Source organism: Rhinoraja longicauda, chromosome 33 (genome assembly GCF_053455715.1).
Source record: "Rhinoraja longicauda isolate Sanriku21f chromosome 33, sRhiLon1.1, whole genome shotgun sequence".
Lineage (NCBI taxonomy): Eukaryota > Metazoa > Chordata > Chondrichthyes > Rajiformes > Arhynchobatidae > Rhinoraja > Rhinoraja longicauda.
In genome coordinates, this window is record NC_135985.1 from 24775115 (window position 1) to 24897503 (window position 122389).

The window sequence follows — 122389 nt, forward strand, 5'->3', positions numbered from 1 at the left end:
ATGAAAAACAAACTCATCAAAGCGAAGATTACACAACCAAAGCTCTTCTTAGACTTTGTCCCCATAAACTGAAAGTTGTTGATCACTTTCCCTTGATTGAAATCTCAGCGACCTTGAAAGGAAACTTCCATCGCGATTGTATTTACCAAATGAACTTTCATACTTGCGGTTATTTTAAGATACCGCTTGGGGGCGGGTACGTTGGTGTTATATTTGTCCGTAAGTATTTTCCTCTGTTACTCGCGGGCAAGTGGGCAAGGTGTGAGGGAGGCGGCGTTTTGTTTTCTTGTGGAGACTGGAAGCGGTCGCAGAGTCCCAGGCTCCAGTGAAGGAGATTGTTTCACTGGTTATTCAGCAGCGGGTGAAGGCGCTAAAGCCGCGGGTTCAAGTCCCAACGCAGTCACATCTCTCTGACATTCAGATTACATCGAATTCACTGATACCCAAGGTATGTAAGTTGAAAACACTTCCAAATTCTCCACTATCTTTGCATTGCATGCTTTCTAGTTACAGTTTGGGCATCGGATCGCAATATTTATTTATTTTAAATCTACAACAAACTTGCGAAGAGCTTATTTTTTCATGCAACGTTCGTTTTTTTGCTTTCTCTCGTATCTCGGTTCTCATTGAAAACCTTATCAGTGTGGAGAAGGCGTTGGGGGATGGTGCCAGGGATCGCCAGGTTCAAGGACTGTTTGACACACCAGGCATAGCTGGAACCCATGAGAGTGCCAATGGACTTTAGACTTGAGAGAGACAGCGTGGAAACAGGCCCATCAGTCCACCGAGGCCACGCCGACCAGCGATCACACCGTACACGAGCGCTATCCTCCACACTCTGGACAATTCACATTTTACAGAAGCCAATTAACCTACAAACCTGCACGTCTTTCGAGTGTGGGACGAATCCGAAGCAGCAGGAGAAAACCTACCCAGGTCACAGGGAGAACGTACAAACAGCACCTATAGTCGGGATTGAACCCGGGACTCTCGCTGTTAGGCGGCAACTCTCCCGCCAATGGTTATCATACTCGGTATTATCTCAACACATATATTTTGTATTTTCCAGACACACACATCTCCTCTCCCCAGATTTCCCTCTATAGTCAATATTCCAAATCCAATATTCCATTCTTGTTCCGTTCTGTGATTTTTCTTTAGATGCTTTAAACTGAAGCCCATGTTTTGTCTGAAGGTGTCTCCACCTGTTCCTTCTCACCGGAGATGTTGCCCGGCCCGCTGAGTTACTCCAGCTTTTTGTGTCTATCCCATGTTTGGTTGCGGGCTTCACATCCACACTTGTGTTTGTTGCACTGCTCCCCTGACCCCCGATGAAGAATGAGAGCTGTTTTAACAATCCCGAGGGTAACGCTGTTGTAAACTACCTTAATCGCTCAACCACTTCATCCTCCCGTGCTGAGGCCAGACGCCAGCTCTCACACCAACGTCTTGGCCATGAGTCCTCAACCTCAAGCACAGACTCCAATGTTACAGTTTCCCTAACACCATACAACCGGTTTCCTTGATATGCGTCCCCTTTGATGCCTCGTTTTCACACCTTACCCTTCCATTGTTACTTTTTAAAATATCTCTAATTCATTTGTTTCACATCTGTGCATCGCCGTCTATTTCTCTTGTCTCTCTCTCCCCTGACTCAGTCTGAAGAAGGGTCTCGACCCAGAAACGTCACCCTTTCCTTCTCTCCAGAGATGTTGCCTGCCCCGCTGAGTTACTCCAGTATTCTGTGTCTGTCTTCATCCAAACATCCACAAACTTGACTGCCCTGGCAGGCCAATTGTATCTGCCTGCTGCTGCCCCACAGATCTCACCTCCAAATTCCACTATACAGGGACGGTCGCTGCCTTACAGCACCCGAGACGCGGTTCGAACCCGACTACGGATGCTGTCTGTACGGAGTCTGTACGTCTCCCCGTGACCTGCATGCGTTTTCTCCGGTTGCTCCGGTTTCCTTCCACATTCAAAAGACGTACAGGGTTCGAGGTTAATTGGCTATGTAAAATTCTAAATTGTCCCTAATATGTATGCGATAGTGCGGGATGCATAATATGCGGGGATTTCTGGTGGGCATGGACCCCGTGGGCCGAAGCGTCTGTTTCCATGCTGTATCTCTAAACTAAAATAATCTCCCTTGTCCCGTCCCCCCCTTGTCCATCCTCTCTGATTTACATCCGAGACATTACAAGCTCTTCAACACTTCAATAACTTTCAATTCCTAGGTCCCCATTGCCGCTAGTGTGTAGAGAATGGATGTGAAATTGTGCTCATACAGAACTAGCGTGAACGAGTCAGGGTGGACTCAGTGGGCCGAAGGGCCCATTTGCGTGCTGTATCTCAAGGGAGTAGTCTAGATAATTGTGGGGGTTAGTATGTTTGTGGTAGATGTCAGTGGATAATCTGTCCCCTCGTTGTGAGCTTGATGAGATGGAAGAGTTGAGCATGGGTGCCGGAGGCAGCTCCGATGCTGTGGTCAATGTGGAGAAAGAGCTGGGGGATGGTGCCAGTGTACGCTTGGTTCAAGGCCTGTTTGACATAACCAACAAAAATAACAGGCATAGCTGGAGCCCATGCGAGTGCTAATGGACTTTAGACTTTAGACAGACAGCGTGGAAACAGGCCCACCAGTTCACCGGGGCGGCGCCGACCAGTGATCACGTACACGAGCGCTATCCTACACTTTGGACAATTCACATTCACCGAAGCAAAGTAACCTACAAACATGCACGTCTCTGGAGAGTTTGGTGGTCACGGGAGAGCGTACAAACTCCGTATTAATCAATTAACCTACAAATCCGCATGTCTTTGGGATGTGGGAGGAAACCGGCGGCGAACTAACTCAGCGGGTCAGGCAGCAACTCCGGTGAACGGGAACAGTTAATGTTTCTGGAGTGAAGGGGTTATGGGGCGACGGCAGAAGAATGGGGGTGAGAGGGTAAGGTAGATCAGCCATGATTGAATGGCGGAGTAGACTTGATGGGCGGAATGGCCTAATCCTGCCACGAGAACGTATGAACATGGAATCTATCCCTGAAGTGATGAGTTACCTATCTGACGCACTCTAGCACTTTGTGTCTTTATTCTCTTTTTGTCAATGTTTGTCACTTACCGACATTTCTGGTCAATTCTACCACAGGATCAGTGTGATCATCGTTCCCCAACATGGATGGTCTTGGATGGAAAAGCAGATCAAAGGTCACATTTGTTCTTGGTATCATGTTTGCCCTGTCTTGTCCAATTACCAAGGCAGCTAGAATATTGGTGGTGCCTGTTGATGGAAGTCACTGGATCAATATGGAAATTCTAATGGAAGAGCTGAACCTTCGTGGCCACAGCATCACTGTGCTTTGTTACTCCGCAAACTGGTACATCAAAGAGAGACCCGATCTGTATCAAACCGTCACAGTTCAAGCACAAGGAAACATTGATGTAATGTCAAGGAAAGAAGTGATGGAAAATTTTGTGCTAATGTCACTGGACAGGTTACAGAATATCCACACACTCTGGGGCAACATTATGTTCCAAAATCTAATGGTTACGTTTATGTACAATTTTCATAGACTTTATCAAAATTTCAACATGGCGATTTTTGAAAACAAAACATTGCTGAAACAATTTGAAGATGCAAACTTTGATCTAATACTCACAGATCCTATATTTGGTACTGGGCCAATGCTTGCGTATTATTTAAAAGTGCCGCTGGTGTACAACATTCGATGGCAGATCAGTGGGGAAGCCCATTTTCTCACTGCCCCGTCACCACCTTCCTACATCCCACTCCAGGGGTCACTTTTCACAGACAAAATGGATTTTCTCCAAAGAACAGAAAATGTAATTCACAGTGTCATTCAACACTTTATTTCAGAGTTTTTGATCTACCCGCTTTATAATGAGATCTGCCGTCGGTATCTGGGACCAGACACGGACATCAAGTCGATTCTCCTCAGAGCTGATGTGTGGCTGATGAGGGTGGATTTTGTGTTTGAATTCCCAAGACCCACCATGCCAAACATTGTGTACATCGGAGGCTTCCAGTGTAAACCAGCACGGCCTCTGGCGGCGGAGTTTGAGGAGTTTGTCCAAAGCTCAGGGAAGCACGGACTTGTTGTCATGTCATTGGGCTCCATTGTCCACTCTTTACCAATGGAGATTACAATGAAGATAGCAGAAGCTTTATCTCAAATCCCCCAGAAGGTTATCTGGAGATATGATGGTGAGACCCCTCCCAACATACGGAATAATACACTGCTGGCAAAATGGATCCCTCAGAACGACCTGCTGGGTCACCCCAACACACGAGCCTTTGTTTCACACGGAGGCACCAATGGCATTTACGAAGCCATCTACCATGGGGTGCCAGTGGTCGGCATGCCTCTGCTTTTTGACCAGTTTGACAATTTACTCAAGCTCGAATCTCGAGGGGCAGCAAAAGTGATCAACGTTGCCACCATGCAGTCCAAAGATCTGTTGCAGGCACTCAACGAGGTGATAAACGGCACATCTTATGGGGACAACATGAAGAGACTCTCCGCTCTCCACCGGGACCAGCCAGAGTCGCCAATGGAGAGAGCCGTTTTCTGGGTTGAGTACGTTGCCCGACACAAAGGAGCGGGGCATTTGCGCCCAGAATCCCACCGACTCCCCTGGTACGCTTACTATTGTGTAGATGTGATGATCTTTCTGTTGTCTGTGTTACTCATGCTCACTGTGCTGGTGGTTGGAACACTGAAGAAACTTTGTGGTGTGGTCTGTGGGAAAAAGCAAAAGACGGAGTGAGATATTTTTTCATTGGTATATTTTGTTCTTTCAAATTAATCAAATAAAGTTTTTCATGCATTTGATCCACGGGGTCTCCATTCCACAAAACATGAACTTACCAAAGACTGCTAATAAAAGCCAGATAGGTTGGTGAAATAATAAGCTTTGTGCATTGATAACCAGATGAAAATCATAAATCGCTGAACCACATTTACATTGAAGCACCTTAAGTTACATAGAAACAGAAACATAGAAAATATGTGCAGAAGGAGGCCATTCGGCCCTTTAAGCCAGCACCGCCATTCATTGTGATCATGGCTGGTCGTCTATAATCAATAACCCGTGCCTGGCTTCTCCCCATATCCCTTGATTCCACTAGCACCTAGAGGAATCTAACTCTCTCTTAACTTTATCCAGTGATTTGGCCTCCACTGCCCTCTGTGGCAGAGAATACCACAAATTCACAACCCTCTGGGTGAAAAGGTTGCTTCTCACCTCAGTTTTAATTGGCCTCCCCTTTATTCTATGACTGTGGCCCCTGTTTCTGGACTCCCACAAAATTGGGGGAAAAATTCCTGCATCTAACTTGTCCAGTCCTTTAATGATTTTATATGTCTCCATACGATCCCCTCTCATCCTTCTAAACTCCGTTGAATACAAGCCTAGTCTTTTCAATCTTTTTTCGTGTGACACTCCCGCCATCCCAGGGATCAATCTCGTGAACCTACGCTGCACTGCCTCAATTACAAGGATGTCCTTCCTCAAATTAGGAGACCAAAACTGTACATAATACTCCAGATGTGGCCTTACCAGGGTCCTATACAACTGCATAAGAACCTCTTTATCCTATACTGAAATCCTCTCATTATGAAGGCCAACATGCCAGTAGCTTTCTTTACTGCCTGCTGCACCTGCATGTCTACTTTCGGTGACTGGTGTACAAGGACACCCAGGTCTCACTGCACTTCCCCCTTACCTAACCTGACACCATTGAGATTATAATCTGCCTCCTTGTATTTGCCGCCAAAGTGGAAAACCTTACATTTATCTATATTATACTGCATCTGCCATGCATCTGCCCGCTCACTCAACCTGTCCAGGTCACCCTGCAACCTCCAAACATCCTCTTCGCTGTTCACACTGCCACCCAGCTTTGTGTCATCCGCAATCCGCAAAGTTTAGTGACAGTTATTCACAATTAGGTTACCTTTTGTTATCTGGCCACAAACCTTTGGGATTCACAGACAGTGTGGAGCTTTACTGCACTATTCTCTCTTCCAGTCAATCATGCCAAACCTCACTCTCAGTCTGTCAGCATGTTTGCCTTCCTTCCAGTACCCCATTATTGTCAGAAAATATCTCAGTGAGCCTCCTTTACACTTTAGAGAAACAGACCCTTCGGCCCACTGAGTCCGCACCAACCAGCGATCACTCCGTACACTAGATAGACACAAAATACTGGAGTAACTCAGCGGGTCACGCAGCATCACTGGGGAAAAACATTAGGTGACGTTTCGAGTAGGAACCCTTCCCAGACCCCAGACCCCAGACACTGGCATTATCCTACACATTTGGAACAATGTACAATTTTTTAACCAAAGACAATTAACGACAAGCCTTGGAGGACGTCAGAGCACCTGGAGAAAACCGTGTCACAGGGAACTCTTCACTCACCGATCTCCCCCATATCCTTTATGTAAATTGGTGACCAGAAATGCACACAATAATCTAAATGTGGCCAAGGCAAAGTTATATACAAAATGAATTGAAACTTTCTGTACTTAATGCCCCCACAGATGAGGGCAAGCTTGCCTTATGCCTTCCTCATTACCCACTCCAATTATGTCGTGACATTCAGGAGGTACTGGATTTGCAATCCAAGATCTCTCTGTATCACAGTGTTCATGCCGTTTACAGTTTGGTTTAGTTTAGTTTTGAGATACTACGCGGAAGCAGGTCTGTCTGCCCTCCGAGTCCACGCCGACAATAACACTAGCCTACACAAACTATGGACAATTTACTATTTTACCAAAGCCAATTTGCCTACGAACCTGTACATCTTTGCAATGTGGGAGGAAACCAGAGTTCCCGGGGAAATCCCACTCAGGTCACGGGAAGAATATACAAACTCCGTACAGACACGTCCCACAGACAGGATTGAACCCGGGTCCCTGGCGCTGTAAGGCAGCAGCTCTACTGCTGTACCACTGTGCTGTACTGTATACAGGGGTTCCCTGGGTTATGTAAGGGTTCATGTGAATTGAGCACAAACTGGATTTCCTGTAAATCAGATGCAATCAATTTCCCCCAAAATAGCAATGTGCAATCTTTATCCCAGACTTATGGAAATTTAGTTTAATTCATGTTTAAAAAATCAGCATAGAAACAGGCACTTCGTCCCACGTAGTCCATGCTGACCATCGATCACCCATTCACACTAGTTCTATGTTATCCACTGCCAACACATTGGGGGCAACTTACAGAGGCCAATTTAACCTACAAACCCACACATCGTTGGGATGTGCGAGGAAACCGGAGCACCCGGACGAAACTGATGTGGTCACAGGTCGAATGTGCAAACTCCACACAGGTGGCACCCGAGGTCAGGTTCCAACCTGGGTTTCCGGCGCTGTGCGATACCAGGTCTACATGCTGCACCACTGATTGGCGACGAGTAGAGGGGGAAGGACAGTGTTGATGACAAGAGTTGTAACCATCACGTAAACTGCGAAAGGTGTTTGTCGGAATGCAGCATGCATCGACCGACCAGGCAGCTAAACTATAGATCAATGTGAAAACTAAGCACAATTTAACAATAGAAAAAGGTGTTCATAAGTTATCGGAGCAGACTTTAGCCATTTGACCCATTGAACGTCTCCGCCATTCAATCATGACTGATCTATTCTCCCCTCACTGCCCCATTCTCCTGCCTCCTCCCCAATACCCAGGCACCCGTACTAATCAAGAATCTGCCATTCTCCACCTTTAAAATTTCCGTTCGCATTAGGTAAATCAATATTAATAGGTGGCGTAGCGGTTGAGTTGCTGCCTTACAACGCCAGAGACCCGGGTTTGATACTGACTACGGGTTCTGTATGTGTGGTTTCTTCGTTCTCCCTCTGACCACGTGATATTTCTCCGGGTGCTCCGGTTTCCACCTACATTCCAAAGATGTACAGGTTTCTAGGTTAATTGGCTTCGTATGTTGAAAGGCTGGAGCGATTGGGCTTGTATACACTGGAATTTAGAAGGATGAGGGGGGATCTTATTGAAACATATAAGATAATTAGGGGATTGGACACATTAGAGGCAGGAAACATGTTCCCAATGTTGGGGGAGTCCAGAACAAGGGGCCACAGTTTAAGAATAAGGGGTAGGCCATTTAGAACGGAGATGAGGAAGAACTTTTTCAGTCAGAGAGTGGTGAAGGTGTGGAATTCTCTGCCTCAGAAGGCAGTGGAGGCCAGTTCGTTGGATGCTTTCAAGAGAGAGCTGGATAGAGCTCTTAAGGATAGCGGAGTGAGGGTGTATGGGGAGAAGGCAGGAACGGGGTACTGATTGAGAGTGATCAGCCATGATCGCATTGAATGGCGGTGCTGGCTCGAAGGGCTGAATGGCCTACTCCTGCACCTATTGTCTATTGTCTATTGTCTATTGTCCCTAGTATGTAGAGATCGCTAGTCGGCGCTGACTCAGTGGGCCGAAGGGCCTGTTTCCGCACTGTATGTCCAAACTAACTTAAATTAAAATACTCATACTGCTGGGTTTGTAAACTGCTTTATTTTTGTGTTGTCTGCAAACTCACTAATCAACGCACCAAATCACTTACAAACGCAAACCATTTATATATCCAAATAATTTTTTATTCACAAACAACAAAGGTCCCAGCACTGATCCCGGTGGAACAACACTGGTCACAGTGCCCCAGTCAAAACAAAAACTCTTCCACCACTACTCTCTACTGCCAAGCAACGTTTGAATGTAAAGCCCATAAAGTCTCTGGATTGTTAGAAAATCTATCTGGTTCATCAATATTTTTATAAAGGAAATGTAAAAATCGCTTCATCAGTTTGTATTCCGGGAAGTCCAGCGTAACAGAGTCAGGAGGTTAAACTTTGTGTTGACTCTCAGGCAACGAGCCAACTGAATGATCAGCCATGATCACATTGAATGGCGGTGCTGGCTCGAGGGGCCGAATGGCCTACTCCTGCAACTATTGTCTATTGTCTATTGAATTTGTCGTTGCCAACAAAAACATATTGCCAACAAAATATATTATGCGGCACGGAATGAAAAACAAACTCATCAAAGCGAAGATTACACAACCAAAGCTCTTCTTAGACTTTGTCCCCATAAACTGAAAGTTGTTGATCACTTTCCCTTGATTGAAATCTCAGCGACCTTGAAAGGAAACTTCCATCGCGATTGTATTTACCAAATGAACTTTCATACTTGCGGTTATTTTAAGATACCGCTTGGGGGCGGGTACGTTGGTGTTATATTTGTCCGTAAGTATTTTCCTCTGTTACTCGCGGGCAAGTGGGCAAGGTGTGAGGGAGGCGGCGTTTTGTTTTCTTGTGGAGACTGGAAGCGGTCGCAGAGTCCCAGGCTCCAGTGAAGGAGATTGTTTCACTGGTTATTCAGCAGCGGGTGAAGGCGCTAAAGCCGCGGGTTCAAGTCCCAACGCAGTCACATCTCTCTGACATTCAGATTACATCGAATTCACTGATACCCAAGGTATGTAAGTTGAAAACACTTCCAAATTCTCCACTATCTTTGCATTGCATGCTTTCTAGTTACAGTTTGGGCATCGGATCGCAATATTTATTTATTTTAAATCTACAACAAACTTGCGAAGAGCTTATTTTTTCATGCAACGTTCGTTTTTTTGCTTTCTCTCGTATCTCGGTTCTCATTGAAAACCTTATCAGTGTGGAGAAGGCGTTGGGGGATGGTGCCAGGGATCGCCAGGTTCAAGGACTGTTTGACACACCAGGCATAGCTGGAACCCATGAGAGTGCCAATGGACTTTAGACTTGAGAGAGACAGCGTGGAAACAGGCCCATCAGTCCACCGAGGCCACGCCGACCAGCGATCACACCGTACACGAGCGCTATCCTCCACACTCTGGACAATTCACATTTTACAGAAGCCAATTAACCTACAAACCTGCACGTCTTTCGAGTGTGGGACGAATCCGAAGCAGCAGGAGAAAACCTACCCAGGTCACAGGGAGAACGTACAAACAGCACCTATAGTCGGGATTGAACCCGGGTCTCTGTCGCTGTTAGGCGGCAACTCTCCCGCCAATGGTTATCATACCCGGTATTATCTCAACACATATATTTTGTATTCTCCAGACACACACATCTCCTCTCCCCAGATTTCCCTCTATAGTCAATATTCCAAATCCAATATTCCATTCTTGTTCCGTTCTGTGATTTTTCTTTAGATGCTTTAAACTGAAGCCCATGTTTTGTCTGAAGGTGTCTCCACCTGTTCCTTCTCACCGGAGATGTTGCCCGGCCCGCTGAGTTACTCCAGCTTTTTGTGTCTATCCCATGTTTGGTTGCGGGCTTCACATCCACACTTGTGTTTGTTGCAGTGCTCCCCTGACCCCCGATGAAGAATGAGAGCTGTTTTAACAATCCCGAGGGTAACGCTGTTGTGAACTACCTTAATCGCTCAACCACTTCATCCTCCCGTGCTGAGGCCAGACGCCAGCTCTCACACCAACGTCTTGGCCATGAGTCCTCAACCTCAAGCACAGACTCCAATGTTACAGTTTCCCTAACACCATACAACCGGTTTCCTTGATATGCGTCCCCTTTGATGCCTCGTTTTCACACCTTACCCTTCCATTGTTACTTTTTAAAATATCTCTAATTCATTTGTTTCACATCTGTGCATCGCCGTCTATTTCTCTTGTCTCTCTCTCCCCTGACTCAGTCTGAAGAAGGGTCTCGACCCAGAAACGTCACCCTTTCCTTCTCTCCAGAGATGTTGCCTGCCCCGCTGAGTTACTCCAGTATTCTGTGTCTGTCTTCATCCAAACATCCACAAACTTGACTGCCCTGGCAGGCCAATTGTATCTGCCTGCTGCTGCCCCACAGATCTCACCTCCAAATTCCACTATACAGGGACGGTCGCTGCCTTACAGCACCCGAGACGCGGTTCGAACCCGACTACGGATGCTGTCTGTACGGAGTCTGTACGTCTCCCCGTGACCTGCATGCGTTTTCTCCGGTTGCTCCGGTTTCCTTCCACATTCAAAAGACGTACAGGGTTCGAGGTTAATTGGCTATGTAAAATTCTAAATTGTCCCTAATATGTATGCGATAGTGCGGGATGCATAATATGCGGGGATTTCTGGTGGGCATGGACCCCGTGGGCCGAAGCGTCTGTTTCCATGCTGTATCTCTAAACTAAAATAATCTCCCTTGTCCCGTCCCCCCCTTGTCCATCCTCTCTGATTTACATCCGAGACATTACAAGCTCTTCAACACTTCAATAACTTTCAATTCCTAGGTCCCCATGCCGCTAGTGTGTAGAGAATGGATGTGAAATTGTGCTCATACAGAACTAGCGTGAACGAGTCAGGGTGGACTCAGTGGGCCGAAGGGCCCATTTGCGTGCTGTATCTCAAGGGAGTAGTCTAGATAATTGTGGGGGTTAGTATGTTTGTGGTAGATGTCAGTGGATAATCTGTCCCCTCGTTGTGAGCTTGATGAGATGGAAGAGTTGAGCATGGGTGCCGGAGGCAGCTCCGATGCTGTGGTCAATGTGGAGAAAGAGCTGGGGGATGGTGCCAGTGTACGCTTGGTTCAAGGCCTGTTTGACATAACCAACAAAAATAACAGGCATAGCTGGAGCCCATGCGAGTGCCAATGGACTTTAGACTTTAGACAGACAGCGTGGAAACAGGCCCACCAGTTCACCGGGGCGGCGCCGACCAGTGATCACGTACACGAGCGCTATCCTACACTTTGGACAATTCACATTCACCGAAGCAAAGTAACCTACAAACATGCACGTCTCTGGAGAGTTTGGTGGTCACGGGAGAGCGTACAAACTCCGTATTAAGCAATTAACCTACAAATCCGCATGTCTTTGGGATGTGGGAGGAAACCGGCGGCGGACTAACTCAGCGGGTCAGGCAGCAACTCCGGTGAACGGGAACAGTTAATGTTTCTGGAGTGAAGGGGTTATGGGGCGACGGCAGAAGAATGGGGGTGAGAGGGTAAGGTAGATCAGCCATGATTGAATGGCGGAGTAGACTTGATGGGCGGAATGGCCTAATCCTGCCACGAGAACGTATGAACATGGAATCTATCCCTGAAGTGATGAGTTACCTATCTGACGCACTCTAGCACTTTGTGTCTTTATTCTCTTTTTGTCAATGTTTGTCACTTACCGACATTTCTGGTCAATTCTACCACAGGATCAGTGTGATCATCGTTCCCCAACATGGATGGTCTTGGATGGAAAAGCAGATCAAAGGTCACATTTGTTCTTGGTATCATGTTTGCCCTGTCTTGTCCAATTACCAAGGCAGCTAGAATATTGGTGGTGCCTGTTGATGGAAGTCACTGGATCAATATGGAAATTCTAATGGAAGAGCTGAACCTTCGTGGCCACAGCATCACTGTGCTTTGTTACTCCGCAAACTGGTACATCAAAGAGAGACCCGATCTGTATCAAACCGTCACAGTTCAAGCACAAGGAAACATTGATGTAATGTCAAGGAAAGAAGTGATGGAAAATTTTGTGCTAATGTCACTGGACAGGTTACAGAATATCCACACACTCTGGGGCAACATTATGTTCCAAAATCTAATGGTTACGTTTATGTACAATTTTCATAGACTTTATCAAAATTTCAACATGGCGATTTTTGAAAACAAAACATTGCTGAAACAATTTGAAGATGCAAACTTTGATCTAATACTCACAGATCCTATATTTGGTACTGGGCCAATGCTTGCGTATTATTTAAAAGTGCCGCTGGTGTACAACATTCGATGGCAGATCAGTGGGGAAGCCCATTTTCTCACTGCCCCGTCACCACCTTCCTACATCCCACTCCAGGGGTCACTTTTCACAGACAAAATGGATTTTCTCCAAAGAACAGAAAATGTAATTCACAGTGTCATTCAACACTTTATTTCAGAGTTTTTGATCTACCCGCTTTATAATGAGATCTGCCGTCGGTATCTGGGACCAGACACGGACATCAAGTCGATTCTCCTCAGAGCTGATGTGTGGCTGATGAGGGTGGATTTTGTGTTTGAATTCCCAAGACCCACCATGCCAAACATTGTGTACATCGGAGGCTTCCAGTGTAAACCAGCACGGCCTCTGGCGGCGGAGTTTGAGGAGTTTGTCCAAAGCTCAGGGAAGCACGGACTTGTTGTCATGTCATTGGGCTCCATTGTCCACTCTTTACCAATGGAGATTACAATGAAGATAGCAGAAGCTTTATCTCAAATCCCCCAGAAGGTTATCTGGAGATATGATGGTGAGACCCCTCCCAACATACGGAATAATACACTGCTGGCAAAATGGATCCCTCAGAACGACCTGCTGGGTCACCCCAACACACGAGCCTTTGTTTCACACGGAGGCACCAATGGCATTTACGAAGCCATCTACCATGGGGTGCCAGTGGTCGGCATGCCTCTGCTTTTTGACCAGTTTGACAATTTACTCAAGCTCGAATCTCGAGGGGCAGCAAAAGTGATCAACGTTGCCACCATGCAGTCCAAAGATCTGTTGCAGGCACTCAACGAGGTGATAAACGGCACATCTTATGGGGATAACATGAAGAGACTCTCCGCTCTCCACCGGGACCAGCCAGAGTCGCCAATGGAGAGAGCCGTTTTCTGGGTTGAGTACGTTGCCCGACACAAAGGAGCGGGGCATTTGCGCCCAGAATCCCACCGACTCCCCTGGTACGCTTACTATTGTGTAGATGTGATGATTTTTCTGTTGTCTGTGTTACTCCTGCTCACTGTGCTGGTGGTTGGAACACTGAAGAAACTTTGTGGTGTGGTCTGTGGGAAAAAGCAAAAGACGGAGTGAGATATTTTTTCATTGGTATATTTTGTTCTTTCAAATTAATCAAATAAAGTTTTTCATGCATTTGATCCACGGGGTCTCCATTCCACAAAACATGAACTTACCAAAGACTGCTAATAAAAGCCAGATAGGTTGGTGAAATAATAAGCTTTGTGCATTGATAACCAGATGAAAATCATAAATCGCTGAACCACATTTACATTGAAGCACCTTAAGTTACATAGAAACAGAAACATAGAAAATATGTGCAGAAGGAGGCCATTCGGCCCTTTAAGCCAGCACCGCCATTCATTGTGATCATGGCTGGTCGTCCATAATCAATAACCCGTGCCTGGCTTCTCCCCATATCCCTTGATTCCACTAGCACCGAGAGGAATCTAACTCTCTCTTAACTTTATCCAGTGATTTGGCCTCCACTGCCCTCTGTGGCAGAGAATACCACAAATTCACAACCCTCTGGGTGAAAAGGTTGCTTCTCACCTCAGTTTTAATTGGCCTCCCCTTTATTCTATGACTGTGGCCCCTGTTTCTGGACTCCCACAAAATTGGGGGGGAAATTCCTGCATCTAACTTGTCCAGTCCTTTAATGATTTTATATGTCTCCATACGATCCCCTCTCATCCTTCTAAACTCCGTTGAATACAAGCCTAGTCTTTTCAATCTTTTTTCGTGTGACACTCCCGCCATCCCAGGGATCAATCTCGTGAACCTACGCTGCACTGCCTCAATTACAAGGATGTCCTTCCTCAAATTAGGAGACCAAAACTGTACACAATACTCCAGATGTGGCCTTACTGCATAAGAACCTCTTTATCCTATACTGAAATCCTCTCATTATGAAGGCCAACATGCCATTAGCTTTCTTTACTGCCTGCTGCACCTGCATGTCTACTTTCGGTGACTGGTGTACAAGGACACCCAGGTCTCACTGCACTTCCCCCTTACCTAACCTGACACCATTGAGATTATAATCTGCCTCCTTGTATTTGCCGCCAAAGTGGAAAACCTTACATTTATCTATATTATACTGCATCTGCCATGCATCTGCCCGCTCACTCAACCTGTCCAGGTCACCCTGCAACCTCCGAACATCCTCTTCGCTGTTCACACTGCCACCCAGCTTTGTGTCATCCGCAATCCGCAAAGTTTAGTGACAGTTATTCACAATTAGGTTACCTTTTGTTATCTGGCCACAAACCTTTGGGATTCACAGACAGTGTGGATCTTTACTGCACTATTCTCTCTTCCAGTCAATCATGCCAACCCTCACTCTCAGTCTGTCACCATTTTTGCCTTCCTTCCAGTACCCCATTATTGTCAGAAAATATCTCAGTGAGCCTCCTTTACACTTTAGAGAAACAGACCCTTCGGCCGACTGAGTCTGCGCCAACTAGCGATCACTCCGTACACTAGATAGACACAAAATACTGGAGTAACTCAGCGGGTCACGCAGCATCACTGGGGAAAAAGATTAGGTGACGTTTCTAGTTGGAACCCTTCCCAGACCCCAGACCCCAGACACTGGAATTATCCTACACATTAGGGACAATGTACATTTTTTTAACCAAAGCCAATTAACGGCAAGCTTGCATTTGGAGGGTTGGAGGACACTAGAGCACCTGGAGAGAACCGTGTCACAGGGCACTCTTCACTCTCCAATCTCCTCCATATCCTTTATGTAATGTGGTGACCAGAAATGCACACAATAATCTAAATAGGAACAAGGCAAAGTTTTATACAAAACGAATTGAGCCTTTCTGTGCTCAATGCCCCCACAGATGTGGGCAAGTTTGCCTTATGCCTTCCTCATTACCCACTCCAATTGTGTTGTTACATTCAGGAGGCAATGGATTTGCAATCCAAGATCTCTCTACATCACCGTGTTCATGCCATTTACAGTTTGGTTTAGTTTAGTTTTGAGATACTACGCGGAAGCAGGTCTGTCTGCCCACCAAGTACACGCCGACCAGTGATTACCGCACAATAACACTAGCCCACACAAACTATGGACAATTTACTATTTTACCAAAGCCAATTTGCCTACGAACCTGTACATTTTTGGAGTGTGGGAGGAAACCAGAGTTCCCGGGGAAATCCCACTCAGGTCACTGGAAGAATCTACAAACTCCGCACAGACAGCACCCACAGACAGGATTGAACCCGGGCGCTGTAAGGCAGCAGCTCTACCACTGTATCACTGTGCTGTACTGTATATGGGTTATGTAAGGGGTCCTGTGAATTGAACACAAACTGGATTTCCTGTAAATCAGATGCAATCAATTTCCCCCCAAATAGCAATGTGCAATCTTTACCCCAGACTTATGGAACTTTAGTTTGATTTATGTTTAAAAATTCAGCAAAGAAACAGGCCCTTCGTCCCACCTAGTCCATGTTGACCATCGATCACCCATTCACACTAGTTCTATGTTATCCCACTTACTCATCCACTCCCAACACATCGTTGGGATGTGCGTGGAAACCGGAGCACCCGGACGAAACTGACGTGGTCACAGGGCGAATGTGCAAACTCCACACAGGTGGCACCCGAGGTCAGGTTCCAACCTGGGTTTCCGACGCTCTAATGCCAAGCTACTTTTGAATGTAAAACCCATAAAGTCTTCGGATTGTTAGAAAATCCATCTGGTTCTTCAATATTTTTATAAAAGAAATGTAAAGAAATGGCTTCATCAGTTTGTATTCCGGGAAGTCCAGCATAACAGTCAGGAGGTTAAACTTTGTATTGATTCTCAGGCAACGAGCCAACTGAATGATCAGCCATGATCACATTGAATGGCGGTGCTGGCCCGGAGGGCAGAATGGCCTCCTCCTGCACCCATTGTCCACTGCCTAATGAATATGCTCTTGCCAACAAAAACATATTGCCAACAAAATATATTATGCGGCACGGAATGAAAAATAAATTCATCAAATCGAACATTACACAACCAAAGCTCTTCTTAGACTTTGTCCCCATAAACTGAAAATTGTTGATCACTTTCCCTTGATTGAAATCTCAGCGACCTTGAAAGGAAACTTCCATCGCGATTGTATTTACCAAATGGACTTTCATACTTCGGTTATTTTAAGATACCGCTTGGGGGCGGGTACGTTGGTGTTATATTTGTCCGTAAGTATTTTCCTGTGTTACTCACTGGCAAGTGAGCAAGGTGTGAGGGAGGTGGCGTTTTGCTTTCTTGTGGAGACTGGAAGCGGTCGCAGAGTCCCAGGCTCCAGTGAAGGAGATTGTTTCACTGGTTATTCAGCAGCGGGTGAAGGCGCTGAAGCCGCGGGTTCAAGTCCCAACGCAGTCACATCTCTCTGACATTCAGATTACATCGAATTCTCTCCAAGGTATGTAAGTTGAAAACACTTCCAAATTCTCCACTATCTTTGCATTGCATGCTTTCTAGTTACAGTTTGGGCAACGGATCGGAATATATATATTTTTTTAATCGTTCACAAACTTGCCGGGAGCTTATTTTTTCATGCAAAATTTGTTCTTTTGTTTTCTCTCGTATCTCGGTTCTCATTGAAAACCTTCTCAATGTGGAGAAGGCGTTGGGGAATGGTGCCAGGCGACGCCTGGTTCAAGGACTGTTTGACACACCAGGCATAGCTGGAACTCATGAGAGTGCCAATGGACATTGGGCTTGAGAGAGACAGCGTGGAAACAGGCCCATCAGTCCACCGAGGCCGCGCCGACCAGTGATCACGCTGTACACGAGCGCTGTCCTACACTCTGGACAATTCACATTTTACCGAAGCCAATTCACCCTGAAACCTGCACGCCTTTCGAGTGTGGGACGAATCCGAAGCAGCCGGAGAAAACCTACCCAGGTCACAGGGTGAACGTAGTCTCGTAGTCAGGATTGAACCCGGGTCTCTGTCGCTGTTAGGCGGCAACTCTACCGCCATTGGTTTTCATACTCGATATTATCTCAACACAAAAATTTTGTATTCTCCAGACACACACATCTCCTCTCCACAGATTTCGCTCAATAGTCAATATTCCAAATACAATATTCTATTCATGTCCCATTTGACTTTTTTTCTTTTAGTTGCTTTAAACTGAAGCCCATGTTTTGTCTGAAGAAGTGTCTCGATCTGTTCCTTCTCACCAGAGATGTTGCCCGGCCCGCTGAGTTACTCCAGCTTTTTGTGTCTATCCCATGTTTGGCTGCGGGCTTCACACCCACACTTGCGTTTGTTGCAGTGCTCCCGTGACCCCCGATGAAGAATGAGAGCTGTTTTAACAATCCCGAGGGCAACGTTGTTTTAAACTCCCTCCGAGCCACCTCACAAGCTCTTCAACACTTCAATAACTTTCAATTTCTCGGGCCCCCGTGCCTCAGCATGGATGTTTAATGTATCCCACCGTTACCCACTTGAAAGGGCTCAGGGCCCTTGTGGTCTTCCTTCAATAGAAACTAAACTGGTTCCCCTCTCCACTCTCCCCCACCGTCCGAAAACTTTCCTCACCCTCAACAACTTCTCTGTTGACTCCTCTAACTTTCTTCAAGTCAAATGTTTGGCACGGCGGCACAGTGGCAGAGTTGCTGCCTTGCAGCTCCAGAGACCCGGGTTTGATCCTGACTACGGGTGCTGTCTGTAAGGAGTTTGTATCTTCTCCCTGTGACCACCCAACTCTCCAGAGACGTGCAGGTTTGTTGGTTAATTCGCTTCCGTAAAATATGAATTGTCCAGTGTGTAGGAGAGCGTTCATGTACAGCCTGGTCACTGGTCGGCGCCGCCTCGGTGGACTGGTGGGCCTGTTTCCACGCTGTCTCTCTAAAGTCTAAAGTCCATTGGCACTCGCATGGGCTCCAGCTATGCCTGTTATTTTTGTTGGTTATGTCAAACAGGCCTGGAACCAAGCGTACACTGGCACCATCCCCCAGCTCTTTCTCCACATTGACCACAGCATCGGAGCTGCCTCCGGCACCCATGCTCAACTCTTCCATCTCATCAAGCTCACAACGAGGGGACAGATTATCCACTGACATCTACCACAAACATACTAACCCCCACAATTATCTAGACTACTCCCTTGAGATACAGCACGCAAATGGGCCCTTCGGCCCACTGAGTCCACCCTGACTCGTTCACGCTAGTTCTGTATGAGCACAATTTCACATCCATTCTCTACACACTAGCGGCAATGGGGACCTAGGAATTGAAAGTTATTGAAGTGTTGAAGAGCTTGTAATGTTTCTATGATCAGTGATCACTTGTACACGATAATTCTGTATTATCACAATTTCCCATTCATTCTCTACACACTAGCGGCCATGTACAGGGACCAATTAACCTACCAATCTGCATGGCTTTGGGCTGTGGGAGGAAACCGGGGGCGAACTAACTCAGCAGGTCAGGCAGCATCCCTGGTGAATGGGAACAGTTATTGTTTCGGGAGACAAGGGGTTATGGGGCGACGGCAGGAGAATGGGGTTGAGAGGGAAACATAGATCAGTCGTGATTGAATGGCGGAGTAGATAGACTTGATGGGCCGAATGGCTTAATTCAGCCACGAGAATCTATCCCTGAAGTGATGAGGTACATCTCTGAAGTACTCCAGCACATTGTGTCTTTACTCTCTTTTTATCAATGTTTGTCACTTACCAACACTTCTGGTCAATTCTACCACAGGATCAGTGTGATCATCGTTCCCCAACATGGATGGTCTTAGATGGAAAAGCAGATCAAAGGTCACATTTGTGCTTGGTATCATGTTTGCCCTGTCTTGTCCAATTACCAAGGCAGCTAGAATATTGGTGGTGCCTGTTGATGGAAGTCACTGGATCAATATGGAAATTCTAATGGAAGAGCTGAACCTTCGTGGCCACAGCATCACTATGCTTTGTTACTCCTCAAACTGGCACATCAAAGAGAGACCCGATCTGTATCAAACCGTCATAGTTCAAGCACAAGGAAACATTGATGAAATTTCAAGGAAAGAAGTGATGGAAAATTTTGTGCTAATGTCACTGGACAGGTTACAGAATAGCCACACACTATGGGGCAACATTATGTTCCAAAATCTAATGGTTACGTTTATGTACAATGTTCATAGACATTATCAAAATTTCAACATGGCGATTTTTGAAAACAAAACCTTGTTGAATCAATTTGAAGATGCAAACTTTGACCTAATACTCACAGATCCTATATTTGGCACTGGGCCAATGCTTGCGTATTATTTAAAAGTGCCGCTGGTGTACAACATTCGATGGCAGATGATTGGGGAAGCCCATTTTCTCACTGCCCCGTCACCACCTTCCTACATCGCACTTCCTGGCTCACAGCTCACGGACAAAATGGATTTTCTCCAAAGAACAGAAAATGTCATTCACAGTGTCATTCAACACTTTATTTCAGAGTTTTTGATCTACCCACTTTATAATGAGATCTGCCGTCGGTATCTGGGACCGGACACGGACATCAAATCGATTCTCCTCAGAGCTGATGTGTGGCTGATGAGGGTGGATTTTGTGTTTGAATTCCCAAGACCCACCATGCCAAACATCGTGTACATCGGAGGCTTCCAGTGTAAACCAGCACGGCCTCTGGCGGCAGAGTTTGAGGAGTTTGTCCAAAGCTCAGGGAAGCACGGACTTGTTGTCATGTCATTGGGCTCCATTGTCGACTCTTTGCCAATGGAGATTACAATGAAGATAGCAGAAGCTTTATCTCAAATCCCCCAGAAGGTTATCTGGAGATATGATGGTGAGACCCCTCCCAACATAGGGAATAATACACTGCTGGCAAAATGGATCCCTCAGAACGACCTGCTGGGTCACCCCAACACACGAGCCTTTGTTTCACACGGAGGCACCAATGGCATTTACGAAGCCATCTACCATGGGGTGCCAGTGGTCGGCATGCCTCTGCTTTTTGACCAGTTTGACAATGTTGTCAGACTCGAATCTCGAGGGGCAGCAAAAGTGATCAACGTTGCAACCATGCACCCCACAGATCTGTTGCAGGCACTCAACGAGGTGATAAATGGCACATCTTATGGGGACAACATGAAGAGACTCTCCGCTCTCCATCGGGACCAGCCAGAGTCGCCAATGGAGAGAGCCGTTTTCTGGGTTGAGTACGTTGCCCGACACAAAGGAACGGGGCATTTGCGCCCAGAATCCCACCGACTCCCCTGGTACGCTTACTATTGTGTAGATGTGATGATCTTTCTGTTGTCTGTGTTACTCCTGCTCACCGTGCTGGTGGTTGGAACACTGAAGAAACTTTGTCGTGTTGTTTGTGGGAAAAAGCAAAAGACGGAGTGAGATTTTTTGCCCCTTTGGGATATAGCCTTTTAAGTTCTTTCAAATTAACAAAAGGAAGGGTTACCTGCATTTGATGCAAGGAGCTTTTTTTCCAGTTATTCTGAATATTGCAAAACATCTTAAGAAATTGTGAGTCACAGATCAGTGAAAGAATTGCCTTTGTTTTTTGATAGGCACAGAAAAAAAATGTGATTGTAACCAACCTTATCTATGATTATTTAAAATGATGCAACGTTTGTTCATATGGTCCCAAATTTGGGATTCTCTGTTTGATTAAAGAACCCATTTCCTACCATTATCTCATCCATTGTCTAATTGCCAGACATCACATGTCATTCTCCTCGAGTCTAAGCCTTTTCCAGCACACGCTTCTGATTTAGACTTTGGAGATGCAGCGTGGAAACAGGCCCTTCGGCCCACCTAGTCCAGCGATCCCCGGCACTCACACAGACAGCTGTTATCAGGAAACTGAATCATCCTACCACAACCAGAGAGCAGTGCTGTGCTATCTACCTCTTTGGTGACCCTTGGACTATCCTTCAAGATAGCTTTATTGTCATCCAAATTGGACGAAATTCAGTCACCCACAGTCCAACAACAAAAGCATCAAAATAGGCATTAAAATTACACAACCCCCAAAACAAACATCCATCAAGAAAACATCCATCACAGTGAGTCTCCTCCAGTCCTCTCCTCACTGTGATGGAAGGCCACAATGTCTTTTCCCTTCTCCTGCTGTCCTCTCCCGCGGTCAGGTTGTTGTGGTTGAAGGCCGCGCCGGACGGTCCGCAGCGGGCCGAGCCTAAGGCGAGTCGCAGCCGCTCCCGCAGCCTCCGAAGACGGACGGCTCCGCCGATGATAAGTCCGATCCGGGGCGGGCGAACACGCTGCTGCTGCCGCTGTTGCTGCACGTCGGGGCGGTCGTGGCTCCCGACATTGAAGCCCCCGCCCAGCAGAGAAATATCCCGCGGCCTATCTTAGGCCGCGCCGGACGGTGAAATGTCCGCGACCCAAGCCCCGCGATCCGGGGCGGGCGAACACGCTGCCGCTGCCGGAGCTCCCGATGTCGGCATCCACGCGGCCCGAGCCTAAGGCGAGTCGCAGCCGCTCCCGCAGCCTCCGAACACGGCCGGCTCCGGTGGTGGTAATTCCGGTCCGCGGGCTCTGCGAACCAGAGCCCTGGAGGCCGCCAGCTCCAGGAGTTGGGCCGATGGTAGGCCGCAGCAGGAACGGAGACAACACCCAGAAAACAAAGGTCGGGTCTCCGTTCGGAAGGGACACCTATTTACAATTTTACAATTTTACAGTTCCCCCCTCCCCCCTCCCCCCTCCCCCCTCCCCCCTCCCCCCTCCCCCTCCCCCCTCCCCCCTCCCCCCCACATACACACATAGTACACAAACACAAAAACACCACATCACAACTACAATTAAGACAAAAAAACAACAAAAACACAAAGACAAATGGACCGCAGGTAAGCCGCAGCTGCTATGGCAGCGCCGCCATTTTGAGGATCCTTGATTGGACTTTGCTGACTTTACCTTGCACTAAACATTATTCCCTTATCATGTACCTGTAAACTGTGGGCGGCTCAATTGTAATCATGTATTGTCTTTCTGCTGACTGGATCGCACGCAACAAAAGCTTTTCATTGTACTTCGGTACACGTGACAATAAACTAAACTAACTAACTAAATGATTGCAATCAATGAGTCACTCCATTCCTCAAACCTGTTGTATCACTCAGTTGAGGTATCATCTACCCATTGGATCCATCAGCCTTGATATGTTTGCTCAACGGAAAAAAATATCATGTCAACTTTCAACTAACTCTCTTGACCAAGCAATTTCTGTAGAAAGAGCCTCAAATATTCTCAGTAGGAAGGAACTGCAGTTGCTGGTTTATACTGAGGATGGATAAAAAAGTGCTGGAGTAACTCAGCAGGTCAGGCAGCATCTCTGGAGAAAAAGAATAGGTGACGTTTCAGGACTGAACAAGTCTGGCGAAGGGTCTCGACCCTATTCCTTTTCTGCAGAGATACTGTGTGACTCCAGCATTTTGTGGCTATTTTCAAATATTCTAAGTTCATTGAGTGCAAAATGCTTCCTAATCTCATATGAAGGTATCACAAAATGCTGGAGTAACTCAGCAGGTCAGGCAGCATCCTAATCTCATATGGGATGTTTGAATTCCCCCTTTCTTACATTAAGTTTGCATCTACAGTACACTCCACTTAGTGTCCAGACAACTGAACATAAACCTGAGGTGACGTTTGCCCCCATATTTCACTCTTTTAACCCAGATGCCATCGTGGTTTATTTTTCATCTGTAAGCCCCTTTAAGACCACTCACCCCCAGGTGTGAAGTCCCAAAGTGATGATAACTTTCACTTGCATCTCTCCAAATCTATTTTGACCCTTTGACTATTTTGTTCTTGTGAGCAATCAAACAATAATTTGCATTTCTATGTTTTTAAACTTTTTACCCAATAAAGAGACTCAGCTGCCATGTGGAGCTTTGTCAAATGTTAAAAATAAAATGAAGAAGGGTCCTGACCCGAAATGTCACCTACCCATGTCCTCCAGAGATGCTGCCTGACCCACTGAGTTACTCCAGCACTTTATATTTCCTTTTGTAAACCAGCATCTGCAGTTCCTTGTTTCTACCCACCTCAGATGCTGCCTGACCTGCTGAGTTTCTCCAGCACTTAGTGTTTTGTTCAAGATTCCAGCATCTGCAATTTCATGCATCATTGGAAATAAGCTACTGTTTGACGATAGATCTTCAAATGATTGGACAGAGAGGCAAGTTTTTAGCGCTGTGTTAAACGGCGTGACAGAAAGCGAGGCTTGGAGACTCCACTACCAAGGGCCCAAGCAACTGAAGGCATCGTCACCAAAGTTGGAGTTTAGTTTAGAGATACAGCACAGAAACAGGCCCTTTGGCCCGCCGAGTCCACGCCGACCAGTGATCCCCGCACACTAACGCTAGTTCGAAATACACTAGAGACAATTTACAATAATACCAAGCCAATTAACCTACAAACCTGCACGTCTTTGGAGTGTGGGAGGAAACCAGAGATCCTGGAGAAAATTCACGCAGGTCACGGGGACATCGAAGACCCCCCACCCCCCCCACAGACAGCAGCCGCAGACAGGATCGAACCTAGGTCTCTGGCGCTGTGCGGCAGCAACTTTACCGCTGCAGGTCCGTCCAAACCTTGAAATTCTGCAGGAAAGTTGAGATGAAGAGTGCGTAGATCTTGGTTTGTTGCAGGGCTGGAGGAGTTTAGAGAATTGGCAATATGCAGAACCATGTAGGGATATGGAAATACAGATGGGAACTGTCGAACTGGCAAAGGCTAGAAATTCGGGTACTTAACTTAAGAGAGAAAACAGATGAAGTGACTCTCTGAAATAAGCAACGTAAAACAGGCCAGGCAGTGCAGAGGTGGAGGGGTGGGGGTGGGGGGTGGGGGTGGGGGTGGGAGTGGCGGGGGGGGGGGAAGGGGGTGGCGGGGGGGGGGGGGCTGAGGGGGAACTGTATAAGTGTCTCTCCCGAACGGAGACCCGTGAAGGTTTCCTTTGAATATCAGGAGCACGCCTTCATTCCTTTCTTCAGCTTCACAATCGCGTACTTCCTCCAGCTTCACAATTTGCAACTCTTCACCCTTTTAGTTCACAATTTCTGTCTTGTCATCTGTGCCCTTTGTCAACCATCTACCACGCTGCCGCCTCTGAGGCTCCTTCGGCCCCGGCTTCTCCGCAGTCCCCTGGGAGGGAGGCCTGTGGGGGAGTCGGGCCAACCCGGGCACGTTGCGGTCGGAGCCGCGGTTGCTCGGCGGGTGGATCAGGCCCACGCGGATTCCCCGCGACCAGTTATTCTCTGATTTTAAGTAACTTTAACTTACACTCCTCTCCCCCTCCATCCTTGCCCCGCTTCCTCCTTCCTAATCGTTTTATTAGTTCTCCACGTTATTTCTCTTGTGGAGAATGACCTTCCCTGACCAACAATGGACCTACCAGGCACTGCCCTGATTTATGGTTGCCCTGATTAGTCCTGGTCTTCTCCCGCCTCTAGCTCTTCACCTCCCGCTCCCCCACCCTCTACTTTCACTCTGATGAAGGATTCCGACCCAAAGTCGCCCATCTTTCTTCCCAAGAGATGGTAACCTGTTGAGTAACTCCAGCACCTTGTGTCTGTCTTTGAAACATCACCTATCCATGTTTTCCACAGATGCTGCCTGACCCACTGACTCACTTCGGCAATTGGTGTCTCTTTTTTGCACACCCTTCCAATTCGGATTGGGTAAGTAATGGAATGTCACAGCCAAAATCCCATAAGGATGTTGATTGTAATACAATGGTCGACAATAAGCACAGAACTGGAAGAAATCTTCCACATTTAGTTTAGTTTGGAGATATAGCGCGGAACAGGCCATTCGGTGGGGCAAAGGGCCTGATTCTGTGCTGTACAGCTCTGTCGTGTCCTGAGAAAATTGTGCAGAAGGAAAGAATGAGTAGGCAAATTCTGGGCATGGGGTATGGACCAACATAACAAAATGTGATGTTCTTGCCAGGCCTTGTCCTGGCCCCACCTCTCTTCCAGCTTTCCCTTCCCCTACCACAATAATTCGACTATCCATGATCTCTCAGAGATGCTGCCTGACCCGTTGAGTTAATCAAATAATTTGTGTCTTTCTCTGTTCTAGCCATGAGCACTGAGACAGTGAACTAGGAGATAAGGGGAGAATTGAGTTTGAGTTTAATTTATTGTCACGTGTACCGAGGTACAGTAAAAAGCTTTTGTTGCGTGCTAACCAGTGAACGGAAGGACAGTACATGATTACAATTGAGCCATCCACAGTGTACAGATACATGGTAAAGGGAATAATGTGAATAACGTTTAGTGCAGGATATAGTCCAGTAAAGTCCAATTAAAGACTGCCTGAAGGTCTCCAATGAAGTATATAGTAGCTCAGGACTGCTCTCTAGGTGTTGATAGGATGGTTCTGTTGCCTGATAACAGCTGGGAAGAAACTGTCCCTAAATCTGGAGGTATCTGTTTTCACACTTCTGTACCTCTTGCCCAATGGGAAAGGGGAGGAGAGTTGTGATTGGGGTGAGACTCGTCCTTGATTATATTGGTGGCCTTGCCGAGGCAGCGTGCGGTCAATGAAAGGGAGGTTGGTTGGTGTGATGGTCTGGGCTGCGTCCACAATTCTCTGCAATTTCTTATGGTCTCGGATGAAGCTGATCCCAAACCAAGTTGTGTCCTGATAAAATTGAGATAGGATGGTGATGAATGGCCTGGATAGACTCAGTGGAGGACCCACCTTAGCAGCTGCCCTTCCTGGTACCATCTTAACTGCTCCCACCAAGCTGTGTTTTACTGAGACTCTCTGTGTTCCCTCTCTGTTCCTGATCATTCAACTGACCAGTCAAAGTGGATGATTCAACGATTGGCACAAAAAGCTGGAGTAACTCAACGGGACAGGCAGCATCTCTGGAGAATTGGAATAGGTGACGTTTCGGTTCGGGGTCCTTCTCCAGACGGATGGCTCCATGTATCTCCACAGTGAACTCTACCTGCTACATGGTTGCCAGTCCATCAGTATCACATTTCCATCGGCATTATTCACTGTGTGTTTCAACTTGTGATAGTCAGCACATTAAAATATTTCAGTATTTCTGCATCTTCAAGGGGTGGATCAGTATTTTGTTTAGCTAAGAGGGATTGAGGTAAAGTATGTCAAAATGCAATGAGAATTGGATCAGTGTCAGTGGCCAATTAAGGAAATTAGCTTTGCATGCAGAACCAATTTACTAAATAGTTACAGTTGCAATAAAGTCAACGCAACTGTGAAAACACAGGGGAGAATGCCTTTTCACTGAGTCTGGAGTGGACTAGAAACTCACCTTGAACCAAACATGAGTGCCCAGAAGATTTGGGTTTAGGTTGATTATTGTTACGTATATCGAGGTACATGGTGCATCCATGTTCTCCTCACAGATGCTGCCTCACTCAGGTCAAAACCTCCCTGTACATGGACGATGTCGCCAACTTCTGCTCGGATCCAGGGTCGGTCCGCAGATTAATCAGCATCTGCGACCAGTTTGAGTCGGCCACTGGAGGCAGGGTGAACCACAGGAAGAGCGAGCCCATGCTCTTTGGCAACTGGCCCGACCAATCTTCCATCCCCTTCACCATCAAGCCTAACTTCTTGAAGGTGCTGGGGATCTGGTTCGGGAAGGCTGAGGCGTGTGACAAGAATTGGTTGGTGCGGATAGCCTGGGTGGGGAAGAAGCTGGAGCTGTGGAAGCAGCGCTCCCTCTCCACCAAGGGGAAAAATCTGGTCATCAGGTGTGAGCTGCTCTCGGGGCTGCTGTACTTGGCGCAAGTGTGGCCCGTCCCTCCTTCCTACGCCAAGACGATCACCCGGGCCGTCTTCCGCTTCATCTGGGGGTCGAGGATGGACCGGGTGCGACGGGCCACAATGCACGAGTCGGCAGATAAGGTGGATAAAAGCGTGCCCAACATCGCCCTCATCCTGATGGCCACCTTCGTGTGTGGCTGCATCAGGCAGAGCGTAGAGCCAAGGCACGTGGGCACCAAGTGCCACTACCTGCTGAGGTTCTACCTGTCCCCGGTGTTGCGAAGGATGGGCATGGCGCAGATGCCACGCAATGTGCCAGTCAGCTGGACATGGCCGCACCATCTGTCGCTCGTGGAAAGGTTCTTCCGGACCAACACCTTTGACCACAAGTCCACCGGGCAGTGGTCAGCACGGAACGTCAGGCAGCATCACCAGAGAACATGGATAGGTAACGTTTTAGGTCGGGTCCCTTCTTCAGACTCTACCCAAAAGGTCACCTATCCATGTTCTTCAGAGATGCTGCCTGGTCTTCTGTTACTCCAGCACTTTGTGTCTTTTTGTGTATTAACCTGGATCTACAGTTCTTTGTTTCTACATTCCTCCTACCATTTACCAGGCTTTGCCCCGCATCCACCTCTCCTTTCCAGCTTTCTACAATCAGTCTGAAGAAGGGCCCTGACCCGAAACGTCGTCTGTCCGTTCCCTCCACAGATGCTTCCTGACCCGCTGAGTTCCTCCAGCGCTTTGTGATTTGCTCCGGAATGATGACGCCTTCAAAACTCCTGAACGAACTGAGGTAAGAACCATGAATTAGACACGCCTTCGGGCCAACCACACACCGCTCAGCTCCACGGAGATTCGGGCAGAATTGAATTTCGATGAGGTCCGGTCGATATCTCAACAAATTGGACCTTCTCCAGCGCTGCACTTCAGCTTGAGAAGTAAGTGAAAGGTTGCATGCTGTTGGCAAAAGTTTAAAATTACTTGCAATCTTTTAGATTCAGCCGGGGGGCAGATATATAAAGGTGCATTAAAATTCTGCATTTAAACATGTTTACAAGGAGTCTGGCGGGGAGGGGGGATGAGGGGGTGCCTTGGCGCGACTGTCTGTGGTTCCCAATCGCTCTGACACTGCCGCGGGCAGTCCAGTTAAATGAGTTAAATGAGCGCATCGCAACATCTCCATTCGGGGCAGCAAATCGTGCCCCCCCCCCCCCCCCCACTCCCCCCGTCCAACCTTTGCTTGTGAACGTCTCCCACACCAATCCAACATCACTGTACACAGCGTCAGGGTTACAACTCACCACGGACATTTCCAGCAATGTTCTTGCACTTTAAAAACATGTTTATACCAACTTGTTGTTCCTAAACAACAGAAGCACAGATTAGTGCCAGCGGCGCGCCAGCCTCCAGATCTACTCTGCTGTGTTTGCCTTGCGCTTCATTCGCCTTATGGCCCGTGTTGCAACTCCGGCCGGTTTGGATACATATATTTGTTCTGTTTCCTCCTCCGGGTTTCAGTTATGCACATACGGCATTATTTAACAGCTTTTTGCAGACACTTTGGTTCAGAGTCATCGCGTCATGCAGCGTGGAGACAGACCCTTCGGCCCTACTTTCCCATGCCGACCAAGATGCCCCACCTACACTTGTCCCACCTGTCCGCGTATGGCCCATACACCTCCAAACCTGTCCTATCCACGTGCCCATCTAATTGTCTTTAAAATGTTATCGTACCTCCCTCTACTACTTCCTCTGGCAGTTCGTTCCATACATCCACAAACTTCTGTGAAAAAGTTGCTCCTCAGATAGTTCATATATTCTGGGAGCAAAATTAGACCCTTAGGCCCATCAAGTCTACTACGCCATTCAAACACGGCTGATCTATCTTTCCCTCTCTCCCCCATTCACCTGCCTTCTCCCCATAATCGTTGACACCCATACTAATCAAGAATATATCAATCTCCACCTTAAATATATCTAGGGTTACCAACTTCCTCACTCCCAAATAAGGGACAAACAGTGATGTCACCACCCGGGGCCCCACGTGACGTCACCCAGCCAGCGGCCATGTGCTCCCGCTCCACCAATGGTGGCCGCCCGGGTCGGGAGGCGGGTTGCAATGGAACCTCTGTTAGGCGACGCCCAGGCCTCCGGGCCAACACTGTCCGGGACTACAGTGGCTCCCGGCCTAGTGTCCGGGCCTACAGCGTCCGAGCCTACAGCGTCCGGGCCTACAGCGTCCGGGCCTACAGTGTCCGGGCCTACAGCGTCTGGGCCTACAGCGCCATCCGGGCCTAATATGGGACAAGGGGGTTCTCATATGGGACAAACCGATTTAGCCCAAAATATGGGATGTCCGGGTTAATATATCCATTGACTTGGCTTCCACAGCCGTCTGTGGCAATGAATTGCACAGATTCGCCACCATTTATTAGATGATAAAGATATTAAATTTCTCCCCTCTCACAAACCTATGTCCTCTAAATCTTGGTTCCCCTACTCTAGGTTAAAGATTTTGTGCATTTACCCTATTTATTCATCTCATACTTTGTACACCTCTATAAGATCACCACTCATCTTCCTGCACGCCAAGGCATGAAGTCCTAACCTGCTCAACCTCTCCCTTTCGCTCAGGCACTCAAATAGGGTGATCAAAACTGAACACAATATTATAAAAGTGGCCTCACCAACACCTTGTACAACTGTAACATAACATCCCAACTTCTATACTCAATACCCTGACTGATAAAGGCCAAAGTCTTCTTGATCATCCTATCTACCAGTGATGCCACTTTCAAGGAACTAGGTACCTGCAATCCTAGATTCCTCTGTTCTACAACACTCCACAGAGTCCTGCCATTCACTGTGAAGGTTCTGCCTTGGTTTGACTTGCCAAAATTCAACACCTTGCACTTATCTGCGTTAAACCCCGCCAGTTGGAGGAGCCAAAGCGGGGAGGTGCATCATAGTTCAATGGAACGGGTCTAACACCGATTTTCAGGCACCCTTGGTTCCAGAGCCTCTCTGGATTATCTGTTTTGCCAGACCAGCAGAGGTCACGGCCACCGAGAGTCCGCCGTGGTCACCAAGAAGCTGAGATACCAGCCTGCAAAGTAGGCCTCGGAAGTCGGCTATGGGAATGGATCTGCCCACTCCGGCCGGGCTGGAGTTCTAGAGTCCCAGCCGCAGGGCACGGTGGAGCAGCGGTAGAGCTGATGCCTCACAGCACCATTGACCCTGGTTCGATCCTGACTATGGATGCCATCTGCTCGGAGTTTGTACGTTCTCCGGGTGTGACCGCATGGGTTTTCTCCGGGTGCTCCGGTTTCCATACACACTCTAAAGATGGCCAAACCTATACCTAATACGCTTTGGTACAGCTTTGTCCATCTCTGGAGAAAGGGATAAGTCACATTTCGTGTCGAGACCCTTCTTCAGACAGAGAGATCTTTCTTCAGTCTGAAGAAGGGTGTCAGCCTGAAACGTCACCTGTTCCTTTTTTCCAGACCTGATGAGTAACTCCAGCTTTTTGTGTCTATCCTCGGAGTAAAGGAGCATTGGCAGTCCCTCCTACACAATATATCAACTATTTTTTTAACAACAAGAAGGGAAGGGAAGTGGGATATTGTTAGGATATCGGAGCACAGACACTGTCCAGCACAGAACTGACAGCATTTCCCAGTCAGATTAGCCTTAATATTTGAAGGTTGACCGCAATTAATGGCCAGTGCAAAATGTGAATGAAAATAACACAAATCTCAATGTTAGTTTTGTAGGAAAATAACTGCAGATGCTGGTGCAAATCAAAGGTATCACAAAATGGTGGAGTAACTCAGCAGGTCAGGCAGCATCTAGAAGAGAGGGAATGGGTGACATTTCGGGTCAAGAAATGCCCTTCTTCAGACTAGTTTTTCTCACTGTACAGGTCCACCACTGATTTTCCAGCATTTGGTGGTTCGGCACCTCTTTTAATCAGGACAATATTATGTGAGAGTGCTTGAAATACCCCCCCCCCCCAAAAAAACAAAATGTGACGCCCAGGTGGCCAATCACGACCTCGTCGGTACTTTGTGGCTGATTGGCGGGTTGAATTTGGCCCCTGCGGCCAGGGCTCTGGAACTCCCGTCCGGCCGGAGCCCACAAATCCGAACCCACAGCCGACTTCCCAGGCCGACTTTATGCTCGGTATCTCGGCTCCTCGGCTAACTAGGCGGAACTTGCCCTGCACAGCCTTGTATGGCACAAAACATTGCTCAATCTAACCCACCCAACCCACAGATTGAACCTGGTCATGGCTCCTGCAAAAGGCACAGTTATAGCCGCACAATATTTATGTTTTAATAACCTTTATTTTGATTTCTTGAACAGGATCTACATACAACGTCCCCTCAGTATGGGGGGTTGTGGATGGAAGAGCAGAATACTGGTGCTGTTTGTCCTTGGCACTATCATCACTCTGTATTGTCCCATTAACCAGGCAGCTAATATATTAGTTGTTCCCATTGCTGGAAGTCACTGGATCAACATGAGGATTCTAGTCGAAGAACTGAAGCTTCGCGGACACAACATTACTGTGCTTTATCAAGCTGGGGCTTGGCACATCACAGAGAGATCTGACCTGTACCAATCTATTGTCGTTCAAGAGCAAGGAAATATTGAAAGGGTCGATGTGGTGGGAATAATTCTACAAAACACATTGAAAATTGCACAGAATGGGTGGACTCTCAGAAGCAATGTAGAATTCCAGATTGAAATGTTTGCTTTTATGCAGAACTGCCATAAGATGATTAATGGCCACATTACTGATATTTTCGAAAACAAAACGTTGTTAAACTATCTCAAAGAGGCAATTTTTGACTTAGTGCTTACAGACCCTCTGTTTGGCAATGGTCCCATGCTTGCGTATTATTTAAAACTTCCGCTGGTGTATAATGTCCGATTGCTGGATAGCGGGGAAGCTCATTTCCTCTTTGCCCCATCACCACCTTCCTATGTCCCGATCTCCAGCTCGCAACTGACCGACAAAATGTCCTTTCTCCAAAGAACACAAAACGTCGTCCAAAGTCTGATTCATTATTCCATTGTAGAACTTGTCATTTACCCCAACTACAATGATCTTTGCCGTCGGTATCTGGGACCAGACACGGACTTCAAGTCGATTCTCCTCAGAGCTGATGTGTGGTTGATGAGGGTGGATTTTGTGTTTGAATTCCCAAGACCCACCATGCCAAACATTGTGTACGTCGGAGGCTTCCAGTGTAAACCAGCACGGCCTCTGGCAGCAGAGTTTGAGGAGTTTGTCCAAAGCTCAGGGAAGCACGGACTTGTTGTCATGTCAATGGGGACCTTTGTCAGTTTCTTGCCAATGGAGATTACAATGAAGATAGCAGAAGCTTTATCTCAAATCCCCCAGAAGGTTATCTGGAGATATGATGGTGAGACACCTCCCAACATAGGGAATAATACACTGCTGGCAAAATGGATCCCTCAGAACGACCTGCTAGGTCACCCCAACACACGAGCCTTTGTTTCACACGGAGGCACCAATGGCATTTACGAAGCCATCTACCATGGGGTGCCAGTGGTCGGCATCCCTCTGCTTTTTGACCAGTTTGACAATTTACTCAAGCTCGAATCTCGAGGGGCAGCAAAAGTGATCAACGTTGCCACCATGCACCCCACAGATCTGTTGCAGGCACTCAACGAGGTGATAAACGGCACATCTTATGGGGACAACATGAAGAGACTCTCCGCTCTCCATCGGGACCAGCCAGAGTCGCCAATGGAGAGAGCCGTTTTCTGGGTTGAGTACGTTGCCCGACACAAAGGAGCGGGGCATTTGCACCCAGTATCCCACCGACTCCCCTGGTACGCTTACTATTGTGTAGATGTGATGATCTTTCTGTTGTCTGTGTTACTCCTGCTCACTGTGCTGGTGGTTGGAACAATGAAGAAACTTTGTCGTGTTGTTTGTGGGAAAAAGCAAAAGACAGAGTGAGATTACCCTTTCTGTTTTGTGAGCTGTTTTTAAAAAAAAGTTCTCTTAATTAAAGTATATTGTTTCTGTAATCAATACATGGAGCCTCCTTTCCAGAAATCATGAATTTGGCATAAAAATCTAAGAATTATGTCAGTGAAATATGACTGCTTTGTATAGAAATGCATAGGAAATTTATAGCACACAACAAAAATGCTTTCCACTGTACCTTAGAACACGCGACAATAAACTCAACTAAATTCATAATTGTCTGAATAAAAGTACAGGGACTTTCTGGGTAATGAAGTACCTAACTTATGGAAATCATACTTTACACAAATTTTCCCATACATTTTTGAAGCAACTTATGATTACATACAGCAATGAAAAGGAGATAGTGATCAACTTTAGTAGTGCACATATGTTGACTACACTGAAGTACAGATGGTTGAAAGCTTAACTTCCTCGGAGTAAATATCACCAGCAACTTGTCCTGGACTAGCCATATCGAAGCAATGGCAAGGAAAACACACCAACACCTCTACTTCCTTAGAAGGCTTCAGACGTTCAGTATGTCCCCAACAACTCTCACCAACTCCGTCAGAAGCGTCATGGAAAGTATATTATTGGGATGCTCCACAGCACAGCTCCATCCAGGACCGCAAGACATTGCAGGGGAATTATGGACACAGCCCAGCCCATCATGCAAACCAACCTCCCTTCATTGACTCCATCTACACCTCATGCTGCCTTGGCAAGGCTAGCAGCATAATCAAGGACGAGTCGCACCCTGGCTACTTCCTCTGCTCCCTCACTCATCAGGCACAGATGTATGAAAAACACACACTTCCAGATTCAGCGACAGTTTCCTCCCAGCTGTTATTGTCGTGGTTACCGGTGTTCAAAATGAAGCAGATGACACGGAGAATTCTTCAAGAAGTTAAAAGCCTTTATTTGCAAACAACGGCTGGAACAATCAGGATGTCAACCATCTGACTGCCCACTTAGTACATCGGGCAGTCTATGTTTATAGGATTATTCCAAACCTTATCTTCTTTACATTACCTCATACCCACACTCCTTTCTTCAGTCATTCATTTCTTTGCAGTCACCCGTCTGTCCCGCCACCATTAAATCCCATTCAGTAATTTATCCTTATCTCAATGCTCACATCCCTTCATACTTGGCCTCCCTTATTTCCCTGCTAGTCCATCCCTCACATCCATTCATCTCCCCAAGGCCTATGTCTTTCTTTATCTGCCACCATTATCTTCTATTCTGGTTCATCCATCATTCCAACTCATATGTTTCTCCTCCTCGCTCCACCATTAATTATCCGCCTGAACAGAGCAGTTACAGACACGTGTCAAGGGTAAGGAATGTCTAGAGCACCTTAATTAGTTACAGAGAGGCGCCTAATGCCTAAGTAGTTACAAACCTTAAACAACAATGTATAAAATAATATCGTAACAATGTCTAATGTATAAAATAATATCGTATTATCTCCCATATTATCAGACAACTGAAACATCCTATCACCAACAAGAGAGCAGTCCTGACCTCCCATCTACCTAATTTGAACTCCTCGGACAATCATTATTTGTACTTTATCTTGCACTAAATGTTATTCCCTTCATTCTGTTTCTGAACACTGGGGACGGCTTGACTGTAATCATGTATAGTCTTTCCGCTGACTGGATAGCAAGCAACCTTAGTACACGTGACAATAAACAAAACTAAATTAAACTAAACTAAACATAGTCCATTCATTTCATTATGGCTAATGTTATCGTTCATTGAAATGACAGAAATATACCAAGTGTACAGAGATATGGTATTCCTGGCTATGCAAATTGGACATTTCTGACTTGTGGAGATCAGAAGAAAGTACAGCACATGAGCAGGCTATTTGACCCATGATGTCTGTGCCAAACTAATCCTTTCTGCCTGCAAGTGATCCATATCTTTCCATTACCTGCATTTTCACGTGCCTTTCTAAAAGCCTTTAAACGCCACTGCCATGTCTGCTTCTATCACTACCCCGGGCAGCGTGTTCCAGGCACTCTCCACTCTGTGTATCAAAGCACATCTCCTTTCTAGAGTGAACAGAGACTCTGTGTTTGACACCAGAGAAATTAATGAGGATTTTTTCCAACTTCTCCTTTAATCCAGGCTAGTTCCTGCTGAGCCTCCTCTACACCCACCAAAGCCTCAAAATCCTTCCTGTAATGGGACGACCAGAATTGCATTATATTCCAATTGCAGCGTAACCAAGGTCTTGTAAAGCTGCAACATGCCTTCCTTGCTCTTATACAGTCCCAACTGATGAAGGCAAACATACCAGACACGTTCTTTACCACTATGTGCTGGTGTTGCTACTTTCAAGGACCCTATGTTCTTAGAACCCAACATCATTCTGTACATCAATCAGGGGCTTGCCATTAACTCTATCCGTTCTCCTTTGATCTCTCAAAGTCCACAATCTCCCCTTTGCTTGGATTAAACTCCTTCTGCCATTTCTCTGCCCATGTCTGCAACTGATCTGTATGTTGCTGCATTGTTTCAGAGCCTTCGTCCCTGTCCACCCTCCACCAATGTTTGTGCCCTCTGCAAACTTACTAACCACCAACGCCATGTTTTTCTCCAAATCATCTATATACTAAAAACTCTTGTTTGTTTGTTTGTTTGTTCCTGAACTACAGCCAAAACTTTACACAATAGCGCAACAAATTTAGGCCCACCTTACTCACCGTCGTCCCTTTGGTGCTAATGGAAGAAGTTTCATTGAAATCGGTTTGTTATATCTTTAAAGTTATTCACATTTTAAAGTTTAAATCTATCTCATAGGGGGGAGGATAAGGGGGGGGGGCCGAGGGGATGGAGTGGGGGGGGGAGGGGAAGGGGGGAGAAGAGGGAAGAGGGAGGGGCAGAGGGGGGTAGGATATGTAGGTTAATTGGCTGGGTAAATGTAAAAATTGTCCCTAGTGGGTGTAGGATAGTGTTAATGTGTGGGGATCGCTGGGCGGCACGGACTTGGTGGGCCGAAAAGGCCTGTTTCCGGCTGTATATATATGATATGATATGATATGAGGGAGGATAAGGGGGGTTGGAGGGGATGGAGTGGGGGGGAGGGGAAGGGGGAGGTTTCCTCCCACACTCCAAAAATGTACAAGTTTGTAGGTTAATTGGCTTCTGTAAAGATTGTAAATTGTCCCTAGTGTGGAGGATACTGCTCGTGGATGGGGATCGCTGGTCAGCACGGGCTCAATGGGCAGAAGGGCCTGTTTCTGTTATCTCTAACCTAAACTAAATTAGGATGAGGTTGGGACCATTCTTCTGTGTGAAGAAGTGTCCCGACCCAAAACGTCACCTATCCATGTTCTCCATAGATGCTATCTGAGCCGTTGAGTTACTCCAGCAATTTGATAGACTACCAGGGTGGAAGCAGGTTAGGTGTATAAAGTGCTACAGGAATAAAGGGAGAAGGGGGGGGGGGGGGAAGGGGGGCAGTCAAAGGTTTTATTTGTGTATAAACGGCCATACCGTTAAAATCTGCATTGGATAAGTGATGGAACACAGCCGCCAAGATTGAAGAGGGCAGCAGTTCTCTGCGTTTGAGTGGCTCCCCTCAGGACGCCGGCTTCGTTGCCCCTGCTGTTGGACACGGAGGAGAAGGGCGACCTTTGTCCCCAAGGCTGTTCAGCTCCTCAACTCCCAACCACCCCTATCCTGCTGGTCGCCCTGCTAACCCCCCCCCCCCCCCCCCCCCCCCCCATAGTTTCTGTACTACTCTACGTGCCTTTGTAAATTGCCCCACGGGGACAAATAACGTGTTTTTGAACTTTGAATTGAACTTGAGTCAAGTTTCCTTTAGTGCGTTGACCGTGAATCCACGTTCAGGCGAGAAAGAGGTGTTTCCCATTAGACCACCACACTGGTCCTTGAGGAAGGGAGGGTGGTGGAGGCCAATGAGAGTGGATCCATAGGCAGAGGGCACCCATCAGCTGTGGGAACCATGGGAGGGATGTGAGGGGATTGGACAGGACTAGTTCCCAGAGGGTGTGTGTGGCATGGAAGGGCCAGTGAGGGGGAGGGTGAGGGAGCCGAGGGTTTGGTTTCTAAATGAGGCAGGTGGCAGCGATACCCTGGTGGGAGAATAGAATATCACGGATATAGATGTGGAGTTGAAATGTTGGGGTGTGCAGAATAAATCCTGGTGGCAGGGGAAGAGTAACCGGGGGAGAGAGGGGGGGACGTTGTGAAGCTGTGGGATTCTCTGCCTCAGAAGGCAGTGGAGGCCAATTCACTGGATGCTTCAAAGAGAGAGCTAGATAGAGCTCTCAATGATAGCGGAGTCAGGGGGTATGGGGAGAAGGCATCCACTGATTGTGGATGATCAGCCATGATCACGGTGAATGGCGGTGCTGGCTTGAAGGGCCGAATGGCCTCCTCCCTCACCTATTGTCTGTCTAAGTGGAGGGGGGGGAGGAGAGTGGGGAGGAGAGTAGGGTTGGGGAGGGGGATGTCTAGGCTGCCTCCATATGTCCATCACCCTCCTCTGTCTACCAGTCACACTCCCCCTTGCCTCACCGCCCCCTCTCCCCTCCAAGCTGCCCATCTCGCCTCTCCAAGCTCGCACCTGATGCAAGGAATTCCCTTGCCGCCGACTGATGCTGCCCGATGTAACCGTACATGTACTGAGCGCCGCCTTCTCCCCGCTCATTGGCTGTTAATCAAGTCCCGACACCGGGAGAACGGACAAGACACCGTCTACAAAGTCCTTGCCACTGACGCGACAATACCGACCCACAGTTGAGGTTGCTGGTCTTGGACTTTGGAGCCACGGGTTGATTGCAGTTGCACTCTGCCCGGCTCTGTGTCTCCACCTCCACACAAGCCTCTCTCTCCGTGCTCACTTTCGCTTTGGTAAGTGAGTGACAATGGCTGCTAGACACAGACGGAGGCTACATTTATAATCCAATGTCATTTTTTCAGATGCAGCTCCAAACCTCGCCCGAGCCCTGCAACATTGCAATGCGTGTAGTTTCTGCATTTGATAAACATGTTTGCAAGTGACAAGGTCCAACATTGCAGTGGGTTTGGTCTGAAATTCGACACAGGTCGCACAGGTAACCTTGCTGGTGACCTTCACCGGCGAACATCGGGGAGGGGCAACCAGGGGGAAACTCCACAGCCGCCTCGCCAATTTACTTGACATTACTCTGCCTAAGGTATTTATTCACAAAATGCTGGAGTAACTCAGCAGGTCAGGCAGCATCTCAGGAGAGAAGGAATGGGTGACGCTACGGGTCGAGACCATTCTTCAGACTGATGTCGGGGGCGGGACAAAGGAAGGATATAGGTGGAGACAGGAAAACAGTGGGAGATCTGGGAAGGGGGAAGAGAGGGACAGAGGTGTTGTACTTCGTGGTCCGGTACCTGTTGTACCTTTAGTGACTCTGGACGGACCACAAGTACACGTGTATAAAAGGTTACAATGCTGGAGCTCAACTCCAGGCTGTTTATTCCGTAGTCATCTGGATCCAGAGTGACCACCCAATCACACCAACCTCTTATATACGCACTCCTGCACATGCAAACAAAGTAGTCCTTGGGATACACAAAATAGTCCCAGGCAATATCACAACATCCCCCTTGTCTTATAAAAGAAATATATATATATATATATATATATGTAACAACAAACTCTAAACACAAACGTTTTTTTGAAACACCATAAAACATTAACAAATATCAACGGTAACGTGCAGGTTTCTTACTGGCACGTCCCGAGCGTGTCACATAATCCCCATCATCAGTACGGGCCGGTCGTTCCTCCGCTTCACATTGGGTCTCAACCCTATCGCTGTCTGGGGGGACACAATGGGGACCAACCCCTGGCTTCTCCAGTGGAAGATCTCTCAACTGCACTCGATTCCTCCTGAACCGATTTCCATTCGGCGTCTCAATAATGTAAGACCTTGACTGGGGTTCGTCGCAGACCGATCTCACTTCTGTTGGAACCCAGACCTGATTCGCTTTATCCAGAACCCGGACCTTCTGTCCAGCGTGCAATGGCAACAAGTCATGTCTCTTGACCGAACTGTCAAACTGTGCCTTCATATTCTGCTTACGCTCCTCAAGTCGCTCAAAGGTCCTCTGCCCTTCGTATGCCTTGTTCATGTCAAGGTTCGTGGGGAGAGGCGTCCGAATCTGTCTTCCAAACATCATCTCCGCCGGTGACGGTAACTTGGAATCAATCGGTGTAGTGCGCAAGTTGAGTAAAGCTGCTGCTACACTCTGTCTCGTTGCCAAGGACTTCTTGATAACAGACTTCACCGTTCGTACCATGCGCTCAGCCAGCCCATTCGACTGAGGGTACCTAGGCGACGACGTTGTATGGGTGATTCCCCATTGCTTGCACATGGACTGGAAAGCTTCACCCACAAATTGTGGACCATTGTCGGAGATGATCTCCGTCGGTGCTCCTAGCAGACCAAACATTCCAGTCACCATATTAGCAACCATGGCACTCGTGGTGCTAGTCAGTCGGTTGACCACCGGAAACTTGGAATGGTAATCCACCATGACAAGATATTGAACGTTGTCAATTTCAAACATGTCCATTGCTATTTTGGTCCAAGGTGTGACTGGTATCTCATGTGGCATGAGTGTTTCCCTCATTTGCTCTGGCATGTGCATCTGGCACGGACTACACCTTCGGACAAGGTCATCAATGTGTTGGTTCATGTTGGGCCAATAGACCATTTGTCTCGCTAGAAGTCTCGTCTTCTCAATGCCTTGGTGGCCAACATGAAGTTGCTGCAATACATCCTGTCTCATCGACTCAGGAATGACTACTTGCCGTCCTTTGAAAATGGCCCCATTTGACATGCCCAACTCATCTCGAAAAGACCAGTAGGGCCGCAGGTCGGTAGGTATCTCCTGTAGGGTCGCCGGCCATCCGGAATGGACATACTGCATAACCCTATGCAGTATAGGGTCACGACAAGTTTCTGTCTGCAGCTCCACCCTTTTGAGTTTGCCGAAGTGTATCAAGTCGACACCTAGCGTGTCCTCGATGTTGTCGAAGAAGATGCTCTCTACATGTACATCGAGATCTATGCTCTCTGTCTTCTCCGGATTGGGCAGCCTGCTGAGAGTGTCAGCAATGATCATCTCAGCCCCAGGTCTGTGCTCTATGGTGAAGTTGTATCCTTGCACCTTGATGAGCAACCGCTGCAGTCGGGGTGGGGCACTTGTGAATGGTTTGCCGCAGATAGTGACAAGAGGCTTGTGATCAGTCAGCACCTTAAAATCCCGCCCAAATAGGTACGTATGAAACCTTGTGATGCCAAAAACCAATGCAAGGGTCTCGCGTTCAATATTGGAGTAGTTGGACTGGCATGAAGACAGTGCCTTCGAAGCGTACGCAACAGGCCGTCCTTCCTGCGAAAGGCATGCTCCCACTCCTTTCATTGACGCATCTACCTCAAGGGTGACAGGAGCATCAGGGCGATAGTACTGGAGGACAGATTCCCCCTGTATGCAGCTTTTCAGGTTACAGAACGCCGTTTGGTGGTCTTCTTGCCACAAGAATGGGACATCTTTCTTCAACAAATCCCTCAAAATGGCGACCAGGTCAGCATACTTTGGGATGTAGGGCGATAAAAAATTCATCATCCCCAGGAACCGTTGTAAATCTTCCTTATCTTGTGGTGTTGGCATCTTATGAATGTCCTGCACCTTACCAAGATCTGGCCGAATGCCTGTGTCTGAATACATTGTCCCGAAGAAGTTGATGGAGTTAGCCTTCACTACGCACTTAGCACTGTTGAAAACTAGCCCTTCCCGGGACGCTGCCTCTAACAGCTTCTGTAGATTATAATCATGTTCTTGCGCTGTGGATCCCACTATGACAATATCATCCGCAATGCAGACGCATCCAGGAACCTGTTCTATGATCGTGTCCATACGCTGCTGGAATATATCCTGACTCACCGACAAACCGAAAGGCAAACTCTTGTAGCAATACCTGCCAAAAGGCGAGCGGAACGTGGTAAGTTCCTGGCTAGCCTCATCAAGTCGGACAGACCAATAACCCGCTTTAGCATCGAGTTTGGAGAACAATTTCCCATTGGCAAAAGCCGGATTGATCTCCTCAAGTGTCTGGATCTTGTGCGGGCAACGTTTGAGACTTGCATTCAAACGCTTCGGGTCTAGGCATACCCTGATTGACCCATCCTTCTTAACGGAGGTGGTTATTGAACTGCACCAGTCCGTATGGTGAGTCACCTTTCGGATGACTCCATCATCTTCCATTTTGTCCAACTCAGCCCGCAACTTGTCTTTGAGATGGATACTACATTTCCTTGGCGCATCAATGTGTGGTGTGGCCTCCTCCTTGAGATGAAGGGTGGCTGGCCCCTTGAAGTTGCCAATCCGATCAAACTGATTAGGCCACCTCTTCATTAGGTCCCCCACCGAGTTGAAACTGTCTTGCTCCTTCCGAGCATCTGATGAGTACTCCTCTGGTCCCATAGCATGTATCGTGACAACCTGAAGTTGCTTAATACCTGGGAGGCCGATGACAGCGGATCCTGCCACGTCTACCACAAAAAATTCCTGAGGACACCACATCGACCCTTGGTATCGGCACGAAACGGATATAGTGCCAACACACATGATTTCCGTCCCATTATATGCTGTCAGACGGACTTTGCATGGTCGTAGGTGCTGCTTGTATTTGTCAGTGGGATACATGTCTCGTATGATCCGAAGGGGAAGAGTATTTCCTCCAGCCCCGGTGTCTATCTTCACCTTCAGTCGATGTTGCCCCTTCATTGACGGGCATTTGATGTTCAACACCGCAAATGCCTCATCACCCATTGGAGGCATCCTGTCCATACCTGAAATGGTGATATTATGGACATACATATCCGATCCTTCCTCTTGACTGTCACAGCACGATGCATCACCGTCATGGGACTGCTGCTGCACCTCGTCAACTCGCTTGTATTTGCCCCTGGACCATTTAGATGGGCGCACAGGATCCACTTTATTCCTACAGCATTTTGCCCAATGCCCTTTCTTGCCACACTTCTTGCATGTGTCGCGATACGCCGGGCATTGCCTGGGCTTATGAAACAAATCACAGTAGCCACAAGGGTTTTGTCTCTCATCCTGCGACTTCTGTTTCGTCGACCCTCGTGTCTTGACAGCATCAATATGGCTAGACCCGGGCTCTAAATTTGCAATGCGCTGTCTGCCCGCTGCAATGGCCTCATACTGCCTGCCTAACGTAAGCACCTATGGAATGGTGTGACCTTTAGGCTTCTGTATAAGCTCTCGCTGTAGACCTTCATGGGGCGTGGACGTGATTACCAACTCCATGACTCTGTCAGTGAGCTCCTGCTCAGTGAAGTCACACTGGAGGCTTTTTTCGCGACACCGGGTCACAAACTGAGCAAGCAACTCCCCCGGCTTCTGGCGATACCGCATCAACTCCAACCTGTGGACCCTGAAATTTACCTTCGTCCTCAGCTGGTCCTCAAAAAATGCCCATATGCACTCCGGTTTGCTCCGATCCTCCACACTCAGACCTGACGCATTCAAATGACGAAGGCCTTCCACTCCCAAAGCGATTTTTATCTTCGTGGCCTGCTTAGATTCCGATGCAACTTCTAAGTCTTCCAGGCACAGTTGCAACCTTTCCTTGAACAGGGAGAACTCAGTGGGGATGTCCAGCACTTGCCAGTTCATTTCAGGTAACCGAGACATATTATTTGCACTATATGGCGGAAACACGGTAACTTGAACAATTATAAATAAAACCAAAAACAACCATATCACAGGACCCCAACCCTTGCTATCAGCAAATCTATAACACTATATGCATTCACAGAAATAAACATACATATACCATAGTATCAAATGCAAACATTAATCTTGCAGTATTACACACAGATAAGCACACAAAGCAATGTCCAAATCTTCCCTTCAAGAAGCAGACTGGCCGTGTAGATCAGCGTAGCGTAGGCTCTAGATGGGTGAAGGTCGCTGCTCCACTGCGATGATCTGCCTCGCAACGATGGGCTCCCAACGATGGGCTCGCAACGATGGGCCCGCAACGATGGGCTCGCAACGATGCAGCTCCCACCTGCTGTAACCGCGGTGCGATCGGGCCTCGGCTGCGGTGCGCGTTGGCCCCGCCCACAGGTGCTCCCGGCCGCTGCTACTCAGTCGACGCGTGCTGCCGCTGCCTCGGGCCCAGGGCCTTCCCGACTCACCAGTCGCCGCGCCTGGGTAAGGATGCAGTGCCTCGGCCTTACCGGTCGTCGCGCCTCCGTGGGTGGTCGGTCCCTCCGGTCGCCGAACTCCCCCGCGATGTCGGGTCTCACCGGTCCCTGTCGGTGACGGTGTCGTCGTCGGTGTGGGCCTTCACACACCTCCCTCAGCAGCTTGCAACGTCCCGTCGGCAGCTCAGCACTCGCTGACTGCAGATCAGGTAAGTGCACATACACGGTAGGCCCTGTCGAGAGGCAATCCAGCGTCCCGTACGAGCTGGAAACTACTCTTTATTTCTGTTTCTTTCCCCTAGGGCACTAGTTTAATTATTTTCGTAGTATAGTTTTCACCAAAAAAAAAAATCTTTTAAATTTAAATTAAAAAAAAATTTTTTTTTTGACTTGTGAACCTTTTCCGCTTGGGTTTCTCTTTACCTTTCTAGGCAAATCACCAAACCGCTGCCACCATGTTGTACTTCGTGGTCCGGTACCTGTTGTACCTTTAGTGACTCTGGACGGACCACAAGTACACGTGTATAAAAGGTTACAATGCTGGAGCTCAACTCCAGGCTGTTTATTCCGTGGTCATCTGGATCCAGAGTGACCACCCAATCACACCAACCTCTTATATACGCACTCCTGCACATGCAAACAAAGTAGTCCTTGGGATACACAAAATAGTCCCAGGCAATATCACAACAAGAGGAACTATCTAAAGTTGGAGGAGTTAATGTTCATACCACTGGGCTGCAAGCTGCCCAGGCGAAATATGAGGTGCTGTTCCTCCAATTTCCGGTGGGCCTCACTATGGCACTGGAGGAGGCCCATGACAGAAAGGTCAGATTGGGAATGGGAGGGGGAGTTGAAGTGCTCAGCCACCGGGAGATCAGGTTGGTTAATGCGGACTGAGCGCAAGTGTTGAGCGAAGCGATCGCCGAGCCTGCGTTTGGTTTCGCCGATGTAAATAAGTTGACATCTGGAGCAGCGGATGCAATAGATGAGGTTGGAGGAGGTGCAGGTGAACCTCTGTCTCACCTGGAAAGACTGTTTGGGTCCTTGGATGGAGTTGAGGGGGGAGGTAAAGGGACAGGTGTTGCATCTCGTGCGGATGCAGGGGAAAGTGCCCGGGGATGGGGTGGTTTGGGTAGAAAGGGACGAGTGGACCAGGGAGTAACGGAGGGAACGGTCTCTGCGGAACGCAGAAAGGGGAGGGGATAGGAAGATGTGGCCAATGGTGGGGTCCCGTTGTAGGTAACGGAAATGTTGGAGGATGATTTGTTGGATCCGCTGGCTGGTGGGGTGGAAGGTGAGAACGAGGGGGATTCTGTCCTTGTTACGAGTGGGGGAAGGGGGAGCAAGAGCGGAGTTGCGGGATGTAGAAGAGACCCTAGTGAGAGCCTCATCTATGATGGAAGAGGGGAAGACCCGTTTCCTGAAGAATGAGGACATCTCTGATGCCCTAGTGTGAAACACATCATCCCGGGCGCAGATGCGGCGTAGACGGAGGAATTGGTAGTAGGGGATAGACTTTTTGCAGGAAACAGGGTGGGAAGAAGTGTAGCCCAGATAGCAGTGCGAGTCAGTGGGTTTATAGTAGATGTCAGTCACTAGTCTGTCTCTTGTGATGGAGATGGTGAGGTCCAGAAACGGGAGGGAGATGTCGTAGATAGTCCAGGTATATTTAAGGGCAGGATGGAAATTGGAAGTCAAGTGTATGAAGTCAGTGAGTTCTGCATGGGTACAAGAGGTAGCACCAATGTTCTCCAATGTTCACCAGATTGATCCCTGGGATGGCAGGACTTTCATATGAAGAAAGACTGGATAGACTAGGCTTATACTCGCTAGAATTTAGAAGACTGAGGGGGGATCTTATTGAAACATATAAAATTCTTAAGGGATTGGAGAGGCTATATGCGGGAAGATTGTTCCCGATGTTGGGGAAGTCCAGAACCAGGGGTCACAGCTTAAGGATAAGGGGGAAGTCTTTTAGGACCGAGATGAGAATACATTTCTTCACACAGAGAGTGGTGAGTCTGTGGAATTCTCTGCCACAGAAGGTAGTTGAGGCCAGTTCATTGGCTATATTTAAGAGGGAGTTAGATGTGGCCCTTATGGCTAAAGGGATCAGGGGGTATGGAGAGAAGGCAGGTATAGGTTACTGAGCTGGATGATCAGCCATGATCATATTGAATGGCGGTGCAGGCTCGAAGGGCCGAATGGCCTACTCCTGCACCTATTTTCTATGTTTCTATGTAGTCGTCGATGTAGCGGAGGTAGATTTCGGGGATGGGGCCGGTGTACGCCCGGAACAGGGATTGTTCGACGTACCCGACAAAGAGGCAGGCGTAGCTAGGGCCCATGCGAGTGCCCATAGCTACGCCTCTGGTTTGGAGGAAGTGGGAGGAGTCAAAGGAGAAGTTGTTAAGGGTAAGAACCAGCTCTGCTAGGCGGTGGAGTGTTGGTAGATGGGGATTGGCTGGTTCTGCAGTCGAGGAAGAAACGGAAGGCTTCGAGACCATCCTTGTGGGGGATGGAAGTGTAGAGTGACTGGACATCCATGGTAAAGATGAGGGAGTGGGGGCCTAGGACTAGTCCGGGGGCGGCCCCTAGCTACAGGGATAAGTGGCAGGGGTTTAGGCACGATCGTTCTCTTGCAGACCCGACTGGACAAGAGAATGACAGCAAATAAATGACCTCCCGAAACACCTGGCTCCTCGCCTTCATTTCGGGCCTATCACCGCGCCACACCTGATCCTTTTCTCCAGAGATGCTGCCTGTCCCGCTGAGTTACTCCAGCATTTTGTGTCTATTTTCCCATTTAGAAAGATTCACAGGTTTCTCTTCCGGTTCCAGGTGAAACGCGCCCAGCCCAGTATTGTTTGGCGGTTTCTTTCCGATGAAAATGGCAAGTCTTGATCTACTGTAATGTTACAGACCTTCCAACCTTGATCCAGGTGTCCACAACAAAGGAAGATATCTTGGCAGGGGAAGAGTAACTCTGCCTGAACGACTTTGATCTGCATTATCCTGCAAATTAACCGGCCACAGATAAGGAGAGCCGTCAAGTTAATGTGCAATTGCCAGTCATCAGTGTCGGGTTAATTACAACGGCAAACACAGTGGTTGTGGTGATGTGCCACCCGAGTTACGTTTGGTGTATTGATTCAACGATTCGATTCAATGATACTTATTGTCACGGTTAGAATTATTGTCACACGCACCTAGATACAGTGAAACGCTTTGTTCAGCGCACGGCCAGGTAACATCATACGGCAGACCTCAGCAGGTCAGGCAGCATCTCGGGAGGAACGTTTCGGGGCGAGACCCTTCTTCAGAACCAAAGACAGAATCTGCTCAGCAATATTTTCCACTATTGAATTAAATTCACTTAACCATGGCTGTCAAAATGAACCAGAATTTGCCCAACCTCATATGGCCTATGTAGATATAAGAAAATAACTGCAGATGCTGGTACAAATCGATATATTCACAAAATGCTGGAGTAACTCAGCAGGTCAGGCAGCATCTCGGGAGAGAAGGAATGGGTGACGTTTTGGGTCGAGACCCTTCTACAGACTGATGTCGGGGGTGGGACAAAGGAAGGATATAGGTGGAGACAGGAAGATAGAGGGAGATCTGGGAAGGAGGAGGGGAAGGGAGGGACAGAGGAGCTATCTGAAGTTGGAGAAGTCGACGTTCATACCACCGGGCTGCAAACTGCCCAGGCGAAATATGAGGTGCTGCTCCTCCAATTTCCGGCGGGCCTCACTATGGCACTGGAGGAGGCCCATGACAGAGAGGTCAGACTGGGAATGGGAGGGGGAGTTAAAGTGCTCGGCCACCGGGAGATCAGTTGCGTTAATGTGGACCGAGCGCAGGTGTTCAGCGAAGCGATCGCCGAGCCTGCGCTTGGTTTCGCCGATATAAATAAGTTGACATCTAGAGCAGCGGATGCAATAGATGAGGTTGGAGGAGGTGCAGGTGAACCTCTGTCTCACCTGGAAAGACTTTGGGTCCTTTGATGGAGTTGAGGGGGAGGTAAAGGGACAGGTGTTGCATCTCGTGCGGTTGCAAGGGAAAGTGCCCGGGGTTGGGGTGGTTTGGGTAGGAAGGGACGAGTGGACCAGGGAGTTACGGAGGGAACGGTCTCTGCGGAACGCAGAGAGGGGAGGGGATGGGAAGATATGGCCAGTGGTGGGGTCCCGTTGTAGGTGACGGAAATGTTGGTGGATGATATGTTGGATCCGCTGGCTGGTGGGGTGGAAGGTGAGAACGAGGGGGATCCTGTCCTTGTTGCGAGTGGGGGGAGGGGGAGCAAGAGCGGAGCTGCGGGATGTAGAAGAGACCCTAGTGAGAGCCTCATCTATAATGGAGGAGGGGAAGCCCCGTTTTCTGAAGGACGAGGACATCTCGGAAGCCCTAGTCTGAAACACCTCATCCCGGGCGCAGATGCGGCGTAGACGGAGGAATTGGGAGTAGGGGATAGACTTTTTGCAGGGGACCGGGTGGGAAGAAGTGTAGTCCAGATAGCTGTGCGAGTCGGTGGGCTTGTAGTAAATGTCCGTCACTAGTCTGTCTCCTGTGATGGAGATGGTGAGGTCCAGAAACGGGAGGGAGATGTCAGAGATAGTCTATGTAGATAGATCACTTCTCACCAGTATGCACCCGAACCAATTGGATAATTATCTTTTAAAATTATCTGTTTTTGAAATACATTTTTAATTAACTGTATCCACAGACTTCTTTCACCCTCCTAACAAATGTTCTATTCTCAATTTCAAATGCACCTTTACTGTCCCTGGAGGTGGGACAGTGTACTGGAGGTGGGACAGTGTGCTGGAGGTGTACAGTGCGCTGGAGGTGTACAGTGCGCTGGAGGTGTACAGCGCCCTGGAGGCGCACAGCGCGCTGGAGGCGCACAGTGTGCTGGCTGTGCACAGTGTACTGGAGGTGCACAGTGTACTGGAGGTGCACAGTGTACTGGAGGTGCACAGTGTACTGGAGGTGCACAGTGTACTGGAGGTGCACAGTGTACTGGAGGTGTACAGTGTACTGGAGGTGTACAGTGTACTGGAGGTGTACAGTGTACTGGAGGTGTACAGTGTACTGGAGGTGTACAGTGTACTGGCTGTGTACAGTGTACTGGCTGTGTACAGTGTACTGGAGGTGTACAGTGTACTGGAGGTGTACAGTGTACTGGAGGTGTACAGTGTACTGGAGGTGGGACAGTGAAGCAGCTGGTTGAGCTGCTGTCTCACCGCGTCAGAAACCCGGGCTCCTTCCTTCATAAGTTCATGTTCATAAGTGATAGGAGCAGAATTAGGCCATTCGGCCCATCAAGTCTACTCCGCTGATCTATCTTTCCCTCAACCCCATTCTCCTGCCTTCTCCCCATAACCCGTACTAATCAAGAATCTATCTATTTCTGCCTTAAAATATCCATTCACTTGGCATCTGCAGCCTTCTGTGGCAATGAATTCTACAGATTCACCACCCTCTGACTAAGGAAATTCTTCCTCATCTCCTTCCTAAAGGAACGTCCTTTAATTCTGAGGCTGTGACCTCTGGTCCAAGACTCTCCCACTAGCGGAAACATCCTCCCCACATCCACTCTATCCAGGCCTTTCTATCTTCGGTAAGTTTCAATGAGGTCACCCCCCCTCATTCTTTTAAACACCAGTGAGTACAGGCCCAGTGCCTTCATAACGCTCATCATATGTTAATCCACTCATTCCTGGGATCATTCTCATAAACCTCCTCTGGACCCTCTCCAGAACCAGCACATCCTTCCGCAGATATGGGGCCCAGAATTGCTCACATTATTCCGAATGCAGTCTGACCAGCGCCTTATAGAGCCTCAGCACTACATCCCTGTCTTTGTATTCTAGTCCTCTCAATCCTGACCTCGGGTGCCGTCTATGCGGAGTTTGCACGTTCTCCCTGTGACCGAAGGGGCTTTCTCCGGATGTTCCGGTTTCCACCCACATCCCAGATGTGTGGGTTCGTAGGTTAATTGGCCTCTGTAAATTGCCCGCAGTGTGCAGGGAGCGAATGAGAAAGTGGGACAACATAGAACTAGTGTGAACGAGTGATTGATGGACAGACTGGATTCAGTAGCCTTGGGGCCTGTTTCCATGCTGTATCTTTAAACTAAAATGAGAATGGAAATAGAACAATTCATTATCAAAGGGTTAAGTTAATTTTAGAAATTGATATAAGCACCACCTTACTTGCAATTCATTGGCTGAGGCAATGGTGATAATTGGATCTGATAACTGGTAAACAGGAACGCTGTGAAGAATATATAGAGCCCCTATTGTGCAAAACAAACTAGATGTTGCAATTAGACTTCCATGTAGGTTTTGTAGCTAAAAATTGACCTTCATTATGCTCTTGTTAGAATCTCATCTATTGGGAACAGACACTTTCAACTTTGGCTTCATAAGTAAGTGAAATAATGCATTTTAGTGACAAAGACTTAGATAAACCGTTATAATTACTCTCTCAGACGCAAATTAGAATTCAGTCTGACGTCGGATACATAACAATGCAAGACACACAGTGCCAGAGTACATCAGCGGGTCAGGCAACATCTCTGGAGAACACGGATAGGTGACTTCCGGTCAGGATCCTTCTTCAGACCGGTTGTAGGCAGAGCGAGAGAGAAAGCTGTCAGAGAGAAAGGGCACATCAATGCATGGTGGGTGGACACAGACGGGGGGGGGGGGGGGGGGGTTAATAGGCAGACGGTTGACAAAGGCCTGCGATGAAAAGGCAGAAGTTGCGAGGATCGGAGTTGCGAATTGTGAAGCTAGAGGATGGGATTTAGTTGGAGTGGTGAGGAAGGGGAGGAATAGTAGGTTTAAGATGCACAGGATTAACTGTGACGGTCATATGGATTAAAAACTGGCTTACTGATAGAAGACAGAGGGTTGTGATGGTAGGACAATTCCAGTCGCAACAAAGGATCTCGACCCGAAACGTCACCCATTCCTTCTATCCAGAGATGTTGTCTGTCCCGCTGAGTTACGCCAGCATTTTGTGTCTATCCACAAAGGAGTAACCTACCATGGGGGACTTTATCTAACGCCACACTAATCTTCCATGGAGATAACATTGTCCACCTACCCTCATTGTCCACCTTTGCCACATCCTCAGTCAGGTTAGTGAGACATGACCTGCCGCATCCAAACCACCAAACGTCATGCTCTTAGTCAACTACTGACACAGCTGACAGTGAACGTACAAGCCCAATACAAACAATCCTCGTGGCAGAAAGATATTTCCCCACGTTAACTCAGGACTGACTTGTTCATGGTGTTACAAATGGAAGAGTTATATCAAAATACTTCTTGGTGTTTTATATTTAATTAACATTTATTTTCAATACTTAATCTGGCATTTGGCAGGTAGGTTTGGCAGGTAGGTTTGCTAGTGTTACACGTGTGGCTTTAAACTAAGTAGTGGGGGGGAGGGGTTGACAAATTGGGAATATGAAGATGGAGTTAAAGGGGAAGTGAATACAGGAGAAATTGCAAAGGACTCTCGAATAAATGGGAAGGGAAGTTCTAGATGGGATAAGAGGGTAAGGTCAGGGCCAATTGTGACCGGTGTGAGAGGGGAGGTGAATACCGAAGTTAAAGTGTTGTATTTAAATGCGCGAAGTATAAAAAATAAAGTGGATGAGTTTGAGGCTTGAGCTTGAGGATGATACTTGCGTATGATGTTGTGGGAATCACAGAGACATGGCTACAAGAGGACTAGGGCTGGGAGCTGAATATTCAGGGGTACTCAACATATCGAAAAGGCAGACAGGTGGGCAGAGGGGGTGGGGTCGCTCTGTTGGTGAGGAATGATATTCACTCCCTTGCAAGGGGTGACATAGAATCAGGAGATGTAGAATCAGTATGGATAGAAATGAGGAATTGTAAGGGTAAAAAGAACCTAATGGGAGTTATCTACAGGCCCCCAAACAGTAGCCTCGACATAGGGTGCAAGTTGAATTAAGAGCTAAAATTGGCATGTTGCAAATGTAATGCTACGATGGTTATGGGAGATTTCAACATGCAAGTAGACTGGGAAAATCAGGTTGGTAATGGACCCCAGGAAAGAGAGTTTGTGGATTACCTCCGAGATGGATTCTTAGAACAAGTTAGAACAGGGAGAAGGCAATTCTGGACTTAGTGTTGTGTAATGAACCTGATCTGATAAGGGTGCTCGAGGTAAAAGAGCCATTAGGAGGCAGTGATCACAATATGACAAGTTTTACTCTACAAATTGAGAGGGAGAAGGGAAAATCGGAAGTGTCAGTATTACAGTATAGCAAAGGGAATTACAGAGGCATGAGGCAGGAGCTGGCCAGAATTGACTGGAAGGAGGCCCTAGCAGGGAAGACGGTGGAACAGCAATGGCAGGTATTCCTGGGAATAATGCAGAAGTTGCAGGATCAATTTATCCCAAAGAGGAGGAAAGATTCTAAGGGGAGTAAGAGACACCTGTGGCTGACAAGGGAAGTCAAGGAAAGCATAAAAATAAAGGAGAAGAAGTATAACATAGCAAAGAAGAGCGGGAAGCCAGAGGATTGGAACTCTTTAAAAGAGCAACAAAAGATAACTAAAAAGGCAATACAGGGAGAAAAGATGAGGTACGAGGGTAAGCTAGCCAATAATATAAAGGAGGAGAGTAAAAGCTTTTTTAGGTACGTGAAGAGGAAACAAAAATAGTCAAGGCAATTGTGGGTCCCTTGAAGACAGAAGCAGGGGAAATTATTATGGGGAACAAGGAAATGGCAGACGAGTTGAACCGGTACTTTGGATCTGTCTTCACTAAGGAAGATACAAACAATCTCCCAGATGTTCTAGTGGCCAGAGATCCTAGGGTGACGGAGGAACTGAAGGAAATCCACATTAGGCAGGAAATGGTGTTGGACAGACTGATGGGACTGAAGGCTGATAAATCCACAGGGCCTGATGGTCTGCATCCCAGGGTACTTAAGGAGGTGGCTCTAGAAATTGTGGACGCATTGGTGATCATTTTCCAATGTTCTATAGATTCAGGATCAGTTCCTGTGGATTGGAGGGTAGCCAAAGTTATCCCACTTTTTAAGAAAGGAGTGAGAGAGAAAACGGGAAATTATAGACCAGTTAGTCTGACATCAGTGGTGGGGAAGATGCTGGAGTCAATTATAAAAGACGAAATTGCGGAGCATTTGGATAGCAGTAACAGGATCGTTTCGATTCAGCATGGATTTACGATGGGGAAATCATGCTTAACTAATCTTCTGGAATTTTTTGAGGCTGTAACTAGGAAATTTGACAGGGAAGAGCCGGTGGATGTGGTGTACCTCGACTTTCAGAAAGCCTTCGACAAGGTCCCACATAGGAGATTAGTGGGCAAAATTAGAGCACGTGGTATTGGGGGTAGGGTACTGACATGGATAGAAAATTTGTTGACAGACAGAAAGCAAAGAGTGGGCATAAATGGGTCCCTTTCAGAATGGCAGGCAGTGACTAGTGGGGTAGCACAAGGCTCGGTGCTGGGAACGCAGCTATTTACAATATACATTAATGACTTGGATGAAGGGATTAAAAGTACCATTAGCAAATTTGCAGATGATACAATGCTGGGTGGTAGTGTGAACTGTGAGGAAGATGCTATGAGGTTGCAGGGTGACTTGGACAGGTTGTGTGAGTGGGTGGATGCATGGCAGATGCAGTTTAATGTGGATAAGTGTGAGGTTATCCACTTTGGTGGTAAGAATAGGAAGGCAGAGTATTATCTGAATGGTGTCAAGTTAAGAAAAGGGGACGTACAACGAGATCTGGGTGTCCTCGTGCATCAGTCACTGAAAGGAAGCATGCGGGTACAGCAGGCAGTGAAGAAAGCCAATGGAATGTTGGCCTTCATAACAAGAGGAGTTGGGTACAGGAGCAAAGAGGTCCTTCTGCAGTTGTACATGGCCCTAGTGAGACCGCACCTGGATTATTGTGTGCAGTTTTGGTCTCCAAATTTGAGGAAGTATTGGAATTTAGAAGGATGAGAGGGGATCTTATCGAATCATATAAGAATATTAAGGGGTTGGACACGTTAGAGACAGGAAACATGTTCCCAATGTTGGGGGAATCCAGAACCAGGGGCCACAGTTTAAGAATAAGAGGTAGGCCATTTAGAACAGAGATGAGGAAAAACCTTTTCAGTCAGAGAGTTGTGAATCTGTGGAATTCTCTGCCTCAGAAGGCAGTGGAGGCCAATTCTCTGAATGCATTCAAGAGAGAGCTAGATAGAGCTCTTAAGGATAGTGGAGTCATGGGGTATGGGGAGAAGGCAGGAACGGGGTACTGATGGAGAATGATCATCCATGATCACATTGAATGGTGGTGCTGTCTCGAAGGGCGAAATGAGCTACTCCTGCACCTATTGTCAATTGTCTATTGTCTAAAATGCTGGAGTAACTCAGCAGGTCGGGCATCATCTCAGGAGAGAAGGAATGGGTGACGTTTCGGATCGAGACCCTTCCTCAGACTGATCTAAATCTTCAGTCTGAAGAAGGGTCTCGACCCGAAACGTCACCTATTCCTTCTCACCTGAGATGCGGCTTGACCTGCTGATTTAATTGTTTGGTCAATTGTAAAAAAGGAACGACTTTTGATGGTTTACTGGGCATTGGAACTGCCGTGCCAAGTTACAATGCATCCGGTCAAGGTACTTGCAGGCGGGCATACTGTTCACCCTCCTCAGTGTTTGCTGCACCTTCACTTTGGCTTTCAGTGGCATGCGCACAAAAACACTCGAGTGCATTTTATCCATCAACAATTTCTCTCCATTTCAAATATACTCAGTGTTTCTGTAATAAGGACAGAATACCGCTTCTCCTGCATTATTGTTCTAACCTGGCCAGAATCCTGGGTCAGACCCGGACTGGATGCCTCTACACTATTTGTCCTGGGTGGAACTTTACAACAAAGCCCCCCCCCCCCAGGCAGATGCCAGCCCAGCAGCAATGATTGGATCCAGCTTTTAGTGTATTTTATGCATCAATATTTCCCAATGTTGTCGCATATGGACTCAAATTGCTGGAGTAACTCAGCGGGTCAGGCAGCATCTCTGGAGAACATGGATAGGTGATGTTTCAAGTCGGGACCCTTCTTCAGACTGATTGCTGAGGGGGCGGGGGGGGGGGGGGGGGATGAAGGCTGGAAGAGAAGAGGGGAAGGAGAAAGTCAGGTTGGTAATTAGTGGATTCCAAACTCTTGTGCAGCTTTCTTCCCCCGTCCCCCCCACCTCCCCCCCCCTCCCCACCCTCTCCCCTCCAATCAGTCTGAAGAAGGGTCCCGACCCAAATTGTCATCTATCTACGTTCTCCAGCGATGCTGCCTGACCCGGTGGGATACTCTAGAACTTTGTGTCTTTTTTTTGTAAAACAGCATCTGCATTTCCTTGTCTCTGAAGTTGGACTCCTAAGTTCACAGTGTCTCGGAACATGTGACACCAAATCAACCTAAAGCTAAATGCCAAGCAGCTTTGTACAGTGCAATAATAATTTCTAACAAGAAAGAGTTCAGTAAGCTGATCTTGATCTTCAATGACATTGCTGCCATTGTCATTTTGACATTCTCAGCACACTGTTGATCAGTAACTAAAGCAGTCCAGTCATGTAGATACTGAAGTTTTAAGAATGGATAAAAAACAGTGTTTTATTTGCCATGATACGCGAAGATACTGGAACTTTGAAAACGTTTAATGTCATTATTTAGTTTTCTGGCCATGTTATTAAAGGTGCATATTGGCATTTTTTTTACTACAAAGAAGGACTTGGTAAAACACTGTATTCTCATTAAAGTAACACACCTCCAGTGTCAACACAGCACAAGCCAAAAACAGGAGAGAATGCTTTCCAGCTGCCGAGATGAGCATAGCTTCATGGATATTTGCAACAGCACAACAGAATATGTAATCATGGTCCCCCGTACACAATATAATAAACAAAAAAAAGTTATACACAAAATGCTGGAGTAACTCAGTGGGTCAGGCAGCATCTCTGGAGAGAAGGAATGGGTGACGTTTCGGGTCGAGACCCTTCTTCAGACTGGGGAGGCGGTGGGACAACGATATAGTCAAAGGGACAACTGCTATCGTTGTCCCACCTCCCACCTTGACATCAGTCTGAAGAAGGGTCTTGACCCGAAACATCACCCATTCCTTCTCTCCTGAGATGCTGCCTGACCCGCTGAGTTACTCCAGCATTTTGTGATAGCTACATGGACAGACAGATTCCTGATCAGTGCGGGTGTCAGGGGTTATGGGGAGAAGGCAGGAGAATGGGGTTAGGAGGGAGAGATAGATCAGCCACGATTGAGTGGCAGAGTAGACTTGATGTGCCGAATGGCCTAATTCTGCTACTATCACTGATGATCACTGTACACTGCCCAGGGCAGAATGGACTGCATCCACCATTTCAAACATGTATTCCGTTCACCAGAGGACAGAGGTTTAAGGTGAGGAGGGAAAGATTTAATGGGATCTTGAGGGGCGACTTTTTTACACACAAAGGGTGGTGGGTGTATGGAGCAAGCTATCCGAAGGAGGTAGTTGAGGCAGGTACTATTGCAACGTTTAAGAAACATTTAGACAGGTACATGGATAGGATAGGTTTAGAGGGATATGGGTGAAAAGCAGGCTGGTGGGACTAGTATAGATGGGGCATGTTGGTTGGCATGGGCAAGTAGGGCCGAAGGGCCTGGCTGCATGCTGTACGACTCTGTGACTCCAGCACATCGTGTTGGCAGCGTGCACTGTCCAACGAATGCACTGCAGTTATACAGGAGATAAGACTTTTCTTTGCCTTCCATCACAGTGAGGGTGTGCCTGGAGCAATCACTGTGATGGCTGCTTGTGTTAAAATTGTAATTGTGTGTCTTGTGTTCTTTATTGTCTACTGCCGGACCCTGACGTGAGAGGACGCTGGCGCTGTTTGTTCGCCGCTTCTCCGTCAGGACAGTTCGTCTGTTTGTTTTTATGTCATGACTGTTTTTGTAAAGCGTCTTTGAGCACTTGGAAAGGCACTATATCAAATAAATGTTTATCATTATTATTATTATTATTATTCTTGAAGGCCAAAGTGTAAACTACATTCCAAACCAATAACTTCTACCACCAAGAACTAGTGTCGCTGAGTGACATCAGCTGCAGTTTGTCAACTCAACCATGACAAACTCTTCTCAACGGTTCCTATCTACCTGATCATCAGTGTGCCCGATCTTGCAGCATTCAGCGTTATTACCTTTTAATGAAGGGGACGTCAACTCAACCGTGACACAAAAATGTGTCGGAAAAAAACTGCAGATGCTGGTTTAAATCGAAGGTAGACACAAAATGCTGGAGTAACTCAGCGGGTCAGGCAGCATCTCGGGAGAGAAGGAATGGGTGACGTTTCGGGTCGAGACCCTTCTTCAGACTGATGTTCTTCAGACATTTGTCCCACCCCCTCCCCTGACATCAGTCTGAAGAATGGTCTCAACCCGAAACGTCACCCATTCCTTCTCTCCCGAGATGCTGCCTGACCCGCTGAGTTACTCCAGCATTTTGTGTCTCCCTGTGACATAAAAATGATAGAATTGGAAGTATTTCCTAATAATATCTGAAAGTCTTTGGACAATGAGGAACAATCAGTTTGTGTTTTACTATAGTAAACTATAGTTAACATGTAGATAACTCTTTCTTTATTAAATATGCCTAAGGCCACCACTACAAAATGTATTTTTGTCTACATCAGTTAATAGGAAGAGAATTTATCAGTCAGAGTATTGAGTGTAGAAGTTGGGAAGTCATGTTCCAGTTGTATAAGACGTTGGTGAGGCCACATTTAGAGTGTTGTGTTCAGTTCTGGGCACCATGTTACAGGAAAGATGTCTGAAGAAGGGTCTCGACCCAAAACGTCACCCATTCCGTCTCTTCAGAGATGCTGCCTGTCCCGCTGAGTTACTCCAGCTTCTTGTGTCTATCGACAGGAAAGCTGTTGTCAAGTTGGAAAGGGTACAGAGAATATTTACGAGGATGTTGCCAGGACTTGAGGGTCTGAACTACAGGGAGAGGTTGAGCAGGCTGGGTCTCTATTCCTTGGAGTGCAGGAGGATGAGGGGTGATCTTATAGAGGTGTATAAAATCATGAGAGGAATAAGTTAGGTAGATGCACAGTCTCTTGCCCAGAGTAGGGAAATCGAGAACCACAGGACATAGGTATAAAGGGGAAAGATTAAATAGGAATCTGAGGGGTCAATTTTTCACACAAGGTGTGGTGAGTGTATGTAATGAGCTGCCAGAGGAGGTAGTTGAGGCTGGGACTATTGCAACGTTTAAGAAACGATTAGACAAGTTCATGGGTAAGACAGGTTTAGAGGGATATGGACCAAACGCAGGCAGCTGGGACGAGTGTAGATGGCAGATGTTGGCTGGTGTGAGCAAGTGGGGCAAAGGGCCTGTTTCTACGCAAAATCACTCTGTGACTGAGAATCTGCAGAGTGCACTCTAGTTTGGATTAGTTTTCTCTATGGTGAAGTGGTTGAAAGAACAAAGAAGGGAGAGATTGAACTTGTTTTCGTCTTCCATCACAGTGAGGAATGTGGAGGAGTCACTGTGGTGGATGTTCATGTTAAAATGTATTTTATGTGTCCTGTTGCTTTTTATAGTTATGACTGTATGGCAAATGAAGTTCCTCATATATTGCAAAAGATATTTGTCTAAAAGTATGATTATGATTGTGAAACATTAAATGCTGGGCGTTGCCAGCCACAGCCATAGCCTGTGAATGGTGAAATGTTCACATACCCTAGACCTTGCCAAAGGGAACCGAGACCAGGAATCAGATGCAATCAGCTGTGTATTTTTAATTTTTTTAAATTTAGAGATGCAGCGCGGAAACAGGCCCTTTGGCCCACCGAATCCGCGCCGCCCAGCGATCCCCGCACATTAACACTATCCTACACACACTAGGGGCAATTTTTTACATTTACCCAGTCAATTAACCTACATACCTGTACGTCTTTGGAGTGTGGGAGGAAACCGAAGATCTCGAAGAAAACCCACGCAGGTCACGGGGAGAACGTACAAACTCCGTACAGACGGCGCCCGTAATCAGGATCGAACCTGAATCTCCGGCGCTGCATTCGCTGTAAGGCAGCAACTCTACCACTGTGCCACCGTGCCGCCCTTTTCTTTCCCCCAACATGACCCAGACTACATACAACATCTCCATCTTCCCAGTTCACCACCAACATCATATCTTTATTCAATGGAAAGTCCCTTCTTCTAAATCACGACTTCAGGTGCTGTCTGCGTGGAGTTTGCACGTTTTCCCCGTGAATGCTTGTTTCCTCAGGGGGCTCCGGTTATCTCCCACTCCTCAAAGCCATGGGAGTTGGTAGATTAATTAGCCCTCTGTGAATTGACCCTAGTGTGCAGGGAGTGGATGGCAAAGTGGGTAATAGTGTATGGAAAGGAACCGCAGATGCTGATTTATACCGGAGATGGGCACAAAATGCTGGAGTTACTCAGCGGGTCAGGCAGCATCTCTGGAGAAAAGGAATAGTTGGCGACTTGGGTAGAAACCCTTCTTCAGACTCTAGATCTAGTGTGAACGGGTGATCGAAGGTCAGTGTGGACTTGGTGGGCCGTTACATAGATACACAGACAATAGGTGCAGGAGTAGAGAATTCGGCCCCTCGAGCCAGCACCGCCATTCAATGTGATCAGGGCTGATCATCCACAATCAGTACCCCGTTCCTGCCTTCTCCCCCTACCCCTTGATTCCACTAGCCCTAAGAGCTCTATCTAACTCTCTTTTGAATGCGTATTCACATGTATACGCATGTTTCCATGCTGTATCACTAAACTAAACTAGATGGATGGCACAGTGGTGCAGCGGTAAATTTGCTGCCTACAGAGCCAGAGATCTGGGTTCGATCCTGACTACGGGTGCTGTCTGTACGGAGTTCGTACATTTTCCCCGTGACCTGCATGGGTTTTCTCCGGGTGCTCCGGTTTCCACCCACACTCCAAAGACGTATAGGTTTGTAGGTTCATTGTAGGTTCATCGTTTATGTAGGATAGTGTTAGTGTGCGGGGATCGCTGTTCGGCGCGGACTCGGTGGGCCAAAGTGCTTGTTTCCGCACTGTATCTCAAAACTAAACTAATTCCCAATTTCCACCATTCTAATAACAGTGCTATTTTTATTTGCAAATTCAGTCACAGGACACTCAAGCATTCTTATCATAAATTGGTCTTTACCCGTCTCATATAAGCGTACTGAGGAAATTTGGTTAGACTCTGAACTGTAGCCTGGTAACCATCTTTACCAGAGGAGAGGATACGGGAGAGGGAACCAAGGACTTACATGAAGCTGCAAACAAAGATAGCACACATGTTGTGATGAATCTGCACTTTCCATAAACAATGGTGCAATACTGAATCAATTTGAAAGGCATTTATATCTTTGAAGTAGGAAACAAAAAGATAATGTTATGGCGAGACTGGAAACTTGTTCTTTGTTGAAGAAGTTTATTGCGACAGCAATATTCGATTACAAAGTTTTCTTAACAAGATTACAGACAACCATTTAAACTAACTGTCCTCTTCGAAGACGTCTCCCAACTAACTCTTTTCGGGCGCCAAAAGCGCACATGACAACGCTGTCCAATCAGCGATGTCGCTCTCTGGACCAATCCCTACGGTTGCACCCACACGTGACCTTGCTGGCCAATCTGAGGGTTCGACAACTAGGACCACTTTCTATGGTCGCTACAATGTGAGAGGTGGAGTGAAATGAAAGTGGCAACGCCTGTGGATTGTGCTAACTACAAAACAGGAGAGAATTTTTTTTTTTAACACAAAGAAAAAGTTAATACAGTAAATTAAATTAAATTAGTCCCTGGTGATATGAGAGTTAACAGTCCTGATGGCCTGTGGGGAAAAACTCCGTCATCCTCTCTGATTACATTATCAGGATTACATTATCAGGAACTTATTTTGACTTGCAAAACACAAGCTGGACACAAAATGCTGGAGTAACTCAGCAGAACAGGCAGCATCTCTGGAGAGAAGGAATGGGTGACGTTTCGGGTCGAGACCCTTCTTCAGACCCAGCAAACCATAAAATGCTGGAGTAACCCAGCTGGTCAGGCAGCATCTGTGGAGAGATTTGCTAGGTGACATTTTGAGTCATTGGCTCCTGCAAGAAGATGTTATAGAACAGGTTTTATATTTGTTATAGAACAGGGCTATGTGAGGATGCTGTTCATTGATTTTAGTTCAGTTTTCAATACCATACTCCCCACCAGACTGGCTGAGAAGCTGCTGAAACTGGGGCTTAACACTCCCCTGTGTGCCTGGATCCTGGACTTTCTCACCAAGCAGGCCCCAAGTGGTCAAGATGGGGAGACATACTTCTAACCCCCTCACCCTGAACATAGGATCCCCCCAGGGCTGCGTCCTTAGCCCCCTACTGTTCTCCCTGTACACCCATGACTGTGGGGCCAGGTTCAGCTCCAACTCCATCATCAAGTTTGCTGATGACACTGTGGTGGTGGGCCTGATCTCCAACAACGATGAGAAGGCCTACCGGGAGGAGGTGGCTGATCTGGCACTCTGGTGTCAGGATAACAGCCTCCTATTGAATGTCACAAAAACTAAGGAGCTGATTGCGGACTTTAGAAGGACTCGACATCCAAGGATGTACACGCCACTGGAGATAAATGGGATTACTGTGGATAGGGTGAGCAGTTTTAAATACCTGGGAGTCCACATCACAAAGGATCTGACATGGACAACACACATTGCCGCACTGGTAAGGCAAGGCAGCACCTTTACCACCTCAGACAGCTGAGGAAATTTATAGTCTCTCTGAGGATCCTTCAGTGCTTCTACTCTGGGGCTGTAGAAAGCATCTTGTCCGGGAACATCACAATCTAGTTTGGGAACAGCTCTGCCCAGGACAGGAAGGCTCTGCGGAGAGTAGTGCGTTCGGCAGAACCCACTATGGGAACTACACTCGCCCCCCTGCAGGACCTATACATCAGGAGGTGCAGATCCAGAGCCAGCAACATTATGGGGGACCCCTGCCACCCCAGCAATGGACTGTTCCAGCTGCTACGGTCAGGCAAACGCCTCCTCTGTCACGCTGTGAAAACAGAGGATGAGACGGAGTTTGTTCCCACAGGCCATCAGGACTGTTAACTCTCGGAGAGAGTTCAACCGTCCCGACACGTCAATTCGATCAACCCGACGCGAGGGCCTCGGACAGTTGGCAGCGGCGACTGTAGACGGTTCAACAGACCCGCGGGTGAACAAAGAGGAAAATGATTGAACTGTATTACCTTCCATCACAGTGAGGAATGTGGAATCCGCCGTGGTGGATGTTTATGTTAAATTTTATTTAATGTGGCTGTGTGTCTTGTTGCTTTTTACTTAGTATGGCTGTATGGTGACTCAAATTTCACTATACCTTAATTGGTACATGTGACAATAAACTGAATCTTGAATGCCACAACTTAAGGCAAGCACAGTTGACATAGGAGATAGAGCAACACGAGACAGGAGGTCAGGAAGGTTCCAGTTGTGAGGGTCCACATGGGTAATAAAAGTAGAGAGTGGATGAGGAAGAGGTTTCTGCAGTGGTATTATGAGCACTTTGGGGCAAAGTGGAGAAGCACCAGGACAAGTAGTGGGGAAGCTGTTCCACAGGGAGGAATCACTTAAATGGGATTTATAGACCAGACTTCAAATTAATTTGGGCCAAGGGTTCTAATGACAGGAAGTTTAATAAATCAAAAGAAATGAGTGAACATGGCCCAGGATACTGAGGAACTGGACAACGATCAAAGCATGACAGGAAAGTGCAGAAAGTATAAGCACTAAGTGAATTAGGGAAGGAAGGATATAAATTATAAAATGTCACGAGCTTTAGTTTAGTTTAGTTTGAAGGTACAGCGCGGAAACAGGCCCTTCGGCCCACCGACTCCTCGCGGACCAATGATCCCTGTACACTAGCACTACCCTACACACTAGGGACAATTTACCGAAGCCAATTTACCTACAAACCTGCTTGTCTTGAGTGTTGGAGGAAACCAGAGCACCCGGGGAAAACCACGCGATCACGGGGGGAAGCATACAAACTTTGTACAGGCAGCACCAATAGTCAGGATCCAACCCGGGTCTCTGGCGCTGTAAGGCAGCAACTCTACCGCTGCACGTACAGAACCTTTAGTAACAAGACAGGTGAGTTGATGGTCCATACAGGAACAAATGAGTTTGATCTTAAAGCTATTACAGTGGTGTGTTTGCAGGGTGACAGATACTGGGAGGACAATATTCCAAGTTATTCAATGTTTCAGAAGCTGGTAGAGCTGCTGCCTCACAGCGCCAGAGACCTGGGTTCAATCCTCACCTCAGGTGTTGTCTGTGTGGTGTTTGCATGTTCTCCCTGTGATTGCGTGCTCCAGTTTCCTCCCATTGCCCAAAGACGTGTGGGTCTGCAGGTTAATTGGCGTCTGTAAAGAAGAAGTGTGCAGGGAGTGGATGAGAAATGTAGAACATAGAACTTGTGTGAACAGGTGATCAATTGTCCAAATGGACTTGGTGGGCCGAAGGGCCTGTTTCCATGCTGTATCTTTAAATAAAATTAAAATGGAGAGGGTGTATGTAGGAAGGACCTGTAGATGTGAGTATAAACTGAAGATAGAAGCAAAATGCTGGAGTAACAGCTGGTCTGGACAGAAGGAATCGGTGACGTTTTGGGTCGAGACCCTTCTTCAGATCGCAAGAAGGGTATCGACCCAAAATGTCACCTCTTCCTTTTCTCGGGAGGTGCTGCCTGACCCGCTGAGTTACTCCAGCTTTCTGTGTCCACAAAGGTAGAGGCGTTGTTATCGATGGAGATATCAGTGCAGTGCTAAGAGGTGATGTGGAAGCAGGGGATGGAGACGTGGAATGGTTTGGGTGACACAATGAATAGTCGGGGAAAGAAGACACAGTGAGAGTGGTCTACAGGTCACTGAAGCGTTGCCTCTCAATTGGTCAAAGCATCGATGGGAAAATATCAATGACATTAGAAAATAGGTGCAGGAGGAAGCCATTCGGCCCATCGAGTCAAATGGCCTCTTCCTGCACCTATTTTCTAATTGGCTCTTCTAGTCCTATTTGGATGAAGTGTAGGAAGCCACAATGGTTACAGGCAAGGACTGATATCCCGTGTTAGTCTTTCCCTCCAAGCACAGTGTCGTACAACTATATTGCAGCTGAGAATATTCATCATCTCACACTGTAGAATGGTGACTCCACTTATAAGATTATTAAGGGGTTGGACACATTAGAGGCAGGAAACATGTTCCCAATGTTGGGGGAGTCCAGAACCAGGGGCCACAGTTTAAGAATAAGGGGTAGGCCATTTAGAACGGAGATGAGGAAAAACTTTTTCAGTCAGAGAGTTGTGAATCTGTGGAATTCTCTGCCTCAGAAGGCAGTGGAGGCCAATTCTCTGAATGCATTCAAGAGAGAGCTAGATAGAGCTCTTAAGGATAGCGGAGTCAGGGGGTATGGGGAGAAGGCAGGAACGGGGTACTGATTGAGAATGATCACATTGAATGGCGGTGCTGGCTCAAAGGGCCGAATGGCCTCCTCCTGCACCTATTGTCTATTGTCTAACAGAGCATGAGATAAGAGATGTGTAGGAAAGAAAACTGCTGATGCTGGTTTAAATCGAAGGTAGACACAAAATGCTGGAGTAATTCAGCGGGTCAGGCAGCATCTCTGGAGAGAGGGAATGGGTGATGCTTTAGGTTGAGACGTTTCTTCAGACTGATGTCAGGGGTGGGGGTGGTACAGGATGTAGTCGGAGACTGGATGATACATCTGGAAGTGTGATAACCAGACATAACCAGCCTGTTCTCTGTATCATTATTGATTACTGAGCTTAACTGAACAAAGGCAAGCTGAAGGCATGGGGTGATCAGCCTCTGCTCACAGGTGACCCTGTAAGCAACTTGAGGTTCCATCCTGACTACGGGTGCAGTCTGTACGGGGTTTGTACGTTCTCCCTGTGACCGTGTGGGTTTTCTCCCGGAACTTCGGTTTCCTCCCACACTCCAAAGATGTACAGGTATGTAGGTTAATTGGCCTGGTATAAATGCAAATTACCCCCAGTGTGTGTAGGATAGTGTTCGTGTACTGGGACGCTGGTTGGTGCAGACTCGGTGGGCCGAAGTGTCTGTTTCCACGCTGTATCTCTAAACTCAACTCTGCAGACTAAGAGATAGTGAATGCACACTACCAGTAAGAATGTATTACACTAAAGCCTCCATTCTCTCCCCATCTTCCATGTGTATAGAAAGATATGGAACACCCGGAGAACATGGTTGTGAAAATTTGCCTTGGTACGATATAATTGTGTGAATGTACATTGGCACTGTGCATGAATATGGGAGGGCAGTGGCTCAGCTGCTAGAGCTGTTGTCTCAAAGCAGGTTTTTGTCCAGGTTCCATCCTGACCCCGCGTGGAATTTGTGTGTTCACCCTGTGACCTTGTGGGTTTCTTCCAGGTGCTCCAGTTTCCTCCCAGATCCCAAAGATGTGCAGGTCTGTAGGGTAATTGGCCCTCTGTGAATTCCCCCTAGTGTGCAGGGAGTGAATGGGATAGTGGGATAGCATGGAGCTAGTGTGAACGTGATCGATGGTCGGCGTGGTCTCTGTTTTCAGGCTGCATCTTTAAACTGAACTAACCTGCATATTGGGAGCAGGCCTAGCTCGCCTTGCGTGGACTCCGATCTTGGCCCTTACCAACTGTGGCGATGAGACCCACGCCACTGAGAGCGGGGAGGGGGGGGAGAGTGTGTCGGAGCGGGATGGGGGACCGTCAGAGAGCGAGGTTGTGGGGGGAGTGGGCGCCGAGAATGATTGCGGGGGGGGAAACTTTTGTAACATTGTCGGTGCCAAAACGTGGCGCGCTTGTGTACCATCTAGGTATGGTCTGCCATATGATTTTACCGGGGCGAATGCAAAACAAAGCATTTCACTGTATCTAGGTACATGTAACAATAAGGTAACACTGCATCACTGAATTTGAAAGCAAACTTATACACCCCTACGTCAATTTAAGGATTTATACAAATTGGTTCCAAATCAACCACGGAGATTTCTCATCTGGAAACAGCAACAACAACTGCACGAGACAGCGGTAAAGAAATAGTCTGTATTTCTATTCAAAACATAGGCTACACAATTAAACCTGTTGGTACAGTAGAGTTTTAAAAAAAGTACAAAAAGCAGAAAAGTTAACGTAGAAAATTGTTGAAATGCTTACAAAAAGACAAACTCATTTTTATCTGCGCAGTAGTGTCCTTGGCTTTGTGACATTGAAAGTCTACATGTTACACTTTGCTATAAAGCACTCTTGGATCAGATACAGCAGCAGTTCCAACCTTTCAAAATGAAAGACTTACTTGTTTACATTTGATAAACCGTGTGAGCTCACCCTCCGTACATGTCTGATTAGGTTGTAAAAATGAGTTGGGACAGTCATCAATCAACCAAACACTGATGCATTAATAGGGCAGCCAACATTGCAAGTACATTTTTATTTACTTGGGCATTAGCTGAAAGCTTGCGAACAAAATTACTGCCTCCCTGTGTCGAAGTAAAGCATTGCAGATGCAGGTTTATACCATAGACACAAAGTGCAAAAGTAACTCAATGGGTCAGGTAGCGTCCCTGGAGGAAAAAGACGGGTGGCGTGTTGGGTATTAAGGCTGAAAGGGGTGGATGGGTGGTGAAGAGCTGGAGGCGAGAAACAGCTTAGTGGTGGCTTAGCGGTAGAGATCCTGCCTTATAGCGCTTACAGCACCACAGACTCGGGTTCGATCCTGACTACGGGTGCTGTCTGTGCGGAGTTTGTACGTTCACCCCGTGGCCATATGGGTTTTCTATGAGATCTTCGGTTTCCTCCCACACTCCAAAGACGTACAGGTTTGTAGGTTAATTGGCTTGGGTTTGTATACTTGGTATAAGTGTAAATTGTCCCTAGTGTGTTCAGGATAGTGTTAATGTTCGGGGATCTCTGGTCGGTGCAGACTTGGTGGGCCGAAGGGCCTGTTTTCGCGCTGTATTTCTAAACGGAACTAAACGAAACGACCAGGATCAATCAGGGCTGGCAGCCAATGAGCTCAGGCAGGGTGGTGCCCTGGTAGGCCCATTGTTGGCTGGGAAAGGTGTGATCTCCAGAGGGATACATACTGTTCAGAGGTGAACAGTAGAACTGGTTACACAACTAGGGTGAGAAAAAAGGTGCGGGGTGGGAAGGAGAAGAAGTTAGAAGTTACTTAAAATTAGAGAATTCAACGTTCATACCGCTGGATTGTAAGCTACCCGTGAAATATTCCTCCAATTTCGTGTGGCCTCAGTCTGGCTATGGAGGAGGCCCAGGTCAGAGAGGTCACTGTGGGCTATGGAGGAGGCCCAGGTCAGAGAGGTCACTGGGCTATGGAGGTGGCCCAGGTCAGAGAGGTCACTGTGGGCTATGGAGGAGACCCTGGTCAGAGAGGTCACTGTGAGCTATGGAGGAGGCCCAGGTCAGAGAGGTCACTGTGGGCTATGGAGGAGGCCCAGGTCAGAGAGGTCACTGTGGGCTATGGAGGAGGCCCAGGTCAGAGAGGTCACTGTGGGCTATGGAGGAGGCCCAGGTCAGAGAGGTCACTGTGGGCTATGGAGGAGGCCCAGGTCAGAGAGGTCACTGTGGGCTATGGAGGAGGCCCAGGTCAGAGAGGTCACTGTGGGGTATTGAGGAGACCCAGGTCAGAGAGGTCACTGTGGGCTATGGAGGAGGCCCAGGTCAGAGAGGTCAGTGTGGGGTATGGAGGAGACCCAGGTTAGTTTGGGTATGGAGGAGGCCCAGGTCAGAGAGGTCAGTCTGGGTATGGCAAGGGGAGATGAAATGGTTGGCCTCGGTGGACCAAGCGCAAGTGTTCAGCAAAACCGTCGCCAAGTCCACGTTTGGTCTCGGCTGTGTAGAGGAGTCCACATCGGGAACACTGGATGCAATAGATGAGGTTACAGGAGATATATGTGAACCTCTGACTCACCTGGAAGGACTGTCGGGAGCCCTGGATGGAGTCAAGGGAGGAGGTAGACGGGCGGGTGCTGCATCTCCTGTGGTTGCAGGGGAAAGTACCTGGGGAGATTGTGGATGGGGATTCAGAGATGGGGGGTGTGAGGAGTACTGTACACCTGGGGGAGTAGCAGGACCACCTCCCTATATCATTTGGTGATCCCTGCATATTCCACATAAACACAAAAAGTTGGAGCAACTCAGCAGGTCAGACAACATCTCCGGAGAAAAGGAATAGGTGACGTTTCGGGTTGAGACCTTGCTTCAGTCTCTCTCTTCACGTAGCCTGAAGAAATGTCTTGACCCAATCAGGGGCCGGTGTGTAGGAGTCATTTTGTGTTTGGACTGGCTACTGTCAGCATATGATGTTATTTTGTCTGGATATATCTTGCCGGATTATTTTCTACACTTGGGGGCGGTTGGGACCCAGACTGCGAGCGGAGAAGGAGATGGCGATGCAGATGGACACGGGGATGGAGCAGCCCGTGGTGACGGAGCGGCGCGCAGCGATGGAACAGGTCACGGCTGCGGCGCGGGTCACGAAGGAGGATCAGATGGAATACCGTGAACTGCAGCTGCTCGCTATGCAGTGCGGCATCAAGGGGAATCTGCAGGCCAAGGCACTACGTGTACACCTTCAAAGGTATTATGAAAATCATCTGAAACTCAGCGCTGATGTGCAGGTGCAGCAGGAGTTGGAGCATTGTACCGGCGGATCGCACAATGCGTTGGCCAAGGGGAAACGGCTGAGCAGGAAGAACCTGCAGATCAAATCTGAGCTGGAAACCGTGACCCAACAGCTGGCTGGGGCAGATACAGGCAGGGAGAGTACACAGTTCTTATCAGACCTGCGACCAGAGCTGTGAGCAGACGGGGACACAGCAGCCAGCTACGACTTGTATGCGAAATAAGTTCAGCCTGGTATGTTCATCTCCATGTTTGTACAACTACTTCGATAAACAACTAATTAAACTGGAAAAACGATCACTCTGACTCCCTGTGGAGTAATGGCAGTTAGAAAAGAGTTTACTGGGAAAGACTGAAAGTTGCCGTGACACAGTGCATTTAGCTACCCAGCACTGGGATTGTTAAAACCTTGTGTTGTTCTAATTCTTTTATTGAGTTTCACCCTTAATTGCGGAAGTCATGAATCTCATTGCCGTTCGTAAGGAGTTTAGTTTAAAGTGAAGTCAGTTGAAAGGCATTTACTATTTGTGTCCAATTCATTAAAGCTTCAGCACAATGTTTTAACTGTTACTTTCAGATTTTAGTTTGTTTGTAGAAAACTAGTTGCTTTCCCTCCAAAATGTTGGTCAGGAGTGTTTTTTATGATATACGACTGTTTTCTCAGCTTAAGCGATGGCACGGTGGTAGAGTTGCTGCCATACAGCGCTTACAGCACCAGAGACCCAGGTTCAGTCTCGCCGATCCCCAGTGCTGGATTAACATAGTAGCAAAGATAGCATTTGCTACGGGCCCCGCATCTTCGAGAGCCCCGCGCTAAATGCTTGAAATCGGCATCCCACTCAGGGTTGCGCGCCGCTCCTCAACCACCGCGGTTTGAATGTGTTGGCGGGGCTGCGTCAACGCCGAAACCGCCAACCCCGAGGCACAGACTCTCACCATCCCCCCCACACACAACCAGAGCGACAGAGACCGGCAGCAAGACAGAGACAGGCAGCGGCACAGAGGTGAGAGACCGGGGTAGACCGTGGGGTGGGGGAGGGGAGGGTTGCCACCTGCCACCTCGGGGAGCGGGGTCGAGTGTGTCGGGGAGCGGAGCTGAGTGTGTCGGGGAGCGGGCCGAGTGTGTTCGGGGAGCGGGGCGAGTGTGGGCGAGGTGTGGCCATTGGCTGGGTGAGGTCACGTGGGACACGGGCGGTGACGTCACCTTGTCCCGTATTTGGGAGTTAGAAAGTTGGCATCCCTCGGAACACCGTTAATTGGTGCTTTGACAAGGCATGGGTTGGGGCAGAAACTGATGTGAAGGTCAGTGTCGCCGGGTATAAGGGTCAGTGTTGCCGGGGTTGGGGGGGTGAGGGTCAGTGTTGCCGCGGTTGGGGAGGGGGGTGAGGGTCAGTGTTGCCGGGGTTGGGGGTCAGTGTTGCCGGGGTTGGGGGTCAGTGTTGCCGGGGTTGGGGGTCAGTGTTGCCGGGGTTGGGGGTCAGTGTTGCCGGGGTTGGGGGTCAGTGTTGCCGTGGTTGGGGGTCAGTGTTGCCGGGGTTGGGGGTCAGTGTTGCCGGGATTGGGGGTCAGTGTTGCCAGGGCTGGGGGTCAGTGTTGCCGGGGTTGGGGGGGGGTGAGGGTCAGTGTTGCTGGGGTTGGCGGGGGTGGGGAGTGAGGATCAATGTTGCTGTGTGTGATGAGCGTTGAACATGAACTTCTGTGTGAAATAGACATTTCCAATATCATCAACAAATTTGCTCACGTTAAATCTAGAAAATGTGACTTTTAAATTGCAGTTTTGTTACTTTTGACATTTGAAATTGTTAAAATAAATAATTTATGTTTTAATATTTATGTGTAATTTTTTAATGTAAGGCCCCTTTATAACCTAAGCTACAGGCCCCGCACTAGCTTAATCCGGCCCTGCCTATCCCTCTCTCGCGTCGAGACCTCTGGGCAGACCCATCAGATCAGGCGCTCTCAAACACTAGTATATCTGAGGGTCGGCACGGTGGCGCGGCGGTAGAGCTACTGCCCCACAGCTCCAGAGACCCGGGTTCAATCTTGACTATGGGTGCTTATCTGCTGGGAGTTTGTACATTCTCTGCGTGACATTCTCTCTAGGTTTTCTCCGAGATCTTCAGGTTCCTCCCACACCCCAAAGACGTACAGGTTTGTGGGTCTTTGAAAGACGTACAGGTTTGTAGATAATTATATCGTGGTATAAATGTAAAACTTGTCCTTCGTGTTACTGTGCGGGGATCGCTGGTCGCTGTGGACTCTGTGGGCCAAAAGGCCCGTTTCTGCGCTGTATCACAACAAAAGGAAATGGATATCTGACCTTTTGCATTCTTAAAATGTCGTATGGTATCCAACATTTGGTTATCCCACTGGATTCTTCCGGACATCAATGATCCCAAGATTGAAGTAACCGATGCTTGCGTTGAGATTGGCGTGCCTGGGTGCTTTGTGGGGTTTCTGTCCGGGTGTGATACTCCAGTGCATGGCACCCTCTGCAGGCTGCACCACTCTGTTGCACAAATGGTCCAGTTCTTCCAAACCAGTCCGGTCCTCAGTTGGCAGCGACGATCTCTGCCACGATGGTGGCAGTGGCACGTGAACCAAATCTCGGAGCTCCTCCTTCAAGCTGGTCGTCTGCTCCGGACCCACCGACCCTGCAAACGAGTGCTCTGACGGAATACTATTGCCATTTTCCTCCCCTCCAACTGCCGGGAGCACACGATCTGTCGTCGGCAGAGTTCTACTGACAACTCCGAGACCTTGAGAGAAAAGACGTTAGCAGTGTGTGATTTTACGTTCTTTGCCCCAGATTAGTGACATTCATAAGGTGGTGAAAAGCCAGAAGGATCCAGGGAAGAGACACAGTGTTGTGCAGGAAGGAACTGCAGATGCTAGTTTAAACTGAAGATAGACACAAAAAGCTGGAGTAACTCAGCAGCTCAGGCAGCATCTCTGGAGAAAAGGAATAGGTGACATTTCGGGTCGAGACTGAAGATTTGGGTGTCTGAAGAAGGGTCTCAGCCCGAAATCGTGTCACCCATTCCCTTTCTCCAGAAATGCTATCTGACTGGCTGAGTTACTCCAGCTTTTTGCGTTTAATGACAGGATTTATTTTTATGGGCCCACCTCTTTCTTTCTAAATTTGAGATAAGACCCAGGGAATTGCAAGATGGTTTATGCACAGACCATCGGTGGCGGCTCTGATTTGTTCCATAGGTTTTCGTCTCTCTCGCTTCCCTCTCCCCTCTCAGTCTGAAGAAGGGTCTCAACCCGAAAAGGCCACTATTCCTTTTCTCCAGAAATGCTGCCTACCCCACTGAGTTAGTCCAGCATTTTGTGTCTGTCTTCAGTGTAAACGAGCATCTGCAGTTCCTTCCTACACAGGGAAAACCTGGTAATGGCCAACCCACTGACGAATCCCTATCCAGGGCAAGTTAGACGTCTTTCCCTTCCTGGGCAATATTAGACCAACATTTAGTGCCGTTTGAGGGAGTAGCTCAACAGTAACATCACACTAAGGGCTGCAAGTGCCAACTTTGCTCAGTGGTGGTGCTCACCATTTGAAAATAGCTTGGTGCAAAATACTGGGAACTTCACTATGATATGAAAGATGGGATAACTGCATGTTTTACTTCATATATTGTCGAAGTAACAGACAGAAAGCTTCAAATATGGTCCAGAATGGATGGCTGATACAGAGGAGGGACAGGCATCCTTACTCAGACACGGAGCTCATGGAAAGATTCAAGCAAATGGCAGCCGTTGCATTAGCCCGCATTTCCATAACATGCATTCATTGGCAAGCTTTTTTAAAGAGTGGTACAAAATAAAAATAGGGGCTGCACAGTGGCAGAGTTGCTGCCTTGCAGTGCCAGAGACCCGGGTTCGATCCTGACTGTGGGTGTTTTTCTGTACGGAGTTTCTACATTCTCCCCATGACCTGCATGGGTTTTCTTCGGGAGCTCTGGTTTCCTCCCATGTTCCAAAGATGTATGGGTTTGTAGGCTAGCTGGATTGGTATTATTATAAATTGTCCCTAGTGTGTGTAGGATAATGTTCGTGTGCAGCGATCGCCTGTCGGCACGGACCCGGTGGGCCGAAGGGCTTGTTTCCACACTGTATGTCTAAACTACACTAAAAACTCATAGAATCATAGTCCTACAGCACAGAACCAATTCATCGGACCAACCCATCATGCCAACAAAGATGCCCCATCTAAGGAAGTATAAGAAAATAACTGCAGATGCTGGTACAAATCGAAGGTATTTATTCACAAAATGCTGGAGTAACTCAGCAGGTCAGACAGCATCTCAGGAGAGAAGGAATGGGTGACGTTTCGTTATTATTTACGTTATTATTTCAGTGAGTCCTCCTTACGTTTGCTCTGCTCCACTGGGTGGTTCAACAGGTAAGTGGACAGGTCTTTCAGCTTCAGGTTCAACTGATGATTGGCTTGCTTGTACCAAGCCAGCTCCTTGTCCAGCATTTGGATGCAACCCTCGTACTGCTTCTGCCGCCCAGCAATGCCTTCATCCACCTGGCCTGTGAATGGGTGGCAGAAAAGGAAACATCATTCCACCCGAACCGTAAAACTATGCCACTGGGTGCTTTTATATCAGTCAGAGAGTCATACGGGGAACAGGCCCTTCGGCCCAACTTGCCCATGCCGACCAACACCGCCCATCCACACTCGTGCCACCTGCCGGCATTTGACAGCTCATTCCATCTATTAAAGCATTTCAAGAGTCATGAGTGTGTTATTGTTGTATGTACGGAAACAGAGCAAGTTATAGTCATACAGCATGGAAACTGGCCCTTCAGCCCAAATTGCTCATGCTAACCAAGATTCCTATCTGCACAATCCCACTGGCGTGCTTTTGGCCCATATCCTATAAATAAATCTTTCCTATCCATGTACCTGTCCAAATGTCTTTTAAATGTTATAGTACCTGCCTCAACAATCCCCTCTGGCAGTTCGTTCCGTAGACCCACTATCCTCTGTGTGAAAAAGTTGCCCCTCAGTTTCCTATCAAATTTTTGTCCTCTAACCTTAAACCTACAGCCTCTAGTTCTTGATCTCTTTACTTTGGGTAAAAGATTGTGCATCTGCTCTACCTATTTCCCTCATGATTTTACACCGATCAGCCAAAACATTATGACCACTGACAGGCGAAGTGAATAACATTAATTATCTTGTTACAATGGCAGCTGTCAAGGGGTGGGATATATTGGGTAGCAAGTAAACAGTCAGTTCTTGAAGTTGATATGATGGATGCAGGAGAAATGGGCAGGAGTAAAGACCTGAGCGACTTTGACAAGGGCCAAATTGTTACGGCCAGATGACTGGGTCAGAGCATCTCTGAAAAGGCAAGGCTTGTGGGGTGCTCCCGGTCAGCAGTGATGAGCGCCTATCAACAGTGGTCCGAGGAGGGACAAACTACAAACCGGCCACAGGGTGTTGAGCGTTCAAGGCTCATCGATGTGCGAGGGCAACAAAGACTATCCCGAACCGACAGAAGGTCTACTGTGGCACAAGTCACAGAAAATGTTAATGGTGGTCACGGGAGGAATGTGCCACAATACACAGTGCATCGCACCCTGCTGCGTCTGGGGCTGCACATGGAGGACCAACAGCATATTAGGCAGGTGGTCATAATGTTTTGCCTGATTGGTGTATACACTTGTACAAGATGACCCCTCATCCTCCTGTGTTGTAAGGAATTAAGCCCTAGCCTGCCCAACCACTCCGTCTAGCTCAGACCATCAAGTCCTGACAACGTCCTCACAAGTCTTCTCCACACACTTTCCAACTTGCAGCAACAAAATAGGTCAGTAAACCCAGTACTCACCAGGTAATATAATAATAAAACAAACAAAAAAGTTTGTAATAGAAAAAAAGACAATATTAGTGCAAAGCAAAACTGAAGCGCAGTTCCTGGTGCAACCAAGACGGTTTGTTAATGACAGCTCCACCACCGGCAACCTTGGTTCCACAGCCTTGCTGGATCATCTGTTTTGCCGGACTAACAGAGGTCACATAATAATAATTCAACAATACACCTCCGACCTCTAATTATACTCCTCCCCTGTCTCTAAAACACCATGGACCTCTAGAAACTTAAATAAAACAAATAATAAATGTAAATTCCATTGACAGTGAAACTTGCATTCCTTGCAGGGGCATCCCGGGCGTTGGGTAAACGAGCTGCCCTCGGAAGTGCCCATGAGGGATGGATCGGCGACAGGCCGCGGGGACGAGGGGCTGCTGTCCCGGCAGACGTACGTACGGCCCACGGGGGGCAGAAACGCGAGCCCAGGTCGAGATCAGCCGCCTCTGACCTGGACAATTTAGATGCGCCGGTGAGTAAGTTTGCCGATAACATCAATTGGAGGGTTTCAGCTACAGGGAGAGGTTGGATAAACTTGGATTGTTTTCTCGGGACCATTGGAGTTGAGGCGAGACTTGATGGAAGTATATAAAATTATGAGAGGCATAGATCGGTTAGACAGTTAAAACCTTTCTTCCAGGGTGGAAATGCCCCAACACTAGAGGGCATAGCTGTAACTTGAGAGGGACGCCCTGGGGGAATTTGAAGTGCCCAATCGGCCATACTGCTGAGTTGCCTGCGTCGTTGGCAAATGGCACTAAATCTGGCCGCAGAAGTCCCGATATGGTCGAGGTCGGCCGCCTTACCTGGCTTGGTTTTCGGGGTGATTTCAGGGGGAATTTCAAGGGCGCTCTCGAAGTTTTGTCCGGATTAAAGGAGTATCAGCTGCTGGAAAATTGGTGGTGGACCTGCACTATTTTTGTTCATTTCCTGTAATATATTTTATCCGAAGACAATGGCACAGCAGTAGAACCCAGAGAGTGGTGCAGCTGGTAGAGCTGCTGCCTCACAGCAACAGAGACCCGGGTTCAGTCCTCACCTTGGGTACCGTCTGTGTGGAGTTTGCACCTTCGCTCTGTGAGCGTGTGGGTTTCCTCTGGGTGCTGTGGTTTCTGAACACAGCCCAAAGACGGTTTATAGGTTAATTGTCCTCTGTAAATTGCCCCTTTAGTGTGTCGGAAGTGGATGAATAAGTGGGAATACACAGAACTAGAGTGACCCCATAACTGGCGTGAACTCGGTGGGCCATTGGGTCTATTTCTATGCTGTATCTCCAAACTAAACTAAACAAGGAGTGCTGTCTCACAGCGCCAGCAACCCGGGTTCAATCCTGACCTCTGCCGCTGTCTGCAGAGTTTGCACGTTCTCCCTGTAATTGGAAGGGTTTCTTCCTCGTGCTACAGTTTCTTCCCCAGTTGAAAGCACCTAGAGAATTGGCCTCCACTGCCTTCCGAGGCAGAGAATTCCACAGATTTACAACTCTCTGAGTGAAAATGTTTTTCCTCATCTCCGTTCTAAAGGGCCTACCCCTTATTCGTAAACCGTGGCCCCTGGTTCTGGACTCCCCCAACATTGAGAACATGTTTCCTGCCTCTAACGTGTCCAACCCCTTAATAATGTATACGCGCCTAGTCGCTCCAGTCTTTCAACATACGATAGTCCCGCCATTCCAGGAATTAACCTAGTAAACCTACGCTGCACGCCCTCAATAGCAAGAATGTCCTTCCTCAAATTTGGAGACCAAAACTGCACACAGTACTTCAGGTGTGGTCTCACTAGGGCCCTGTACAACTGCAGAAGGACCTCTTTGCTCCAATACTCAACTCCTCTTGTTATGAAGGCCAAAGGGCGGCACGGTAGTGCAGCGGTAGAGTTGCTGCTTTACAGCGAATGCAGCGCCGGAGAATCAGGTTCGATCCTGACTACGGGTGCTGCACTGTAAGGAGTTTGTACGTTCTCCCCGTGACCTGCGTGGGTTTTCTCCGAGATCTTCGGTTTCCTCCCACACTCCAAAGACGTACAGGTATGTAGGTTAATTGGCTGGGTAAATGTAAAAAATTGTCCCTAGTGGGTGTAGGATAGTGTTAATGTACGGGGATCACTGGGCGGCACGGACTTGGAGGGCCGAAAAGGCCTGTTTCCGGCTGTGTATATATATATATATGATATGATAACATGCCATTAACTTTCTTCACCACCTGCTGTACCTACATGCTTCCTTTCAGTGACTGATGAACAAGGACACCCAGATCTCTTTGTACTTCCCCATTTCCTAACTTGACACCATTCAGATCTGCCTTCCTGTTCTTACCACCAAAGTGGATAACCTCACATTTATCCACATGAAGCTGCATCTGCCATGTCCTTGCTTTGTGGAGCTTGTACGCATTTGGTGATGACTCTGTCAAACATAAAGCAGTTTCTCTGGTCATAGAAAGATGCAGCACAGAAGCAGGCACTTCACCGCCCACCCCTCATCCCCCAAGACACCACTAACCATCAAGCACCCATCACTGGATCCAGGTCGAGAGGCTGTGAGACAGGGGCTCGACTGCCTGTGCCCCTGTGCTTCCCACTGGATGAAATATATTGCAGGAATTTAATAAATAGTAACAAATAGACCTGTACGATAGTTGATAAAATAAAATAAAAACATACAGGAGAATAACTGGAGGATACTATATGATGGACATAGAACGTAAATAGTACAGCACAGAAATGGCCCTCTGGTGCACAATGTTTGTGCAGAACATGATGCCAAGTTAAACCGATCTCATCTGCCTGTACATGATCCATATCCCTCTATTCCCGGCACTTTCGGTGCCAATCTAAACACCTCTGAAACGCCACTATTGTACCTGCCTCCACAACCACCCCCTAGTAATGGCTCCAAACCCCCAGCACCTGAACTTGCCCCACACATCGCCATTAAACTTTACTCTCTCGTTACAGCTATGCCCTCTAGTGTTGGGACATTTCCACCCATGAAAAAAGGTTTTAACTGTCTAATCAATCTATGCCTCTCATCATTTTATATACTTCCATCAAATCTCGCCTCAACTCCAACGCTCCAGAGAAAACAATCCAGGTTTACCCAACCCCTCCTCGTAGCTGAAACCCTCTAATTGGTGTTGTCGGCAAACTTACTCACCGGCCCATCTGAATTGTCCAAGTTATTTATATATATCATAGCAGAGGTCCCAGCACAGATCCCTGAATATCTTCCTTCTACCACAACCATCTACAAATAAGCCAGTTCCGAATCCATACGACCACGTCATTGTGAATCCCGTGAATCTTAATCTTCTGGATCAGCTTACCATGAGGGATCTAATCGAAAGCCTTACTGAAATCCACGTATACATCTACCGCCCTACCTTCACCAATCTCCTTCACAATAGACAATAGGTGCAGGAGGAGGCCATTCGGCCCTTCGAGCCAGCACCGCCATTCAATGTGATCATGGCTGATCATTCTCAATCAGTACTCCGTTCCTGCCTTCTCCCCATACCCCCTGACTCCGCTATCCTTAAGAGCTCTTTCGTCACCTCCTCAAAAACCTCAAGTTAGTAATACACAACGCAGACTCTAGTCTTTTGAGATACAGAGCGGAAACATGCACTCCGAGTCCGCACTGACCAGCGATACACTAGCACTATCCAACACCACTAGGTACAATTTTAGCGAAGTCAATTAACCTACAAACCTGCACGTCTTTGGAGTGTGGGAGGAAACCGGAGCACCCGGAGAAAACCCACGTGATCACAGGGAAAATGTACAAACTCCGTACAGACAACACCCATAGTCAGGATCGAAACTGGGTCTCTGGCGCTCTAAGGCAGCAACTCTACCGCTGCACCACTGTGCCGCCCTAATGATTATGCCTACATATTATCAGCACTCCTGGGTGCACTACACAATTATAATGCAGTATAATTGGCCACTGTGTAGCAGCGTAGTCAGCCACTACCTTGGCAGTGCTGCAGCAGGACCTGCAGGTTCCGCTCATGCTCCTTCTGCTGCAAGGTGAGGCAGCGATCCGTCTCCAGCCGCTGCCGCTCCAGTGCTGCCTCCAGCCAGTAAATGAGTTTCTGCTGCTCGTCTGCTTGCATCTCCAGCTCCATGAAGGCCAGCTGCACCTTGCGTTCCTCTTCTCGCAGCGTCACCACCTGCAGCCAACACAGTGACACTGCTTTAGAGCACTGCTCAATCCACCAGAGGGGGTTCGAACTGCAGTGCAGCTCGAGGGCAAACCAGAGCCCTGGTGCTGACCAAAGATAGACGCAAAAAGCTGGAGCAACTCAGCGGGTCAGGCAGCATCTCTGGAGAAAAGGAACTGGTGACGTTTCGGATCGAGACCCTTCTTTGGATTGAGAGTCAGGGGAAAGGGAAACGAGAGATATAGAGGGATATAGAACAAATGAATGAAAGATGTGCAAAACATTACAATGATCAAGGAAAGGTGGAGCCCACAATGGTCCATTGTTTGCTGTGGGTTAGGTTGTGTGAGAAAGTAACAGACAGTGAAACTAGTACAATGGCTAAGGTGGGGGAGGGACAGAGAGAGAGGGGATGCAAGGTTTACTGACATCAGATAGAAATTAAATGTGCAAACCCAAGAGCAACTGGGATTAGTGTAGATGGGCAAAAAGGTTAGCACGGAGGCGCTGGGCCAAAGGGCTCATTTTTGTGTAAAACATCAAGTGCTGGTGGAACTCACGAGGTCTGACAACATATGTGGAGGGAATTGACAGACGTTTCACATCAGGACACAGGTTTGTTAGACACAGGTGCGGAATTTGGCCATTCGGCCCATCAAGTTTGCTCTGCCATTCGATCACAGATGATCTATTTTTCCCTCTCAACCCCATTCTCCTGCTTTCTCCCCGCAAACATTGGCGCCCTTACTAATCAAGAACCTGTCAATCTCTGCTTTAATAATACCCATTGACTTGGCCTCCACAGGCACCTGTGGCAATGAATGCAACGTATTCACCACCCTCTGGCCATAGAAAATCCTCCTCATCTCCATTCTAAAAGTTCGTCCTTTTATTCTGAGGCTGTGCCCCCCCCCCCGAGACTGAGGGTCCTATACTCCCACCACGGGAAATGTTTTCACGTTTCATGACACTTCTTCAAACGTTGCCTGTCCATTCCCTCCACAGATGTTGCTTGATCGGCTGAGTTCCTCCTGCATTTTGTGTTTTGCTCACGATTCCAACATTTGCAGTTCCTTGTGTCTCCAAAGAGATTACAATCTCTATGTACTACTGTTACCCTCCGAAAAAAATGGATGCATTTACGTTAGACTTGAGACATACAGCGCAGAAACAGGTCCTTCAGCCCAGAGTCACCCCATACACTAGCACTATCAAACACATAGAAACATCGAAAATAGGTGCAGGAGGAGGCCTTTCTGCCCTTCGAGCCAGCACTGCCATTCATTGTGATCATGGCTGATCATCCACAATCAACAACCCGTGCCTGCCTTCTCCCCATATCCCTTGATTTCACTAGCCCCTAGAGCTCTATCTAACTTTCTCTTAAATCCATCCAGTGATTTGGCTTCCACTGCCCTCTGTGGCAGCGAATTCCACAAATTCACAACTCTCTGGGTGAAAAAGTTCCTTCTCACCTCGGCTTGTCCACAATAGGGACAATTTACAATTTTTACCAAAGCCAAATTAACCTACACACCTGAACATCTTTGGAGCGTGGGAGGTACATGGAGCACTTGGAGAAAACCCACGCGGTCTCAGGAAGAACAAACTCCGTGCAGACAGCACCCGAAGTCAGGATCGAACCTGTGTCTCTGGCGCTGCGAGGCAGCAACTCTACTGCTGCGCCACCATGCCACCACACCCAGGATGGTGCAGTGAGAGAGTATTAAAAATGCAGCGTTACCTTATCAAAGTACTTGCACAGCAGTGCTCTGGTCTCGGATGCTGAGAGGTAGCTGAGCTTGGCCATCAGGTTCATTTCGCACTGGGACAGCATGCTGGCTGATGCACGCAACACACTCTGGCGCCGGGTGATGGTCTCGTTCTTGTACTCTATGGCAGCATCAAGAGCCTCAATAGCCTCATCCAGCTGGAAAAGGCTCCTTTCTTCCTGGAGAGCAACGGTAGAAAAATCACTGAAGCACACGCTCAACCCTGCAATAAAATGCAGCCTTCAGCAGGTCCGAGAGGAAGACAGAAGGAGACGGAGAGAGAGGGAGGGAGGGGGAAAGAGACAAATAACAACAAAATAATGGCCGGTATCACAAAATGCTGGAGTAACTCAGCAGGTCAGGCAGCATCTAGGAGAGAGGGAATGGGTGACATTTCGGGTCGAGAACCTGGTTCAGTCTGAAGAAGGGTCTCGACCCGAAACGTCACCCATTCCCTCTCTCCTAGATGCTGCCTGACCGGCTGAGTTACTCCAGCATTTTGTGATACATTCGATTTGTACCAGCATCTGCAGTTATTTTCCGACACAAAATAATGGCCTATCAACTTAGCACTGAACCATGATTGATCCAAAATGTTCATTTTGTTTCTCCCATCACAAATTCCAGCTTGCCTTAAGTGTCTTAATCTATTAGTTTAATTTAGCACAGCATGGAAACAAGCCCACTGAGTCCATGCTGACCACCAGTCAGTCACCCGTTTACACTGGATCTATGTTACTTTCTCACCTGCTCCCTGCAGACTAGGAGCAGCTTTTCAGAGGACAATTAATCTACGAACCTGCATGACTTCGGGATGTGGGAGAAAACCGGAGCACCATAAAAACCCATGGTCATTGGGAGAACATGCAAATTCCACACAGACAGCACCCAAGGTCAGGAGTGCACCCGGCTCTCTGACTTCAATTGAGCACTGAGACTGGAAAACTAGTTGCTTTGGCTAGAAAACATTTATCGGGAATTTGACAGTTGCAAGCCTCCGAGAATGTCGGATGGAGTTTTGGAAGGAAGATGTTTTGTATATATTTTTTTCTTGAATTAAGTATTTTTTGATAAGAAAAGAAAAAAAAAGATGCCTTCTAGGTCACAACCAGTTTCACTAAAACAGGGAGAACTACTCTTTCTGGCACAGAAAACAAATTAAAGTGATTGACAGTAAACCAGAGATGAAACCAGGTCATTCTTTAACGCTCAGGGTGAAAGAATGGTGGAGGTAGACTTGAAGTAATTAAAAAAGAGAAAAGAACTTCACTGCTTACTCTTTTCAAAGTACTACATGTACAAATGTGCAAAGAAAGTTGCAGTTCCTGCACAGCTTTTCTTTTGCCCCGAGGGAAACTTCTGAACTTAACACACGATTATTCAATTCAAAACAGATTGAACATTTAAATACTTTTTCAGACACTTGAAAGTACGCAGAGGCTCCTCCATATGGCACAACTGGTAAGTAAAGCCAATTAACAGACTTGCTATCAGCAGTTCTACAAAGTCCAGGGTTGTTAATCTTGATTATAAAACTAAGTATAGGCACATGACTTTTTTTAAAAAATTGTAATGTTTTTTTAATTTTATTTCTCACTTAAATGAGTTTTTAAAGTAATATTATTTACACATATTTCTAAAACTATAAATACATTTGACTGGTTTGTTCAATGTTCTGATCATCAAGAGATATTCATTGAACATTACAGCACAGGAAAAGGCCCTTCGGCCCACAATGTCTGTGCTGAACATGATGCCAAGACCCATCACATATCTGCACATAACCCATATCTGCGTGTCGGAAGGAATTGCAGATGTGGGTTTATACCAAAGATAGATGCAATGTGCTGGAGTAACTCAACAGGTCAGGTAGCTTATCTGGAGAGAAAGGGTGGGCGACTTTAGAGTTTGAAGAAAGGTTCCAGCCTGAAACATCATACCCTTTTATTACCCAGAGATGCTGCCTGACCCGCTGAGTTACTCTAGCACTTTGTGTCTATTTTCGCCATAACCCACATCCAGTTTGTTTGAAAAGCAGTTTTAAAATTTTATTTGATACCATTTTTTCTAAGTCAACCCTGACTACGGGTGCTGTCTGTACGGAGTTTGTACGTTCTCCCTGTGACCGCATGGGTCTTCTCTGGGTGCTCCGGTTTCTTTCCAAACTTCAAAGATGTATGGGTGTATTCAAAACAAAGCATTTCACTGTCGGCACTGTAAACCTAGGTACATGTGACAATAAAGTATCACTGAATTGACTGAACCACATTGAATTGAGGTTTGTAGGTTAATTGGCTTCAGTTAATTGTAAATGTCCCTAGTGTGTAGGATGGTGTTAGTGTAAGGGGTTATTGGTGGTCAGCATGGACAGGTGGACCGAAGGGTCTCTTCCATGCTGTATCTCATAAGTCTAAAGAGGTACTTGAGGCAAGTACTGTAGCAGCATTTAAAGGATCATCATCATCTGGTCCACTATGTGGGTAGGAATGGTTTAAAGGGATATGGGCCAAACACGGGCAAATGGGCCTAGTTTAGATGGGGCCTCATGTTTGGCATGGACGAGTTGGGCCAAACGGCTGGTTTCCATGCTGTGACCATGAAACAATGAGTGGGCTGCAACTGATTGTACACCAGCTAAACACCAATGTCATGGACTCTCTGCACTCATCTGCAATAAATGGACCTGAAGACACAATAGTTGGCTCGCAAAGTGCAGCCATTTGTCTGATATAAAGTCATAAATGATCGGAGCAGAATTAGGCCATAAGACCCATCAAGTCTACTCCGCCATTCAATCATGGCTAATCTATCTCTCCTTCTTAACCCCATTCTCCTGCCCTCACCCCATAACCCTTGACACCCTCAAGAATCTATTTATCTATCTCTGCCTTAAAAATATCCATTGTTGGCCTCCACAGCCTTCAGTGGTAATGAACTCCACAGATTCACCACCCTCCGACTAAAGAAATTCCTCCTCATTTCCTTCCTAAAGGGACGTCCTTTAATTGTGAGGCTGTGACCTCTGGTCCTAGACTTTCCCACTGGTGGAAACATCCTCTCCACATCCACTCTATCCAAGCCTTTCACTATTCTGTACGTTTCAATGAGGTCCCCCTTCATCCTTCTAAACTCCAGCGAGTACAGGCCCAGTGTTGGCCGTTCTATCAGAAGGTAGAGGATGTGATAGATGTGGGGCACCTCTGCTGAGAGCAGGTTTCCCATCCGCAGCTTCTTGTCCAGCTCGGTGCGTTGCTTCATCATCTGATCCTTCTCGTGCCGCAGGTTGGAGATCTCCTGGCGGACCTCCTGCTGGTCATCGGCACTGCCATTACGCAGTTGCCCATTCTTCTCAGACAGCTCCTTCTCCAGAGATTCAATGCGGCTCGACACTCTCACAATGTCATTGCTCAGAGCCTGAGGAACGGGAGAAACACGTTGACCAATACAGTGGAAACTTACAATGAGACCAAACAACAATATGCCTTTTAAATTATTCATTGCTTGATTGATTGAAAGATTCAGCACTGAACCTTTTGGCCCACGGGACCACGATGGGCATCGATCACTCGTTCACGCTTGCTCCTTGCTACCCCACTTTCAAATCCACTCCCTACACTCGGGGCAATTTACAGAGGCCAATTAATCCGCAAACCCGAACATCTGAGGGATGTGGGAGGAAACCAGAGAACCTGGAGGAAACCCACGTGGTCGCAGGGAGAACTTGCAAACCCCACACAGACAGCAGCCAAGGTCAGGATCGAACCTGGGTCTCTGGCGCTTTGAGGTAGCAGCAGCTCTACCCGCTGCACCATCCCTTGAGTTCTACTGCAGCGCCATTATGCTGCTCTCTGGATGAAATATATTACAGCAACTTAATAAAAATAGTGCAGGTTTGCCACTGATTTTCCGGCAACTAATGGTCCGGCATCTTCTTTAATCTGGAGAAAATGACGAGAGCGCACTTGAAATATCCCGCCAGATATCCCCCTGAAAATATGGTGCCTCGGCCGGGCGTGGCCACTGATCATGACCTGGGCACACTAAATTGACACCTTAAATTTAGCCTTATTCTATCATCCATGAGTATCTCAGCTTCTCTGTGACTAGATTACAGTCTCGTTACCTGACTGGATCGCAGACGCTTGCTCTCCAGACCATTCTTCTCCTGGAGCAAGGCTTCTTTCTTCTCCACAATGGTCTCTCGTTTGTTCAGCTCCTCCTCCAGGTCATCAAGTGCCTTTCGTTGTTCCAGAACATTCTCAATCTCCATGTCTAACCACCTTTTCTGCTCTTCGATTTTCTACAAAATAATCAGTCGATACTCATATTTATTTTTATTTTCATATTTCAGATACAGCGCGGAAACAGGCCATTTCGGCCCACCAAGTCGGTGCCACCCAGCGATCCCCGCACATTAACACTATCCTACACACACTAGGGACAATTTTTACATTTACCCAGTCAATTAACCTACATACCTGTACGTCTTTGGAGTGTGGGAGGAAACCGAAGATCTCGGAGAAAACCCACGCAGGTCACGGGGAGAACGTACAAACTCCTTACAGTACAGCACCCGTAGTCAGGATCGAACCTAAGTCTCCGGCGCTGCATTCGCTGTAAAGCAGCAACTCTACCGTTGCGCCACCGTGCCGTCCTAATGTCAGAACAAGACAGCCAAAACAAGCCCGACTCGTTAAAAAAAAGAAGAGGTCAGAAATTCTTTGGGTCTTGTGCCACGTGCTGGGAGAGTGCCGGCAAGCAGGCACGGCTCACCGCCGCGGAGCGACGGTGGAGGACATGATTGCGGCGGACCGTGGACCAAATGCTTCATTAGGCTTGTAAACACTGGAATTTAGAAGGATGAGAGGGGATCTTATTGAAACATATAACTTTATCAAGGGATTGGACGCGCTAGAGGCAGGGAACATGTTCCCAATGTTGGGGGAGTCCAGAACCAGGGGGCACAGTTTAAGAATAAGGGGTAGGCCATTTAGAACGGAGTGGAGGAAAAACTTTTTCAGTCAGAGAGTTGTAAATCTGTGGAATTCTCTGCCTCAGAAGGCAGTGGAGGCCAATTCTCTGAATGCATTCAAGAGAGGGTCAGATACTCTTAAGGATAGCGGAGTCAGGGGGTACAGGGAGAAGGCAGGAACGGGGTACTGATTGAGAATGATCAGCCATGATCACATTGAATGGCGGTGCTGGCTCGAAGGGCCGAATGACCTCCTCCTGCACCTATTGTCTATTGTCAAAGATTGCCCCCATGGACCGACGACGGGGGATCTGCCGGTTAGCCTGGTTCGCCCACCGCGGACTCCAAATCGACCCCGAGACACTGGCATCAACGGGAACCGCGCTGCTGAGAGCAAGGAGGGACCGAGAGGAGGGTGGGCCACCAAGAACAATGGGGCGCCGGGGGCGAACGCGGACCCGGTCGGGAGGGGGCTTCGCCGGAGAGGAAGGGGGCTGAGGGGGAGGCCTGTTGCAATGTCCGGCAGCAGATAGGACTGTTCGGCACTTTCGAACTATGTCAGTGCCAGATACGTGGCAACACTTCTGTGCTGCCTAGGTTGTCTGTAAAATAAAGCATTTCACTGCACCACCAATGCACAGAACCCCATTCCTCCAGGTGATGTGTCTGCAGAAAGGTACACGGGGACATGGGGACAAAATGACTGCCCACCAACATAATCCATCCCCAAATCTCCACGTCCATCACAAGCCCACCACACGCTGGTCCTTTGTTTTAAGGTTTGTATTATGGCTCAGTCTAACGCTGATGAACTCCCACAGATTTCATTAAGTTTTACCACTTTTTTTATAAACAGGATTGTTTTTCAGTTTAGTCTGTGATAACTTGCTGAAACAAATACCCAGAATTATTTATGGAAAGTCAACAAGAACAGTGTAACTGAAAGTATTTGATGTGTGGGAAGGAACTTTACTTTTACTTTAGGTACTTTGGCCCACTGAGTCCACGTCAACCAGCGATCCCTGTACACTAGCATTATCCTACAAACTGGGGACAATTTACAATCTTACTGAAGCCAGTTAGCCTACAAACCTGTACATCTTTGGAGTCTGGGAGGAAACTGGAGGACTCGGAGAAAACCCACGCGGTCACGGGGAGAACATACAAACTCCGTACAGACGGCACCCGTAGTCAGGATCGAACCTGGGTCTCTGGCTTTGTGAGGCAGTAACTCTACCGCTGTGCCACCAAATGCTGGTTGACACCGAAGATAGATGCAAAAAGCTGGAGTAATTCATCAGGTCAGGCAGCATCTCTGGAGAAAAGGAGTAGGTAGCGTTTCGGGTCGAGACCCTTCTTCAGACTGAGAGTCAGGGTTAGAGAAACTAGAGGCATGAAAACTAGAAGTATGTTCTGTACCTTTTCATACCTCTAGTTTCCCTCTCCCCTGACTCAGTCTGAAGAAGGGTCACGACCCGAATCGCCACATCTTCCCTTTCTCCAATGATGCTGCCCGATATATCTAATATTTAACCTGCAAATATTTAATGACCCGTGCAGAACTTCAGGAAGGACCTCCATCTCCAGCATAGGAGGACCATGGTAGGAAGATGAAAAGCAAAGCAAATAAACAACGGAAACATCCCTTTGGGCTCAGATCCAAACGACTGAATTGTTCTTGTTCCCATCCATCTTACCTGCTGCTCTTCAAGGCTGATTACAGATCCATTACTGCCACTTCGCCGCTTCCTTTGGAAGGCTGCAATCTCTTCAGTTTTAATCTTAAGAATTTTTTGTTGCTGTTCATGTTTTATTTCAAGTTCCTGCACGCAGGAGACAGAAAGATTAGCACTTCATTATTCGCTCATCTTGTTATCATGGACACCATCTCTACAAATTATTACATTTTTTGTACTCCCACAAAATACTCCTCAGAGTCTGAAATGGGGTCTCGACCCAGTACGTCACCTATTCCTTTTCTCCAGCGGTGCTGTCAGACCCGCTGAGTTACGCCAGCTCTTTGTATCATTCCTCAATCCTCTCTCTGTACTTTTCTTCGTTTCTACAACCCCTGCTTTCTGAATTCGGATATCTATTATCATTTTGCCACAGTTGGTCTTTCAAGAGACAAGAGTGTTTTATTGTCATATGTCCCAAACAGAACAATAAAATTCTTATTTGCAGCAGCACAACTGAATATGTAATCTGTACACAATATAATAAACAAAAAAAAGTTAACACAAAAAGCTGGAGTAACTCAGTGGGTCAGGCAGCATCTCAGGAGAGAAGGAATGGGTGATGTTTCGGGCCGTCTCTCCTGAGATGCTGCCTGACCCGCTGAGTTACTCCAACAAACAACAATAGTGCAAAAAGACGAAACCAATGCCCCCAAGTCTATGTAGTTCAGAGCTTATTTGGAGATTGTAGTGGAGATTAATAGCTTGATGGTTGTTTGGAAGAAGCTGTTCCTGAACTTGGACGTTACAGTTTTCAGGCTGCTATATTTTCTTCCCGATGGCAGGAGTGAAATGAGTGAGTGGCCAGGGTGGCGTGGGTCTCTGATGCTGGCTGCCTTTTCGAGGCAGCAACTCCTGTAAATCCCTTCGATGGAGGGGAGGTCAGTATCAGTATGTAATATTTCAAATGCTTTGATTACACACATTTAGGGTGGCACGGCATTGCACATAGTAGAACTGCTGCCTCACAGCGCCAGAGACCCAGGTTATTAGCTACAACGAGAGTTTGGACAAACATGGATTGCTTTGTGTGGAGCGAAGGAGGCTGAGGGGAGACCTGATAGAAATATATAAAATTAAGAGTGGTAGAGAAAGGATAGAGTAGATTTTCCCCAGAGTAGAAACGCTTTAGTACAACCTAAAGATATTAATGAGAGATTTCTGCAATATTATAAAAATCTATATTCAGCTAAAACGACAGAAAATAGGATAGGAATAGAAGCATTTTTTAAAAAATGTAATCTGAAGGGGTTGGATTTACAAAATAGAGAATCACTAAATGCGGAAATTTCAGTAAAAGAAGTTGAAGAGTCTATCAGATCATTAAAAAATGGTAAAACACCGGGACCAGATGGTATCGGTTCGGAATTTTATAAAACATTTTATGATCTGATCACACCACGTCTGAAGATACTTTATGAAAATATCTATATTTGTCAGAAACTACCAGAAACGTTAAATGAATCTATTATAACACTTATACCTAAAATAGACAAAGATCTGGAGGACCCAGGATCATATAGAGCTATAGCTCTTTTAAATACTGATCAAAAGATACTAACGAAAATATTAGCACAAAGATTAAGCACAGTTATTAATAAACTAATTCACCCCGATCAAACAGGATTTATACCAAAACGATATTCCTCATATAACCTCAGACGATTATATAATATTATATATTCGAAAAGAGGTATTAATAAAGACTTAGTAATTATTTCGTTAGATGCGGAGAAAGCCTTTGACCAAGTGGAATGGTCTTATTTGTTTTCGGTTATGGAATTTTTTAATTTGGGAGAGAAGTTTATCACTTGGGTTAAATTATTATATACCAATCCAACAGCTAGAATAATAACAAATCAAATACTATCAAATAAATTTAATCTATTTCGAGGCTGCAGACAGGGTTGCCCTTTATCCCCACTATTGTTTGCACTTGCATTAGAACCTTTAGCTCAACGGGTGAGAATACATCCTGAAATATATGGATATGACACCACAAATACTGAAAATAAAATTTCTTTATATGCGGATGATGTATTACTTTATATCACAAACCCGGAAATTAGTATTCCAAATTTACTAAAATTAATAACTGAATTTGGATCATATTCAGGATATAGTATTAATTGGAACAAAAGTGAACTTATGCCGATAAGGGTAAATAATCTACATATATTACAACAATTTCCTTTTAAGATAGCAAACGAAAAAATAAAATATCTTGGAATTTATGTAACAAAAAGATTTGATTCTTTATTTAAATCTAATTTTCCGCTCTTATTGAATAAATTAAATAAAAATATTTTATATTGGAAAACATTACCAATCTCAATGATAGGTAGAATAAATGCAATAAAAATGATTTTTCTTCCACAATTATTATATCTTTTCCAAATGATTCCGATATATCTTCCTAAAAATTTTTTTTTTTAAATTGATTCCATAGTCACTAACTTTATCTGGGATTATAAGAGCCATAGAATAAAAAAAGAACACTTATGTAAACCAAAAATAAATGGAGGTCTAGCTCTACCAAACTTTACGTTTTATTATTGGGCAGTCAATATTAAAAATATTAACTTTTGGTTAGTAGAGACAGATAAACAACCAACCTGGTTAATAATGGAAAAAGAAGATTGTTCGCCCTTTGAAATTAGTTCGATTTTATTCGCCAATAATAAAATAAGTAAGAAAACCTATAGTGAAAACCTTATAATAGATAGTGGAATACGTATTTGGAAACAAATAAAGAAAACATTAAAATTGGAATGTATACCACTAGCTCTTACTATTGTAAATAACATCACATTTAAACCTTCAATGATAGATAAAGGTTTTTTACAATGGAAAAACTGTGGAATTAATAAGATGGGAGATCTCTATAGGGAAAATTTTTTCCTTTCATTTCAAGAATTACAACAAATTTATGGATTACATTCAAAAGATTACTTTAGATATTTACAAATTAGAGATTATGTAAAAGCAAATACACATGAAATTAGAAATAGAAAGACAGAGATTTTAGATGAATGTTTGAATAAACACCCAAATACAGAAAAATTGATATCATATATTTATAATATTCTACTGGAAAACGACGCTCCAAGTACAGAAATATATAGACAATCATGGGAAAATGAATTAGGTCAAATTATTAGACCTGATATATGGGATGAAAGTTTACAACACATACATCACTGTTCGCTAAATGCTAGACACTCTCTTATACAATTTAAAATATTACATAGACTACATTATTCAAAAGCTAAATTACATAGTATTTTTCCAAATATATCTGCCATTTGTGACAAATGTCAGCAATTGGAAGCTAATTTAACGCACACATTCACAAACTGTGAAAAAATCACTAAATTCTGGACAGAAATATTTAATATAATTTCGAATGTTGTTAATAGGAAGCTGATCCCTGACTCAAACTTAATAATACTGGGAATATTAGAAACAGATCAATTATTAACAACGAATCAAAGAATTTTTATTGATTATAGTTTAATAATTGGGAAAAAATTAATACTGAAATTCTGGAAAGGTCCTACATCCCCCACAATTAAAATGTGGATTACAGGAATGTCGGAGACACTTCATCTGGAAAGATTGAGACTTGTACTAGTGGACAGGTTGAATCTTTTCAGAGGAATATGGTCTCCATTTATTGTATATTTAAAGGGTCAAAATGGCTTGGTTCGAGGACTTGACCGTGGCCTGAATAATGGAATGGAGGAAGAATTATGAATAATAAATTATGGATATATCTCCAATGATAGATAACTTTTTTAATACTCCATTCATTTCTCCAATTTGGATCTCTTATTTTTATTTTATTTTTCTCTATCTTTTCCTCTCTTAAAAAAAAAGTATAGAAATATGTAGGACATAATTGTTAATATTAATAATATCACGAATGTATGTAATAAGTAAATTTTATTAATAGGTATTTATGTTTAATAAAAATATTTATCAAAAAGAGTAGAAACGCCAAATAGGTTTAAGGTGAGTGGAGAAAGGTTTAAAGATTTACAAGGCTGCAAGTGTTTTTTACTCAGGGTGGTGTATGCCAGGAATATGCTGTCAGGGTAAGTGATTGTAGCAGTTACAATAGCAACTTTAAGAAGCATTTAGACGGTCACATGAACAGACATGGAATGGAGGGGTATGGATTGGGAATTGCAGATCAGATTAGATTAGTTTGTGTAGGAAGTGCTGGTTTATATCAAGCATAGACACAAAATGCTGGAGTAACACAGCGGGTCAGGCAGCAGCTCTCGAGACAACGAATAGGCGAGGTTTCGGGTCGGAACCCTTCTTCAGATTGAAAGACAGAGAAGGCCAGAAGAGTTTGGATTAGTTTGGATTGGCATCATGGTTGGCACAGACACCTTGGGCTCGATGGCTTGTTCCTATGATGTACTGTCCGAGGACCCTCAGATCAGAGTTGGTGGGGGAAGTGAGTGACTGGGTAGGGGACTGGAAATTCATGCCCAGCACATCCCTCGTCTGGCACTCCTCCTCAGTGCTTGCTATAACTGCTGAGGTGAAGGCGTTGCAAAGTGGTTCTGTACACCTCCCGAATGGGAGAGTTCTTTAGGGAGACCCTACGGGCTGAAAAGCTGCTTGATTCCTGGGGTACAGCTGGATAAACATTCAGCTCGTGGCACGGAGCAGCTTTTCAGGTGCTCTTCATGCTGATTAAAGAGCTCCCAATCCAAAGAAACAAATCTTTCAATAACTGTTGAAATGGTGGCCTCGATAGCACAGCGGTAGAGTTACTGCCTTACAGCACCGGAGACACGAGTTTGATTCTGACTATGGGTGTTGTCTGTACCGAGTTTGTACCACATGGGTTTTCTCCAGCTGCTCCGGTTTCCTCCCTCACTCTAAAGACGTGCAGGTTTGTAGGTTAATTGGCTTTGGTAAAACTGACCCCAGTGAGTAGGATAGCGCTAGTATGCGGGGATTGTTGGTCGGCCCGTACTCTGTGGGCCGAACGGCCAGTTTCTGTACTGTATCTCTAAACTAAACTAACCTGATATCTTGTGTTTGATCTTTCAACTATAAGGAAACAATAAAGGCTGCTCAAAATAACGAGTGAAAATCCAATATCTACTACATTCTGTCCTCACAGATAGGAAGGCAGAGTGTAGAGTTGATGTCTCACAGCACCAGAGACCCGGGTTCAATCCTGGGGTGCTGTCTATGTAGAATTTACACATTCTTCCTGTAACCACATGGGATTTCTCCCACATCCCAAAGACATTTGGGTTTGCAGTTTAATTGGCTTCTGTAAACTGAACCCTCGTGTGCAGGGAATGGACTTGGACGTGGGAGAACAAACAACCAGCGTGAATGGGTGATCGATGGTCAGCATGGACTCGGTGGGCCAAAGGGCCTGCTTTTATGTGTAGGAAGGAACTGCAGATGCTGGTTTACTCCACACAAATTGCTGGAGTAATTCAGCGGGACGGGCAGCATCTCTGGAGAGGAATGGATGATATTCCGGTTTATAGAAAATAGAAAATAGGTGCAGGAGAAGGCCATTCGGCCCTTCGAGTCAGCACCGCCATTCAATGTGATCATGGCTGATCATTAGTTTCAGAAAGTTTGAGACCCTTCTTCAGACTGCTAATGGGTGACGTTTCGGGTGAAGAAGGGTCTGGACCTGAAACGTCACCCATTCCTTCTCTCCAGAGATGCTGCCTGTCCTGCTAAGTTACCCCAGCACGTTGAGCCAATTTTTATGCTTTATCTCTAAACTAAGGCGCACCTTCACGCGATGTTTTCCTCTGTGCATCTCTGTTTCAAATCGCCTTTTCTGGTCCATCTCCTCTTTCAATTTCTTCTGCAGTAGCGCCTGCTGCTGCTTCATCAGCTGCACGTTTCTCTCCATCTCGTGGATGCGGCGCTCACTCTGTGACGACAGTGACACAAGCCGCTCGGTGTCCCGTTTCTTCTGACTCAGCGCCTGGCAACAAGATGAAGGCCACGATTAGCCGCAGCTTGCATACAACATTAAATCTTTCAGTGCTTACCTTTGCAGCAGGAAATTGAACTGTACGACAGTCAGTATCGATCCTGAATGCTGATGGAAGTTTACTTTCTCCTCTATTGGTTTCTGTTTAGTTTAGTTCACAGATACAGAGTGGGGGAATCCAGAACCAGGGGCCACAGTTTAAGAATAAGGGGTAGGCCATTTTGGGCGGCACGGTGGCGCAGCGGCGCAGCGGTACAGTTGTTGCCTTACAGCGAATGCAGCGCCGGAGACTCGGGTTCGATCCTGACTACGGGCGCCGTCTGAACGTTCTCCCCGTGACCTGCGTGGGTTTTCTCCGAGATCTTCGGTTTCCTCCCACACTCCAAAGACGTACAGGTATGTAGGTTAATTGGCTGGGCAAATGTAAAAATTGTCCCTAGTGGGTGTAGGATAGTGTTAGTGTGCGGGGATCGCTGGGCGGCGCGGACCCGGTGGGCCGAAGGGCCTGTTTCTGCGCTGTATCTCTAAATCTAAATCTAAATCTAAAGAACGGAAATGAGGAAAAACTTTTTCAGTCAGAGTTGTAAATCTGTGGAATTCTCTGCCTCAGAAGGCAATGGAGGCCAATTCTCTGGATGCTTTCAAGAGAGAGCTAGATAGAGCTCTTAAAGATAGCAGAGTCAGGGGGTATGGGGAGAAGGCAGGAACGGGGTAGTGATTGTGAATGATTAGCCATGATCACATTGAATGGCAGTGCTGGCTCGAAGGGCCGAATGGCCTACTCCTGCACCTATTGTCTATTGTCTATGAAACAGGCCCTTCGGCCCACTGAGTCCGCGCCGACCAGTGATCCCCGTACACTAACACTATCCTACGCACTCGGGACAATTTACAGAAGCAAATTAATCTACAAACCTCCACGTCTTTGGAGTGTGGGAGGTATTATCTGAAACCCACGCAGTCACAGGGAGAACATACAGCACCCAAGGTCAGGATTCAACTCGGGTTTCTGGTGCTGTAAGGCAGCAATTCTATTGCTGCGCCGCTAGGAATGCTGAGGGGAACTTTCTATCCCCTCTATTCTGGGTCTACAGCAGGCAATACCTTCTGGTACTTCACCAAAGTGGCCAGTCTTTATGCACGAATGTGCAAAATTCTCCACTGAAGTTGAGTGTGTGTTATTTATCACCTCGACTCTGCAGAATTGGAGCCTACTCGTGTTCATGGAATCTGCATGTGCGATACGACCACCACATTGAAAGGGAGTTACGTTCGCAAGCTCGTCGCCTCACACACCTGCACTTTGCTCTGGGCTGCCACAACCTTTTTATGGTACTCCTGGAGCTTGGTCCTCTCCACCAGGTCCCTGGGTCCCTTCTCCTCCAGATCCCGCAGCTGCCTCTGAGCCTCTCTCAGCTCCGCCCTCTCCTGCTCCGCTTCTTGTTCCAGCTCCCGAATCTTCTGAGAGTACTGCTTGTTCATCACCTGGGCATCTCTTCCTGGCCGTTCAAGCAAAATAAAAAAACTGCTTTAACTGAAGGTTTATGGGATTACTTTACAATACAAGACATTTACAATTTCTAAATCTGGACATCAGCTTAATATTAAAAAAAAGGACACAAAGTGCTGGAGTAACTCAGCGGTTCAGGCAGCATCTGTGGAGAACATGGATAGGTGACGTTTCGGGTTGTGACTTAGTTTAGAGATACAGCACAGAAACAGTGCTTCAGCCCAGCGAGTCCACGCCGACCAGCGATCACGCGCACACTAACACTATCTACACACTAGGGACAATTTACTATTTTTAGCGAAGCCAATTAACCTACAAACCTGATTTAATCACAAAATGCTGGAGTAACTCAGCAGGTCAGGCAGCATCTCGGGAGAGGAGGAATGGGTGACGTTTCGGGTCGAGACCCTTCTTCAGATTTTTAACCTACAAACCTGTATGTCTTTGGAGTGTGGGAGGAAAGTGGAGCACCCGGGGAAAACCCACGTGGTTCAGGGGAGAGCATACAAACCCCGTACAGACAGCACCCGTAGTCAGGATCAAACCCAGGCTCTCTTGCGCTGTAAGGCAGCAACTCTACTGGTGCACCACCGTGCTCTGAAGAAGGGTCCCAAAGCTAAACATCGCCTATCCATGTTCTCCAGAGATGCTGCTTGACCTGTTGAGTTACTCCAGCACTGTGTGTCCTTTTGTTTAAAACAGCATCAACAGTTCCTTGCTTCTACAACATCTTAATATGGTGGTCACATAGAGTCAGCCGCAGTTATAAGACGAGTTAAAGTCCCACCACATATTTTCAATTTTATTTTGCATTTAATGAAGCCACAAAATGCTAAAGCCACAAAATGCTAAAGCCACAAAATGCTAAAGCCACAAACGCGATTCAACTGATAAAACTGATCACGATAAAATGCAATAGATAATCTTTAATTTTGGATGTTAGAAATGTCGATTGCTGCATTATGATGACAAAAAGCAGTGAGATAACTGTGTTATCCTGATAATATGCTAAAAAGTGCAGTCAGAGGGATGTACAGTAACCTTTTACTTTGTGATAGAAGCAGACATGGTGATAGGGCAACATTTATGATGATTTGTTAACAAAAATGTCATCTGACAAAATTATGAAGAAAATAACTCAATGCGATAAAAATATCATTAAAGCCAGTGCATATTGGAAACCCATTCAAATATCCTATTGATTAATTACATACACCAATTTATTTATTACAGTAATTGATCTATAATACAACTCCTGGAATATTGCTGTCTTTGTTCATTGACTGCCATTTTAATTTTCAGAAGAAACACCAATTGAATGATCAGGTTGATGGATTACCTTGTGTGTTTTGTTGATAACAGGAAAAGGTCATTGCAAATAACAGTTCGATAAATCTATACGGTATTAACCCCCGCACCTGTTTTGACGAGTTCTTTGATCAATTCCTCCTTCATCCGGATGTTGATGGCCAGTTCCCGCATCTTATGCTGCGCTCGGACAAGCCTCCACTCCGAATTGTCCAACTTGGGACGGCTCACAGGAGAACTTTCCCTGAAATCACTTGAAAAGGAAAGGCAGTGGGCCTCGTTGTGGTCTCCCGTCCCGTGTGGAGCTGGAGAATAGGAGAGTAAGATTCAAGACGCAAAATCACCAGGGGAATAAACGGGGTGGATGCACAGTCTTTTACCCAGAGTTAAAAGGAACAACTTTTACAGTCAGCTGGTGATGGGTGTACGGAACGAGCTGCCCGAGGAAATAGTGGAGCCAGGTGCTATGACTACATTTAAAAGACATTTTGACTAGTACACGGATAGAAAAGGTTTAGCGGGATATGGGCCAAACACGGGCATGTGGAAGTAGCGAAAATGGAGCATCATGGTTGGCATGGGCAAGTTGGGCCGAAGGGCGTGTTTCTGTGCTGTCTGACTATGACTCTATCATCAAACTAGAGTACTGGAACATACTGAGCAAGTTTATTAACAAAAGATTTTTTTTTTAAGCAGTGGGGCTTTTATGAAGGTAGACACAAAATGCTGGGGTAACTCAGCAGGACAGGCAGCATCTCTGGTGAGAAGGAATCAGTGATGTTTCCTTTTCGAGACCCTTCTGAAGGGTCTCGACCCGAAATGTCACCATTCCCTCTCTCCTAGATGCTGCCTGACCTGCTGAGTTATTCCAGCATTTTGTGACATCTTCGATTTGTACCAGCATCTAGTTATTTTCCTACACTTTTTCAGACTGATCTCTTACTCTAGCATTTATTCACAAAATGCTGGAGTAACTCAGCAGGTCAGGCAGCATCTCAGGAGAGAAGGAATGAGTGATGTTTCGGGTCGAGACCCTTCTTCAGACTGTACCAGCATCTGCAGTTATTTTCTTATCTTACTCTAGCATTTTGTGTCTACCTTCGATTTAAACCAGCATCTGCAGTTCTTTCCTACATGCAGGGCTTTTATGAAATAGATTCACCTAGAGATTCTACTGCACATCCTGTCAGTGCAAGGTTTCCACTTAGAAGGGCCAGGGCAGCAGCAGCATGAGATCATAACTGTCTGCAGGTTCCCTTCTATTTACGCTCCATCTACTGCAAACTTCAGCTGAGCCGAAGGGCCAAGGTTACATGGACAACTGAATAGGCATCGCACACCCTTCTCCCCTCTCCCATGTGTGAAAACGCACACCACCAGATTCAGGGACAGTTTCTTCCTAGCTGGTATCAGGCAACTGAACCATCCTACCAACAACCAGAGGCAGTCGTGAGGTATTATCGGCCTCATTGGAGGCCCTCGGACTATCTTTGATCAGTTTACTGGCGATATCTTGCACTAAATGTTATTCATGATATTCATGTATCTGTGCACTGTGGATGGCTCGATTGTCTTTCCGCTGACTGGTGAGCACGCAGCAAAAGCTTTGCACTGGACCTGACAATAAACACATGACAATAAACAAAACTAAAACTCGAAGACAGGATCGAGGCCAGTGATGGGTGGAGGGTGATGGCCAAATGGCCAGATCCACTAGGGTGTAGGATAGTGTTAATATATTTTTTTACATTTACCAAGCCAATTAACCTAGAAACCCGTACGTCTTTGGAGTGTGGGAGGAAACCGAAGATCTCAGAAAAAACCCACTCAGGTCACAGGGAGAACGTACAAACTCCGTACAGACAGCACCCATAGTCAGGATCGAACCCAAGTCTCCGGCGCTGCATTCGCTGTGAAGGCAACGAAACTACCATTGCACCACTGTGACCGCCCACGAATATGGCACCACTGACCACTGGATGAGTTGAATCCGAAGGCCGACCAACTATCTATGCACACCAAGATGCAGATGTTTGGCTGACGCAGTTGAAGAACGCTCTCCCAATTCTCAAGCAGTTGACTATCCATCATGAGATATCAGGCCGCAACCATGCACTGGCATTTTATAACACCAGTAAATGGGCGTAAACCCCGGCTTAAGGAAAAGAAGGATGTTTTAAAGATATAGCATGGAAACATGGCCCTTCGGCCCACTGTCCACACCGACCATTGATCACCCATTCACATTAGTTATCCCACTACACACCAGGGCCAATTAACCTACATACCTCATCCACGCCTTCATCACCTCCCTTCTGGACTACTGTAACAGCCTCCTCTATGGTTCACCCTCAAAAATCATCAATAAACTCCAATACATCCAGAACTCCGCTGCCCGTCTACTCGCCCACTCCCCGACCCGTGACCATATCACCCCCATCCTCTACAAGCTCCACTGGCTCCCCATCCCCCAGAGAATCCAGTACAAAATCCCCCTCATGACCTACAAAGCCCTCCATAACCTGGCCCCATCCTACCTGACTGACCTCCTCCACAGACACACTCCCACCCGCACCCTCCGCTCTGCTGCTGCTAACCTCCTGTCCCCCCCCATCCGGACCAAACTCAGATCCTGGGGGGACAGGGCTTTCTCCATCGCTGCTCCCACCCTCTGGAACTCACTACCCCAAACCGTCAGAGACCCCTCCTCACTCACCACATTCAAAACATCACTGAAGTCTCACTTGTTCAACACCGCCTTCAATCATTGACCGTCGCTCCACCTTATTCTTCCTTTTCTGTTCGTTTATTTATTTATTTTTATGTTATATCTATGTAAAGCGTCTTTGGGTTTCTAGAAAAGTGCTATACAAATGTAATGCATTATTATTATTATTATACCTGTATGTCTTTGAGATGTGGGAGGAAACCCGAGCACCCGGAGGAACCCATGTCGTCAAAGGGAGAGACGTGCAAACTCCACACGGGCATCACCCAAGATCAGGACTGGACGTTACGAGGCAGCAGCTCCACCGTTCCACGAGTGCACCACCAGTGAGGCACAGGTTGGATGGAGACTGAAGCTTCCATGAGAAGCCTTGTTGCAAGACGTTTGGAATTTAACATAGCAATGAAGAAATGTTGATTGAAGCACTAACTGCCCATGAGTAACCAGAGCTCGAGAGATACTTACACTTCAGTACTTCACACGGAGGACTGCTCGAGTCACTGTGTCGCTGTTGTACGAGGCTGCCTCTACTGTTCACCATGCTGCTCATTCTAGGAACGTCCCTTTTTGTCCAGGTCCGATTGATCTGCCGTCTGTTAGAGTCAAACAATGATTCTCAGGATATCAGAACAATACAAAACCTTTACAAACATGCCCATTGCCCTTCACAGGCAATGAAAATATATTAATTGATTGGTTCAGTCTGAAGAAGGGTCTCGACCCGAAACGTCACCCATTCCTTCTCTCCAGAGATGCTGCCTGACCCGCTGAGTTACTCCAGCATTTTGTGTCTATCTTTAATTCATTGGTTCATTGATTACGTTTTGCATTCATTTTTCACCTTTGTTCAACAAATATCTGTTTGGAGGTTTATAAAAATACAAGAGGCATAGATAGGGTCGACCGTCAGAACTATTTTCCCAGGGTGGAACAGGTGATGGCGAAAGGGCACAGCGTTAAGGTCAGAGGAACAAAGTTTAAAGGAGATGTATGGAGCAAGTGTTTTTGTTAAACACACAGAAGGTGGTGGGAGCCTGGAATGTTTAGTTTAGAGATACAATGCGGAAACAGGCCCTTCAGCCCAATGGTTCCACACCGACCAGCGATCCCTGCACACTAGGGACAATTTAAATTTATACCAAGCCGATTAACCTACAAACCTGTACGTCTTTGGTGTGTTGGAGGAAACCGAACATCTCAGAGAAAAATCACGCAGGGACACGGGGAGAACGTACAAACTCCGTGCAAGCTGCACCTGCAGTCAGGATCGGACCCGGGTCTCTGGCACTGTAAGGCAGTAACTCTACCGCTGCGCCACCATGCCTCCTGTTGGGCGTGGAAGTGGATATGACAGTGGCATTCTAGAGGTTTGTAAATAGGCACTTGGATATGCAGGGAATAGAGGGATGTGGATCGCATGCAAGCAGAGGGAATATTTAATTTGTCATCATATTCAGTACAGATATTGTAGGCCTGTTCCTGTGCTGTACTGTTTGAATAAAAGTGCAACCCTTTGAGAGTCTTTCCTTTATGATGTAAATCCTCTGCCCTTTATACCTACAATTATTTCTAAATATCTTGTCCATTCTTTTCTGAAGGCAATAACTCTTGTGCAATACAGATCTCCGATTTGCATATAGTAATGTCTCCGATCCTATAGTAATGTCATGCATCCAGATAGCATCAATGGCAAATAAGGAGAAGAGTTAAGACACTTGAGAATAGGCGTCTCAATGTGTAGGAGGGAACTACAGATTATGGTTATACACCGAAGACAGACACAAAATGCTGGAGTAACTCAGGGGGAAAAGCAGCATCTCTGGAGAGAAGGAATGGGTGACGTTTCGGGTTTGAAGAAGGGTCTCGAACAGAGACGTCACCCGTTCCTTTTGTCCCGTGATGCTGCCTGTCCCACTGAGTTACTCCAGCATTTTGTGTCTAATAGGCTTCTCAAGCTCAGTTTCTTAATGAGACCACCTATCTCATTGGAAGATGCAAGTGACAAGCACATTTGTTTGAAATATTGGGTGCAATGAAGAGCTTTGGTCAGTTTAGATTAAACCTAATTAAAAGATGTGTCGGAAGGAACTGCAGATGCTGTTTTACAGCGAAGATAGACACAAAACGCTGGAGTATCTCAGCGGGACAGGCCGCTTCTGTGGAGAGAAGGAATGGCTGACGTTTTGGGTCGAGACCCTTCTTCATACTGAGAGGGTTCCATATCTTGGGTTTCCCTCTCCCCCGACTCTTGCCTGATGGGAGAGGGGAGAAGAGGGAGCGTGTGGCTCGTCCTTGATTATGCTGGTGAAACACAGCTGTTCCGAGAGTATCAGTTGAGATATATCCTACCTGCTCTTTCCTTTACTCCTGCACAACTCCGCGTCCTCTGGCTCCTCATCAGATGGTGACACTGTGGATCCGCTGAGGTCCTCTGCGATGTACCCGTGAGGCACAGAATGCTCACCTGGCAGATTCCTTTGCAAACAGTGACTAGGATCGCAAAATCCAACACCTGAACACTCCAAGGAAGATGCACCGGTCTAAAGGGCAGAGAAGAAAATTACAAAAATGAAAAATAACACTGTGTAATGGCTTAAGACTTTGACCTTCCGCCCCGGCACGAAGCAGAACCATTGTTTAGTTTAGTTTAGAGATACAGTGCAGAAACAGGCCCTTTGGCCCATCTAGTCCGTGCCGACCAGCGGCCCCTACACATTAACAGTACCCTACACACACTAGGAACAATTTACAATTATATCAAGTCAATTAACCTACAAACCTGTACGTTGTTGGAGTGTGGGAGGAAATTGGAGATCCTGGAGAAAACGTTAGAGGCAGGAAACATGTTCCCAATGTTGGGGGAGTCCAGAACAAGGGGCCACAGTTTAAGAATAAGGGGTAGGCCATTTAGAACTGAGATGAGGAAAAACTTTTTCAGTCAGAGAATTGTGAATCTGTAGAATTCTCTGCCTCAGAAGGCAGTGGAGGCCAATTCTCTGAATGCATTCAAGAGAGAGCTAGATAGAGCTCTTAAGGATAGCGGAGTCAGGGAGTATGGGGAGAAGGCAGGAACGGGGTACTGATTGAGAATGATCAGCCATGATCACATTGAATGGCGGTGTTGGCTCAAAGGGCCGAATGGCCTACTCCTGCACCTATTGTCTATAAAACCCACACAGTCACAGGGAGAACGTACAAACTTCGTACAGACAAGCACCCATAGTCAGGATGGAACCCAGGTCTCTGGTGCTGTAAGGCAGCAACTCTACTGCTGCACCACTGTGCCGCCCCATCGAATGAAAGATGCCCATAGTTTGTGCAACCTCCACAAGCAGCCAGCAAATGTAAAGTAAAATGGCCTTCCACTGTGGTATAACGCAGTAACAGAAGCTGCTCTTATGACAATGGGTGAACATTCAGTCTCATGTGTTACAGAGCCATGTGAATGGAATTACCTGATCTCACCTGGGGTGGCAATAGGGGGGAGGGGGGGGAGGATATCGGAAAGCTCTAACTACTGAAGATTGGCACAAAATGTTGGAGTAACAGTGATTCAGGCAGCATCTCGAGAGAAAAGGAATAGGTGACATTTTGAGTCAGAACCCTTCTTCAGACTGAAAGATCGGTGTGGAGGGGGGGTGGAGCGAAGGGGAATGGTGGAAACTCAAGGCGAGAAAAGGCCAGAGCAAATCAGGGCCGGCAACAGGAAGGAAGGAGCCTTTAATGGCCAATGTTGGCTGGGGAAGATGTGCTAACCAGAGGGACATAAGGATGTAAACTAGTGGAACTAGTAGGACAACTAGGGAGGGGGACGGGGGGTAGAAAGGAGGGGGGTGGGGGTGTGAGGGAATGCAGGAGTTACTTGAAATTAGAGAAATCAAAAGCCCTAACTACTCTAGAGGAAGGAACTGCAGATGCTGGTATAAACCAAAGGTAGACACAAAAAGCTGGAGTAACTCAGCGGGACAGGCAGCATCTCTGGAGAAAAGGAATAGGTGACATTTTGGGTCGAGACTGAAGATTTGGTTCTTCAGACTGAGAATCAGAGGAAAGGGAAACAAGAGTTATAGACGGTGACGTAGAGAGATATAGAACAACACGAGAGGAATAGATCGGGTAGATGCACAGAGTCCTTTACCCAGAGTATGGGAATCGAGGACGAGAGGACATAGGTTCAAGGTGAAGGGAAAAAGATTTAATAGGAATCCGAGGGGTAACTTTTTCCACACTGAGGGTGGTGGGTGTATGGAATAAGCTGCCAGAGATAGTTGAGGCTGGGACTATCCCATCATTTAAGAAACAGTTCGACAGGTACATGGATAGGACAGGTTTGGAGCGTTATGGACCAAGCGCAGGCAAGTGGGACTAGGGTAGCTGGGACATTGTTGGCCGGTGTGGGCGAGTTGGGCCGAAGGGCCTGTTTCCACACTGTTTCACTCTATGACTCTCTAAATGAATGAAAACGATGCAAAAAGTAACGATGATAAAGGAAACAGTCCATTGTTAGTTGTGGGATAGGTGAAAATGAGTTACACACATTGCGACTCAACAGGACGACTTTGAAACTAGTACAACGACTTGATTGTGGGAGGGACGGAGAGAGAGGGGATGCAAGGGTTACTTGAAGTTAGAGAAATCAATATTCATACTGCTGGGTTGTAAGTTGCCCAAGCAAAATATGAGGAGCTGTTCCTCCAATTTATGTTTGACACACTCTGACAATGGAGGAGGCCCAGGACAGAAAGGTCAGTGTGGGAATGGTAAGGGGAGTTAATGTGTTTGGCAACCGCAAGATCGCGTCGGCTGGAGCGGACTGAGCGGAGGTGTTCAGCAAAACAATCGCTGAGCCTGCGCTAGGTGTCGCCGATGTATCGGAGTCCACACCTGGAACAGCGGATACAGTAGATGAGGTTGGAGGAGGTGCAAGTGAACCTAACAAGCAAATAACTAAGATGGACGACACCACTGTCTTTAAATAGCGCTGAATTGCTTTGAAGTGTCAGTGCATGTGGAGTAAACATGGTCACTAATTTACTCGCAAGTTCGCAGAAGCCTCGGCAACATAATTGAGTCATTTTTCTGTGCTGATTACTTGTACTTGACAGAATATCAACTTCCTTCTCCTCTCTAGCAGAGTTGCAGGAACGTAATGTCTCATCTAAAGGGCAGTACTTCCAACAAAGTACTATTCCTGTAAAATGCCAGCTCATGTTGACATTTTACACTCAAACTCTCAAAGGGTTTGTACGCACATCGCTTCATGCGATAGCTGTGAATCGATTGCTTGAAAGATACTGCATGAAACAGGCATGAAACAGGCCTCTCGGCCCACCGAGCCAATGCTGTTCATCGATCACCCGTTTCTGTGAGTTCCATGTTATCCCATTTTCTCATCCGCACCCTACACACCAGAGGCAACTTACAGAGGCCGATTGACCTACCAGCCAGCACATCTTTGGGATGTGGGAGGAAACCGGAGCAACCGGAGGGAAAGCACTCAGTCACAGGGGGAACATGCCAACTCCACACAGAGAGTACCCGAGATCAGGATCGAACCCAGGTCTGTGGTGCTGTAAGGCAGCAGCAAAGATACTGGTGCAGAGCAAGATAGACCACTCCACCCTAAGATCCGTAGTAGGTCATGGCGCCATTACACTAGGCACAAACTTGCAGAAACATTTAAAAAGAAAAATAACAAAAATCTGTGAATTGATAGACGAGATATATTCTCAAGAAAGATTCTAAGGGGAGTAGGAGGCAACTGTGGCTGACAAGGGAAGTTAGGGATGGAATAAAACTACAAGAAAAGATGTATAACACAGCAAAGAGTAGCGGGAAGCCAGAGGTTTGGGAAACTTTCATAGGACAACAGAAGGTAACAAAACGGGCAATACGGGCTGAAAAGATGAAGTACGAGGGGAAGCTGGCCAAGAATATAAAGAAGGACAGTAATAGCTTTTTTAGATATGTTAAGAGAAAAAGAGTAGCAAAGTCAAATGTGGGTCCCTTGAAGGCAGACACGGGTGAAATTATTATGGGTAACAAGGGAATGGTAGAAGAGTTGAACAGGTACTTCGGATCTGCCTTCACTAAGGAAGACACAATCTCCCAGATGTACTAGAGGACAGAGGATCTAGGGGGGTAGAGGAACTGAAAGAAATTTTCATTAGGCGAGAAATAGTATTGGGTAGACTAATGGGACTGAAGGATGATAAATCCGCTGGGCCTGATGGTCTGCATCCCAGGGTCCTCAGGGAGGTGGCTCTAGAAATAGTGATCATTGGTGATAATTTTCCAATGTTCAATAGAATCAGGATCAGTTCCTGTGGATTGGAGGGTAGCTAATGTTATCCCACTTTTCAAGAAAGGAGCAAGAGAGAAAACGGGGAATTACAGACCAGTTAGCCTGACTTCGGTGGTGGGGAAGATGCTGGAGTCAATTATTAAAGAGGTAATAACGGTGCATTTGGATAGCAGTAAAAGGATAAGTCCAAGTCAGCATGGATTTATGAAAGGGAAATCATGCTTGACTAATCTTTTGGAATTTTTTGAGGATGTGACAAGTAAAATGGATGAAGGGGAGCTAGTGGATGTAGTGTATCTAGACTTTCAGAAAGCCTTTGATAGGTCCCGCACGGGAGATTGGTGACTAAAATTAGAGCACATGGTACTGGGGGTAGGGTGTTGACATGGATAGAAAATTGGTTGGCAGACAGGAAGCAAAGAGTAGGAGTAAACGGGTCCTTTACAGAATGGCAGGCAGTGGCGAGTGGAGTGCCGCAAGGCTCGGTGTTTGGACCGCAACTCTTTACCATATATATGAATGATTTGGAAGAGGGAATTAGAAGCAACACTAGCAAGTTTGCGGATGACACAAAGCTGGGTGGCAGTGTAAACTGTGAAAAGGATGTTAGGAGGTTGCAGGGTGACCTGGACAGGTTGAGTGAGTGGGCAGATGCGTGGCAGATGCAGTATAATATAGATAAATGTGGTTATCCACATTGGCGGCAAAAACAAGGAGGCAGAATATTATCTCAATGGTGTTAGGTTAGGCAAGGGGGAGGTGCAGCGAGACCTGGGTGTCCTTGTACACCAGTCACTGAAAGTTGGCGTGCAGGTACAGCAAGCAGTGAGGAAAGCTAATGGCATGTTAGCCATAACAAGAGGATTTCAGTACAGGAGTAAAGAGGTTCTTCTGCAGTTGTATAGGGCCCTGGTAAGACCACATCTGGAGTATTGTGTACAGTTTTGGTCTCCTAATTTGAGGAAGGACATCCTTGTAATTGAGGCAGTGCAGCGGAGGTTCACGAGATTGATCCCTGGGATGGTGGGACTGTCATATGAGGAAAGATTGAAAAGACTAGGCTTGTATTCACTGGTTTAGAAGGATGAGAGGGGATCTTATAGAAACATATAAAATTATAAAAGGACTGGACAAGCTAGATGCAGGAAAAATGTTCCCAATGTTGGGCGAGTCCAGAACCAGGGGCCACAGTCTTAGAATAAAGGGGAGGCCATTTAAAATTGAGGTGAGAAGTAACTTTTTCACCCGGAGAGTTGTGAATTTGTGGAATTCTCTGTCACAGAGGGCAGTGGAGGCCAAATCACTGGATGGATTTAAGAGAGAGCTAGATAGAGCACTAGGGGCTAGTGGAATCAAGGGATATGGGGAGAAGGCAGGCACGGGGTATTGATGGAGGAAGATCAGCCATGATCACAATGAATGGAGGTGCTTGCTCGAAGGGCCGAATGGCCTTCTCCCGCACCTATTTTCTATGTTTCTATGTTTCCACATTTTAATGGTATACTGTTCCCCCAAAACACTGATTACACTGTGAGGGGCATAGCGAATGGCGGGTTTTGCTTACTAAAATGGCGGATGTTACGCTCCTTTGCGTACTACACTTCGGTATCGGCGATTTCGACGGAGTGGTTCATCTTGCTCCTCTAGTATCTTTGGGTAGCAGCACCACCAGTGGCACCGCTTTGTCATCGGTACATTTAATAGTTTTCTGAATGGATAATTGAGGCCCACCTTATTGGAAATTCGAGCGGCTTCATCACTGAGAAGGAGGTTGGAATGTGTCGCGTTGGATCTGCCAGGATGCACCTCGTTTGCAGGGGCGGTGTGAGGCCTGCAGGTTAGGTCTGCCAGGTGAAGGCTTTCCAGCAGCTCATCCACCGTCTGGCTCTCCTCCACCAGTGTCAGTCTGCTCTGCAGAGCAACAATCTGATCCTCCTGATCCAGTAGGGTTTCATTCTGAACAGAACATAATTAAAAATAAAACATGAACACGGCCTCTATCTCTTCACAAATATTCACAAATATTCCTCGATGTTTCGTAGTAAGTGGCGATTTCACCAGGGGTACAGGATTTAACAAGGAGTGTATCAGTGAACAGTCTGAAGAAGGGTCTCGACCCAAAACGTCACCGATTCCTTCTCTCCTGAGATGCTGCCTGACCTGCTGAGTTACTCCAGCATTTTGTGAATAAATACCTTGGATTTAACAAGAACTTCATCTGCTTTGACCACAGAGTGGTCAGAATATGCAAGACGTTAGGGGTCATGTTGGCGAGATGCATGTGAGGGGAAGCTGGATGCGTATTGGAGAAAGGAGCGGATGAACAGGTTGAAAGCTTGGGGTGAAGATTCAGATGGAGCATAACAGTGTATCTGTGCACTGCGGATGGCTTGATTGTAATCATAAATAGTTTTTCCGCTGACTGGTTAGCACGCAACAAAAGCTTATCTGGAGAAAAAGAATAGGTAACGTTTTAGGTCGGAACCCTTCTTCACACTAAAAGTAGAGATGGTGGGAAGGGGGGTGTGGAGAAATAAACCAGAGGCGAGAAAAGGCCACACCAAATGTGCGTCACGGTGGCACAGCAGTATAGTTGCTGCCTTTCAGCGCCGGCGACCCGGGTTTGATCACGACTATGGGTGCTGTCTGTACGGAATTTGTACGTTCTCCCCATGGGTTTTCCACAAGATCTTTGGTTTACTCCCACAATCCAAAGACGTACAGGTTTGTAGATTAATTGGTGTAAGTATAAGTTGTCCCTAGTGTGTGTAGGATAGTGTTAGTGTGCGGGGATCGCTGGGCGGCGCAGACTTGGTGGGCCGAAGGGCTTGTTTCCACGCTGTATCTCTAAACTAAAGATAATTATGGGATCCACCCTTCCTGAGGTCATCTGTGGCTGGCCCTGATTTGTTCTGGCCATTGGTACTGTTTTCTCTGGAGCGTCAGAGGCTGAAGGGTGACCTGATAGAAGTTTATAAAATTATGAGAGACATTGATCGGGTAAACAGTCAGATCCTTGTTCACCCCAGGGTGGAAATGTCAAAGATTAGAAGACATGGCTTTAATGTGAGAGGGGCAGTTTAAAGGAGATGTGCAGGACAAGTTTTTTTTTCTACACAGAAAGTGGTGGGTACCTGGAATGCTCTGCCAGGGGTGGTGGTGGGAGGCAGATAGGATTGTGATATTTAAGGGCTTTTAGATAGGCACATGGATATGCAGAAAATGGAGGGATATGGATCATGTGCAGGCAGAGATTAATTTAACTTGCATCATGTCAGCACAGAGGGTCTATTCCTGTGCCGATGTTCGATGTTCTCTGTTATGGCTAAAAAAATACAGTGACAATTGAATATTGACACACTTGAATATTGACACACTTCCAATTATAGAGTATTTTTGAGGAAGTTACATAAATATTGGAAGAATATATAAAACTAAACCAAGTGGACCCGTTAGGCCCAAACCTCTTCTGCAGCACCCTCTCCTCCCCGCCCTCCTCCCCCCCCCTCTCTTCACCCGCTCTCTTCACCCCCCCCTCTAATTCCCACTAAATTAAACAAACACTGCAAGGATTGTAGAACATAAATCGGCTTTTTCAAGGGAAAAGGCGTGTCAATGGGTCAATCCAAACTATGTGCCACTTGAAAGGGTAGTAAATTATAAAAAAGAATTAGTGTGGAAATAGGAAAATAGTTTCAGTTTAGTTTATTGACACGTGAACTGAGGTACAGTGAAAAGCTCTTGTTACGTGCTAACCAGTCGGGACTAAAGGGAAAAATGATGCACATCAACTAAAAGAGTCCAAAGAGAGTCTTGCACGAGAAATTGTTGCACAGGTACGCAGAAAGGAAATGTTTAAAGGGACATGGGCCAAATGCGGGCAAATGGGACTAGCTTAGATGGAGCATGTTGGTAGCCTCGATGAGTTGGGCCGAAGGGCCTGTTTCCCTGTGATATAATTCTATGACGATCTAAAGCAGAAATTGTGTCAGAGACATGAAAGAAAGATTGCATGACAAGAAATTCTTAGTCACATTTCTGAAGTGAAACAAACAACATGATCTAATTTCTAGATTACTGCTGTGGACTTAAAGTAGTGCATTCAATAAATAGATAAAAGGAATAATCAGTTATGTGCTCCAAATTCGGCAGTTACGATTAATACATGCTCATCCAATTTGTCCTTTCTCTGTTATTTGTGCTTTCTTCTGCACCATTATTTAGCGTACCCTTTTCGACTTAAGGAATTGTATTTAGTTTTGGTCACCCTTCTGTAGGAAAGATGTTATTAAGGTGGAGAGTGCAGAGAGGATTTACGAGGATATTGCCGTGACTTGTGGGCCTGAGCTATAGGGTGGGCAGGCAAGGACTTTATTTCTTGGAATGTAGGAGGATGAAAGGTGATGTTATGAAGTACAGATCAAGAGGGGAATAGTTAGGATAAATACACAAAGTCTTTTACCCAGAGTAGGGGAATCAAGAACCACTGGACATAGGTTTAAGGTGAGAGGGGAAAGATTTAATAGGAACTTGAAGGGTAACTTTTTCACACAGAGGGCGGTGGGTATATGGAACAAGGCAAGTACAAAAACAGCATTTAAAAGGCATTTGGACAGGTACATAGATAGGAACGGTTTAGAGGGATATGGGCCACACACAGGCAGGTGGGACTAGCGTAGATGGGGCATCTTGGTCAGCATGGGCAGGTTGGGCCAAAGGGCCTGTTTCCGTGTTGTATGACTTCATGAGTACAAGCCAGCACTTTGCTTCTGCTGTTCTTGGTTGTGCTGTGTTATTCAGGTCCCTTAAGGAACATAGACACGGAAAGCTGGAGTAACTCAGCGGGACAGGTAGCACCTCTGGATAGAAGGAATGGGTGCGTTTCGGGTCGAGACCCTTCTTATGGAACATACATCCGTCTATCCTCACCTGTTGCTTAAACCGTTCCATGGCATCCTCAAGGGCAGCAAGGAAATCCCTGTTCTCTTCCTCCAGCCTCTGAACCTGTGCCTGCAGTTTTGGTACAAGCTGCTCTTTAGATTCGTTGCCAAATTCTGTCTTACCCTGAGAGAAATAAACAATATCATAATGGACATCCATCACAGATAATGTAGACAAAATGCTGGAGTGACTCAGTGGGTCAGGCAGCATCTCGGGAGAGAAGGAATGGGTGACGTTTCGGGTCGAGACCCTTCTTCAGATTAAGTGCCTCTAGTCATTCCCAATATGCCTATCAGTCTATTTACAATATCAAAAAATATATATTTTTAATCTAAAATACATTTTGAATTCAACATTTGGCTTTCAATTATATGTATATACAACCAAGATATTTTACAGGCAGCATCCTACTTTTTCTTTAAATCTTGTTTTTCTATAGAAAAAAATAATTTGAAAATCCTGGAAATGTGCATATCAGGAAATTTGGAGACTCAAAAGTAGAGTAACTTGTTCTTCTTTCACAGCCTCAAGACTTTACTTCAGACATATAAAATAAGACATTTGTGCTCATTTTTAATGTATGCTTAAAACACAGTGCTGGAGTAACAGTGGGTCAGGCAGTCTCTGAGGAGAAAGACACAAAGTGTTGGAGTAACTCAGCAGGTCGGGCAGCATCCCTGGAGAACATGGATAGGTGACATTTCAGGTCAGGACTCTTCTTCAGAGAGAACATGGATAGGCCATGTTTCCCCCTTACTACAATCAGTCTAAAGAAGGGTCTCAATCTGAAACGTCGCCTGTCCATTCCTTCCACAGATGCTGTCTGACCCACCAAGTTACTTTGTGTTTTACTCAAGATACTGGCATCTGCAGGTCCTTGTGTTTCTATATGTTCAAACAGTATTTTATATCCTCTATCAGTTAGAGATATACCTGTGCCTTGGATACATTGTGAGCCTTGGAAGAAGGGTCTCGACCCAAAACGTCACCTTCTCCCCTGAGATGCTGCCTGACCTGCTGAGTTACTCCAGCATTTTGTGAAATAAATACCTTGGATTCATCAGTGGACGTACACTCGATACCACTGTCCAAGCCGGAGGCGGTGGAAAGCTCGCTCCGAGCGTCTTCCACAGTCGTCAGCCACTCTTTCATTTTTAACACCTGATCTACCGTGAGGTTCCTGTCTTCCTGCAGCTCCATAAAGATACGGTGGGCAGTGTCCGTGCAGGTTCGGTAATGGGAGCTCTCGGCCTGGAGTCGAGCCACGCCTTCCAAGGCCGACTGCGGGAAGCACTTGGTCGATGCCTCGTGCTGACCGTGTTTCAGAGCCTGGTGCAAGGTTTTGATCTGCAGGTCCAGCTCACTGTTACGGTCCACCTCCTTCTTGCAGTTTATCACAACCTGGTTTTTAATGTTCTGGGCCCTTTTGGCATAATTCAAAGAGTTTAGATTCTCATCAAAGTTTAAGGAAGAAGGGCCGATGCAGGTAATCATGACCGTTTTTGCATTCCCGCCAAGCGAGTCTTTCAAGATTCTGGTAATCTTGGAATCCCGATAAGGAATGTGAGACCCTTTCCTTCTCGGATCGCCCAACACACTGATGACATTCCCCAGTGCCAACAATCCACTGTTGATCTGGATGGATTCTTTCAAGCGGTCCCCGGTGTTGCCTGTCTTAATAATTCGCTCGGAGCCTGCCAGGTCCACAAAGTGGAACTTTGAGCTTATCACCTGCGCGGAATTTAACCGGTGTCCAGCGGCGTCGGCAAGCCGGGTGAGCCGGCCAACGCCTCGCCTCTGCTCCATGGTGACGGTGAAGATGGTGTGGGAGCGGCTGGAGTGTAGGTTGATCTGGGTGGCACCCGTGTGCTTAGCACTGTTCCCGATCTCCAGCAGGCTCAGGGCCTCATCCAAACCTTCCACATCGCATTCCTTGACACCACAGAGCACTGGAAACAACAGAGGGATCAACGAAAAGATAAAGCAGTGGCCCCACAGGAAGAGCACAGCCATAGGCCCCACATTGACAGAATGATGGAACTCTGCATGGTGCAGAACTGGTGGAAAAATCCACGTGAAACTATCAGCTTTAGTGCCGTTACCCTGCTGAATGGACAGCACCCCTGGGATCAGCCCAATTTATAGAGGCATAGAGTCATACAGTGTGGAAACAGGCCCATCAGCCCAACTTGCCCACACCAACCAACATGTCCCATCCACACTAGTCCCACCCGTCTGCGTTTGGCAAATATCCCTCTAAACTTATCCTATTCATGTACCTGTCAAAATGGTTCTTAAATGATGCCACAGTATCTGCCTCAACAACCTCCCCCAGCAGCTCGTTCCACATACCCTCCACCCTTTGTATGAAAAGTTACCCCTCAGGTTCCTATTAAATCCCCCCCACCCCCTCACCGTAAACCTATTTCCTCTGGATATCTAGGGAAAAAAAACTGCAGATGCTGGTTTAAATCAAATGTAGACACAAAATGCTGGAGTAACTCAGCGGGTCAGGCAGCATCTCAGGAGAAAGAATGGGTCACGTTTCGGGTCACGTTTCGGGTCGAGACCCTTCTTCAGACTGATGTCAGGGGAGGGGGCGGGACAAAGATAGGATGTAGTCGGAGACAGGAAGAATGGTGGGAGAACTGGGAAGGGGGAGGGGATAGGGAGGGGAAGCAGGAGTGGGAGAAGTCAACGTTCATACCGCTGGGGTGTAACCTGCCCAAGCGAAATATGAGGTGCTGTTCCTCCAATTTGCACTGGGCCTCACTCTGACAATGGAGGAGGCCCAGGACAGAATGGTCAGATTGGGACGATAGGGGGACTTGAAATGCTGAGCCACTGGGAGATCAGGTTGTTTGAGTCGGACTGAGCGGAGGTGTTCAGCGAAACGATCGCCGAGCCTGCACTTGGTATCCTTTGTATATCGATTCCCCTACTCTGGGCAAGAGACTCGGCGTTTACCCGATGTATTCAATTGTGTATGGAGTGAAAAACTAAAGTTTTTATCAATACAGGACTCCAGTAAAGTTCAGAGAAGGGGTGAAAAGTTGTGAAAGTTTCACACCAGTCAAGCAAGGAATAGAACATGGAAGATATAACTGTACAGCACGAAAACATACCCTGCAGCCGACAATGTCTGTGCCGAACATGATGCCAAGAATCTTTCCAAAGACCTTGCAAAACCTTCAAGTAGAAAGTACCTCCCTGTTGACTTGATAAAGGATTTGAATAAGTGTTTGTGAATTGGATTTCTGGCGAGGATGCTTTTTTTTTGTGTGGAGAGAATAAAATGGGATTAATGTCAGATTTGAATGAAAGAGTCCCTGATGGGTCGAAGGTAATGTATCTGGGTGGTGTGGATGAATCGATGAATGAATGTACTAGTGTTTAAAACTTTACACCATTAATAAAATCAAACTTCTGAATTTAATTAATTGAAATATACAGCATGGAAACAGGCCCTTCAGCCCACTAAGTCCACTCTGATCATTGATCGGTCACAGGTTCACACAAGTTCTGTTATCCTTCTTTCGCATCCACTCCTTACACACTTGGAGGCACGGTGGCGCAGCAGTAGAGTTGCTGCCTCACAGCACCAGAGAGCCAGATTCAATCCTGACCATGGGTGCTGGCTGTACAGAGTTTGTACGTTATCCCCGTGATCGCGTGGGTTTTCCCCGGGTGCTCCGGTTTCCTCCCACACTCCAAACTAGCAGGTTTGTAGGTTAATCGGCTTTGGTAAAGATTGTAAATTGTCCCTAGTGTGTAGGATAGTGCCAGTGTATGGGGATTGCTGATCTGCACAATTTCAGTGGGCCAAAGGGTCTGTTTCCACGCTGTATCTCTAAATGACACTAAATTACAGGATATATACAGAGGTCAATTAATCTACAAACATGCATGTCTTTGGCATGTGGGAAGTTCCTGGAGCACCTGGAGGAATCTCTTGGTCATAGGATGAACACGCAAACTCCACAGGTAGCACCCGAGGTCAGGATTGAACCAGAGTCTGTGGTTCACATGAATAGTTGATTGATAGAGTGTGTCGGCAATGAATTCGAGGGAATGTTTCTGATTTTGATAACTCTTTTTCTGAGAGTACTAATATTTTAAACTTTGATCTATTGTATATTTTTAATAGTTGGAAAATTATTCAGAAACTCACTTACGGACAGTTCTCTACCTGGGAGCTAAGAACAAGTCGTCTATCAGCTTTTTCTCTTTGTGGAGCTGACGTTCCTTCTGCATAGATTTGCCCTCGATAAAAGGCTTTACACAAATAGGATCTTTCTAGCTTTACCTCGTGTTTCTGGGTTAGAGATACAGCGTGGAAACAGGCCCTTCGGCCTACTGAGTCCACACCGACCAGCGATCACCCTTACACGAGTCCCATCATACACATTCGGGACAATTTACAGAAGCATATTAACCAACAATCCTGCACATCGTTGGAGTGTGGGAGGAAACCGGAACATGCGGAGAAAACCCACGCGGTCACTGGGAGAACGTATAAACTCTGTGCACACAACAGCCACGATTGAACCCGGGACACTGCAGTGCTACCAGCGCGCCACTGTGCTGCGGTTCAAAAAGCATTTTGGAGGAGCCTATTTTGTTTGCATTAAATTCAGTGGCCAACCTGCTACTGACTGCAAAGTCTTCCCCAATACTCTTGCACATTCTCTTTGTGGACTTTACCTGCCTCCTGAATCCAAAATTTGTCAGCTAAAGCAGCACAATTTAAAAGAGTAATTTGATTGTTGAATATGAACTCAGAGACCTGTGTTTCCTTTGTCATCCTCTCGAGTGCGAATGTCCTTGCTTGCCGTCTCCACCTCCAGCAGGTCTTTGAATTCTTCTTTGTAGACTTCAAGGTACGACACCTTAACAGTATGATCCACTGCATCGTTCTCATCGATCAGCTTAAATATCTCAGCCAAAGCACGGGGAATGATCCCCTGATCTTCCTCAAGCACAGAAGCTGGGGAGAAAGAACAGAGATTCATAGCCATAATCTTTACCTAACACCGGTTTCCTCCCACACTGAATGGGCGGCACGGTAGCGCAGCGGTAGAGTTGCTGCTTTACAGCGAATGCAGCGCCGTCGACTCAGGTTCGATCCTGACTACGGGTGCTGCACTGTAAGGAGTTTGTACGTTCTCCCCGTGACCTGCGTGGGTTTTCTCCGAGATCTTCGGTTTCCTCCCACACTCCAAAGACGTACTGGTATGTAGGTTAATTGGCTGGGTAAATGTAAAAATTGTCCCTAGTGGGTGTAGGATAGTGTTAATGTGCGGGGATCACTGGGCGGCACGGACTTGGTGGGCCGAAAAGGCCTGTTTCCGGCTGTATATATATGATGATATGAATACCTCATTCACTGAAGAACAATGGTAAATCAGAACATGCCAAGTCTACCAATTTTCGCAACATAGCTCCTCATAACCATGTCTGATTTAGTTATCTATGAATCAGCCTACCACAATAACATGCTAAGGTTGGCCAACAACATTGTCCCTGACCCCGACCATGTCCTGAACAGTGAATACGAATTGTTACCATCAAATCGGAGGTACAGGGTACCAAGATTTAATAAGGTTAGACTGAAGCACTCTTTTGTGCACCAGTCAATCCTGAAACTAAACATAGAACTTAACCCCAGATCAAATGTACGTTGAAGGGTCTTGAATGTGTCGTCATTTGTGATTATAATGTTATGGTGAATATATGTATCCTCGTTTCTTGTCTTACATTCTTTGTCTTTGTTGATGTTGCAAGTGGAGCTGCTGAGATGCAAGAAAAAAATGTTAGACTTGATCTGACAATAAAGTATTATCGTATCGTATTAGTTCTTAACTGCCTTTGAAAATAGTAGAACAATCTGCTCAATCCAGAGTAGACACCAAATGTTGGTGTAACTCAGCAGGACAGGCAGCATCTTTGGAGGGAAGGAACGGGTGATGTTTCGGGTCGAGACCCTTCTTCAGACTGATGTCAGGGGAGTGGGCAGCACATAGATAGAATCTAGTCAGAGACGATGAGACTGGTGGGAGAACTGGGAAGGGAGAGGGGATGGAGAGAGAGGGAAAACAAGGGCTATTTGAAGTTCGAGAAGTCAATGTTCATACCGCTGGGGTGTAAGCTACCCAAGCGAAATATGAGGTGCTGTTCCTCCAATTTGCGCTGGGCCTCACTCTGACAAAGGAGGAGGCTCAGGACAGATAGGTCAGATTGGGAATGGGAGGGAGAGTTGAAGTGCTGAGCAACCGGGAGTTCAGGTAGGTTAAGGCAGACTGAGTGGAGGTGTTCAGCGAAACGATCGCCGAGCCTGCGCTTGATCTCACCGATGTAGAGAAGTTGACATCTGGAACAGCGGATACAGTAGATGAGGTTGGAGGAGGTGCAATTGAACCTCTGCCTCGCCTGAAAAGACTGCCGGGGTCCCTGGATGGAATCGAGGGGGGTGGTAAAGGGTTGTATCTCCTGTGCTTGCAGGGGAAAGTACCTGGGGAGGGGGTGGTTTGGGAAGGGACGAGTTGACCAGGGAGTTGCATGGAGAATGGTCTCTGTGGAAAGCAGAAAGGGGTGGAGATGGGAAGATGTGGCCAGTAGTGGGATCCCGTTGGAGGTGGCGAAAATGTTGGAGGATTAATATGCTGTCAAGGGATATTTTTAAGGCGGAGATTGACAGATTCTTGATTGGTACGGGTGTCAGGGGTTATGGGGTGAAGCCAGGAGAGTGGGGTTGAGACAGAACCATAGATCAGTCATGATTGAATGGCAGAGTAGACTTGATGGGCCGAATGGCCTAATTCTGCTTCTATCACTTTTGAACATGAATTATGGTCAAACTATTGAGCACTGTACACCTTATTTACATGCAGTGCTTCAATTCTTGTCTGAGAATAGTTTCACTTGCCCGCGAAACAATTAAGAATATCGAGCAAACAAGAATTCCAGGTCTGTGCTGCAGAAAACAGAGGATCACGGCCTGATATAAAGTTGATAATTTGGCACAAGTGCAACATGAAAACAAACTGAAAAGTGCTGCAAAAGAGAAAACCAACTCAGTGCAGACGATGACCAACAACAGAGTGGGTAGCTGCAGTCTAGTTTAGTTTATTTTAGTTTAGAGATACAGCATGGAAAGAGGCCCTTCAGCCCACTGCACCGACCAGCAATCCTTGCACAGTAACACCACTAGGGACAATTTTTACATTTTTATACCAAGCCAATTAACCTACAAACCTGTAAATCTTTGGAGTGTGGGAGGAAACCAAAGATCTTGAAGAAAACCCGCGCAGGTCACGGGGAGAACGTGCAAACTCCGTAAAGACAGCACCCGTAGTCAGGATTGAACCCGGGTCTTTGGCATTGAAAGGCAGCAACTCTACCTCTGCGTCACCATGCCGGCAATCACTAGATGAGTCGTTATGTTACAGTTGTGCACGTTGTTGGTGAGGCCACATTTGGAGTATTGCGTTGTTTCGGTAACCCTACTATAGGAAGGATGCCATTAATCTGGAAAGAGTACAGAGAAGATTTACGAGGATCTTGCCAGGACTTGAGGGCCTGAGCTATAGGGAGAGGGTCAGCTGGCTGAGACTTCATTCCTTGGAGTGCAGGACGATGAGGTGCAACCTTATAGAGGTGCTTAAAATAATGTGGGAAATTGATAGATGCACAGTCTAAAAGACCCAAAGTTGGGCAATCAAGAACTGGAGCACCTAGGTTTAAGGTGAGAGGGGAAAGATTGAAAAGGAACTTGAGGGGCAACCTTTTCACACTATGGGTGGTGAGGATATGGAACGAGATGCCCGAGGTGGGAGTTGAGGCAGGTACTATAACAGCATTTTGTAAACACTAGACCAAGTGGACCCATTGGGCCCAACCTCTCCTGCATTGGTGCAGCACCCTCTCCTCCCCCACACCATAAAATGTGAATAACTTTAAAAATATAACACCAATTTGAATGAAACGTCACCCATAGCACCACAAGATGATGGTGAGTAAGGTGGGCCTAAAATTGTTGCGCTATCGTGTACCGCTTTGGCTGTAGTTCAGGAACAAACAAACAAGAGTTTTAGTATATAGATTTGGACAGGTATATGGATCGGAAGGGTATAGAGGGATATGGGGCAAACGCAGAAAGGTGGGACTGGTGTGGATGGGGCACCTTGGTCGGCGTGGATGAGTTGGGTCGGAAGGCCTGCTTCCACGTAATCTGGCTCTATGAGTGCACGAGGCCTCTCATGCCGCTGCAGTGCAAGTCATCGGCTGCGCTTGGTTTCACAAGGGTCTCGACCCGAAACGTCACCCATTCCTTCCCTCCAGAGATGCTGCCTGACCCGCTGAGTTACTCCAGCATTTTGTGACTACCTTGGCTTCTCAAATGTCTCCTTTGAGCTCTGTCAATATGTTGGACCTACAAACTCTTTGGAATTCACAAAACTTCAACAAAACCTTCCATTGATCACACCCAGATGAAATATTTGCCTGGATTCTACAAATACAAGCAATTTATTTTCAATATAAAATATAAAGCATGAGAGATTCCCCTTCGTTGGGATGGCCAACAATGGTTATCTTTTCTTTCCTATGGTTACTACTGACTCTTTACATCGAAACAGTACACATATTTTCATGGGTGTATTTAGAATAGTAGCAAGTTTTAACTTGTGTAAAGGTCACATTGTGATATTAAAATAGCTCTTGAATGGGCATATTGCGATTTACAAACCACTGAACCTGAAGTGCAATGCTGATTTAGTTTAATTTAGAGATACAGAAACAGGCTCACTGGATCCACGCCAACCTTTGATCGCCCATTCATACCAGTTCTGCATTATCCCACTTTCTCATCCACTCCCTACACATCAGGGGCAATTTAGAGAGGCCAATTAACCTATAAACCCGCACGTCTGAGATGTGGGAGGAAACTGGAGCACCTGGAGGAAAACCACACGGTCACAGGGAGAATGTGCAAACTCCACACAGACAGCACCCGAAGGAAGTCAGGATCGAACCCGTGTATCTGATGCTGTGAGGCAGCAGCTGTTAGCTGCGCCACCTGAAGTAAAGAAAAGCATCTTCTCTCACTTTATTGCCACAAACAACAGATAAAGATAAAGAATATCTTTGGCAGATAAAGAAATGCCCAAGTTGTATGGCAATAAAGTTGTACAACAATAAAACAACTAAACTGTGGAAAGAATAGGGAAACCGATGAGCTAAAAAAATAAGTCTAATATATATGAAATGCAACTTGACAACATGCAGCCATAAAAAACATAGAAGGTATTAGTTGTAGAGGATCACAAGGTCAATGACCACAAAGGTCTGAAGATCTCGACCTGAAACGTCGCCCAATTCCTTCTCTCCAGAAATGCTGCCTGACCCACTGAGTTACTCCAGCATTTTGTGTTTACCAATGACTACACATCTTCAATTCAAGACAGATGGGTAAAATGTGTATATCCAGTGCCGCTGCCTGAACAGTTTCATGGAATTCCTCCTGTATATAAACAGTGGTAACCTCTAATAACTGCCATCCCCTCCTCCCTTCTTTCCCCCCTTCACCCCCCATTCCCATTTCTTTCTCTCCCCCACCCCTCTTCTCTCCTCTTTTCTCTCCTCCCCCCACCACCCTACATTCCTTCCTCTGGCTTCACAATTTGCAACTCCTTAATCCTTTTGACTCACACCTGTTTTTTTCATCTCTGGCCTTTGTGCAACCATCTACTTATCAAGCCTCCCCCCCCCCCACTTCCTTCTCGCCCCTTCCCCCCCCACTCTCCCTTCTCACCCCTTCCCCCCCACTCTCCTATCTCACCCCCCCTTCTCTCCCCGACCCCCACACCACCACCTTTCTCTGCCTTTACAATTTGCAACTCCTTAATCCTTTTGACTCACACCTGTTTTTTTCATCTCTGGCCTTTGTTCAACCATCTATTTATCAATCCCCCACCCCCCCACCCACCCCAACTCCTCACCTGTGTTCACCTATTACCTGCCAGGGTTTTTCCTGTCCCACCTCTCTTCCAGCTTTCTTCCCCCCCCCCCCCCCCCCCACCATTCAGTCTGAAGAAGGGTCCCGATCGAAACGTCACCTATCCATGTTCTCCAGAAATGCTGCCTGACCCGTTGAGTTACTCCAGCACTTTGTGTCTTTTTTACCACATCAAACCTTCAGTTTGCTTTATTCATGGAGAATAATGCTTTTTTTTAAGGAAGGAACAAAAGACATTTCCAAGGTGGTGCAGGGCATCCAAATTTATTTAAAGCTAAGAATTACTTTTTCAGTGCAGCCTCTGAAAATGGAGGAAATTACCAATTCAAGCAGACGTTCTAAAAGTCCAAACATTAATGCCAGATTTAGTTTCTTAATGTCGTTTAGAGAAACAAGCCCTTCGGCCCATCGAGTCCGCGCCAACCAACAATCCCCATACACCATCCTACATTCACAAGAGACAATTTTACCAAAACCAATTAACCTACAAACCTGTACATCTTTGGAGTGTGGGAGGAAACCGGAGCACCCGGGGATAACCCATGGAGGTCACGATGAGAACATACAGACTCTGGACCAACAGCACCCATAGCCAGGATCGAACACGGGTCTCTGGCACTGGGTCTAAGGCAGCAATTCTATCGCTGCACCATCGATTTTCAGAATTTATTTGGTGGTGACTGAGTGATAAATATTGACCATGATCATTGTCTGACATGGAACAAGCTGGTTTGTAATGGACAGCAAGAATTTTGACGGACCTTTCTCTCTCTCCAGCATTGAAATAAATCCTGCGGTACCATTTCAGCGAGATAAGTGAAGTTAAAATTTAGCGCCCTTTCAATCTGTGTATGAACCAGCTTGCCTCTTGCAAGCAAACAAGACTATTTTTAGTGGAGAACTGCTGTCAATGTCAAAGCCCTGCTCCTACTTCACTTACATATGTACGATTCTCCGATGGTGTAGGTTTTGCCTGATCCAGTCTGTCCATAGGCAAACACCGTGGCATTGAAACCCTCAAAAAAAGCAGTCACAAGCGGCTCCACGCAGCTCGTGTAAATGTCCTCCTGGGTGGAATTCTGGTCAAAGATCACATCAAAGTGAAAATGTCGGTTATGCCCAAGGGTAAGCTGCCGCGTGTCGAGGTCAACATGGACACAGGACCGATGTCTGTGGAGTAACTCCTTGGGCAGCAGCGGTCTCACCCGAACGGCCACCTTCACTGCTGCTTCTTCAGTCTTCGTGGAGCCACTCGATTTTGGAGGCATGTCTGCAGCCCAAAGATGTCCCTTCAAGCTGTCCCTTGAACTCTCCGAACAACCAAATCTCTGACAATATTCAGCTGGCGCACTGTGGAAGAGAGTGAACATTATCTTCCACATCATAGAATTTAACACACTGTTGAAAAATAATAGCTCGAGGATGAACCACAAGGTATTTGGCATCATCTTCAGAACTTAATGAAGACGACAGCATACGAAGGGATGCACAGTATTGCAGCGGTAGAGTTGTTGCCTTACAGCACTAGAGACCTGGATTCAATAGTGACTACAAGTGCTGTCTGTACAAAGTTTGTATGATCTCCCCATGACTGTGCAGGTTTTCCCCGGGTGCTCCAGTTTTCCCCCACACCCCAAAAACGTACAGGTTTGGAGGTTAATTCAGCTTTGATCGATAGTGTATATGTTAATGCTAGTGGATTGTTGGTCGGCGTGGACTCAGTGGGTCGAAGGGCCTGTTTCCGCACTGTATCTCTAAACTAAACAACATAGTCTCTAAACTAAACAACATACTCTAAACAAATAACTACCTTCTGCCGTTCTGCTTACCAAAGATTTGACAGAGACGTGGGATGTCAGCAGATCTAACTTAAGTGACAGAGCTTCTGTTGCAAACATGAAATAGCAGTTAAAATGGAAAGATTATTCCACCAAAACAATCCACCATTTAATGATCTCACTGGGTCAAATAAACTATAATCTCATTAAATTTAGATGAGTTTAGTTTAGAGATACAGCATGAAACAGGCCCTTCGGCCCACCGAGTTTGCGCCGACCAGCAATCCCCACACATTCGTTCTATCCTACACAATATGGTCAATTTACAGAAGCCAATTAACATACAAACTTGTACTTCTTTGAGCTGTGGGAGGCAACCGGAGCACCCGGACAAAACCCACTCAGTCACAGGGAGAATTTACAAACTCTGTACAAACAACACCTGTAGTCAAGATCAACTCTGGGTCTCTAGCGCTGTAAGGAAGCAACTCTACTGTTGTACCACCCCTGAAATATTCATTAAAAGGTACAAACCAATACAATGTAATTCATTATGATAGGCAGACACAGACTGTGAAAAATAACTGAACCTGAACTATTTCACTTCAACTTTTGTCACTGTGAGAATTCATTCTAAAACCATGCTTTCTTCCTCTGCAGAAAGATCTGGGCTT

General features: G+C 46.8%; 2 protein-coding genes and 4 pseudogenes across 8 annotated transcripts in view; 4 read left to right on the forward strand and 2 right to left on the reverse strand.

The window, feature by feature from the left end:
- The window catches only part of LOC144609065 (kinesin-like protein kif7), a 20567-nt gene extending 17437 nt beyond the window's left edge, over nucleotides 1–3130 (reverse strand). Inside the window, exon 1 of the mRNA XM_078427411.1 lies at nucleotides 3125–3130. Within this exon, the coding sequence (XP_078283537.1) occupies nucleotides 3125–3130 (6 nt within the window). The remainder of the gene's footprint in view (nucleotides 1–3124) is intronic.
- LOC144609124 (UDP-glucuronosyltransferase 1-2 pseudogene) lies at nucleotides 126–4826 on the forward strand (annotated as a pseudogene). 2 transcript variants are annotated; one of them, XR_013549281.1, is made up of 2 exons: nucleotides 126–219; nucleotides 3152–4826. The product of XR_013549281.1 is annotated as a UDP-glucuronosyltransferase 1-2 pseudogene, transcript variant X2 (transcript). The 2 variants fall into 2 exon arrangements; XR_013549280.1 differs by lacking the exon at nucleotides 126–219 and adding an exon at nucleotides 246–448.
- A 4357-nt stretch (nucleotides 4827–9183) lies between these two features.
- On the forward strand, nucleotides 9184–13913 carry LOC144609125 (UDP-glucuronosyltransferase 1-2 pseudogene; annotated as a pseudogene). 2 transcript variants are annotated; one of them, XR_013549283.1, is made up of 2 exons: nucleotides 9184–9281; nucleotides 12215–13913. The product of XR_013549283.1 is annotated as a UDP-glucuronosyltransferase 1-2 pseudogene, transcript variant X2 (transcript). The 2 variants fall into 2 exon arrangements; XR_013549282.1 differs by lacking the exon at nucleotides 9184–9281 and adding an exon at nucleotides 9308–9510.
- A 3057-nt stretch (nucleotides 13914–16970) lies between these two features.
- Nucleotides 16971–21384, forward strand: LOC144609126 (UDP-glucuronosyltransferase 2C1 pseudogene; annotated as a pseudogene). Of its 2 annotated transcripts, none has more exons than XR_013549285.1 (2): nucleotides 16971–17206; nucleotides 19498–21384. The product of XR_013549285.1 is annotated as a UDP-glucuronosyltransferase 2C1 pseudogene, transcript variant X2 (transcript). The 2 variants fall into 2 exon arrangements; XR_013549284.1 differs by having other exon boundaries at nucleotides 16971–17202.
- A 10524-nt stretch (nucleotides 21385–31908) lies between these two features.
- Nucleotides 31909–33513, forward strand: LOC144609127 (UDP-glucuronosyltransferase 2C1 pseudogene; annotated as a pseudogene).
- Nucleotides 33514–65689: 32176 nt separating this feature from the next.
- Nucleotides 65690–121282, reverse strand: kif7 (kinesin family member 7). The gene is made up of 17 exons (XM_078427146.1): nucleotides 120878–121282; nucleotides 114709–114909; nucleotides 110973–111871; nucleotides 109911–110045; nucleotides 106713–106937; nucleotides 101027–101217; nucleotides 99143–99270; nucleotides 96060–96254; nucleotides 94428–94630; nucleotides 92925–93122; nucleotides 87101–87226; nucleotides 84555–84731; nucleotides 83630–83845; nucleotides 80404–80610; nucleotides 78470–78668; nucleotides 72989–73153; nucleotides 65690–71370 (listed from the first exon to the last, which is right to left on the reverse strand). The coding sequence occupies exons 1-17, from the start codon at nucleotides 121203–121205 to the stop codon at nucleotides 70973–70975; spliced, it is 4191 nt and encodes a 1396-aa protein (XP_078283272.1). The 5' UTR covers nucleotides 121206–121282; the 3' UTR covers nucleotides 65690–70972.
- Between the last annotated feature and the right edge of the window lie 1107 nt (nucleotides 121283–122389).

Excerpts from the sequence above, each read along its gene's own strand:
- kif7 (XM_078427146.1), bottom strand. The coding sequence starts at position 121,205 with ATGCCTCCAAAATCGAGTGGCTCCACGAAGACTGAAGAAGCAGCAGTG. Across the intron at positions 111,872-114,708 it reads GGATGACAAAGGAAACACAG|TGCTCTGTGGTGTCAAGGAA; the intron begins GTCTCTGAGTTC and ends TGTTGTTTCCAG. Across the intron at positions 96,255-99,142 it reads TCCGTGTGAAGTACTGAAGT|CTCCACACGGGACGGGAGAC; the intron begins GTAAGTATCTCT and ends CCTATTCTCCAG.